Below are 136,327 nucleotides of genomic sequence, written 5' to 3' on the forward strand. Positions count from 1 at the left end.
CCGTAATTTCAGCACTTTAGGGGGCCAAGATGGGCAGATTGCCTGAGGTCAAGAATTTGAGATCAGCCTGGACAACACGGTGAAATCCCGTGTCTACTAAAAATTCAAAAAGTTAGCTGGGCATGGTGGTGGGCACCTGTAATCCCTGCTACTTGGGAGGCTGAGGCAGGAGAATCGCTTGAACCTGGGAAGTGGAGGTTGTAGTGAGCCAAGATCAGGTTACTGCACTCCAGCCTGGGTTACAGAGTAAGACTCTATCTCAAAAAAAAAAAAAAAAAAAAAAAGGAAAAAGAAAAATGAGAAAAAGAGTCCCTTTCATATGTTTACAAAGCATGCTGCAATGCAAAGGGCAGAAACTCCAAGTGGAAGCGACTTCCCAAAGACAGCATGTTACTTGTGTCTTTCTAGGGCCACACTTTCTCCATGGAGAAGGCAGAGGGGGTGGGGAAAGTTGCCAGCACACTTCAGTCTGGTTCCTGGCACTGTGCCCAGCATTTATAGACAGTTTCCATTAGTCCTCATCCTCTATAAAGTGAGGGCCACCGTGCAGCTGTCCTAGATGAGGAAACCGCACCTGGCCAGGGACAGCAAGGAGATGCTGAAACCAGGGTTCTCCGGGGTGCCTGACCCCACCATGCTCCACAGCCTCCTTTGGGCAAGACAGACCAGGGAAGCTCTGTGAACCTTGCTAAAGACTCTGGACTTTGGCCGGGCACGGTGGTTCACGCCTGTAATCCCAGCACTTTGGGAGGCTGAGGTGGGTGGATCACCTGAGGTCAGGAGTTCAAGACCAGCCTGACCAACATGGTGAAACCCCCTCTCTACTAAAAATACAAAAATTTGCCAGGCAAGGTGGCATGCACCGTAATCCTAGCTAGTCGGGAGGCTGAGTCAGGAGAATCGCTTGAACCTGGGAGGTGCAGGTCACAGTGAGCAGAGATCGTACTACTGTACTCAAGCCTGAGTAACAGAGTGAGACTCTGTCTCAAATAAATAAATAAATAAATAAATAAATAAAATAAAAAGAGGAGTATGGACTTGATCCCAACACTTCAGTCCACCTCTAATGTAGGTATCTGGCTCCTAGGAAGGGCCTCTGGTCCTGTCTACCTGCAGGGTAGGTGTAATCAGAATTTTTTCAGCTGCAAGTGCCAAAAATCCAAGTCATACTTATTGGCTTATGTGAAAAAGAAGTGCATTGCCTTATACAACAGAAAAGTTAAGGATTTCAGGCACAGCTTGATCCAGATACTCAAATGATCTCAAGAATATGTCTCTTCGTATCTCGCCTCTGCAGGCCTCTGTATAGATGACTCATCCTAGCCAGCTTTTTTGTTCTTTTTTTTTTCAGACGAAGTCTTGCTCTGTTGTCCAGGCTGGAGTGCAGTGGCGTGATCTCGGGTTACCAAAACTTCCACCTCCCGGGTTTGAGCGATTCTCCTGCCTCAGCTTCCCAAGCAACTGGGACTACAGGTACACGCCACCATGCCTGGCTAATTTTCATATTTTTAGTGGAGACAGGTTTTTCCATGTTGGCCAGGCTGTTCTCAAACTCCTGGCCTCAGGTGATCTGCTCCCCTCGGCCTCCCAAAGTGCTGGGATTACAGGTGTGAGCCACCGTGCCTTGCTCTGACCAGCTTTTCCTGCATGCCAATAAGATGTCACCAGCAGTGCTGGGCATACATCCTATCAGCTTCCTAACCCCCAGTGGAAAGAGGACATCTTTTTCACAGCAGCTCCAAGGTGAGTCTTGGGCACAAGTTGAATCAAGTGAACCAATGAATACAGTTGCTTCGGCTGGGAAGCACAGGTCATGTGACTATGCCAGGTCCCTTCCTGAACCTCATGGACTGCCTGTAAGGAAGGGTTGGTTCCCCAAAAGAAAATCCAATAAAGAGGCAACGGGGCCAGTCACGGTGGCTCATGCCTGTAATTGCAGCACTTTGGGAGGCTGAGGCAGGAGGACTGCTTGAGCCCAGGAGGTCGAGACCCACCTAGGCCACATAGTGAGATCGTATCTCTACCAAAAATTTAAAAAATTAGCTAGGTGTGGTGGGCATGTGTCTCTGGTCCCGGGTACTCGGGAGGCTCTGAGGATGGATGGGAGGATCGCTTGAGCCTGGGAGGCTGAGGCTGCAGTGAGCTGTGATCGTGCCATTGCACCCCAGCCTGAGCAACAGAGCGAGACCCTGTCTCAAAAAAAAAAAAAAGAGGCAATGGTAAGAGGCTAGACCAGCAGGAACAACAGAGGCAAAGGTCCCCCTTTTTTTTTCTTTTAATTGAAACTGGGTCTCCCTCTCACCCAGGCTGGAGTGCAGTGGTACAATCACAGCTCACTGTTTAGTCTGGAATTCCTGGGCTCAAGCAATCCTCCCACTTCAGCCTCCTAAGCAGCTGAGAACACAGGCGCATGCCACCACAGCTGGCTAATTTCAATTTTTTTTTTTTTTTTAGAGATGGGGTCTTGCTATGTTGCCCACACTGGTCTCAAACTCCTAGGCTCAAGTAACTTTCACTGCTCCTGGGCAAATGCCCTCTGACACCCCTTATAAGGAAACCCTTTGAGAAGGCTGGCCCCCTCTCAAACATGGAGAGCCTTGCCAGGGCCTTCCCCACTCACTGCTGTAACTAATTCTTATGCTGCATGGACATCTGCTTCCCAGAACCTCCACCCACCGGCCTTGCTCCTGTCCTTTGTGGCAGCCCCAAGCCTGCTTACCCCTTCCCATGCTGCGGCCTGCTTGGCCTCTGGAAGCAGCACTGTCTGCCTGCACCTTGCCCTCTCCAGGGCCGTCAGGCTCACCACGTTCAGGGACCTGGTTTCCAGGTCCTTCACCAATGCACTTGTTCTGTGTGTGGACATGAGGCCCTCCCAAGCTGAAGTCAGCGTGTGCTTCAGTTTCTGCATCTGTAAAATTCAGGTAGTATTTGCTACCCAGGGGTGCTATGAGGATTACATGAACATAGTATAGTCTCTAGAACAGCGCACAGCACACAGTAGGCACTCAATAAATGCCAGTTATTATTCCTGTCACTTCTGTTGGAGACTGCACATCAGAGTACCCACCTCACCTTGGTCTAGTCCCATCCAGTTGCAGGCCTTTGAGTACGGTACAACCCTAAGGTTTTTACAATTGCATAATCTATAGAACATTTACAGATTTATTGTCTCGTTTGAGTTTAGTAACTTTTTTGTTGTTGTTGAGATGGAGTCTTACTCTGTTGCCCAGGCTGGAGTGCAGTGGTGCAATCTTAGCTCACTGCAACCTCTGCCTCCTGGGTTAAGGCGATTCTTCTGCTTCAGCCTCCTGAGTAGCTGGAACTACAGGCGCCCACCACCATGCCCAGCTAATTTTTTTTTTTTTTTTTTGAAATGGAGTCTCGGCCGGGCGCGGTGGCTCAAGCCTGTAATCCCAGCATTTTGGGAGGCCGAGACGGGCGGATCACGAGGTCAGGAGATCGAGACCATCCTGGCTAACACGGTGAAACCCCGTCTCTATTAAGAAATACAAAAAAAAAAACTAGCCGGGCGAGGTGGCGGGCGCCTGTAGTCCCAGCTACTCGGGAGGCTGAGGCCGGAGAATGGCGTGAACCCGGGAGGCGGAGCTTGCAGTGAGCTGAGATCCGGCCACTGCAGTCCAGCCTGGGTGACAAAGCGAGACTCCGTCTCAAAAAAAAAAAAAAAAAGAAATGGAGTCTCGCTCTGTCGCCCAGGCTGGAGTGCAGTGCTCCGATCTCGGCTCACTGCAAGCTCCGCCTTCCGGGTTCACGCCATTTTCCAGCCTCAGCCTCCAGAGTAGCTGGGGCTACAGGCTCCCGCCACCACACTCAGCTCATTTTTTGTATTTTTAGTAGAGACAGGGTTTCACCATGTTAGTCAGGATGGTCTCGATCTACTGACCTCGTGATCTGCGCACCTTGGCCTCCCAAAATGCCGGGATTATAGGCGTGAGCCACCGCGCCTGGCCAGAGCCTCATAATTTTGTGAGGTGAGCAGGACAAATCTTATTAATTCCCCATTTACCAATGAGAAAACGAGGTTCAGAGAGATCAGCCCTCTTGCCCAAGATCGCACAGCCAGTCAGTGGCAGAGGTGGGACTTGAACCCGTCCCTTGCTGTTCCTTGAACCTCTCCACATGACAGGGCTGTCCCTCAGCCTACAGGTCACCCCTCTAGCCTTGCCTGTTGGCTCTTCCTCATCCTTTTGGGCCCAGCCCAGATACTTTGTAAACAAGAATGACAAGAGCTAACTTTTTTTTTTTTTTTTTTAATGAGACAGAGTCTTGCTCTTTCACCCAGGGAAGACTGGGTGATGCAGTGGCTCAGTCTTGGCTCACTGCAGCCTCTGCCTCCCGGGTTCAAGCTATTCTCATGCCTTAGCTTCCTGAGTAGCTGGGATTACAGGTATGCATCACTACACCACGCTAATTTTTGTATTTTTAGTGGAGATGTGGTTTTACCATGTTGGCCAGGCTGGTCTCAAACTCCTGACCTCAGGTGATCCGCCAGCCTTGGCCTCCCAAAGTGCTAGGATTACAGGCGTGAGTCACCACGCATGGCCGAGAGCTAACGTTTATTAAGCCCTCGCCACTTTCTAGATGAGGTCCTTACTGACTTTCTTGGGTTATTTTAGGTAATCATACCCATACCTCTTACGTGGCAGGTATGACTGTTACAGAGGGAGAAACCGAGGCTGAGAAAGGCTAAGTAGCGGCCACACGTCACTCAGCAGGTGACAGGCTGCGGTCGCACTCATGACATAGTCTGACTCTAGAGCAGGCCTTTCCTGCCCGCTGTTGCTGTCTCCAGAAGCCTCTCTGAATCTAAGGGTGGGAACAACTCCTCCTTGCCCTCGAGCCTTCGCCAAAGCCGGGGCTTGGAGCGGCCGTGGGCTCCTCCTCCTTCCCCCAGGCTGGGCTCTTCACGGGCGGGAGCCTGCCTGGCTCGCCTGCCTCGCTCGACCCTGTAGCCCCTGGCACGAAGTAGGTGCCCGTGATGCCGAATTATTTCAGCAGGAGGGCAGGGGTGTTCCCGATGAAGACAGGAGACCAGGGAGGAGAAGCGACTCCCGGGGCCACCCATGTGTAGATCTCGGAGCCAGGCAAGAGCCAGGTCCCTTGGGTCCGGGAGCGCGCTCGGGGCTCCTCCTCGCCCGTGCCCCCCGCGCCCCCCGCGCTCCCCGCGCTCGCGTCTGCGGGGTCGGGAGGAGGGGGCGGCGTCGCCGGGCCGGGGCGGGCACTGAGGCCTGGCGGGCGGGCCTGGAGCGCTTTCGTGCCTGCCAGGGAAAGGCTGGAGAGGAGGCTAGGGGTGGACGCAGGGAGAAAAGAAGCAACGGGGTGTTTTTGCCTTTTGACATTTTAAAAAGAAGTGCAGATTCCCTTCCCGGAGCCGGGCTGGCAGCCTGCGCTATGGTTAGGAACCAACGTGGGGCGCGGGCTGGGGCAGGGGAGGGAGGCGGCCGCAGCGGGGGCCCGGGAGCGCAGGGCGGGCCTGGAAGAGCTCCGCCCCAAGGGGCGCGGCCACCCTGGAGGCGGGCGCACGGCTGCTTCTCATTCATTGTCTTGACAAGAGCATCCTCAGCGGGCGAGTCCCCGGCTCCTCCAGCTCCTTCCTCCTCTTCCTCCTCCTCCTCCACCTCCGGCTTTTGGGGGGTCACTGTCCTCTCTCTGCAGCAGGTGAGGCTGGGCCCAGGAGGCGCGGGTGGACCGGGGCGAGGGCCACCTGTGGGGCGGCGCGCGTGTGGGAGCCGCGGGTTGCGGGGGCGCGCGGCTGTCACCGCGACCCAGCCAGCGCCGGGGCCAGGGAGCGGGCGCAGCAGCCCGTGGGGGGACGCTGCCTGGAGTGGGGGCCGCCGGGGCCCCAGAGCGCTCTGCGGAGGCGAGGGCGAGGGACCACCGCGGCCAAGATGGAGGTGGGCGGCCGGGGGTCAGCACAGTGTCGAGGGCCTGACTCCCCCCGGAATTAAGTCTCGGAGAGGGTGGGGACGGGGACAGGGTGGGGTGAGTGGGGCAGCTGCCCTGGGCTTGGAGACAGGAAGGGGTTGAGAGCAAAACAAGAAAAGACCAAGTTCCCCTTTCCGTGGTTTCCGGGCCTGGTACCTGCGGCGGGGGAGGAGGCAGGGTGGGGCGATGGCTTCCTGTCCCCCACCTCTGGTCCGGGGCTCCTCTCTGCAGACCCTGGCTGCTCCTCAAGACTGGGGCTCTTCACGTACGCTCCTCACCGCTCCTTGGGCAGGCCGACCTAGCAGCCTCTTTGGGAGTCCTGGGGTGGCCGGGGGTGTTGAAGCCCCCAGTGAGTAGGCGAGGCTGAGGCTAGGGGCAGAGGCTCTGGGCACAGTACCCTCTGAGTGGCAGCACAGGCCCCTTCCCTGAGCAGGAGGGTGATGCGGTGGCACAAGGTCGTCCCTGGAGTTCCTTGCTCCCCACCAGACACTGGGGGAAACCATCCTAGCTGGACATCAGAGCAGTTGGAGTGGCTTCTCCCTTCCTGTGTGCAGTTCACATTGGGGTGGAGATGGCTCTTAAGGGCACCTGCTTTTCTGAGCGAAGGCAAGAGGCAGAGGTATGGGGAGGAGAAGATACTGGGACCTGAGCCAGAGACCTGCTGGGGAAGCCATCCTGCCGCCTCACTCCCCTCGGGCAGCCCCCACGCCACTTCCTCCTGTGTCCAGCCCCACACCGGCAGGGGAAGGAGGCCAGCCCCTGTCCCTGCCTTTAGGAAGCGCTGTGTGGGTGTGAGGGAGGTGGGCTCTGGACACTGTAACTAAGAGAGAACCCACCCTCAGAGCCATCTGGGCTGATGACGCCTGAGTCTGAACCATTAGGAAGGACGGGCTCTGCATCCATCAGCCAGTCAGTCAACAAACATGCAGTGGGGGCAACACCACGCCAGGCTCTGTTGCAGAGGCTGAGGGTACAGATTGAGAGTGTGACTCAGAGTGGCCTGGGGCCAGGGAGAAGGGGGCTTGCAGGTTAGATGGAAGGAGAGGCTGGGGAAGGCGAGCGGGCATAAGCCACAGAGGAAAGGATAGGGAGCCCCTGGAGATGATGCTGGGACCTCAAAAGCCAGACTGAGGGGTGTCCTGGGGGAGGTGGGGACCACTGGAAGATCAGAGTTGACCCGAAGGGAGAAATGCTCTTATCCTGTGTGCCCCTAGAATGAGCCGGCAGGTGGTCCGCTCCAGCAAGTTCCGCCACGTGTTTGGACAGCCGGCCAAGGCCGACCAGTGCTATGAAGATGTGCGCGTCTCACAGACCACCTGGGACAGTGGCTTCTGTGCTGTCAACCCTAAGTTTGTGGCCCTGATCTGTGAGGCCAGCGGGGGAGGGGCCTTCCTGGTGCTGCCCCTGGGCAAGGTGAGCCCCTGGGGCCCTGGGGGTAGCAGCTCCTCCACCCGACCCATGGCTCTGTGGAGGTCCTGATTAGGTGACTGTCACTAGGCCTTCCAGGGCCTGTGTTGCCATCTGGAAAACTGAGCTGGGCCCCATGAGCCTTACACTTCCTCTAGCTCCTCTGTGCTGTGGCTGTGTGGAAACTGATGCTCAGAAGGAGCCAATACAAGATGGGTCACACCAGTGACCAGGACTACAGACAGTCCTGCAGGCCCATGACCAGCCCTTCTGAGCCTCAGCCTGGGGCTGGAAACACAGAGAGGGCTGTGATGGGGTCTGGGGGCCCCCGACTGCAGACAGTCCTGCAGACCCATGACCAGCCCTCCCCAGCCTCAGCCTGGGGCTTTCTCCCCATGGAAACACAGAGAGGGTTGGGATGGGGTCTGGGGGCCCTGGCAGCATTCTCAGGGTTGGGAGGGACTCTGGCTCTGGGCCTGTCTTAGGACCTAGCAACTCTGGCCCCCAGCTCGCAGGCAGGGATGATGCAAGAGGCACTCTCCCCGACCCCAGCCCTGCCCTCCCCTGGAGCCTGCTGCCCTCTCCGCTGGCTATCTGCTGCCCCACACCCCCAGCACACTCCTGTGCTCTTTGAGGGGTAAGACAGGAAGGGGAGATGGGCCCCAAGTTGTTACCTTAAAAGGGCCGATGGAAGCAAAGAGAAGAGGAAGTGGTTGTCGGGCTGAGAGATGGGCCCGCACCCCGCACGGCTGTCACACAGGAAGCCCTGCTGAAGCAGCTGTCCCCGGAAGAAGCCATTTCCAAACCTCTGCTCCTGCCTGGGGCCAGTTATGACAGGCTCCCCGACCCCTCTCCTTTTGGGAGGACCCACGTCTGCAGCCCCACCTCTCACACTCACTCTCTGGGGAGCCGCCCCTACCCCCCCAGCCCTCATACACCTGTCCTGACTCCAGGGCCAGTTGTGCCCATGGAAGCCTCACTCGGGAAAGCTGGGGTGGGGGTGCCAACCCTAAGGGCAGAGACAGACTAAGACAGAGACGGGCAGGAACTCCACCAGGGTTTCGCACGGGCCCCATCCTCTGCTATGCGTGGCCAGCCCTCCTGGGGTTTGCCCATGCCATTTGGGGACTGGAACAAGAGAAGAAGAACCCCGCCCCCCACCCCAGGCCCTGGTCCAGCCCCCAGGGACCCCACAGCTTTCTTTCCTCTCTGGGCCTCTCTGAAGGAGGTGTGGGGAGGTTGGATTGGTGAGGGGCAAAAGCACCTCCATCCAAGGCCCTGCTGTGCCTTTAGACTGGACGTGTGGACAAGAATGCGCCCACGGTCTGTGGCCACACAGCCCCTGTGCTAGACATCGCCTGGTGCCCGCACAATGACAACGTCATTGCCAGTGGCTCCGAGGACTGCACAGTCATGGTGAGTGGTGGTGGGGACCCATGGGCTGGGAGAGGGGCTCTAGGATGGGATCTGACATTTGGAGTCCTGAAGGCTCACTGGCCCCTTCTCTGCAGGTATGGGAGATCCCGGATGGGGGCCTGGTGCTGCCCCTGCGGGAGCCTGTCGTCACCCTGGAGGGCCACACCAAGCGTGTGGGCATTGTGGCCTGGCACCCCACAGCCCAGAACGTGCTGCTCAGTGCAGGTGCTGCGGGAGGAGGGGCCTGGGGGTGGCTGGTGGCCTGCAGTGCACGAGGGCAGGAGGCTCATGGCTTCTGACACTGTGGGGAATGTGCAGGTTGTGACAACGTGATCATGGTGTGGGACGTGGGCACTGGGGCAGCCGTGCTGACGCTGGGCCCAGAGGTGCACCCAGACACGATCTACAGTGTGGACTGGAGCCGAGACGGAGGCCTCATTTGTACCTCCTGCCGCGACAAGCGCGTGCGCATCATTGAGCCCCGCAAATGCACCATCGTAGCTGTGAGTCGCCATCCACCCTGACCCTTGACCCTACAGACTTTATCCTTCTTATCCACCATCAACTAGGCTCTTGGATGCTGCCCTCCCTCGCCTCCACGTGGGACTGGCCCCGTAGGGTGTGTATGGGTGCCTGACTTACCACCTCCCTTTCCTTGCAGGAGAAGGACCGTCCCCATGAGGGGACCCGGCCCGTGCGTGCGGTGTTTGTGTCAGAGGGGAAGATCCTGACCACGGGCTTCAGCCGCATGAGTGAGCGGCAGGTGGCGCTGTGGGACACAGTGAGTGCCGGGGCAGGAAGCCGAGGGCCAGACTGGAAGTTTTGTCCCTGCTCTGCCACTTGCCTGGCAGGATGGCCATGGGCCTCAGTTTACCCAGGCATGAGATGGGTGTTCCCACTGGTTGGTCAGGAGGGCCCTCACAGGTCACTGCCCAGGGAAGAACACCAGGGCCTGGGATGTTACCTCTCACCTGTGTCTACAGAAACACCTGGAGGAGCCGCTGTCCCTGCAGGAGCTGGACACCAGCAGCGGTGTCCTGCTGCCCTTCTTTGACCCTGACACCAACATCGTCTACCTCTGTGGCAAGGTGGCCTCATCAGACGGGGTGGGGGTGGGAGGTGGGCAGGATGGGTCTGGAGAGGGCCAGAGCAGTGGGCATCCGCTGGTATTGACCCTCCCTCCGCACCCGCCACCTACAGGGTGACAGCTCGATCCGGTACTTTGAGATCACTTCTGAGGCCCCGTTCCTGCACTATCTCTCCATGTTCAGTTCCAAGGAGTCCCAGCGGGGCATGGGCTACATGCCCAAACGTGGCCTGGAGGTGAACAAGTGTGAGATTGCCAGGTGACTGACTCCCGACCCTGACTGCAGCATGCTCCTTGGGCAGTCCCAAGCCCGCCCAACCAGGCTGTGGGCCCTGCTTACCTTCCCCTTCCCACAGGTTCTACAAGCTGCACGAGCGGAGGTGTGAGCCCATTGCCATGACAGTGCCTCGAAAGGTGATGCTCCCCCGCCCCACCCCGGGCTTCGGGCTGCGCACTGCGCACCGACTTCGCGGTCTTGCAGGGGGGTGTCCTGGCATAAGCGCTTTCCTCACTACCCCTGGCCTTGCCCACAGTCGGACCTGTTCCAGGAGGACCTGTACCCACCCACCGCAGGGCCCGACCCTGCCCTCACGGCTGAGGAGTGGCTGGGGGGTCGGGATGCTGGGCCCCTCCTCATCTCCCTCAAGGATGGCTACGTACCCCCAAAGAGCCGGGAGCTGAGGGTCAACCGGGGCCTCGACACCGGGCGCAGGAGGGCAGCACCAGAGGCCAGTGGCACTCCCAGCTCGGTGAGAGGGCCAGGGAGCCAGGGAATCAAACTGGGAGGGTGGGGTGGGGCTGGCGTTTGGGGCAGCTCCAACTCACAACATTGGGAATCTTTGCGGGGCTGGGAGTGGGTAATCCTGAGGCCTCAGAACACAGGTTTCAGATTGATAGGCCTGCAGGTCTCTAGGCAGCAACCAGCTGAGTGACTAAAGGGCCCAAGGCCAGGGCTCTAGGGATGGGGCTCAGCAGATGCTGGGGTAAGGGGAGCCAGGGAGGAGCTGGGCCTAACGCAGCACCGGGTCCCCAGGATGCCGTGTCCCGGCTGGAGGAGGAGATGCGGAAGCTCCAGGCCACGGTGCAGGAGCTCCAGAAGCGCTTGGACAGGCTGGAGGAGACAGTCCAGGCCAAGTAGAGCCCCGCAGGGCCTTCAGCAGGGTCAGCCATTCACACCCATCCACTCACTCCCCATTCCCAGTCACATGGCAGATAAAAAAAACATAATAAAATGGCTTTATTTTCTGGTACCTCCCAGACTCTTGATGACTGGTTCCCTAGACATAGGGTTTGCTGAATGGACCAGCCATAGAGCTTCCCCTCTACCGCGCTGAGGGGACTGACCCATGGCAGGGGATGTGGGATGCCCCCTGACTTACTACATCACGGGAACAGGGCCTTCGTGGGTAGAAACCAGCCATGCTGATGCGGGCCAGGAGGCTGCTCTCCGTTTCCAAGCTCCTTCTCAGAGCTGACGCAGCTGAGCTATTTAAGGCCCTAGCTTAGGACCTCAATAATTCCCAAATTTACCGAAAATCTGCTTTTCCTAATCAACCAAAACATCAGGTTGCACGTGACTCTGCTGGTACTGTTGCTTGTGAGGAAAGGAACCAACCATCACTTACAGGGTGGGCATCTTTTAAACTGCAGGTCCGGCCGGGCGCGGTGGCTCAAGCCTGTAATCTCAGCACTTTGGGAGGCCGAGACGGGCGGATCATGAGGTCAGGAGATCGAGACCATCCTGGCTAACACAGTGAAACCCTGTCTCTACTAAAAAAAATACAAAAAAACTAGCTGGGCGAGGTGGCAGGCGCCTGTAGTCCCAGCTACTCGGGAGGCTGAGGCAGGAGAATGGCGTGAACCCAGGAGGTGGAGCTTGCAGTAAGCTGAGATCGCGCCACTGCACTCCAGCCTGGGCGGCAGAGCGAGACTCCGTCTCAAAAAAACAAACAAACAAAAAAAAAAACTGCAGGTCCAAAGATAAAAATAACAAGGGAGGCCGGGCATGGGGACTCACGTCTATAATCCCAGCACTCTGGGAGGCTGAGGCGGGAGGATCACTTGAGCTCAGGAGTTTGAGACCTGCCTGAGCAACATGGCGAGATACCGTCTCTACAAAAAATAAAATAAAAAATTAGCCAGGCATAGTGGTACGCACCTATAGTTCCAGCTACTCAGGAGGCTGAGGTGGGAGGATCCCTTGAGCCCAGGAGGTCGAGGCTGCAATGGGCCATCGCACCACTGCACTGCAGCCTGGGTGACAGAGCAAAACACTGTCTCTAAAAAATATAAATAGGCCAGATGTGGCAGCTCATGCCTGTAATCCCAGCACTTTAGGAAGCCGAGGCAGGTGAGGTCAGAAGTTCAAGACCAGCCTGGACAACTTGGTGAAACCCCGTCTGTACTAAAGATACAAAAATTAGCTGGGCATGATGGCAGGCACCTGTAATCTCAGCTACTCGGGAGGTTGAGGCAAGAGAATTGCTTGAACCTGAGGCGAAGGTTGCAGTGGGCCAAGATCATGCCATTGCACTCCAGCCTGGGGGACAAGAGTGAGACTTCATCTCAAAAAAAAAATAAATAAATAAATAAATAAATACATGTTTTTATATGTAAAACAAGGGAACTTTTTGTGAGGAAAAGACAGAACTAAAGCAACAGGCTGACCCTAGTTTACCAAAGAAACTGAGGCTGAGAGTAGGAACCCAGCGCACTAAAGGGTGGAGCCCAAGTCAGAGTCTAAGTCTCCCCACTTTTTTATTTAATTGTTTCTGAGATGGAGTTTCATTCTTGTAGCCCAAATGGAGTACAACGGCACAATCTCAGCTCACTACAACCTCTGCCTTCTGGGTTCAAGCCATTCTCATGCCTCAGTCTCCCAAGTGGCTGGGATTACAGGCGTAAGCCACCACGTCCGGCTAACTTTTGTGTTTTCAGTAGAGGTGGGGTCTCACCATGTTGGCCAGACTGGTCTCAAACTCCTGGCCTCAAGTGATCTGCCTGCCTCAGCCTCCCAAAGTGCTGGGATTACAGGTGTGAGCCGTAATTACAGCTGTGCCTGGCCCTATGTCTCCCCTTTTGAGTTCAGAGTCTTCCCGTGTAGTGAGCGCTTCTGCCTCTCTAGCCCTTCCTGTGGGTTCTGCCTAGGCCTGGCCTCTGTGAGGGACCTGGCCAGAACAGGTCCGTCATGCCTTGTGGGGAGTGGGCGTGGGAATAGGTTTTGATGCCCAACTTAGTGGGTGATCCTGAGATGGGAGGACACAGGGCTATCTGGGATGGGCGTCTTAGCCATAGTGGGGTTTGGTTCATATCAAGCAGGGACCACCCATGGCCTCATTTCCAGGCCCCACCTCTTCAGTATGCCATAGAAAACTACCTGGGCAGTAGAGGTGTGGGAAGAAAACAAAAGAAAGCTGGGCGTGGTGGTTCATGCCTGTAATTCCAACACTTTGGGAGGCCGAGGCAGGCGGATCACCTGAGGTTGGGAGTTCAAGACCAACCTGACCAACATGGAGAAACCCCATCTCTATTAAAAATACAAAATTAGACGGGCGTGGTGGTGCATACCTGTAATCCCAGCTACTTGGGAGGCTGAGGCAGGAGAATCGCTTGAACCCAGGAGGCGGAGGTTGTGGTGAGCCGAGATCATGCCATTGCACTCCAGCCTGGGCAACAAGAGCAAAACTCCGTCTCAAAAACAAACAAACAAACAAACAAAAACAAAAATTACCTGGGCGTGGTGGCGTGCGCCTGTAATCCCAGCTACTAGGGAGGCTGAGGTAGGAGAATCGCTTGAACCCAGGAGGCGGAAGTTGTAGTGAGCCAAGATTGTACCACTGCACTCCAGCCTGGGCAACAGAGCAAGACTCCATCTAAAAAAAACCCAAAAACAAACAAACAAAAAAACCGCAGGAGAACAGAGTGTGTGATGGCTGAAACTTGCAATTTCTCACTCTCAACAAGCCCTGGCCCCCACTGGGGCTCCCTCCCTAGGTCTCAGGGACCTCTGTTCAAAGTCCTAGCACAGGCACAGTGGCTCCCGCCTATAATCCCAGCACTTTGGGAGACCAAGGCAGGCAGATCACTTGAGGCCAGGAGTTTGAGACCGGCCTGGCCAACATGGTGAAACCTTGTCTCTACTAAAAGTACAAATATTAGCCGGGCATGGTGGCGCATGCTTGTAATCCCAGCTACTCAGGAGGCTGAAGCACAAGAATCTTTCCAACCTGGGAGGCAGAGGTTGCAATTAGCTGAGATAGTGCCACTGCACTCCAGCCTGGGCGACAGAGCAAGACCCTGTCTCAAACAAACAAAAAAACAAGGTCCTAGCAACCCTACTAACCTGTGGTGAAGACTGATACCAGGGCATTACCTGCCCCAATTTTCTGACTCAGGTCAGCCTTATATTCCTGCTCTAATCTCACCCCTACCCCCGTCCCACACCCACTATTCCAAAAACTTCCATGGTCCTCCAGGGGGCAGCTGTAGACAAACCAAGCCCAGGGCTATAGAGCCACTGGAACCTTCTCCAGCGGGTCTGAAAACATCAGCATTCCAGGTGTTGATGAACCCCTACTTGGGCACACTCCCTCTTGGGCCTGAGAAGGTCGGGGGAACGTGCAGGGAATATGTGGAATTCTATATGGTGCCTCTGATACTGCAGTGATGTCGGGGAGAGGGAGAGGTTTGTTCAACTGGTCAGGGCCCTGAAACCCGGATCACTTTCTCATCTCTGCATCTTGAAGGCTGGCAGAGAGCAGGAACCCTGAGCTCTCTGGGAGTTGGGTGGCTGGTGGCAGTACAGACTCCCAGACGTCTACACAGAGTTACAGAGAGAAGGCTTTCTCGGTAGACCCTGGAAGGGACTTTTACAGTAGAACTTTCATTTTACAAGCAGGGATAGAGGCCTAGATGGGGAGACGGACGTGTCCAAGGTAAAACAATGGACGGAGGCGGGGCAGGGAGAGGCCAGGTCCTAGACTCGGCCTCAGCACCCCTCCCACACACACACCGACACAGAAGCTGGTCCAGATTTATAATTTAATGGCTGTGTAGATCCCAGTCTCTCATTTCTGTCGCTCACGTGCCCACTGCTCTGGGGTCAGGGTTTTCTGTTCAAAGGCATGGATGTGCGGGAGCTCTTCTGCTAGGCACGCGTTTACCAGCCTGGGGCGAGAGATGGGGTTAGGAAAAGGCAGGCGAGGATTGCACACCCCGAGACTAGGGTGACCCAAGAGACTGTGGGTGTCTCCAAGGTTGTAGTCCCCGGGCCGTGGGAACATGTACGTGGGGAGAGGGTCTACATCGAAATACTCGAAGCAGGGGTCACGAAGGCGGGATCCTCAAGGTCCCTGAGCCACGCCGCGGGGGAGTGCGGGAGTTAGGTTGCAGGGGTAGGGGGAGTGGCTGGGGTTGTGGTGCAGGAGCTGAGACTGCGCTGGGCAAGGTGCTCCCAGGGCCTCACCTGTGTCTCTGAAGCAGCGGTTTCCCCTCGAACTTGGCCGACACCACCAGGACTCGGAAGCTACAGGCGCAACGGTTGAGGGTCGTGTCCTCCACCTCCTACCGAGCGGAAGAATATGAATGGTGCCGAACCCGCCTCCCGAGCTCTTTTCTCCCGTCCGGCTGCTCAACTCACCACATGCTCCGCCTCCAGGTCCCGCTGCAGCTTCTCCCGGAGGTATTCGGCGCTGAGTTCCATGGCGGTAGTCCAGCTGGGACGGCAGCCCAGCGGGGACACAACCCCTGTTCCGACGCCGGCCACGCTGCCTTGCAGCCTTACAGGAGCCACTTCCGCTGGGAAACTCACTTCCGCCCTTACTAAGGCGTACGTCAACGCAGTACTTCCGCCCTCAAGCAGCCGGGCTTTCCAACGGTCCGGGCTTTTCGCTCTTGCCATCTGTCAGCCAATCAGAGTCTGAGGAAGGTGGGACTCGGGCGGAGCCAATGCTGAATGGTAGGCGCTCGCTGACTGGACAGCAGTCTGGCTTCCGCGGTCGGACTTCTACCCCCGCCTCCAGACAGGAGAGGGGCACGTACCCGCGCTACGGCGGCATCCAGGCTGCCTCCGGATAGTCCCCGAGAGCTTGTTCCGAAGCAAGCACCCTGCAGCCCTAGCGATCCAGCCCTCCCCTGGACCCTAGGTGACGGCAATCAACCCCCTGCTGCGGTTCCCGAACCATAAGGCCCGATGGGTCCCGCGGGGGTCACGGCGAGGCCAGGGCGCTTCTTTGGCGTCTACCTGCTCTACTGCCTGAACCCCCGGTACCGGGGCCGCGTCTACGTGGGGTTCACTGTCAACCCTGCTCGTCGGGTCCAGCAGCACAATGGGGGCCGCAAAAAAGGCGGGGCCTGGCGGACCAGCGGGCGAGGGCCTTGGTGAGACAGGGAGGGCTTCTGTGCCGGGAGGAAGGCTTCCCGGACGAGGGGGACCCCGCGGGGCACAGGCCTGATGAGAAAGATCGGCCAGGACTGTGACATGGGCCGGGCGTCCGGGGCGGGGACTGGGCCTGTCGCAGGGGAGGAGCGTGACGGGGAGGCGGTGCCCGGGGCATCTACGCGGCGGAACTCAGGGAAGGAGCTAGCTGGGGCGGAGGCGGTGATCCAGGCTGGGTTCCAGCGTAGGGGTCTCGGTGGGCACGCTGGGGTCGGGTGGAGCGCGGAGGGAGAGGGGGGGGGGGACAGGTGAGTACTTGGGCTGGAGGCAGGGCCTGAGGTGGTCAGGTGCAGGGGGCGTGCCTTCAGGCCGGGGCGGGGCTTGGAGCTCGGCTGAAGCCGGGAATGAGGACCCTGCTCTTGGGTGGGATTGGAGGGGACCCGCGGCTAAGGCTCTGGGCTGCGACAGGGACACCCCCTTCCTCCTCCCCAGGGAGATGGTGCTCGTCGTGCACGGCTTCCCGTCTGCCGTGGCTGCCCTTCGGGTAAGGAAGGAGACCGGGCGGCAGCGGCCGGGCGAGGGTTTGGGGTCCGCCCCTTGCTCCGAGCCGCCCTGACGCCCCTGTACCCCGCCCGCAGTTTGAGTGGGCCTGGCAACATCCTCACGCCTCGCGCCGCCTGGCGCACGTGGGGCCTCGCCTGCGCGGAGAGACGGCCTTCACGTTCCACCTGCGCGTGCTGGCGCACATGCTACGCGCACCGCCCTGGGCGCGCCTCCCGCTCACGTTGCGCTGGCTGCGCCCCGACCTCCGCCAGGACCTCTGCCTGCCGCCGCCGCCGCACGTGCCCCTAGCCTTCGGGCCTCCACCGCCCCAGGCCCCGGCCCCAAGGCGCCGCGCAGGTCCCTTTGATGACGCTGAGCCTGAGCCAGACCAGGGGGATCCAGGGGCTTGCTGCTCCCTGTGCGCCCAGACCATCCAGGTGAGGTCCCCGCCAGGCACGGGCGGCTCTAGGGTCCAGACGACTTCGGATCCAGCTCTTTCTTGAGGGAAACCCACTGACACTCTTTGGCCACCCTATCCCCATCTCTAAGATGCAGATGCTATAGTACTTACGGCCATTCCTGAGCAAAGCAGGACCTGCTCAGGGCCTTCACCATTTCCCCTTTGATGAAAAGATTCTTCCCTAGGCCATCTGTCTTGATAACCTACCACCTTCTCAGTGAGGTCTTCTCTGGTTCCCGATTTATAATCGCAGCTCTGAGTAGTCGGGCATGGTGGCAAGCAGGAGACTAATCCCAGCTACTGGGAAGGCTGTGGTGGGAGGACTGCTTAAGCCCAGGAGTTCAAGGCTGCAGTAAGCTACGATCGCTCCGCTGCACTCCAGTGTGGTCGACAGGGCATCACCCTGTCTATCTCTCTCTTTTTTTTAGAGGGAGTCTTGCTCTGTTGCCCAGGCTGGAGTGCAGTGATCTCAGCTCACTGGAACCTCCGCCTCCCAGGTTCAAGCGATTCTCCTGTCTCAACCTCCCAAGTGTGCCACCACACCTGCCCAATTTTTGTGTTTTTAGTAGAGATGGGGTTTCACCATGTTGGCCAGGCTGGTCTCAAACTCCTGACCTCAAGTGATCTGCCTGCCTCAGCCTCCCAGAGTGCTGGGATTATAGGCGTGAGCCATCATGCCTGGACATGACCCTGTCTCTAAAACAATGTAATGAATTGCAGCTCATTCTTGTGCACTTTTCTGCTACCCCCTTTCCCTTAACACTTAATATTGTCTGGCATGCTACGTGTTTTCTTGATCTCATTAGTCACTCCCACCCCAACTGCCATACTGCACTCTCGGAGGGCAGCACTTACCACTGCTGTGGAACAAAGTTCTGCATAGAGCCGATGGCCCAGAAATTTTCTTTTCCTTTTTCTTTTTTTTTGGGACGGAATCTCACTCTGTTTCTCAGGCTGGAATGTAATGGTGCGATCTTGGCTCACCGCAACCTCTGCCTCCCGGTTTCAAGCAATTCTCCTGCCTCAGCCTCTGGAGTAGCTGGGATTACAGGCACCTGCCACCGCGCCTGGCTAATTTTTGTATTTTTAGTAGAGACGGGGTTTCAACCATGTTGGCCAGGCTGGTCTCAAACTCCTGACCTCAGGTGATCCTGCCCACCTAAGCCTCCCAAAATGCTGGTATTACAGGCATGAGCCACTGTGCCCGGCCTAAATATTTAATAAAATAATGGATGATGGGTGCCTTCTACTGAGTTCCTGGTAATTGCCAGTGAGTGGAGGACTTGCCCTGTGGAGATTCAGTGACCTGCCGGGGGTTGTCGAGCTGTGAGGAAATTCAGTCCTGGCTGCAGTGGTGAGGCTGTGACTTAATCAGTCACTGCTGATGTTCACAGGGCATTCACCAGCTTAGTCCCAGGGGCAAGGATTTTAACTCTGCACCTCAGTTTCTTCATTCGTAAGATGCAAATAAGAGTCACTGCTGCCTCACGGAATGCAGCTGTGTGATGCCCGAAACAGTGTCTGCTGCACAGGGGGCTTGCTGCCAGCTCCCTCTCCCTCCTTGTCTCTTACCTGCCTGCTGCCTGGGACAGGATGAAGAGGGGCCTTTGTGTTGCCCCAACCCTGGCTGCTGGCTAAGGGCCCACGTGATCTGCCTGGCAGAGGAGTTCCTTCGGGAAGAACCAGGGCAGCTTCTGCCCCTAGAGGGCCAATGCCCTAGGTGAGTGCAGTCCCCCAGCCCCAGCCTGGTCCAGCTCTGGGAAGAGGGTGCCCAGTTGTGCAATCCAGGCCCAGGCAGCTGAGTCCTCATCTCAGCATCCAGGGCCGATACTGGAGGGGGCTTGTGGCATCTGACTCTGTATCTCCTACCTGCCCCTCTCCTTGGTAGCTGTGAGAAGTCACTGCTTTGGGGAGACCTGATCTGGCTGTGCCAGATGGACACTGAGAAAGAAGTAGAAGACTCAGAATTAGAAGAGGTGAGTGGGCTTTGGTGGTGGGCTCCCTACCCTGCTGTCTGCCCTGGTCTGCCTGTGACCAACTTTCTTGCCTCTGCAGGCACACTGGACAGACCTGCTGGAGACCTGATCCTCAGTGTCCCTACCCACCTCCTACCTCTTTTCTGTGCCACCTGCCGCGGGTCCGGTGGGTTTTTACTTGAGTACAATAAAGTCTGAGTCAAGGGTGCCTTATGGTGGATGCCAAGGGTGGGGGTGGAGCTAGCAGCCCAAGGTCCTGCCAGTCACGGGGCTTCCTCAGGGGCACAGAGGAGGCAGGAGGGGCCCCTGGCACTAGCATGTGAACAGCTTCTACTCTGCCTGGAAACCCCATGCCTCAGCTTTCCCCAACTTGCTTCTGAGCTCATGCAATTCTTGAAAGCCTGGGAGACTTACCTTGGAATTGAATGCAAATAGGACAAAGACCACGGAGGATGGGGGGATGCCCTCCTTCCACGGGGCCCTGTGGCTTCCAGTTTCTTGTCTGTGGAGCCTCTAATCTCTTGTCTGTGGAGCCTCCTTCAAACCCAGGGAAAGAAAAGCACTTGCCAGGGTTGTTGTTCTTCTAGGATCTTCTATTGATGCTCTGTGAGGTTGCCCGGGAGCCATGAAGCTGGGGTTGGCTCCCAGGGCGATGGGACTCCAGTGTCCTTGTCCTTTCTTGTTCTTCCTTTTTTTTTTTGTCACCCAGGCTGGAGCACAATGGCGCAGTCTTGGCTCACTGCAACCTCCGCCTACCGGGTTCAAGCAATTCTCCTGCCTCAGGCTCCCAAGTAGCTGGGACTACAGTAATGTGCCACCACGCCTGGCTAATTTTTGTATTTTTAGTAGAGACGGGGATTCACTGTGTTGGCCAGGCTGGTCTGGAACTCCTGACCTCATAATCTGCCCTCCTCGTCCTCCCAGAGTGCTGGGATTACAGGCATGAATCACTACACCTGGTCTTTTTTTTTTTTTTTTTTTTTGAGACAGAGTCTCACTCTGTTGCCCAGGCTGGAGTGCAGTGGCATGATCTTGGCTCACCGAAACCTCCGCCTCCTGGGTTCAAGTGATTCTCTTGCCTCAGCCTCCCAAGTAGCTAGGATTACAGGTGCCTGCCATCATGCCCAGCTAATTTTTGTATTTTTAGTAGAGACAGGGTTTTACCATGTTGGCCAGCCTGGTCTTGAACTGCTGACCTCATGTGATCCTGCCACATCAGCCCCCCAAAGTACTGGGATTACAGGTGTGAGCCACCATGCTCAGCCTCTTTCTTGTTCTGTACGTCCATGCTCTGCCCCACTTCTGTCCCTTCACTCTGCCCATACACATCACTCCAGACTGGCCTTGTGGTCAGAGCCTAGAATGCCTGGGCTGCTGGGGGCCTATGGACTGCACTGGGCCAGAACCCCTGCCACCTTCAAGACTGGCCTGTAGCCAGCAGTTAGGTGACTTTTCCTGGGCCTGCCTATCCCACCTTTCCCTTCCATCCACTCACCTCCCTTGCCTGGGTCAATTAGAGAAAGCTTGTCAGCCAGGCCTGTAATCTCAGCACTTTGGGAGGCCGAGGCAAGCGGATCATCTGAGCTCAGGAGTTTGAGACCAGCCTGGCCAACATGGCGAAACCCTGTCTCTACTGAAAAAGGAAAAATTAGCCGGGTGTGGTGGCGCACACCTGTAATCCCAGCTACTTGGGAGGCTGAGACAGGAGAATCACTTGAACCCAGGAGGTGGAGGTTACAGTGAACTGAGATCGTGCCACTGCACTGCAGCCTGGGCGAGACAGTGAGACTCTGTCTCACAAAAAAAAAAAAAAAAAAAAAAAAGAGAAAGCTTGTCTGTTGGTCCGCCCTGCAGGGTAGAGTTCAGAGGGAGGGTCAGGAGCCTGGTGACAGCTCAAAAACAAAGCAAAACAAACAAAACAAAACAAAAAAAAACCAAATACCAATGTTGGCCCCTTTTGCCTTTCATTCTTATGTTTTCTACACACTAAACTCACATCTTGGGTTTGTAGATCACTCCAAGCTTGGCTGGAGCTGTGGTGCTAAGGAGGGTAATAGAGAAGCTTCCCCACCCTCAACCCCACCCCTTCCTTCCTGGAATTGAGTCAAGTCCCAGCCCTGACTCTAGATTCCCTCCCACATTGGACCTTCAAAACCCTCAGGGCAGAGAGCAGCCCTGCACTCCCTACACTGCATCCACACTCAGCCCCTGCAGGCAAGGAGAGCACGGGCCAGGTTCCCGAGAGCTCAGGTGAGTGACACAGTGGAATGGCTCAGGGTGCCCTCACCCTGCTCAGCTTGTGGCTCCAACATTCCAGAAGCTGAGGCCTCTGTCATCCCTGCGCTTTCCCATGGATATCCCATTTCAATTAGACAACCCAGTCTGGCCAGAATCCCCCTCCATTCCTTCTTTTCCTTTGTGTATTTTTGAGACAAGGTGTTGCTCTGTCACCCAGTCTGGAGTGTAGTGGGATCCTGGCCCACTGCAGCCTCAAATTCCTAGGCTAAGGCAATCCTGCCGCCACAGCCTCCTGAGCAGCTGGGGTTACAAGAGCAAGCCACCACACCCGGCTAATTTTGAAAACTATTTTTTGTAGAGGAGAGGGGTTGCTTTGTTGTCCAGGTTGGTCTCAAACTCTGGGGCTCAAGGGATCCTTTCCCGTTGGCCTCCCAAGGCTCTGGGATTACAGGCGGAAGTCACCCTGCCTGCGCCCCTCCTTTTGCTGAGTCATCAGAGTTTTCATTCCCACACCAGGCTCTGGCTCCCAATACCAGCTTAGTTGCTCAATGGGCCGTGTTTGTCCTGGAGCCCAGATGGACTGTGGCCGGGCAAGTGGATCACAGGCCTGGCCGGCCTGGGAGGTTTCCACATGTGAGGGGCCTGAGGGGCTCAAGGAGGGGAGCATTGGGGAGAGGAGCCCACTGGATGGAGGCTGGGGGTCACAGCAGGAAATGATGAGACAAAGGGCACTGGCTGGCAGGAAGACGCATAGGCAGGCCCTGGAGCTTCTTCAGTGCAGCTGGACTCTCCTGGAGACCTTCACACACCTGTGCCGCGAGGGTGCTTTCACTGGTCTGCACCACGGCCCAGGCCCTGTGATTTTGAACAGCTCTGCAGGTGAATGAAAGGTGTGGCCAGGCTGGGGAACCACCGCACTAGAGGCTGACCTGGTTTCAGTCCCAGACCCGCCACTGACTGGCTTTGTTGAGCACGGGCAAGTTGCTCAGCCTCCCTAGGCCTCAGTGACATCCCTGAAAGCAAAATCTCTGCCAAGGGGCAGCTGGGCGGTGGCTCATACCTGTAATCCCAGCACTTTGGGAGGCTGAGGCAGATGAATCACTTGAGGCCAGGAGTTCGAGACCAGCCTGGCCAACATGGTGAAACCCCATCTCTACTTAAAAAAAAAAAAATTAGCTGAGCGTGGTTGTACATGCTTGTAATCCTAGCTACTTGCGAGGCCAAGGCGGGAGGATTGCTTGAACCCAAGAGGCAGAGTTTGCAGTGAGCTGAGATTGTGCCACTGCACTCCAGCTTGGGTGACAGAGTGAGACTCTATCTGAGGGAAAAAAAAAAAAAAGAATTCCGCACATGGTGCTGTTGTGATGGTGTTAAGGGAATGGGCCTGGCTCTGGCCCCTGACGCAGGAACATGGAGCTGATCCAGGATGCTTCCCGCCTGCCACTGGAGTACGTGAAGGGGGTCCCACTCATCAAGTGCTTTGCAGAGGCACTGGGACCCCTGCAGAGCTTCCAAGCCCAGCTCGATGACCTGCTCATCAGCACCTACCCCAAGTCCGGTAGGTGAGGAGGGCCACCCACCCTCTCCCAGGTGGCAGTCCCCACCTTGGCCAGCGAGGTTGTGCCCTCGGCCTGCTCACTTCCCATCTCCCTCCCTCTCCAGGCACCACCTGGGTGAGCCAAATACTGGACATGATTTACCAGGGCGGCGACCTGGAGAAGTGTAACCGGGCTCCCATCTACATACGGGTGCCCTTCCTTGAGGCCAATGATCCAGGGGATCCCTCAGGTGCATGGCTGGGTCCTGGGTGCAAGTGGAGGGGAGGAAGACAGGGCTGGGGCTTCAGCTCACCAGACCTTCCCTGACCCACTGCTCAGGGATGGAGATGCTGAAAGACACACCGGCCCCACGGCTCATCAAGTCACACCTGCCCTTGGCCCTGCTCCCCCAGACTCTGTTGGATCAGAAGGTTAAGGTGAGACCTGGCACAATGGTTCACACCTGTCATCCCAGTTTGAGGCTGAGGTGGGAGGATCCCTTGAAGGCGAGAGATGGAGACCAGCCTGGGCAACATTGCTGTAGAGATGGCATCCCATCTCTACAAAAAAAATTAAAAACCTGGTGTGGTGGCACAGACTGTTCCCACTTAGGAGGCTCAGCGGGGAGGATTGTTTATGTGAATTGGAGGCTGCAATGAGCCCTGATCCTGCTGCTGCCCTCCAGCCTGGGCAACACAGCAAAACCATCTCTACAAAAAAAAAAAAAGTTCCTGCTGAGTGGCAAGGAAAGCCAGGAAGGGGAGCTCAGGCGCCCCCCAGCCATGTTCCTGTTCTTCTGGAAGGGCCTCCTCACTTCTATGAGGCTCATCATCACATCTTTTTTTTTTTTGAGACAGAGTCTTGCTCTATCACCTTGGCTGCAGTGCAGTGGCGTGATCTCGGCTCACTGCAACCTCAGCCTCCTGAGTAGCTGGGATTACAGGCATGCCACCATGCCTGGCTAATTTTTGTATTCTTTTTAGTAGAGACGGAGTTTCACCATGTTGGTCAAGTGGATCTCGAACTCTTGACCTTGTGATCCTCCCGCCTCGACCTCACAAAGTGCTGGGATTACAGGCGTGAGCCACTGTGCCTGGCCCTTTTTTCTTTCTCTCTCTCTCTCTCTCTCTTTTTTTTTTTTTTTGAGACAGAGTTTCACTCTTATTGCCCAGGCTGGAGTACAATGATGCTATCTTGGCTCACTGCAACCACCGCCTCCTGGATTCAAGCGATTCTCCTGCTTTAGCCTCCCAAGGAGCTAGGATTACAGGCACCTGCCACCACGCCCAGCTAATTTTGTATTTTTGGTAGAGATGGGGTTTTGCCATGTTGGTCAGGCTGGTCTTGAACTCCTGACCTCAGGTGATCGGGCCACCTTGGCCTCCCAAAGTGCTGGGATTACAGGCGTGAGCCACCGTGCCCGGCCTTCATCACATCTTGAGAGAGGACACTGTCTATCTCTTGCTCTGATGAAGGTCCGATGCCAAGATAGTGAGTCTCTACAGTGCACACTTAAGAAAGGCAATGTGTGGGTACTCACAGGTCAGCAGAGGAGGGGGCTGGTGGGGACCGGGCATGCCTTGCTCCAGATCGGAGTGTGACAGCATTGATGCAGATTATATTAGTATAGAATATGGTCTCAGGGACCAGGCAGGACTTTGGCTTCTGAGCAGGGTTCAGATCCCAGCTTGGCCCTACCTGTGCCGTGAGATCTCAAGCAAGTCAGCCTCTAAGCCTCAGGTTCCTCCTTTGCCAATCCAAGAGGTGAGCTGGCCTGGGGCGAGCTGTGTGGTCATGGCGCTGGGGCTGGGTCCTCTGCCCCTGCAGGTGGTCTATGTTGCCCGAAACCCAAAGGATGTAGCGGTCTCCTACTACCACTTCCACCGTATGGAAAAGACGCACCCTGAGCCTGGGACCTGGGACAGCTTCCTGGAGAAGTTCATGGCCGGAGAAGGTGGGTTTGACGGGAGGAAGGAGGGTGTGGAGCCAAGAGGTGGTGGCTACAACGCACAGTAACCCTGTGTCGCTGCCCCCTGCCCGCTTCTCCAGTGTCCTACGGGTCCTGGTACCAGCACGTGCAGGAGTGGTGGGAGCTGAGCCACACCCACCCTGTTCTCTACCTCTTCTATGAAGACATGAAGGAGGTGAGACCACCTGTGATGCTTCCCCTCATGTGACACCTGGGGGCAGGCACCTCACAGGGACCCACCAAGGCCACCCAGCCCTGTTCCTGGGCGGCCCCCACAGTAGGCCCGGATTTCCCATCCTGCCTCCCTGGCCCAGGCCTCCCCGCTACAGCCTCACCTGGCAGCGGGTCCCACACAGCTCTCATCTCCCGCAGCTGAGTCAGCTGCATGAGGGGCCACGGATTAGATACTTAGTCCTATTGATTATCCCCACCAAAGGGTGTGCCACCCAGGGCCCCAGTCACGGAAAAAGACCATCCCGGTCCTCACCCATAGGAGCCAAGCCCAGCTCATGATGGGATCACAGGGCAGAGAGCAATTCATTTTACCCCAGGGACCAGGGCCCCAGGGATCAAGGCTCTTCGGGGTTTCTCGGGGAAGTGGCCAGATGCCCTCTGAGGTTAGAGAGGGGACTTGTTTTGTTTTGCTCCACTGAGGAGCCTCTGCTGCTCAGAACCCCAAAAGGGAGATTCGGAAGATCCTGGAGTTTGTGGGGCGCTCCCTGCCAGAGGAGACTGTGGACCTCATGGTTCAACACACATCATTCAGGGAGATGAAGAAGAACCCTATGGCCAACTACACCACCGTCCCCCAGGAGTTCATGGACCACAGCATCTCCCCCTTCATGAGGAAAGGTGGGTGCCGGCCAGCACGGGGGTTTGGGGCCGGTGGGAGCAGCAGCTGGAGCCTCCCCATTGGCACTCACAGCCTCTCTTTGGGCGGGACTCCAGCTTTACTCCCTCCCTCCCTTCCTCCCCCAGGCATGACTGGGGACTGGAAGACCACTTTCACCGTGGCGCAGAATGAGCGCTTCGATGAGGACTATGCGGAGAAGATGGCAGGCTGCAGCCTCAGCTTCCGCTCTGAGCTGTGAGAGCGGCTCCCGGGGTCCCTCCAGAGGGAGTGTGTGAATCTATCCTGACCAATGGGCTCAAGAATAAAGTATGATTTTTGAGTCAGGCACAGTGGCTCACGTCTGCAATCCAAGCGATTTGGGAGGCTGAGCTGGGAGGATCGCAATAGGCCACACATTTGAGACCAGCCTGGTAAAATAGTGAGACCTCATCTCTACAAAGATGTAACGTAATTAGCCACATGTGCTGGCACTTACCTGTAGTCCCAGCTACTTGGGAAGCAGAGGCTGGAGGATCATTTCAGCCCAGGAGGTTGTGGATACCGTGAGTTACGATTATGCCCATACACGACAGCCTGGATGACAAGCAAGGCCCTCCCTCCAAAGAAAATAAAGTTCAATTAAAATAAAATACGATTTGTGTTCATGTAGAGCCTGTATTGGAAAGGAAGAGAAACTCTGAGCTGAAAAAGTGAATGCCCAGTGGGGCCAGATATGGTCCCCTCTCCCCCAGCCTCCAGCTCCCTAGGTCACCATGTCTGGGCAAGGGAGAAGGGTTTGGAGAAGTAAAACCCAGGAGATGTGTGGAGAGGGGATGTCTGTTTAATCCCAGCATATCCTCTGCTGTCCTGCCCCAGGATGGTGGAGGATGTCGAGTCCACCGGGCGATGTCACTTTTTCTTGGGCTCCTTGGAAGCCACCAGCTACCTCTGGGCCACACTGAGGTGAGGGGAGTAGCCTTCTGCATAGGAGGTGTCTTCAAACAGGATAGAGTAGTCAGTCTGGGGCTGTGGGGCAGGGGGACAGAAGGGGCTGAGAGCAGCCCTCGGGCTGCTGTCACTCACTTGTTGGTGGCATGGCTGTAACTGACCACCTTGGCCAGGATCCACTGCTTGTCTCCATCCACGGCCTTCACCCGGGCAGCCACCTTGTCTCCAGGTCTGGCCACATAGTCCCCTGAGGCGGGGATGGCCCCACAGAGGAGTGGGGGCCTGTGAGCAGAACAAAGGGCCAGTCCCAGCCCCTCCCTCGCAGCTGCTGCCCTCACTTGTCACCGGGCTTCCCGATCCACAGGGGCAGGGTCATCAGCACCCCTCTGCGCATGGTCTTCCGGGGTGGCTCCGAGTCATTGTAGAGACCTGCGATCTTGGCCGCTGTGGGAAGAAAGGGAGGCCTGAGGCCCCAGGGACAGGTGCTGGCCCTGACCCCCCAGCATGCTGCACTGAGCTGTTGGAGGACCCCCTGGGAGCCCCCAGCCCCTAAGTGAACCTGAGGGTCCAGCAGGACTGTGACCCGATCGGCCAGGTGGCCTACAGGGGCTGCTGCACTGAACTACAGATGGGTGCGACGGCAGCACAGCAGGCACCCGAGGGAAGAAACCAGGCGGGGGACAAAGCGGATTCTGAGGTACTGGTGAGGTTCTCTTCTTGATGTCGGTGCTGACACAGAAATGTGTTTCGTTAGTGAAAAGTTCCTAAAATTCGAAGGGTCCAGCGGGAATCGGGGTGAGGCCGGGCACTTCTTCAGCGTCCAGCTGCTCTACTGCCTGAATCCCTGGTACCCGGGCCCTGTCTATGTGGGGTTCACTGTCAACCCTGTTCCTCAGGTCCAGCAGCACAATGGGGCCGCAAAAAAGGTGGAGCAAGGCGGACCAGTGGGCGAGGTCCCTGATAACAGGGGAAGGGTCTCTCTGTCCGGAGGAAGGCTTCCTGGAGGAAGAGGAACCGGGGGGCACAAGCCTGATGAGAGGGACCCGCCAAGCCTGTGACATGGGCGGGGCGTCTAGGGCGAGGACTGAGCCAGTCGCAGGGGAGGAGCCTAACGGGGAGGCTGTGCCCTGGGAATCTCGGCGGTGGAAATCCGGGGAGAAGCTGTCTGAGGCAAGGGTGATGATCCAGGCTGGGGTCCAGCGCAGGCGTCTTGATGGGCACGCTGGGGTCGGGTGGAGCACAGGAGGGAGAGGAACGGGAAGAGGTGGGTACCTGGGCTGGAGGCGAGGCCAGAGGTGGGCAGGTGCAGGGGGCGTGCCTTCAGAAGTTGCAGGGCTTGGGGCTCAGCTGAAGCCGGGAGTGATGACCCCATTCTCAGGCGGGATAGGGGGGAACCCGCGGCGAGGGCGCTGGGCTACGCCCGCAGTGGGGCGCGGCGGGGCTCACAGGACATCGCTGTTCTCCTCCCCAGGGAGATTGTGCTCGTCGTGCACGGCTTCGCATCTGCCGTGGCCGACCTTCGGGTAAGGAAGGAGACCGGGCGGCGGCATGTCGCCCGGATTTGGGGTCCGACCCCTGCCTGGAGCCGCCCTGACCACCCCGTACCCCGCCGCGGTTGGAGTGGGCCTGGCACCCCCGCCCTGGGCGCGCCTCCCGGTCCCACTGCTCCCCGACCTCCGCCCGCCGCACCGCACTGACCACTGGCCTTCGGGCCTCCTCCGCCCCAGGGCGCCACGCAGGTCCCTTTGCTGACGCCAAGCCTGAGCCGGTCCCGGGGCCCAAGAGGCCTGTGCGCCCTGCGCGCCCGCGCGCTCCAGGGGAGGTCGGCCCCAGGCAGGGCGGCTTATCCTCCAGAGGACTGGCTCCTCCAGCTGTTGAGGAGCCAGGAAACGCCCTGACAATTTTGCGACCCTGTCCCCGTCTCTAAGATGGGGATGACAGTATTTATGGCCATTCCTGAGAACAGCAGGACCTGCCTTTTTCCTTTGACTGGAAGGTTCTTCTCTACACCTTCTGTCTTGATAACCTGCCACCTCCACAGGGAGGTCTTCCCTATCGCCCGATTTAAAATTGCAGCCCTGAGAAGCCGGGCATGGTGGCACATGGTTGTAGTCCCAGCTACGGGGGAGGCTGAGGTGGGAGGATGGCTTGAGCCAGGAGTTGGAGGCGGAAGTGAGCTATGATCATTCCATTGCACTCCAGCCTGGGGCAAAGACCAAGACCTTGTCTCTAAAAAAATAAAATACAATAAAATTGCGGCTCTTTCTTGTGCACTTCCCTGCCCTCCCCCCTTTCCTGAACACTATTGTCTGCCATACTACAAATGTTATGCATCTCATTCAACCCCAATCCGAACCTGTGTGCTAAACTGCCTGAGGGCAGCTCTTGTCACTGCTGTAGAACAAAGTCCCATATAGAGCCGATGGCCAACAAATAGTTAATAAAATAACAGAGGATGGTCCTGGCTTCTACTGAGCTCTCGGTAAATTTGAGTGAGTAGAGGGCTTGCCCTGCAGAGGTTCAGTGACCTGGCAGCTCTGGCTGCAGTGGTGAGGCTGTGACTCAATCAATAACTGCTCATGCTCACAGGACACTGGCCAGCTTAGTCCCTGGAGTCAAAGATTTTAACCCCCCCACCTCCATTTCCTCATCTCTAAGATGTGAATAATAGTCACCCCTGCCTCATAGGATTGATCTGTGTAACGCCCCTCCCACCTTTTTTCGGTGCCACACACTGCGGGTCTGGGGCTTTTTTCTGGAATGCAATACAAAGTCTGAGTCAAGGGTGCCTTCTGTTGGTTGCTGAGGGCGGGGGCAGAGTTAGTAGCCCATGGTCCTGCCAGTCAAGGGGCTTCCAGAGGAGGGAGGATGGGCCTGTGGCCCTAGCATGTGAGCAGGCTCTTCTCTGCCTGGAAGCCCCGTGCCTCAGCTTCCCCCACACTCCCACCTGCCCGCTTGCCTCTGAACTCAGGCAATTCTTGGAAAGCTTGGGAGACTCACCTTTACTCAGATGGTTACCTGTCTCATGCCCAGCTTGACCTTGAACTTTAAATAGTGAGGACAAAGAACGAGGAGGATGGGGGGATGCCCTCCTTCCACAGGGCCCTGTGGCTTCCAAGCCTCAGCCTCCTCTGGTCTCTTGAAGCCTCCTTCAAACCCAGGGAAACAAAAGCATGTGCCACAAGCTGCTGTTTTTCTAGAATCTTCTAGCAATACTCCGAGAGCCATGAAACTGTTCCTCCGAGAACAGTTTCTCCGAGAGCCATGAAACTGGGGCTGGCTCCCAGGGTGATGGGACTCCAGTGTCTTTGTTCTTTCTTGTTCTATGCATCCATGCTCTGCTCCACCACTGCCCCTTCAACTCTGCCCACACATATTACTCCAGACTGGCCTTGTGGTCAGAGCCTGGAATGCCTGGGCTGCTGGGGGCTTGCATGTAGGCTGCACTGGACTAGAAGCATTGGTGCCTTCAAGACTGCCCTGGGAAACATGACCTGCCCCGTTTCTGTCTAGTGAGTACCCATTTTTCCCCACTCACCAGCTCACTTCCCTTGGCTGGGTCAATTAGAAAAAGCTCCTCTGTTGGCCTGCCCTGTAGGGTGGAATTCAGAGGGCAGCTCAGGAACCTGGTGAGAGCTCAAAAAATAAAAAAAAAAGGGCCAGGCGTGGTGGCTCATGCCTGTAATCCTAGTACTTTGGGAGGCCAAGGCGGGCAGATCACCTGAGGTTAGGAGTTCAAGAGCAGCCTGACCAACATGGTGAAACACCATCTCTACTAAAAATACAAAAATTAGCTGGGTGTGGCGGTGGGTGCCTGTCATCCCAGCTACTCAGGAGGCTGAGGCAGGAGAATCACTTGAACCTGTGAGGCGGAGGTTGCAGTGAGCCAAGATCATGCCACTGCACTCCAGCCTGGGCGACAGATCAACACTCCTTCTCAAAATAAATAAATTAATTAATTACACTAAATTTTTAAAAGATGCGTACATTGGGCTCTTTTGCCTTTTATTCTTGTGTTTTCTAATCACGACTAAACACTAAACTCACATCTTGGCTTTGTAGATTACTCTAAGCTTGGCTGCAGCTGTGGTGCTAATGAGGGTAATGGAGAAGTTCCCTCACTCTCAATCACACCCCTTCCTTCCCGGAGCAAACCCAAGTCTGGCCCTGACTCTGGATCCCTCCCACACTGGACCTACCACACCCTCAGGGCAGACCATAGCTCTACACTCCCCACACTCAGCCACCAGGACAAGAGAGCCAGATTCCAGAGAGCTCAGATGAGTACCAGAGTGGAATGGCCCAGGACGCCCTCACACTGCTCAGTTTCCGCAGCCAACATTCCAGCAGCCGAGGCCTCTGCCATACTGGCTGCTTCCTCATGGATATCCAGTTTCACTAGGGGAACCCCAGCCTGGCTTCCCTTCCTTCTTTTTTATTTTTGTTTCTTTGGGACAGAGCTTGGCTCTGACACCGTCTGGAGTGCAGTGGCCAAACTGTAGCTCACTGCAGCCTCAAAATCATGGGCTCGAATGATCATCACGCCTCAGCCTCCCAGGTAGCTGGCTGTACAGGAGAGAGCCACCATGCCCAGCTAATTTTTCAAACTTATTTTTAATTTAGTTTTTTTTTTTTTTTTTTTTTTTTGAGACGGAGTTTTACTCTTGTTGCCCAGGCTGGAGTGCAATGGCGTGATACAGCTCACTGCAACCTCTGCCTCCCGGGTTCAAGTGACTCTCCTGCCTCAGCCTCCCGAGTAGCTGGGATTACAGGCATGCACTATCACGCCTGGCTAATTTTGTATTTTTCATAAAGAAGGGGTTTCTACATGTTGGTCAGGCTGATCTCGAACTCCCGACCTCAGGTGATCTGTCCACCTCGACCTCCCAAAATGCTGGGATTACAGGTGTGAGCCACTGCACCTGGCTGCCCAGTTCATTTTTAAACATATTTTTTCTAGAGATAGGGTCTTGCTATATTGCCCAGGTTGGTCTCAAAGTTTAAGGCTCAAGTGATTCTTTCCCATTGGGCTTCCAAAGCTCTGGGTTTCCAGGAATGAGCCACCGTGTCCCCTCCTCATTCTGCTGAATCATCAGAGTTTTGTTCATTCCCACACCAGGCTCTGGCCCCCAATACCAGCTCAGTTGCTCAATGGACCATGTTTGTCCTGGAGCCCAGATGGACTGTGGCCGGGCAGGTGGATCACAGGCCTGGCCAGCCTGGTAGGTTTCCACACGTGAGGGGCCTGAGGGGCTCAAGGAGGGGAGCATCAGGGAGAGGAGCCCACTGGCTGGAGGCTGGGGGTTCACAGCAGGAAATGGTGAGACAAAGGGCACTGGCTGGTAGGGAGACAGCACAGCCAGGCCCTANGGAAGGGAGGCCTGAGGCCCCAGGGACAGGTGCTGGCCCTGACCCCCCAGCATGCTGCACTGAGCTGTCGGAGGACCCCCTGGGAGCGCCCAGTTCCTGAGTGAGCCCAAGGGCCCAGCAGGACTGTGACCCCATCGGCCACGTGTCAACACCTATAGGGGCTGCTGTGCTGAACCACAGTTGAGTGAGAGGGCAGCACAGCGCGCACCCAGGGGGAGGAAGCAGAAGAAAGCAAGCAGTTTCCGAGGTGCTGTTCAGGCTGTGTTTTCTGATCTGAATGCTGGTTACAGAAGTGTGTTCAGTTAGTGAATACTTCATTGAACTCTGCACTTACATGTACTTTTCTCCTATTAATATACGTTGTAATTCAATAGAAAGTTAAAAAGAACACAACAGGCCGGGCGCGGTGGCTCAAGTCTGTAATCCCAGCACTTTGGGAGGCCGAGACGGGCGGATCACAAGGTCAGGAGATCGAGACCATCCTGGTTAACATGGTAAAACCCCGTCTCTACTAAAAAATACAAAAAAACTAGCCGGGCGTGGTGGCGGGCGCCTGTAGTCCCAGCTACTCGGGAGGCTGAGGCAGGAGAATGGCATAAACCCGGGAGGCGGAGCTTGCAGTGAGCTGAGATCCAGCCACTGCATTCCAGCCTGGGTGACAGAACGAGACTCTGTCTCAAAAAAAAAAAAAGAGCCACAACAATTAAATGTGCACCTTCAACCTCCTTAGGCACGGCTGGACATCCCACTTGACTTCACACAGAACCAACATAGCTGTGTGGGGACGTTGACGTGCCAAGATCCTGCCCACCGTGAGACTGTTGGGAGGGCAGACGGGTAGGAGAGCCTAATGCAGGCTGAAGGGGTCTGGAAGGCTGGCTTTATGACACACAGTGGGTGGCTCTGCAGAAACCAGCCAGGACAAGAGATGGGCGTGGGCCATGGCAGGAAGGAGGCGGTGACTGGCCCAGGCCCCAGAAGGGGCAGGTGATGAGGGGCTGCAGTGGGATGATCTCTGGCTGCTGAGGGAGAACTGGGTAACCCCTGCCTCTGGGCGCTGGGAATGATCTCCTGTCCCTTCTCAGTGGCAGAGCCTCCGTGGGAGGATCCCAGCAGGCGGTGGCTGCAGGCCCCCACAGGAGGGTGACTGCTGCCCGAAGAGCCTCCCTTGTCCTAGCAAAGGACCTCCCAGCACATCCTCTCCCACTCACCAATCCGCCTCTCCTCCAACAGAGACTTGATTTCCGCGATCTTGTCCAGAGCTTTCCGAAGGATGCTGAGGGCGGGGAGAAGGGAGAAAGAGGGTTTGGTTGACACACATAGCATAGACTTCATTTCCATTTTTTCTGTTTTGGGTCTCCCTACATTGCCCAGGCTGGTCCCAGGCTCCAGCAGTCCCTCCTGCGCAGGTGGAATGACAGGTGTGTGCAGTTTCCTGTTCTGGTCAAGGCAGGCTGGGTTATTCAGACCAACCTCACTGGTGAAAACTAGAAATCTGCCTGGGTGTGGTGGCTCACGCCTGTAATCCCAGCACTTTGGGAGGCCAAGGAGGGTGGATCACCTGAGGTCAGGAGTTCAAGACCAGCATGACCAACATGGCAAAAATCCATCTGTACTAAAAATACAAAAATTAGCCAGGCGTGGTGGCGAGCATCTGTAACTGTATTCCCACCTACTTGGGAGGCTGAGGCAGGAGAATCGCTTGAACCTGGGAGGCAGAGGTTAGTGAGCCGAGATCACGTCATTGCACTCCAACCTGGGCAAAAAAGAACGAAACTCCATCTCAGGAAAAAAAAAGAAAAAGAAAACTAGAAATCTTCAGTATGTGTTTTTTAGTCATAAGAACATAAAAAATAAGGCGGTAGAAAGCAGCAGGCCAAAAACTAAGAGAATACAGGATCCCAGAGAGGAAAGGACACAGGCAAGCGGCGTTCGGCAAACCCTGCAGAAAGGCTGCCAGAACCTCCTGAAATGAGGAGAGGGGGCCTCAGGTCTACCCCAGGTCATGCAAAAGGAGGGGAGACTCTGGGGAGAGGTGCTGGCTCAGAGCAGTACTGGGTGGAAGGAACTCATCCTTTCTGAAAGGTTGCACCCAAAGACAGACCGCTGCATGGCCTTGCATCCGCAGGAAGCCTCTGTGACGTTTATGGGGATTCCAGGGTGGCAGGAACCCAAGGAACCCAGCAGAAGCAAACACAGAGCTTTGCTGAAGTCAGGCTTCTTCATCCTAAATCTCAGGAAATCTTCCCAAAGAGTATTTCCACAGCAGGGCTGGCTGCGGTGGCTCACGCCTGTAATCCCAACACTTTAGGAGGCTGAGGCAGGGGGATCACTTGAGGTCAGGAGCTCGAGACCAGCCTGGCCAACATAGCAAAACTCATTCTCTACTAAAAATACAAAAATTAGCCCGGTATGGTGGCGGCCATCTGTAATCCCAGCTACTTGGGAGGCTGAGGCAAGAGAATCGCTTGAACCTTGGGGGCAGAGCTTGCAGTGAGCCGAGATCGTGCCACTGCACTCTAGCCTGGGTGACAGAGCAAAACTCCATTTAAAAAAATAAGAATATTTCCACAGCAGTCAGCAGCACAAACTCCACTTTGGGTCATTTTATTCTTCCCCGATACCATGGCAAACCCTGATCCATTCCTCTGGCAAGCGCTTCTGAAATGACCCAGAGTTCTAAAGATCTTTGTGCGGCAGGAGGGAGACGCATAGGAACTGGGCATGATGCAGCATCTCAGGAGGTGTCTGGGGTGCCCCAGGGCATGGGACTCATGGACGTCACCAGGCCAGGGCCAAAAGATGGAGGTAGGCCAAGGGCAGCCAAAAAAACGCAGGGACAGGAAACAGCTTGCCTGCTGCGTACGATGCAGGGATGGCCCAGCCAGTGTCACCTCAGGCTGTGAGCACTGGGACCCCAGAAAGCAGAGAAGGAGCAAGAGCCACGGGGCCAAAGAGAACTCTGAGAGTCTCATCACTGGTGCCAGGCCTGTTTGGAGGACATAGTTTTATGCAGCCTGTCCTAAATTGTCTTCTGTGACGTGTTACTGAAGTGGCTTTCAAATCTTGGTGGGCATCAGAATCTCCTGGGGGAACTTTAAAAAATCTCAATTGTTTCATGCACAAATCACAAATGGATGCTAAAACTAGTGTGTTTGATATAAACGGGATAGTTACAGTCTCAAAGTATCTCCCTACAAGACACTTACTAATTATGCAACGAAGGCCAGGTACAGAGGCTGACACCTGTAATCCCAGCACTTTGGGAGGCCTAGGTGGGTGGAATGTTTGAACTGAGGAGTTCAAGACCAGCCTGGGCAACATGGCGAAACCCCATCTCTACAAAAAATACAAAAATTAGGTGGGGTGGTGGCATGCACCTATAGTCCAAGCTACTCAGGAGGCTGAGGCGGGAGGATCACTTGAGCCCAGCAGTTTGAGGCTGCAGTGAGCCATAATCATGCCACTCCACTCCAGCCTGGATGACAGAGTGAGACCCTGTCTTAATCAATCAATCAATCAATCAATCAATCACACAATGGAAAACAGCAGTAATCTGATATAAGAGAAACGTGGAAGATACCACTTTAACCAATGGGACAGACAGCATCCTATGCCGCCTAATATGATCCACCAGAGATATCTCTTCTGTGCCAAAAGTGTAAAGCCTGAATCCTCCTAGTGAGGAAATGTCAGATAGTTAATACCAATGTTGGAGATCCCCCCCAAATAAACACAGCCTCTGGGCACAGTCAGACTTGAGAACCAGTGTGTTCTCAAAGGAGAGGAATGTAATGTTCAAGTTCCTAAAGTTACTGCAGTTTCACTGTAGAGATTCAAGGAAACAATGTTTTTAGATCATTTTATTTTAGTTTTTTTTTTTTGAGGCAGAGCCTCCCTCTGCTGCCCAGGCTGGAGTACAGTGGCACGATCTTAGCTCACTGCAACCTCCACCTCTTGGATTCAAGGGATTCTCCTGCCTCAGCCTCCCAAGTAGCGTGCGCCACCACACCTGGCTAATTTTTGTATTTTTAGTAAAGATGGGGTTTTGCTATGCTGGCCAGGCTCATCTCAAACCCCCAACTTCAGGTGATCCGCCCACCTCGGGATTGCAGGCATGAGCCACCGTGCCCACCCGGCCTTAAGATCATTTTAAAAGCAGCAGTTTTCTGGAAGTGAAACTTCTCCATCTCAGAACCATAAAACCTTTAGGTCATGTGAGCATGACTTCCCAGCCAAGCTTACAGACACATGCCACCACGCTCAGCTAATTAAAACATTTTTTTGTAGAGACGAAGTCTCACTTTGTTGCCCAGGCTGGTCTCAAATACCTGGTTTCAAGTGATCCTCTAACCTCGGCCTCCCAATCACCTCTGTAATGCTTTGATTACAGATCTGAGCTACCCAGCCCCTGATATCCCTATTTTAATGACTCTGCCAAGGTCACAGAACCAGTAAATGGCAGTGTTGATTCACGCCTTGCTGCCTTCTGTAAAGGCGTTAGCAGCAGAGGTAACTGGAAGAGTGGGCCTAGCAGTGGGACAGGAAATGCCGGACCCAAGGGAGAGGCCGGGAGTAGCAATCAGCTTATCCATGGGAGGAAGGCAGGCTGGGGACTTGGTCCAAATGTGCCTGCAGCCTAGCCCTGAGGCAAGGAGGGAGCGGCGGGGGAGTGGGAGCACAGTACTCACTTGCACTCAGCCTCTGCATCGGCCTTGGCGGTTGTGTAAAGGCCACGCAGCTTTGTCCGGTAATAGGGAGAAACTGCAGAGGAAACATAGGGATTAGGATGCAGGGCCAGGGCAGGCACAGTAGCATGGCACTGCTTCCATGCACCGGAATCACACTTGTGGAGGCACAGAGAGGCCATAGCTTCAGTCAGAGCTCTGCTGGCTCAGGAGTGCTCCCCAAACGGATGCCCCTAGGCTCCACGAATCCACATTTCCATATGGTACAAATGCCATCCCTACATCTGCGAGAGAACTGTCTTACCTTTTCCCCATCATGACACGCACAGAAAATGATTTGTCAGGACCCAGGAAAACACAATTCTCAGAGTTACCCAGAGTAAGAAAGCCCCAGCCCCAGAATCTGACCACCTGAGGGCCTCAGGGCATATGCAGGGGCCGCCTGGGAACAAAGCTCCTTTCTAGAAAACACCAGCTAACTGGGGAGCTTGTGCGTTCTAAGGGCAAGGTTCCCTAGATACAGCCTCATTTCAGTGCCTTTCGAATCCTCAGGGTGGAGGGATTTTAGCTCTTCAGGTCACCCAGATTAAGGGAAAGCTGTCCCCCCTGCTGCATTTTGGAATATGCAGATACATGCACATCTATTTTGAATACAATGACCACCTCAGTCCCAGTCCTGGCCATACCCACCCCAGCCCCATCTCATCCCCTTTCTCTCCTGAGCCCAGGTACTCACTCTTGTTCTCTGTCTGCATCCGTTCATGGGTCTTCTGGATGTTCACTAAGTTGTGTTCGCTCCGCGAACGCTCTTCCTGTAAGGAAAAGAGTGGCAGGACATGACGGTGGCCCTTTGTGCTGCTGTGGCACCCTGCGAGCCAGGCCAGAGTCCCCATCCCCAAAACATGGCCCTCATTTTCTTTTTTTTTTTTTTTTGAGATGGAGTCTTGCTCTGTTGCCTAGGCTGGAGTGCAGTGGCGTGATCTCGGCTCAATGCAACCTCTGGCTCCCAGGTTCAAGCAATTCTCTGCCTCAGCTTCCCCAGTAGCTGGGATTACAGGCACGCAGCACCACATCTGGCTAACTTTTTTTTTTTTTTTGAGACGGAGTCTCGCTCTGTCGCCCAGGCTGGAGTGCAGTGGCACAATCTCGGCTCACTGCAAGCTCCGCCTCCCGGGTTCACGCCATTCTCCTACCTCAGCCTCCTGAGTCGCTGGGACTACAGGCGCCCGCCACAATGCCTGGCTAATTTTTTGTATTTTTAGTAAAGAGGGGTTTCACCATGTTAGCCAGGATGGTCTCGATCTCCTGACCTCGTGATCTGCCCACCTTGCCTCCCAAAGTGCTAGGATTACAGGCATGAGACACCGCACCCGGCCTAATTTTTTGTATTTTTAGTAGAGACAGGGTTTCACCATCTTGGCCAGGCTGGTCTTGAACTCCTGACCTCGTGATCCACCTGCCTCAGTTTCCCAAAGTGCTGGGATTACAGGCAAGGGTGCCCGGCCATGGACCTGATTTTCTAAATCCAAATTCAGGAGTTCAAGATGATTTTCTCCTTTGACTAATGCAAAAGCATTACAAAAGACATTAAAGGTCCTGGTGCAGTGGCTCAAGCCTGTAATCCCGGCACTTTGGGAGGCCAAGGTGGGCGAATCACTTGAAGTCAGGAGTTCAAGACCAGCCTGGCCAACATGGTGAAATCCCGCGTCTACTAAAAATACAAAAATTAGCCGGGCATTGTAGCATGTGCTTATAGTCCCAGCTACTCTGGAGGTTGAGGTGGGAGAATTGCTTGAATGTGGGAGGTGGAGGTGGGAGAATTGCTTGAATCTGGGAGTGGAGGTTGCAGTGAGCTGAGATTGTGTCACTGCACTCCAGCCTGGGTGACAGAGTGAGACTCTGTTTTAAAAAAAAAAAAAGAGGGCATTAAAGTTAAATCATAAGTGATATCTTTAACAATAGTCCTTTATCAAAGAGACAAAATCAATCTATACAGTCAATGCAATCCCCATCAAAAGTCTAGCTGACTTCTTTGCAGAAATTGACAAGTTCATCCAAACATTCATAGGGAAATTCATGGGACCCAGATTATCCCCAATCTTGGGGGAAAAAAAAAAAAAAAAAGTTGGAGAACTCACATTTCCCAATTTCAAAATTTACTATGAAGCTATGGTAATCACGATGGTGTGGTACTGGCATATAGATCAACAGAACAGAATCCGGAGTCCAGAAATTGACACACACAGGTAGGATCAACTGATGTGGGGAAGAAGGAGTGGGGAAGAACACTGGTGCAATTCCTCCCATATCAGTGGTCCTGGGAGCAGAGCTGTGACTGAAGATGCTGGAAACTGACATGGTTCCTAAGCAAGAAATTATGACTATGCTTTTTAGCCTTCGTGTGAGAATTTTTAAGTGCCTGATGGGTGGGTTGTGCCTTTACCACAACCTGCAAAATGAGGTTAACAGTGAACATAGCTGCCTAGTGCTCCAGACGGCCGATAGTCTATACCTGTGTGGCCCCACCCTATACAAATGGGAATGGATTGGGGTCAGCGGGGACACGTGCTAGACTGCTGCCACTGCAATCTGGACCAGGTACAGTGGCCAAAGCTAACATCCCTTCCAAAGGTGGAAAAGTTTGGGTGAAAACCAATCACAAATGGAGAGGAGAAATAGTAGCCGAGTTAACAAAACAAATTAAATGGGTTATGCGATGAGGGAAATCCATTGTATTCATACCTTAAGAGAGGCTCAGAGAGAGGTCAGTTACACTGGGTGCCTGAAAGAGCGAAGCCCTGGGTCTGTCAGGACCACACCTGCTTTTGGAAGCTGATGTGAGATGGGAGTCTGGGAACTTGGCGGCAGCTGTCTGAGGGACACCCTGGTTGTATGGGATGATGATAAACTGGTCTAACTGTGGATGACTGAATGGAATGTGCAATCTGCCAGTATCTTTTTTTTTCCTTTATTTATTTTTTTGAGATGGAGTTTCACTCTTGTCGCCCAGACTGGAGTGCAGTGGTGCGATCTTGGCTCACTGCAACCTCCGCCTCCCAGGTTCAAGTGATTCTCCTGCCTCAGCCTCCCTAGTAGCTGGGATTACAAGCGTATACCACCACATCCAGCTAATTTTTAGTAGAGATGGAGTTTTGCCATGTTCACCAGGCTGGTCTCGAACTCCTGACCTCAGGTGATCCACCCGCGTCAGCTTCCCAACATGCTGGGATTACAGGCATGAGCTACCACGCCCGGCCCTTTTTTCCTTTATTTTACAATTCATTTTATTAATAAACTCTTCCTTAGAGCAGTTTTGGTTTACAGAAAAGCTGAGCTGATGGCACAGAGCTCCCGTATGTATACCTGCTCTGCCCTATACAGTCTCTCCTATTGTTAACATCTTGCATTAGTGTGGTGCGTTTGCTACAACTTATGAGCCGATACTGTTAGATAATTAACTACATCCATCCCCATGATGGTTAACTCCATGTGTTCTGTAGTTCTATGGGTTTGGACAACGCATCATGTTGCGTGCCCACCATCACGGTACCATGCAGAAGAGTTCCACCCCCTAAAATCCTCTGTGCCCCACCTATCCATCCCTTTCATCCTGTCTCTCCCAAGGCCCTGGCTATCGCTCATCCTTTCACTCTCTCTAGTTTTGCTTTTTGTTTACAGTTGGAATAGACAGCACATAACCTTTCAGACTGGCATCTTTCACTTAGCAATGAGTGCCGGCACCTTCTGACTTTTACTCTCCAGGTTACGCCTAAAAATGGTATCTTTTGGGAAGGAATTTCTGGGATCTACTCCTTCCTGGCTGTGTGGTGCACAACTGCCAGCAAGCTGATCCCTGTGTAGCTATAAACCCTGATTATCGTGGGCAAAATACGGTGGGGCATGCCGATAGCCCAAGTGAGGTATAGGCACCAATACACACCTCCCTTGTATCTGTGAAAGAAAAGATATCAAATAGGGGGAAAATGGCTTTTTTTTGTTTTTGAGACAGAGTCTTGCTTTGTCGACCAGGCTGGAGTGCAGTGGTGCTATTGCAACTTCCACCTCCCAGGTTCAAGTGATTCTCCTGCCTCAGCCTTCTAAGTAGCTGGGATTATAGGCATCCGCCACCACGTCCACATAATTTTTGTATTTTTAGTAGAGACAGCCAACATGGCAAAACCCCATCTCTACTGAAAATACAAAAACAATTAGCCGGACATGGTGGTGTGTGCCTATGATCCCAGCTACTAGGGAGACTGAGGCAGGAGAATCGCTTGAACCCAGGAGGCGGAGCTTGCAGTGAGCCGAGCTCACACCACCGCACTCCAACCTAGATGACACAGTGAGACTTCGTTTCAAAAAAGAAAAAGAGTGTTTTTGTTTGCCTGAATTAATAGGGTGTAAGGTAAGGAAAGATATGGGGCATTTTTGTTGGGTGCCAAAAATGTTCTGAAATTGATTGTGGTAATGGTTGCACAACTTTGTGAGTTGCGAAAAACCACTGGATTATACACTTTCAATGGATGCATTGTATGGCGTGTGAATTCTATCTCAGGACAGCTGTCAAACAAAATGAATCATGAAATCCTGTACATGTGGAAAATCCAACAGGAATGGTAGCCATACCCCAAATTCCCTTCCTCTCACCTTTTTTTTTTTTTTTTTTTTTTTGAGACGGAGTCTGGCTCTGTCGCCCAGGCTGGAGTGCAGTGGCCGGATCTCAGCTCACTGCAAGCTCCGCCTCCCGGGTTTACGCCATTCTCCTGCCTCAGCCTCCCGAGTAGCTGGGACTACAGGCGCCGCCACCTCGCCCGGCTAGTTTTTCGTATTTTTTAGTAGAGACGGGGTTTCACCGTGTTAGCCAGGATGGTCTCGATCTCCTGACCTCGTGATCCGCCCGTCTCAGCCTCCCAAAGTGCTGGGATTACAGGCTTGAGCCACCGCGCCCGGCCTTCCTCTCACCTTTGTTACATCATTTTGGTTCCTGTGTGTCCAATCTCTCTGAACACAAACACCACCCCCACTTCACAGCTCAGCATCAAAGCCTGTGTTCCCATCTGGAAATGGAAAGTGGTGACTTTTTACCTGGGTTTGCTTGATCAGCTGATGGAGCTCCGTGAGAAGTTCTGCAATGCGGGAATCGGCAGACACGAGGGCCATTGTCTACAGGGGCGCCTGGTGGGGGAGTGAGGACAGAAGAAAACTCTGTTAGTGGCTGCTGTGGGCTGAACTGTACCTCCTCTAACGATACATTAGGCCTGGAGGCTAACATTGTAATCCTAGCACTTTGGGAGGCCAAGGTGGGAGGATTGCTTAAGGCCAGGAGTTTGAGACCAGCCTGGGCAACACAGTGAGATCCCGTTTTTTTAAAAAAAAATTAGGCTGGGCGCGGTGGCTCAAGCCTGTAATCCCAGCACTTTGGGAGGCCAAGACGGGCGGATCACGAGGTCAGGAGATTGAGACCATCCTGGCTAACACGGTGAAACCCCGTCTCTACTAAAAATACAAAAAAAGTTAGCCAGGCGAGGTGGCGGGCGCCTGTAATCCCAGCTACTCAGGAGGCTGAGGCAGGAGAATGGCGTGAACCTGGGAGGCAGAGCTTGCAGTGAGCTGAGATCCGGCCACTGCACTCCAGCCTGGGCAACAGAGCGAGACTCCGTCTCAAAAAAAAAAAAAAAAATTAAAAACTTGCCCCAGCATAGTGGCACATATCTGTAGTCCCAGCTATTCGAGAAGCTGAGGTGAGTGGATCACTGGGGCCTAGGGGGTCGAGGCTGCAGTGAGCTATGATTGCGCCATTGCACTCCAGCCTACAGGACATGACACCCTATCTCTTTAAAAGATAATAATAATAAAAAGATACATTGTAGTCCTAACTGTGGTACCTGTAATGTAACCTTGTTTAGAATTAGGATCTTTGCAGAAGTATTTAAGATATCACTAAGATGAGGTCATAGTGGAATAGGGTGTGCCCTTAATCCAGACACACAGCCAGGTGCAGATAGAAGCAGAGACTGAACTTGGACAGCTGCAAGCCAAGGGATGCCAAGGACTGCTAGCAGCCACCCAACCAGCCGGGAGAGATGCAGGGAGTAACAGCCCTTTCTAAGCCTCCAAGAAGCAACCAATCCCTTGTCTTTGCAACCAAGCTGACATCTTGATTTTGGAATTATGGCCCCTAGAACTGTGATGGAATAAATTTCTCTTGTCTTAAGCCACCCAGTTTGCAGTAACTTGTTATGGCAGCCATAAGAAATGAATACAGTGGCCAGCTATCCTCAGATTCTCCTCTACCCTAATGATATGTTTGAATGTCATATGTTTGACCAAGTCAAGGAGTCAAGGAGTCAATATTAAGTGCCTTAAAAAGACAGCATACTGTTGGCCCCTGCTCTGCTGCCAATATCCTGACAAATGATTCAAACATTTCTGGTTTCCATATTTTAATCTGTAAAATGGGAATCATCTCTGCTGTATTTTGGGAGATTCAAATAAGATTTTATATGAAGACACTTTCCAAGTCATAAAACACTGTTACTTTCTTATAGTGGGAAGAGAATTTTTTTTTTTTTTTTTTTTTTGAGACAGAGTCTTGCCCTGTCACCCAGGCTGGAGTGCAGTGGTGCGATCTTGGCTCACTGCAATCTCTGCCTCCCTGGTTCAAGCAATTCTCCTGCCTCAGTCTCCTGAGTAGCTGAGACTACAGGCGTGTGTCATTACATCTGGCTAATTTTTGTATTTTTAGTAGAGATGGGGTTTCACCATGTTGGCCAGGCTGGTCTCAAACTCCTGACCTCAGGTGATCCGCCTGCCTCGGTCTCCCAAAGTGCTGGGATTACAGGCATGAGCCACCACGCCCAGCAAGCATGGGAAGAGAAATTAACTACTGTAAAATATCTCAATCAAGATTAATGTACTCTGATGAAAATAAAATGCTTCTGTACAATAAAAGATAATTAGGGCCGGGTGTGGTGACTCATGCCTGTAATACCAGCACTTTGGGAGGCTGAGGCAGGCAGATCATGAGGTCAAGAGATCGAGACCATCCTGGCCAACATGGTGAAACCCTGTCTCTACTAAAAATACAAAAATTAGCCGAGTGTGGTGGTGGTCGCCTGTAGTCCCAGTTACTCAGGAGGCTGAGGCAGGAGAATCACTTGAACCTGGGAGGTGGAGGATGCAGTGGGCCGAGATCACACCACTGCACTCCAGCCTGGAGACAGAGCAAGACTCCGTCTCAAAAAAAAAAAAAAAAAAAGAAAAAGAAAAGATAATTAGAACAAGAGTAAAAAGACAACCAAAAATAATCAAAAGTGTAAGTTATAACTAGGTGAAAACAGACATATGCCTAAAGATAAAGGTATATTTGATAAAATAAGAGGAGATATTTTTAGGGTGCTAAAATTTTGTACAATAGCCTGCATCTTACAAAGTTTGTTCAGGCTGGGTGCAGTGACTCACACCTGTAATCCCAGCACTTTAGGAGGTGAAGGTAGGAGGATGGTTTGAGTCCAGGAGCTTGAGATAAGCCTGGACAATATAGCAAGACCTTGTCTCTATTTTTATTTTTTATTTATTTTTTGAGATGGAGTCTTGCTCTGTCACCCAGGCTAGAGTGCAGTGGCACAATCTCTGCTCACTGCAAGCTCTGCCTCCTGGGTTCAAGCAATCCTCCTGCCTCAGCCTCCAGAGTAGCTGGGATTACAGGTACCTGCCACCTCACCTGGCTACTATTTTGTATTTTTAGTAGAGACGGGGTTTCACCATCTTGGCCAGGCTGGTCTGGAACTCCTGACCTCGTAATCCACCCGCCTCAACCTCTATATATATATTTTTTTAAATAGTTGTTCAACTAACACATCCTCCTACTCAGAGATCAGATTCACACTGAATGGAGCAAACTCTTCCCCGCACTTAATGAACTGTGAACCTCTCTCCATGTATTTATTCGTATCTTCTTACAGGCTCTGTTGCTGTTATTTAAAAGTATAATAACATACAAACTAGGAATAGAGGGGAACCTCCTCAACCTGATGAAGGGCATCTATGAAAAACCCATAACGAATATCAGACTTAAAGGTGAAAGACTAAAAGCTTTCCCCTCAATCAGGAACAAGATGGGCATGGGCCCTTGTCATTTCTAGTCAACATTGTTCTGGAGGCTCTTGCCAGGGCAATGAGGCAATAAGATGAAATAAAAGGCATCTAGACTGGAAAGGAAGAAGGACAACTATTTCCATTTGCAGATGACATGACCTTGTATATAGAAAACCCTAAGAAATCCACTAAACAACTATTAGGACTAAGAACAAGGTTAGAACTCACAGCAAAGTTGCAGACACAAGATCAATAAACAAAAATCAATTGTGGCCAGGCCCCAGAGGCCCACGCCTGTAATCCCAGCACTTTGGGAGGCTGAGGCGGGAGGATCACTTGCAGCCAGGGGTCCAGACGAGCCTGAGCCCCCCTCCACTTTATATATTTTTTAACTTAAAAAAAAGATAGCTACAGTAATCAAGATGGTGTGGTACCGGCATAAGCAAAGACATCTAGTTCAATGGAATAGAACTGAGAGACCAGAAATGGCTGACTAATTTTCAACAAGGGCATCAAGACAAATTAGTGGGGAAAGAATAATCTTTTCAACAAATGGTACTGGGACAACTGAATATCCACATGTAAAAGAATGAATCTGGTTCCCTACCTCAGCCCACATACAAAAATGATCTGAATAGATAGTTCTCCAAGGAAGACATATAAATGACCACCAAGCACATGACAAGATGCTCCGTATCATTAGCCATTGGGAAATGCAAGTCAAAACCACTGAAGACACCACTTCACACCTATGATAAAAAAGAGACAAGAGTTGGGAAGGAGGTAGAGAAACTGTATGAATGCATATAGTGTGATATTGTCCATACAGTGGAATATTACTTGACAGTAGAAAGAAATGAAGTACTGAGACACGCTATGACATGGATGAACCCTGAAAACATTATGCTAAGTGAAAGAAGCTGCAGTCATGGAAGACCACATATTGTGTTTCTATTTACATGAAATATGCAGAATAGCCAAATCCATAGAAAGCTGGGTGGGGAAGGGTTGGGAGAGAAAGGACGGTGACTATTAATGAATATGGGTTTTTGTCTTGTTTTGTTTTGTTTTTTTTGCCAGGTGATGAAAATGTTCTAAAATTGTGCTGATGGTTGCACAACTCTGAATATACTAAAAACCAATGAGTTGCACATTTTAAATACATGGTACACGGCCACCCCCTCCCAGGCAAATATTAATTTACTTTCTGTCTCTTTAGGTTTATGTAGTCTACACTTTTTTTTTTTTTTTAAATGAGACGGAGTCTCACTCTGTCACTGAGGCTGGAGTGCAATGGCACGATGTTGGCTCACAGCAACCTCCGTCTCCCGGGTTCAAGTGTTTCTCCTGCCTCCCAATAGCTGGGACTATAAGCGCCCGCCACCACGCCTGGCTAATTTCTGTATTTTTAGTAGAGACGGGGTTTCGTCATGTTAGCCAGGCTGGTCTCGAACAACTGACCTTAGGTGATACGCCTGACCTTGGGTGATCCACCTGCCTCGGCCTCCCAAAGTACTGGGATTACAGGCGTGAGCCACCATGCCAGGCCTGCACTTTCTTTTTATTGCTAAATAACATTCCATTGTTTTGCTATATCACATTTTACATGTCAGTTCATGAGCTGATGGACATTGGGTTACATCCATTTTTTTTGGCTATTATGAATAATGCTGCTATAAGCGTTGTGTACAAGTTTTTGTGTGGGCATGTTTTCTTTTTGTTTTTCTTTCTTGAGACAGAGTCGTTCTGTTGCCCAGCCTGGAGTGCAGTGGCGTGATCTCTGCTCACTGAAATCTATGCTTCTCTCGTTCAAGCAATTCTCCTGCCTCAGCCTCCCAAGTAGCTGGGATTACAGGCACCCACCACCAAATCTGGCTACTTTTTGTATTTTTAGTAGAGATGGGGTTTCACCATGTTGGCCAGGCTGGTCTCAAACTCCTGACCTTAGGTGATCCATGTGCCTCGGCCTCCCAAAGTGCTGGGATTACATGCGTGAGCCACCGCGCCTGGCCTTTCTTTTTTAATTTTAGGTTTTGGGCCGGGCACGGTGGCTCACACCTATAATCCCAGCACTTTGGGAGGCCGAGGCGGGCAGATCACAAGGTCAGGAGATCGAGACCATCCTGGCTAACACGGTGAAACCCCGTCTCTACTAAAAACACACACAAAAAAATTAGCCAGGTGTGGTGTTGGGCACCTGTAGTCCCAGCTACTCGGGAGGCTGAGGCAGGAGAATGGCGTGAACCCGGGAGGCAGAGCTTGCAGTGAACCGAGACTGCGCCACTGCTCTCCAGTCTGGGTGACAGAGTGAGGCCCCGTCTCAAAAACAAAAACAAAAAAACAAAAAAAAATTTTTTAGGTTTTGGGGATACATGTGAAAGTTTGTTGCACAGGAAAATACGTGTCATGGGGGTCTGTTGTACAGACGATTTCATCACCCAGGTATTAAGCCCAGTACCCGACAGTTATCTTTCCTGCTCTTCCCTCCTCCCGCCCTCCCCCGCCCAGTGTCTGTTGTTTCCTTCTTTGTATTCATGACATGTTTTCATTTCTGGGTACATATCTATGAGTAGAATTACTAACGTGTGTATTTTTTTTAACGTACTACACTCTGTTTATCTTAATAAGCACATTAAACATAAACTGTGTTTAGCCTTCTGAGGAGCTGCATGCTGTTTCCAACGGGGTGACCATCTTACATTCCCACTCGCAATGTGCGTTCCCACTCTGCATCTGCGCCAACACGTGCTATTGTCTCTCTCTGTCTTTTTTATTTTTGGCAGAGGCAGGGTCACACTATGTTGCCCAGGCTGGTGTCAAATTCCTGGGCTCAAGCAATCCTCCTACCTTGGCCTCCCAAAGTGCTGGGATTACACATGTGAGCCACCATGCCTGGCCTCTCTCTTTTTGATTACAGCCATTCTAGTGAGTCTGAAGTAGAGTCTCATTGTGGTTTTGATTTGTGTGCCCCTAACGGTTAATGGTATTGAGCATCTTTTCATATGCTGTTGACCATCTGTGTATCTTACCATTTTAAAGTTTGGTTAGTTGTCTTTGTTTGTTTGTTTGTTTGTTTTGAGACAGTCTCACTCTGTCGCCCAAGCTGGAGTGCAGTAACTTAATCTCAGCTCACTGCAACCTCTGCCTCCCGGCTTCAAGCAATTTTCCTGCCTCAGCCTCCCGAGTAGCTAGGATTACAGGCATGCACCATGACGCCCAGCTAATTTTTGTATTTCTTTTAGTAGAGACGGGGTTTCACCATGTTGGCCAGGCTGGTCTCAAACTCCCAACCTCAAGTGATCCACCTGCCTTGGCCTCCCAAAGTGCTGGGCTTATAGGTGTGAGCCACCGCATCCAGCCAGTTGTCTTGAGTTGTGTCCTTGGAAGCACATGTTTTTAATTTTTATGAAGACCAATTTCTTTTTCATTATTTGCTTGTGATATTGATCTATGTTGTCCCACATGTATGACACTGTTTTTGCCACCACAGCTTTACACAATGCATTGTCATATAGAGAACATATCCCCTTAGAAACATTTAGAGACCTAGGAACAGAAGCTACCTCTGTGTCTTGGGTGGCGGTGAGGCCAGATGGTGGATCCTGGTGCCAGTACCCCCAGGGCTTGTATACCATAGGGAAGGGGTGGTTCAGACAACTGGACAACTGAAGTATGATAGCATCAAGGTTGTGAGACCCCAGGGCAGGATTTCTGGTCAGTATGTACTCTTACACAAGGAACAATAGACAAACTGGAAATCTTGGAGTCCTTCCCAGAACTGGAATTAATCAGAAGTGAACACGGTGAATTAGCATCCAGGACAAAGTTGCTTTAGCCTCCTTAGTTGCATTAGCTAAAACCACATAAAAGAATAAAACTGGAGTTTAGATCACAGATTGGAAGTGGATAAATCTGAGCATGATCAGCACGCAGGCTGTTGCTAAAGTCTTGGGAACTGATGAGGCTAGAGATTATCTGCTAAGTGAGGAAAAAGGAAAGAACCCCAGTGAGCCATAACAAAGAAAGTGAAGGTGTGGACAGAAGATGCAAGCTCAGTGGTGAGATCGGGGAAGGTGTGGATTGGCACAGAAAGGGTTATTCTCTCCTGCTAAAGCAAGAATCCTGGCTGAAACTGTTATAAGGAGTTAGACAGGCACAAGCAGGGCAGGAGAGGGCTCTCCCCTACCCACTAGGAATATTGGGTGATGGTTTGGCAATTATCACGTTGCCTCTCTAAAAGTGATGAATTGGCAGCTGCTGCCAGGGAGAGGCCATTTCCTGATGGTCCACACCTGATGCACTAAAGTGTTAACTGAATGCAGTCACCAGAGAAACGCACCTTCCCCAGCATGCACATTAAGAGACCAAATGGCAGAGCATGGCCTCCCGGGGGCACATCACCAGAACAGGGAAGAAAGCCTCAGATGGGCATCCGTACAACTTTCTACACACCGTTTGTGTGCCCACCTCCCAAGGGTAAGGAGTGCACTGTGCATGCAGGCAGCTCACTGTAAGGGAAGAATCATGGGAAAGGGGCCAGCCTTCATCCTAGAACGTCCTAGGATCAAGGTTAAACAACACACTGGACCTCAGTGCCCACATGGGTCTCCTCCAAGTGTATTTCTCCTTTCTTTCCTGTTCCGAAGCTTCTTAATGAACTTCTACTCCTGCTCTGAAACTTGCCTCGGTCTCTTTTCCCGCCTTGTGCCCGAGACGAATTCTTAACAGGCAGGAAGTGAGGTTGCTGCAAACCTGTACAGATGTGCTGCTGGTAACTCAGATACCTTCCGCCCAGAACAAACCACTGGCCCGCCTTGCACATGCCCGCACCTGAGCAAACCCGTACAGATGTGCTGCTGGTAACTCAGATACCTTCTGCCTGGAACAAACCACTGGCCCACCTTGCACATGCCCGCACCTGAGCCCTATTAACAGCCCCACCACTGGACAGGGTTTACTTTACACGGCACTGTCACAAACAGCAAGACGTGCTACAACCATGCAGCCAGGTTGTCTCGTTAGCCTTCCCTTAGCACACTTCAAACCTTCTCTCTCCTCAATATCCTTGCTGCTGCCCTCAGATCCAGGCCTGGGTCCTATTAGCTGATATCTGAGGTTCCTACTTCACTCAGAAGGGAAGCCAGAGCCTTTATTCACACCATCAAAACTACAAGCTCTGTAGAGCAACGCCTGTCACCTCTGCCTTCATCCTAAAGAGGGAAAAACAGTCCCTCATTTGTGTTCTGAACTCCATCTCCCCTCTGACTGTCAGATGATCCTTTCTCCTCTACCAGTGAACAAGCATACTTGAGGAGAACTCATCTTGAAAAAACACAAAAGAGCTTCCAAACCCCTCTAGAGGCCCCCCCACCTGTGTTCCTCTTCACGGCAAAACTTCTTCCCTAAACTGTGCAGGGATCCGCAGCTGCTTCCTTGTCCCCACTTTGCTTTCCAACCCACTTCCCTAGCTCTGTCCTCACCAGCCTCTCATCAAGAGAGCCAACAGCCCCTGCAGGGGAAGCGTGAGTGCCCTTTCTGCTTCTTCCAACGTGGCTTCTGATCTTGACATGGTGCTACCCGCTTCTCCTCTGGCTTCAGGGCCTCCCTCCTGGCAGTTCGCCGGCCACCCACCTGCAGTTCCTCCTCTGGGCTGGAGCCTGGCCATCTCTCACACCCCCCCAGGTCCTCACCCCCACTTCCCGGCTGTGTAGTGCCACCTCCCAATCTGTACGTCCGTCAAAGGAAAGTCACAGAAGGGATGATTAACAGCACCAAATGCTACAGAAGAGGACTCAGAGGGGTCTCCCAAAGCTGAGGAAGTCACTGAGGACCTTGGGGAAAACACTTTCGGTGGAAGAGACAGAAGCCAACACACAGGAGAGGGAGGCGAATGCAGGAAGCAAATGTAGGTTACTGTGTCTGGAAGCAGGGCTGGGGGACCAGTGAGCAGGAAGGGGTATGGGAGGCGCTGAATGGAGGAAAGTGACACAGAGGAACGTGACCATGTGGCTGGGGGGAGTTTCATGCTGAGAAGCCAGGGACAGAAGAGGGGGCTGTGTGAGAGGAGGCAGGCTTAGCGAGAGACAGGCTCTAGCACTGGATCATACCCAGCGACACCTCCCCGGCTCAGCTGACATTCCTTCTGGCCTGTCCCCTCTACACTGTCTCAGACACACGATCTTGCTGCCTCCCCACTCCTACCTGTAAAGCCCCTTCCCTTCTGGCTCAAGACTGCGCTTGCCTGACTAGTCCTAAATAAACCACACTTTTCTCTTGCTTGATTCTTCCTAGAACTGACATGGACTCTGCAACACACCTTTAGAAACTGGCCTTCTACCAGGCGCAGTGGCTCATGCCTGTAATCCCAGCACTCTGGGAAGCTGAGGCAGGCAGATCACCTGAGGTCAGGAGCTCGAGACCAGCCCGGCCAACATGGTGAAATCCTGTATCTACTAAAAACACAAAAGTTAGCCAGGCGTAGTGGCAGGTGCCTGTAATCCCAGCTACTCGGGAGGCTGAGGCAGGAAAGTTGCGTGAACCCAGCAGGTGGAAGTTGCAGTGAGCCGAGATTGTGCCACTGCACTCCAGCCTGGGCAACAAGAGCTCCGTCTCAAAAAAAAATACAAAAGGGCCAGGTGCGGTGGCTCACACCTGTAATCCCAGCAGTTAGGGAGGCTGAGGCGGGCAGATCACGAGGTCAGAAGATCGAGACCATCCTGGCTAACACAGTGAAATCCCGTCTCCACTAAAAATACAAAAAATTAGCCGGGCATGGTGGTGGGTGCCTGTGGTCCCAGCTACCAGGGAAGCTAAGGCAGGAGAATGGCATGAACCGGGAAGGTGGAGTCTGCAGTGAGCCAAGATCGCGCCACTGCACTCCAGCCTGGGCAACAGTGCAAGACTCCGTCTCAAAATAAAATAAAATAAAAATAAAAAAAAGAAGAAACTGGCCTTCTAGCCAGCTGCTGTTGGTGTATCTTTTCTTCCCCAACAGACTAGAAGCTCTCAGGCAAGGACGGAAATCTCTGCTTTCATCAATCACTACTCATTAGTAGCGTCAGGGATGTAGCAGGAACTTTTCTAATTTTCACTACTTCACACCCCAACTCTCTCCTTCCCTGACCCCCTTCTCCAGAGTTAGGTCCATTTTGAATTTCCTTACATTGACTCTTCCAAACTTTTTTTAGAAAGCATAGGCTTGGCCGGGCACAGTGGCTCACGCCTGTAGTCCCAGCACTTCGGGAGGCCGAGGCGGATGGATCACTAGAGCAGGAGATCGAGACCATCCTGGCTAACACAGTGAAACCCCATCTCTACTAAAAACACAAAAAATTAGCTGGGCATGGTGGTGGGCGCCTGTAGTCCCAGCTACTCAGGAGGCTGAGGCAGGAGAATAGCGTGAACCAGGGAGGCGGAGCTTGCAGTGAGCCAAGATCGCGCCACTGCACTCCAGCCTGGGTGACAGAGCTAGACTCCGTCTCAAAAAAAAACAAAAAAAAAAAAGGTGTAGGCTTTCCTTGGCTTCTGCAAGGTACCGCATCAACTATGAACTACATGGTACTGACTCCCAAATTGATCGCCAGCCCAGAGGGCTTCCCAAAGATTCAGAAATTTTTTTTTTTCTTTTGAGACAGAGTCTAGTTCTGTTGCCAGGCTGGAGTGCAGTGGCGTGATCTTGGCTCACTGAAACCTCCACCTCCCTGGTTCAAGAGATTCTCCTGCCTCAGCCTCTCAGGTAGTGGAATTACAGGTATCTGCCACCATGCCCGGCTGATTTTGTATTTTTAGTAGAGACAGGGTTTTGCTTTGTTGGCCAGGCTGGTCTCGAACTCCTGACCTCAGGTGATCTGCCTGCCTCGGCCTCCCAATGTGTTGAGATTACAGGCGTGAGCCACCACACCTGGCCAACAACAGAAATCTATTGCTCACAGTTCTGGAGACTGGAAAGTACAAGATCCAGGCCCCAGTAGATCTGGCACTGCTCTCCACTTCAAAGATGGTGCCTTCTCACTGCATTCTCAACATGGCAGAAGGGGCAACACAAGTCCCTCAGGCCTCTTTCAGAAGGGCGCTAACCCCATTCTTGAGAGTAGAGCCCTCACAGCCTAATCACTTCCCAAAGGCCCCACCATGTTGGGGATCAAGTTTCAACATACAAATTTTAGGGGAACACAAGCACTCAGACCACAGCATTTGGCTCCTGAACCTCCAAAAGTCATGTCCTTTTTACATGCAAAATACATTCAGTCCACCCCAATGGCCCCAAATAGAAACTCGTTCTAGCATCAACTCAAAAGTCTAAAGTCCAGAGTCTCATCTATCATCTAAATCAGATATGGGTGGCTGGGTATGGTGTATCACACCTGTAAACCCAGCACTCTGGGAAGCCAAGGTGGGTGAATCACTTGAGGTCAGGAGTTCAAGACCAGCCTGGCCAACATGGTGAAACCCTGTCTCTACTAAAAATACAAAAATTAGCTGGGCATGATGGCAGGCACCCGAAATTCACCTACTCAGGAGGCTGAGGCAGGAGAATCACTTGAACCTGGGAGGCGGAGGTTGCAGTGAGCCGAGATTCCGCCAATGTACTCCAGCCTGGGCAACAGAGTGAGACTCTCTCTCTGCCCCTCCCAAAAAAAAATTTTTTTTAAATCAATCAATCAGGTATGGGTGAGACTCAAAGTACAATTCATCCTGGGGCAAATTCCCCACCAGCTGTGAGCCTGTGAAATCAAATGTGTTATGTCCTTATAAAATACAATGGTGGGATGGGCATAGGACAGACATTCTAAAAGGGAGAAATAAGAAAGAAGAAAGGGGTAATAGGTCCCAGGTAAGTCCAAAACCCAACAGAGCAAACCCCATTCAATCTCAAGGTTTCTGAACAATCTTCTTCAACTCTATGTCCTCCTACCTTCTGGACATACCGGCAGGGACATGGTGCTGGGCTCCGGGCCGCCCTGCCCGCACAGTTTTGCTGGGCACAGCCCATGCAACAGCCCTCACTTGTTGGAGTTGCATGCCTGTGGCTCTCCCTGGTTGGAGTTGCACACTGGTGGCTCTACCAGTCTGGGGTCTCAGAGGCAACGCTACCCCGATGGCTCTGCTAGGCAATGCCCTAATGGGGACTCTCTGCAGAGGCCTTACCCCATGGCAGTTCTCTGCCTGGGCTCTTCAGGGTATCCTGTATAATCTAGGTGGGAGTAGCCATGCCCCAAAAGCTTGTGTATTCTGTGCACCAGCAGAGACAGCACCATATGGATGCTGCCAAACTACATGGGGCTGCCAAGGAGCACTACCCCAGAAAGCTAGGAACAGAGCCTTGAAATGGTTCTGCCCCCAACACCGTGGCCTTCTGGGCCTGTGATGGGGGTGACAGCCCCCACATGCCTTCAGGGTCATCCTTCCATTGTCTTGATTAGTACCTGGCTTCCACATCTATACTAGTCTCCTTATCAAAGGATGGCTTGGCCACATCCTTCATATTCTCTCCAAATACATTTATTCTTTTTTTTTTTTTTTTTTTTTTTGAGACAGGCTGTCACTCTTGTCACCCAAGCTGGAGTGCACTGGTGCAATTTCAGCTCACTGCAGCCTCAATCTCCCAGGTTCAAGAGATCCTCCCACCTCACCCTCTTGAGCAGCTGGGACCACAGGCACATGCCACAATACCCAGCTAATTTTTTGTAGAGTCAGGGTTGCACCACGTTGCCCAGGCTGGTCTTAAACTCCTGAGCTCAAGTGATCCACCTGCCTCAACCTCCCAAAGTGCTAGGATTACAGGCGTAACCCATTGTGCCCAGCCTACTTTTTCATTCTTTACAACATGGCCATGCTGAGAATCTTCCAAATGCTTAAGTTCTGCTTCCCTTTTGGTTTTAAATTCCGTATTTAATTTGTTTCTCTCTTCTCACATTTTACTATAAGCCATCAAGAGAAGCCATGCCACCACTTTGCTTAGTGACTTCATCCACCAAATATCCTATTTCATCACTCTTAAATTATCTCAGAAAACACTAGGACATAAGAAAGAAAAGCAGCTTTTATTTTTATTTATTTGTTTTAGTTTATTTATTTATTTATTTTGAGACAGTTTTGCTCTTGTCGCCCAGGCTGGAGTGTAATGGCACAATCTCGGCTCACTGCAACCTTCCCCTCCCAGGTTCAAGAGATTCTCCTGCCTCAGCCTCCCAAGTAGCTGGGATTACAGGCACACGCCACCATGCCTGGCTAATTTTTTTTTTTTTTTTTTTTTTTTCTGAGATGGAGTCTCACTCAGTCACCAGGCTGGAGCGCAGTGGCACGATCTCAGCTCACTGCAACTTCTGCCTCCCGGGTTCAAGCAATTCTCCTGCCTCAGTCTCCCAAGTAGCTGAGATTGCAGGCGTGTGCCACCATGCCCCACTAATTTTTGTATTTTAATAGAGACGGGGTTTCACCATGTTGGCCAGGATGGTCTCGATCTCTTAACCCTTCTGCCTTGGCCTCCCAAAGTACTGGGATTACAGGTGTGAGCCACTGCTCCTGGCCAAGAAATTTTTAATCTGAAGAATGTGACCCCGCCCCACCCCTTAATTATCAAGCCCAGAGAAGCAATGAGATCCAACAGCAGTCATGTCTCATTCCACACTTTAGCTAAATAATCACCTCATGAAGCCACTTGCTATGTGAGCTCTAGACTAACTCATGCAAAGTAGCCATACAATGCATTACACTGGCATTTTCTGTAATTTCTCATATCCTATAGTTCAACAATGTATAGCCAGTCACTAATTCACGTTATCTCTGTAAACCAATGAGAATTCCTGTCAAACAACTTTTTTATTTTTATTTTTTAGATGGAGTTTTGCTCTTGTTGCCCAGGCTAGAGTGCAATGGCGTGATCTTGGCTCACTGCAACCTCCACCTCCCAGATTCAAGCAATTCTCCTGCCTCAGCCTCCTGAGTAGCTGGGATTATAGGCACACACCACTACCAAAGCTAATTTTTGTATTTTTAGTAGAGATGGGGTTTCACCATGTTGGTCAGCCTGGTCTTGAACTCCTGATCTCAGGTGATCCACCCGCCTCAGCCTCCCAAAGTGCTGGGGTTACAGGTGTAAGCCACCACGCCTGGCCCCTGTCAAACAACTTTGTGTGAGCCTACTCCTCATTCCCTTTTGCCTTTAAAAATCTGCTTCTAACAAAGGCCAAACAGAGCACTCCCCAAGGCAACTTACAAGTGTGTCCCAGGCTGCAGTCTGCAACCTTGGCCCAGATAAACTCTACATTAATTTTGCCTAGGCTTGTTCTTTTAGGTCAACAGGCACAAACCCAAATCAGTCAAGTTCTTTGCTACTTTATAACAAAGATTACCTTTCCTCCAGTTTCCACTAACATGTTCCTCATTTCCATCTGAGATCTCATCAGAATGGCCTTTACCATCCACATTTCTACCAACATTCTGCTCACGCCCTCTTAGGGCATCTCTCAGAAGATTGAGGCTTTCTCTACAGCTCTCCCCCTGTGCCCTCACCACACCTATGCTTAATGACCTGTTCATGACAATGTAGACTTTTTCTAGTATGAACGTCAAAATTCTTTCAGCCTCTACCCACTACCCAGTTCCAAAGCTGCTTCCATATCTTCAGGTATTTGTTATAGCAGCGCCCCACTTCTGGTACCAATTTGTCTTCATCCATTTGGCTGCTGTAACAAAATACTTTAGACTAGGTCATGTATAAACAACAGAAACACATTGCTCTAGAGGCTAGGAAGTCCATGATCACGGTGCCAGCAGATTTGGCATCTGGTGAGGGCTTGTTCTGTGCTTCAAAGATGGCACCTTCAAAACTATGGGCAATATGTTTCTGTTGTTTATAAATATCCAGCCTAAGGTATTTTGTTACAGCAACCCAAATGAACTAAGATACTCCCTCACTGGTTGAACATCTCTATCCAGAGAAGACCCCAAATTACTATGCTCAACATGGATATTCCTTATACAGTTCTACTTCTCTATGGCTAGAAATTTTCCATAATAAAAATAATATTTAAAAAATCATATTGCAGTTAAAGCTTTAAAAAATAAATAATATTTTTAAAAGTCAAGAAAATGAAAAGAAAACCAGTGTGTCCAGAAAATATTCTAAAATTGGATTATGGTAATATTGTTATAATTGAATATACTTTAAAAGCCAATGAACTGGCGTGGTGCGGTGGCTCACCCCTGCAATTCCAGCAGTTTGGGAGGCCAAGGCGGGTAGATCACTTGAGGTCAGGAGTTTGAGACCAGCCTGGCCAACATGGTGAAACCTCGTCTCTACTAAAAATACAAAAAAATTATCTGGGCGTGGTGGTGCACACCTGTAGTCCCAGCTACTCAGGAGGCTGAGCCTGGAGAGAGAATTGCTTGAGGCCGGGTAGCAGAGGTTGCAGTGAGCCAAGATTGCACCAGGCTGGCCTTGAACTCGAGCCCAAAGTGATTCGCTGCCTCAGCTCTGAAAAGTGTTGGGATTACAGATGTGAGCCGCCACGCCCAGCCCCACATAATTTCTTATCTCCATGCTTGCCCTATGTTTACACTGTTCCCACTATCTGGGACATCCAGATTACTCCTAACCCTCCCAGTTAACTACTTAATCTTTAAGATCTAGCTTAGCACCAAGTCACCTCCTCCACTGATCACAAACTGAAACTCCCAATCTCCTAGGCGGGGTTAAGTTGCCTTTCTGTTCCCCTAAGACCCTCATTTTTTTTTTTTTTTTTTTTTTTTTGAGTCTTGCTCTGTCGCCCAGGCTGAAGTACAATGGCATGATCTTGGCTCACTGCAAGCTCTGCCTCCTGGGTTCACGCCATTCTCCTGCCTCAGCCGCCCAAATAGCTGGGACTACAGGTGCCGCCACCACGCCTGGCTAATTTTTTTGTATTTTTAGTATAGACAGGGCTTCACTGTGTTAGCCAGGATGGTCTCAATCTCCTAACCTCGTGATCCGCCTGCCTCAGCCTCCCAAAGTGCTAGGATTACAGGCATGAGCCACTTCATCCGGCCCCCTAAGACCCTCTTTCTAGCACTGTACCTACCAAATCACATTCAAATCCTCTTTGTATATACTTGTCTCCTCCCCTAGTTTGTCCAGTCTTTGAGGACAGGGATCACTTTATTCTCCATACCTAGCACAGAGCCTGGCACACTGGGTTCTCAATAAATACTGACTGAATCACTATCCTTTTCTTCACCATAAAACTACCATACCGGGCTGGGCGCGGTGGCTCACGAGGTCAGGAGTTTGAGACCAACATAGTGAAACCCCGTCTCTACTAAAAACACAAAAATCAGCCAGGTGTGGTGGCGGGTGCCTGTAGTCCCAGCTACTCTAGAGGATGAGGCAGGAGAATTGCATGAACCCAGGAGGCGGAGGTTACAGTGAGCCAAAATTGCGTCATTGTACTCCAGCCTGGGTGACAGAGTGAGACTCCATCTCAAAAAAAAAAAAAAAAAAAAACCTACCATACCTACCATTGTCACTTCTCCCACTCACGCCTCAGCCCACCCTCAAGCTCCCAGGGAGCTCCTGGACCTTTCTGCTGCACTGCATACCTGCTTACGTGCTGCACCTCAAAACTCCACTCTAGATTTCCAGGTGTGATGGTTAATCCTAGGTAACAACTTGTCTGGATTGAGGGATGCCTAGACGGCTGGTGAAGCACTGTTCCTGGGTGTGCCTGTGAGGGTGTTGCCAGAGGAGGATGACATTTGTCAGTGCACTAGAAGAGGAAGACCCACCCTCCATATGGATGGGCACTATCCAGTTGGCTGCTAGCGTGGCTAGCACAAAGCATGTGGAAGAAGGGGGACCAGCAGCTTGCTGAGTCCGCGTGCTGGCTCTGTTCTGTGCCATGCCGGACACTTGGCCTCCCCTCCCCCTGCCCTTGGACATCAGACTCCAGGTTCTTTGGCCTTTAGACTCTGAGACTTGCACCTCTCAGGGGCTCTCTCAGGCCTTTGGCCTCAGACTGAGAGCTGCACTGTTGGCTTCCCTGGTTTCAAGGCTGGCAGACTTGGACTGAATTATGCTACCAGCTTCTCTCTTTCCTCAGCTTGCCAATGGCCTATCATGGGATTTCACCTTGCAATCGTGTGAGGCAGTTCTCCCTAATAAACTCATGTGTGTCTATATATATACTATCAGTTCTGTCCCTCTGCAGAACACTAACACACCAGGCCTCCATGCTCCCCAGTGTCTCTAACCACCATTCTGGTTTTTTGCTGCCTCCTTCTCTACCCCAGTGGAAGATCGCTCTGGGATCCTCTTCTTATTCTCTAAGCACTCCCTAAGCATTCTCATCAGCTTCAGGCTACACTTCCAAATCAATGTCATCAACCCTGACCTTTTTCCAAGGCTCCCAATTCAGACTTCCAACTGTCTCCTAAATAATCCCACCGAGATGCACCGCAGATGCTCGTACTTCCAGTCCCGCACTGCTCTGCCTTCTAGATGCTGGTTAACAGCATCGCTGCACAGCTGGCTTCCCAAGCTGGGAATCCAGCCCTCTCTCTCCCACCACGCTTGTCATTGTTTTAGTTTAGGCCCTCATCACCTGTCTCACTGTCTCATGTGGTTGTTCACAAAGTCTGTTTCTCTTGGCCAGGCATGGCGGCTTAAGCCCCTAATCCCAGCATTTTGGGAGGCCGAGGCGGGTGATCACCTGTGGTCAGGAGTTCAAGACCAGCTCTGGCCAACATGGCAAAACCCCATCTCTACTAAAAATACAAAAATTAGCCAGGTGTGGTGGCGGATGCCTGTAGTCCCAGCTACTCAGGAGGCTGAGGCAGGAGAATCGCTTGAACCCAGGAGGCAGAGGTTGCAGTGAACCGAGATTACGCAACTGCACTCCAGCCTGGGTGACACAGCGAGACTCCGTCTCAAAAAAAAAAAAAAAAAAAAAGTCTGTTTCTCTCTGGAAAAAAAAACACACACATACCACAAACACAAAACTTTGAATAAACAATATATGCACGTAGTAAAAAAATTCAGATTATTTTTGAAATACAACAAAATCTCCTATCCCTACAGGCAACTAGTTGTTCCTGGGGTATTCCTTTAAAGATATCCCATATACATATAACAAGAAAAAATGGTGCGTATCTCATAAAAGCTTTTGCTGACAAAGACAGATACAGACACACACACACACACACACACACACACACACAAACTGAGGTTGAAACTTTCAGGGAGAGAGCTGACCACCTGGTCTGGAGGATCACTTTGTCTACTGGGTAGTGCCTTGCCTGGCAGAACCACATCATTTTATAATTTCACAATAAGCTATTGCTATCCCTGGATCCCATCAGCCATGAACTCTCAAAGCAGACCATCTAACTGTGCCCACTGCCTTGATGCCCCTTGCTTCTGGCACATACCTGGTGAATGGCAACACACTCTTACCACACAAACACCCTCTCTTCTTTGCGGCCTCCTTGGTTACCAACAGTTATTACAGTATCTCTGCCTCCCCAGAGCACTCTGGTCACCCCTGTTTCCAATTATCTCCCTTTTTCCCCTCATTAAGGTGAAAAAAAAAAAAAATGCAACATAAAGGATGTTTTAAAGCAAATCCCAACAACCTCAAGTGATTTCTCATTCTGTATCCACCTTCTGTAAATGTTATATAACCACAAACAGAGCACGCACACACCCTTTTAAGATCACTTTCTATGTGTGGAAGAGTCTACTTCTCAGACTTCCAGCCCCTTAAAAGTAGAAGAACTAAGTCTTTTTTTTTTTTTTTTTTTTTTTTTGAGACAGGGTCCCACTCCGTCACCCAAGCTGGAGTGCAGTAGCCCAATCTCAGCTCACTGTGGCCTGCACCTCCCAGGCTCAAGTCATCCTCCCACCTCAGCCTCCCAAGTAGCTGAGACTATAGGCATGTACCATCACACCCAGCTAATTTTTAAATTTTTTTTGTAGAGATGAGGTCTTGCCTTGTTGCCCAAGATGATCTCAAACTCCTGGGCACAGGCAATCCTCCCGCCTCAGCCTCCTAAAGTGCGGGATGACAGGCATGAGCCACCGTGAGCGGCCAAGAACTAAGTCTTAATGGATTGTCTTTGCATCTTGGTACCCAAAATAAAGCCTGAAATACAGGAGGGCTTGGATCCCCGTTTGTCAGACCCTACTTGTGAAAACACTGAAGAGGTGAGCAGCATGCCCAGCACCAATACAAGTACAATGTCCCGCAAAGAAATGAAGCACGACCTGCCATACAGCCATCAGGGAAAGGAACTGACCTTCATGTTTCAGGAATAGTCCAAGGAGGGGGAAGGGAGAGAACAACTGTAAAGTTCTCATAAAGCCTCACATTCACCTTGGATAAATTACTTAACCTTTCTGGTCTCAATAAAATTAAAACAAGAGCACCTACTTGATGATCAAATATCTAAGAAATATCCTAGGCAGTGGCTGGCCCAGAGCATGCACTTAGTGAACGCTAGTGGCCCTTCTCATCTGGAGGCCAGGGGTCTGCTGTTACATTGAGTGAAAGAGCCAATTGCATAAGCAAAAGAAACGCTGACGCTTGCCAAATCTGAGCATAACCCCGCGATGATGGCCTGGCCAAAGACCACACCGTTCAAGGGCTCTCTTGTTTGAGCTTTGCCTACTGGGTAGTGACTTGTCTGACAGAACAAGCTCTTCCTATGATTTTACATCAAAGTGCTGCTATTTCTGGATCTGGTCAGTCATAAATCTAAACTTCCCCAGGAAACGTGTTCTAAGTAGAAGCAAAGGTTTCTGTGACCTTCTGAGAACAAATGCCAAGCCTGCTGGTGCAAAGCAAGTGGGAATGAGGCCCTGGGGTTGGAACTATAATGAATTGGAAGGCCAGACACTGCACTTCCAGGCCAAGCTGCTGGTTTTATGAGTCCAACAGTACCAGCTATTCTTATCACAATTCCTTCGTGTAAACAAAAAGTCCCAAACTGTGAGAGGCTCAGGAATTCCAGCAAGGTTTCAAGCATTCTTAGGAATGCTGAGGCAACGCCCAGTACCATAAACTTTTTGGCTCCTAGCATGCTCGTCTTCCCACTGACTTAGAAGGCCACATCTTTTCTTTCTTTCTTTCTTCCCCCTCACCCACCTTTTTTTTTTTTTTTAGAGAGACAGAGTCTTGCTCCATCGCCCAGGCTGGAGTGCAGTGGTGTGATCTCGGCTCACTACAACCTCTGCCTCCTGGGTTCTAGCAATTCTCCTCCCTCAGCCTCCCGAGTAGCTGGGATTACAGGCACACGCTGCCACGCCTGGTTAATTTTTTGTACTTCAGTAGAGACAGGGTTTCACCATGTTGCCCAGGCTGGTCTCGAACTCCTGAGCTCAGGCAATCCACCCACCTCGGCCTCCCAAAGTGCTAGGATTACAGGTGTGAGCCACCATGCCTTTTATCTCTACACATAGATACACGCCTTTTATCTCTACACATAGATACACAAGCTGTTCTGACATTTTACACTATAGTTTACTTATGCCTGTTCAGGAACTTCATATAAACATAATCACACAGTATGTATTCTTTAGGGCCTGGATTTTTTCACTGAACATGTTTTTGAAATTCATCCATCTTGTATCAGTAGTTTGTTCCTTTTCATTGCTGAGTAGCAGGCTATCATATGAACACACTAGTTTAGCCAGTTCTCTTTTGATGGCACTTTGGTGACAGTTTGGGATCATTATTATTTTATTATTTTTTAGAGGCAGTCTCGTTTCTGGTCTCCTGGGCTGGAGAACAGTGGTGCAATCGTGGCTCATTCTAGCCTCGACCACCCAGGCTCAAGTAATTCTTTCAGTTTAGCCTCCCAAGTAGTTGGGACTACAGGTACATGCCACTAGGCCCAGCTAATTTTTATTTTTAATATTAATTTTTTTGAGACAGAGTCTGGCTCTATCGCCCAGACTGGAGAGCAGCGGCACGATCTTGGCTCACTGCAATCTCCACCTCATAGGTTCAAGCAATTCTCCTGCCTCAGCCTCCCAAGTAGCTGGGATTACAGGGGCCGGCTGCCGCACCTAGCTATTTTTTGTATTTTTAGTAGAGACAGGGTTTAACCATGTTGGTCAGGCTGGTCTCCAACTCCTGACCTCAGGTAATCTGCCGGCCTAAGCCTCCCAAAAAGTGCTGGGATTATAGGCGTGAGCCACTGTGTCTGTCCTCCAGCTAATTTTTAAACTTTTTGTAGAGATGGGGTCTCACTATGGTGCCCAGGCTGGTCTTTAACTCCTGGGCTCAGGCAATCCTCCCAACTCAGCCTCCCAAATTGTTGGAATTATAGGTGTGAGCCACCACACCTGGCCTGACAAAGTTTTAATAACTACTTTAAATTAAAAAAAGAATTTTTTTTATTTTAACTAATTATTTTGATTCTCCTTTAGAATTCTTGTCAGTTGATACCAACATCTGCGTCCTCTTGTGGTTGATCTTCATTGATTGCCTTCTTTTGTGAACACAGATCATATTTTCCTGTTCTGTGAAAATATATTTAAAAATTTTTTTTCTTTCTTTCTTTTTTGAGACAGAGTCTCTTTCTGTTGCCCAGGCTGAAGTGCAATGGCACAATCTCGGCTCACTGCAACCTCTGCCTCACGGGTTCAAGCAATTCTCCTGCCTCAGCTTCCTGAGCAACTGGGATTACAGGTATGCGCCACCACGTCCAGCTAATTTTTGTATTTTTAGTAGAGACGGGGCGTCACCATGTTGGTCAGGCAGGTCTCCAAATCCTAACCTTGTGATCCACCCGCCTCGGCCTCCCAAAGTGCTGGGATTACAGGTGTGAGCCACTGCACCCGGCCTTTTTTTTTTTTTTTTTTTTGAGTCAGAGTCTTGCTCTGTTGCCCAGGCTGGAGTGGTGGCGCGATCTCAGCTCACTACAACCTCCGCTTCCTGGGTTCAAACAACTCTTGTGCCTCAGCCTCCTGAGTTTCCTGTGTATCACCACACCTAGGTAATTTTTTTGTATTTTTAGTAGAGAAGGAGTTTTGCTATGTTGGCCAGGCTGGTCTCAAACTCTTGCCCTCAAGTGATCTGCCTGCCTCAGCCTCCCAAAGTGCTGTGCTGGGATTACAGGCATAAGCCACCACGCCCAGCCCATTTCTTGTGTCTAAGAATTTTGGATTATATCCTGGACATTGTAGATGATGTGTTCTAGACTCTGGATTCTGTTATGTTCTTGAGAGTTAGTTTGGTGTTTTGTTTCTGTCAGCAAGCAGTTAATCACAGCTGAACTCAAACTCCAAATCCAGCTTCCCTGAGGCACGCATCAGCTGAAATCTGTACTCACCTTTTAAACTTGGCTAAGTTGGCCGGGCGCGGTGGCTCAAGCCTGTAATCCCAGCACTTTGGGAGGCCGAGACGGGCGGATCACAAGGTCAGGAGATCGAGACCATCCTGGCGAACACGGTGAAACCCCGTCTCTACTAAAAAATACAAAAAACTAGCCGGGCGAGGCGGCGGGCGCCTGTAGTCCCAGCTACTCGGGAGGCTGAGGCAGGAGAATGGCGTAAACCCGGGAGGCGGAGCTTGCAGTGAGCTGAGATCCGGCCACTGCACTCCAGCCCGGGCGACAGAGCCAGACTCCGTCTCAAAAAAAAAATAAAATAAAATAAACTTGGCTAAGTTGCTTGGAATGTGCCCCATGTTTGTCTAGTTCAGAGGTTTAGGCAGACTTTTTAAAATAACAGCTTAATGGACTGGGTGCAGTGGCTCATGCCTGTAATTCCAGCACTTTTGGATGCCAAGGTGGGCGGATCACTTGAGGCCAGGAGTTTGAGACCAGCCTGGCCAACAGGGTGAAACACTGTCTCTACTAAAAAAGTACAAAAATTAGCTGGGTGTGGTGGCGCATACTTGTAATCATAGCTACTTGAGAAGCTGAGTCACGATAATCGCTTGAACCCGGGAGGCGGAGGTTAAAGTGAGCTGAAATCACACCACTGCACTCCAGTCTGGGTGACAGAGTGAGACTCCGTCTCAAAACAACAATAACAATAACAAAAACAGCTTAATGGAGATAATTCGCATGCCATACAATTCTCTCTCTCTCTCTCTCTCTCTCTCTCTCTCTCTCTATCTGAGACAGCCATCTTCCTGCTTCAGCCTCCCAAAATGTGCTGGTATTACAAATGTGAAGCCGGGCGCGGTGGCTCAAGCCTGTGATCCCCGCACTTTGGGAGGCCGAGACGGGCGGATCACGAGGTCAGGAGATCGAGACCATCCTGGCTAACCCGGTGAAACCCCGTCTCTACTAAAAAATACAAAAAACTAGCCGGGTGAGTTGGCGGGCGCCTGTAGTCCCAGCTACTCGGGAGGCTGAGGCAGGAGAATGGCGTAAACCCGGGAGGCGGAGCTTGCAGTGAGCCGAGATCCGGCCACTGCACTCTAGCCGGGGCGACAGAGCGAGACTCCGTCTCAAAAAAACAAAAAAAAAAAACCAAAAAACAAATGTGAGCCACCGTACCCACCCCAATTTACTTTTTTAAAGTGTGCAATTCAGTGTTACGTTAGTCACAAGGTTGTGCAAATATCACCACTATCTAATTTTAGAACATTTTCACCAACTCTCCTTAAAACCTTATACTCATTAGCAGTCACTCCCCACTTCCTTCTCCTCTCAGTCACTGGCAACCATTATTCTACTTTCATATTTGTAAATTTGCCTATTCTAGACATTTCATATAAATAGAATCGTACACTCTGTGACCTTATGTGACTGGCTTATTTCACTTAGCATGTTTCCAAGGGTCATCAATGTCACAGCATATATCGGTAATTTCACTCCTTTTTATGGTTAAATAACATTCCATTGTATGGATAGATTTGGTTTTTAATCCATTCATTTGTTGATGGACATTTGAGCGGTTGGGGAAGACTTTTATATGAAGAATTTGGAACCCCATCTGTAGGGCTATTTTGTTTCCATGACGGACTTTTTAACGCCTCATGACAAGGCATTTAACAAAACCAATAAGGCCAGGAATGGTGGCTCACACCTGTAATCCCAGCACTTGGGGAGGCCGAGGTGGGTGGATCATGAGGTCAAGAGATCGAGACCATCCTGGCTAACACGACGAAACCCTGTCTCTACTAAAAATACAAAAAAATTAGCCGGGTGTGGTGGTGGGTGCCTATAGTCCCAGCTACTCGGTAGGCTGAGGCAGGAGAATGGCGTGAACCCAGGAGGCGGAGCTTGCAGTGAGCCGAGTTCGCGCCACTGCACTCCAGCCTGGGCAACAGAGTGAGACTCCATCTCAAAAAAAACAAAAAGCAAAGAAACAAAAACAACAAACAGGCAGATCGCAGTGGCTCATGCCTGTAATCCCAACACCTTGGAAGGCCAAGTACACAGGATTGCTTGAGCCCAGGAGTTTAAGACCAAACTGGTCAACATAGCCAGGCTCTATCTCCATCAAAAATAAAAAGTACCCAGGTGTACAGCCAACTGTGGTGGCTCACGCCTGTAATCCCAGCGCTTTGGGGGACTGAGGCGGGCGGATCACAAAGTCAAGAGGTCGAGACCAGCCTGGCCAACATGGGGAAACCCCATCTCTACTAAAAATACAAAAACAAAAATTAGCTGGGCGTGGTGGTGCACGCCTGTAGTCCCAGCTACTCAGGAGGCTGAGGCAGAAGAATCACTTGAACTTGGGAGGCGGAGGTCGCAGTGAGTAGAGATTGCACCACTGCACCACTCCAGCCTGGCGACAAAACAAGGCTCTGTCTCAAAAAAAAAAAAAAAAAAAAAAGTATCCAGGTGTGGTGGTGGACTCTTGTAGTCCCAGCTTTCAGGAGGCTGAGGCAGGAGGATCTCTTGAGGCCTGGAGTTCAAGACCAGCCTGGGAAACACAGCAAGACCCCATCTCTAAAAAAAAAAAAAAAAAAAGAGAGAAAGAAAAACACAAAATACTGGTGACATAACTTAGGCTTCTGGATAGAGTCCCACCTGAAGCTGATTTACTCCAAGACTCTTCAGCTCGAGTTTGAGGAAAAAAAAAAAAAATTTTCTCCTCTGCTGTCACAATGTGCAATAATCAACACGGAAGATTTCTGTGGCCAAATGCATGGGGATTTCTCCCCAGCAACAATGTGCAATAATCAACACGGAAGATTTCTGTGGCCAAATGCATGGGGATTTCTCCCCAGCAACAATCAATCCATCGAGTCTACAGTGGATACACGCTGGGTGTCCTCTAATTCGGTTTATTTCCAACACTATCCACCCGGACAGAGTGTCAAACCCCACAGGTTGAGGGCTCAGTCCCATGAGCATGTCCCCCCAACTTTCAATGCCAGTCACAAGCCCCTAGTTGCTTTAATAGTGCTTCTGACCAACTGACTATAAATCAGGGTTTCCATGACTCCCTCCTTGGGTTCCATTAATTTGCAGGAGCAGCTCTCGCACTCAGGGAAACACTTAGGTTTACTGGCTTATTATAAAGGATGTCACAATGGATATAGCTGAAGGAAGAGGTGCACAGGGCAAAGCACGTGTGAAAGAGTGAGGAGCTTCCGTGCCCTGCCTGGGCACACCACCCTCCAGGACGCTCCAAACTGGGATACAGACCAGACATATATTTTACAATATCACAGAGTCAACAAACACCCCTTTCACGCTTAGGCTAGTCAGAGTAGCTTTTTGTTATCTGCAACTGAGTAGCTTGACTAATAAGAAGAACTTTCATTAAGCACAGTCTGAAGAGACAGCCAATTCTAAGGGACAAAGGCTGCAGGATTGAAGCGCGTGTTAACCACTAATACCTAGCCTAAAATTGCTGACCCTTTTACTATAATAGCATCTAAGGCCCCAAATAAACAAATCCAAACATCCTACACTTAAGCCACTCTAAGATTAATTCCACAGGGCTGAAAACAGTAAGAGCTTTGTTCTGGGTCAAACGGAAAGAAGAACCTAATACCTCACACTCAGATCCCACACTCTCAATCCAGTCACTAGCAATGAGAATCTGCAAACTGGGTGCAGTGGCTCACAACCATAATCCTAGCATTTTGGGAGGCCGAAATGAGAGGATCACTTGAGGTCAGGAGTTCAGGACCAGCCTGGGCAACACACGGAGGCCCTGTCTCTACAAGAACAAAATAAAATAATTAGCTGGGCATGGTGGTGCACATGTGTAGTCCTAGCTACTGAGGAGGCTATGGCAGGAGGATCCCTTGAGCCTAGGAGTTTGGGAATAGGGAGCTACAATGGCACCACTGTACCCCAGCCTGGGTGACACAGTAAGACCTTGTTTCTAAAAAAAACATAAATAGGTTGGGCGCAGTGGCTCACATCTGTAATCCCAGCACTTTGGGAGGCCAAGGCTGGCGGATCAACTAAGGTCAGGAGCTCAAGACCAGCCTGGCCAACATGGTGAAACCCTGTCTCTACCAAAAATACAAAATTAATCGGGTATGGTGGCACATGCCTGTAATCACAGCTACTCAGAAGGCTGAGGCAGGAGAATTGCTTGAAACCGGAAGGCAGAGGTTGTGGTGAGCTGAGATTGCGCCACTGCACTCCAGCCTGGACAACAAAGAGCGAAACTCTGTCTCCAAAAAAAAAAAAAAAAAAAAAAAAATTAGCCAGGCATGGTGGTGCACGCTTGTAATCCCAGCTACACCCGGGAAGCAGAGGTTGCAGTGAGCCAACATTGCACCACTACACTCCGGCCTGGGTGACAGAGCAAGACTCCATCTCATAAATAAATAAATAAATACAATCTATATTCATCAATTGGTTAAAGAGACATTAAGACGACAATTTTTTTCCTTCATGCCTCTGTATTGCAACTTATGCCAGTGTTTCTCATTTAAACCTTACAGCAATCCTATAAAATAGGTAACAGAATGGTACGTATAGTAAGGAAACTGAAGTTCAGATAGGTTATGCTAGGTAACTCAGGAAAAATAGGTAGTTGAGCTGGGGCTGCAAGGCTGCAAGTTCTAAAATCTATGCTCTTCCTCTCAATTCCAAGTTTTGTCAGGACTTCAGCATATTCAAGAGTAAAAGATCATGGAAGTGGAAGCTGCCAAACCACCATTAGGCTATTATGACAACACTCAAAGTATCACCAGTAAAATGATGACTGAGGCAACTGAAAAACAAAGCTAGGGAAATGTGATGGTTAACTTCATGCGTCAACCTGATTGGGCTAGGGGATGCCCAGATAGCTGGTGAAATACTTTTGAGTGTGTTTGTGAGTTTCCGGAGGGTTTGCTTTCCTGGGCTTCCAGCTTGCAGAAAGCAAATCTCGGGACTTCTCAGCCTCTATAATTGTGTGACCCAATCCATCACAATAAATCTCTTTCAATATAGCTATACAGTTGACCCTTGAACAATACAGGTTTTAATTGTGCAGGTCCACTTATATGTGGATTTTTCTTCCACCTTTAGGACTTTTTTGAAACAGGGTCTTGCTCTGTCACCCAGGCTAGAGTGCAGTGGCACAATCTTGGCTCACTGCAGCCTCCACCTGGGTTTAAGCAATTATTGTACCTCAGCCTCCCAAGTAGCTGGGATTACAGGCACGCACCACCAAGCCCGGCTAATTTTTTTTTTTTTTTTTTTAGAAGAGACTGGATTTCACCACATTGCCCAGGCTGGTCTCAAACCCCTGAGCCCAGGCAATCTGCCTGCCTCAGCCTCCCAAAGTGCTAGGATTACAGGTGTGAGCCACCACGCCTGGCTGGTATTTACATTTAAAATGTGAAACTGGGATTGTGGTGGCTCATGCCTGTAATTCCAGCATTTGGGGAGGCTTTGGTTAGGAAGACTGCTTAAGCCCAGGAGTTCAAGGCTGCAAGAGGCTGCAGTGAGCTGTGATAGAACCACTGTTCTCCAGTCTGAGCAACAGAGAACCTGTCTCTAAGAAAAAAAAAAACAAGTGAGATGCCTAGGTTAAAATCAGCAGAGGAGAAGCCAGAGTGAGGAGAGGCAAATGAAGAGAACGTTCAGCAAGCCAAATGAAAACAGTGTTTCAAGAAAGTGCAGCGATCAACAGCACCAGATGCTGCTACAGGACTGAGACCTAACTTAACAATGAATTTGGCCATCTAGAGATCACTGGTGGCTTTGACAAGAAGCCGGTTTAGTGGAGTGGTGGAGACCAAAGCCTGACTAGAGGCTCAAGGTTCAAGACTTGAAGGAGAAAAGGCACTAGTGAGGGTAGACTGAGGCCTCTGGTTGCAAACCGGAGGCGAGGAGGAGGTAACTGGAGGACAGGGAGGGTGAAGGGGGCTGCTTTGTTGTTCTTAAGATGGGCATTTTTTGGCCAGGCACGGGGGCTTACGCCTATACTCCCCACACTTTGGAAGGCCGAGGCGAGAGGTTGAGCCCACGAGTTCGAGACCAGCCTGGGCAAATTACGAGCTGTCAGTGTATCTTCAAAAAATAAAAAAGATAATTTTTGTGCAAATAATAAAATAAATGCTGGAGTTCGGGGCCCATCCTCTGTCCGCATCTTCGTGATCCGGGCCGCATACCCGACCTGGGGGCTGCGCCCCTGCCGAGCCCGGCGCGCTGCTGTCTCCCACCCTAGCTCGGGATGGAAGCGCGCACGCGCAGACCTCGAGCGGCTGGGCGCAGGGCCCGCCCCACCGTCGAGTCCCGCCCCTCCCGCCCCCCAGCCCCGCCCCTCCCGCCCCCCAGCCCCGCCCCTCCCGCCCCCTTCCCGCTCAGAGCGCGTACGCACCGTCCCTAGAGCGCCGCCTTAAGGAGGACAGGAGCCTGGGCGCTGAGGGAGGGTTTAGCCCTTCGCTCCCGCGCTTCCCCGGAGGTCTCAGGCCACGGCCCGTCCCCACCTACCGAGTCTCGCAGAAAACAAGGTCTTCGGGCTGGAAACTGCGACGAGGGAAGCTGGCGCGTTCCTTGAACGCTTTTTCGGAGTCTGCGGATGATCACGGACCTGCGTTCGAAGATTGGCGGCACGTCGAGAACCGCACACGTTTTTTTTTTCCTTTTATGAGCGTAGTCGCGCGCGGAGGACCTTGAACGCATGCGCAGTCGTTCCTCTGTGACGTGACCCGCTGCCGGGTGGGAAATGTAGTTTTTACTTGGCACACCGCTCCGGCTCTTGTCGGAACCCTAATTTAACCAACCAAAGTGCTTGTGCGTTTTCAGCGTTTTCTCCCATTCCCCCAGACTATTTAAAACAAAATGCAAAAAAAAAAAAAAACCCAACTTGAAAACGAAGAGATTGCTGCTTGCTGGAGAGGAGTGGGTGCAGGTAATACAAAAACCGTACTTTCTGCGCAATTTTGTTGTGAACCTAAAAATGCCCTAAAAACTAAAGTCAATAAAGTCTATTGTTAAAAAATTAATTAAAAACAGGCCGGGCGCGGTGGCTCACGCCTGTAATCCCAACACTTTGGGAGGCTGAGGCGGGCGGATCACCTGAGTTAAGGACTTCGAGACCAGCCTGACCCACATGGTGAAACTCTGTCTCTACTAAAAAATACAGAAATTAGCCGGGCGTGGTGGTGAGTGCCTGCAATCCCAGCTACTTGGGAGGCTGAGGCTGGAGAATCGCTTGAATCCAGGAGGCGGAGGTTGCAGTGACCGGAGATTGCGCCATTGCACTCCAGCCTGGGTATCAAGAGGGAAACTCCATCTCAAAAAAACAAAAAACAAAAAAACAAGCAGACCTTTAGACCCAGAAATAGCACTTTTAGGGGGTCTTCTCAGGAAAGTATTAAGGATATGGACGTGCAATGGACGCATAGCCTCAATGGTATTTATCGAAATCCATCTTGGTATCTTATAATTTCTTACATAACCCTACAAATGTCTGTAATTATTTGTAGATTATTTGATAAACTTGCAAGTCCTATGAGATTAGGATCATCTTGTGTTCACCTGTGTATTCCTAGTACCTAGCACAGTGCCTAGCCATCACGTTTCTTTTTCTTTTTTTTCTCTTTAAGACAGGGTCTCGCTCTGTTGTCCAGGTCTCGCTCTGTTGTCCAGGTTGGAGTGCAGTGGTGCCATCAGGGCTTCTGAGTAGCTAGGACTACAAGCGCACACCAGCACATTCTGCTGATTTTTAAAATTTTTTTGGTAGAGATGGGGGTCTTGCTATGTTGCCTAGGCTGGTCTTGAGTTCCTGGGCTCAAGCGATCCTCCTGCCTCAGCCTCCCAAAGTTGTGGGATTACAGGCATGAACCACCATGCTCAGCCCCGTCAGTATTTTTCTGTTTATTAGAGAATCTCAGGCGTTAGCACTGAAACTATTTTAATCCAAAAATTAATGCGTCATTTTTTTCCATCACACTTGCATTTCTTTCTGTGGGCTCCAGGTCAGTGAATGACATGCCCACCCACCCAGCTGCAGTTTGACTTACTACTTTTTATGAAGGTTATGCTTTGAGGGATTTTGTAAATTTTGCATTTGTAAAGGTCTTATGGGCTCTTTCTCCTGATTGTTAAATATCAGCCCAAGGCCAGGCGCGGTGACTCACCCCTGTAATCCTACCACTTTGGGAGGCCAAGGCAGGGGGATCACGAGGTCAGGAGTTTGAGACCAGCCTGGCCAATTTGGTGAAACCGTGTCTCTACTAAAAATACAGAAATTAGCTAGGTGTGGTGGCACGCACCTGTAGTCCCAGCTACTCTGGAGGCTGAAGCAGGAGAGAATCACTTGAACTCAGGAGGCAGAGGTTGCAATGAGCCAAGATTGCGCCACTGCACTCCAGTCTGGGCGACAGAGTAAGATTCTGTCTCAAAAAATAAAAAATAAAATAAATTTTAAAAATCACCCCTAGTCACTGATCAGGAGAGATTTGGAGCTCACAGTTGTTTTTTAAATTATTTTGGTTTCTGCCCCGTTTTAAAAATTTATTAATTTCTGATTTTTCTACAATAAACATGTATTGATTAACTTTTTAAAAAGTGTTTTAGAGTGTTGTCCACATGTAAGGAATTGCTCTGTCTTCTCCACATCTGCATTTCTCAAAAGAATGATCTATACTCAGTTTTCATGTCCCGCCTCCTACTCAGTACAATGTCCTGAGCCAGCACCTGGGGGTTATCCCTGACATCACCTTTTCCCTCCCCTTCCTCATTCAATCCACCACATGTCTGCAATATAAAAATGCATTCGTTGGGCACTTGCTATGCACCGGGTTCAAAATCCTTTACACTTATTCATTCATATAACACAATCCACCTACTTTTAATTTCCACCACATCCACCCTAGGCCAAGGTAGGGACACCTTCCCTAAACAACTGCAAAGGCTTTCTGGTTTTGTTTTGTTTTGTTTTTTTGAGACGGAGTCTCACTCCGTTGCCCAGGCTGGACTGCAGTGGCACAATCTGGGCTCACTATAAGCTCTGCCTCCTGGGTTCTCGCCATTCTCCTGCCTCAGCCTTCTGAGTAGCTGGTACTACAGGTGCCTGACACCATGCCGGCTAATTTTTTGTATTTTTAGTAGAGATGGGGTTTCACCATGTTAGCCAGGATGGTCTCGATCTCCTGACCTTGTGATCCGCCCGCCTCGGCCTCCCAAAGTGCTGGGATTACAGATGTGAGCCACCGCGCCCGGCCAAAGGCTTTCTGTTTTTTAATCGCTGGTGCTAAGGTTGAGTTACTTATTTCTACTTAATGACATGCTTCGTCATTGGGCTCTGCATGGCCTCTCTATTTATTTGTTATATTTAAATTTTTTTTGAGACAGAGTCGCTCTCTGTCACTCAGGCTGGAGTGCAGTGGCACGATCTCAGCTTACTGCTACCTCTGTCTCCCAGGTTCAAGCGATTCTTGTGCCTCAGCCTCCCAAGTAGCTGGAATTACAGGTGCCCACTGCCATGCCCAGCTAATTTTTGTATTTTTAGTAGATATGGGGGTTTCACCATATTGGCCAGGGTAGTCTTGAACTCCTGACCTCAAGTGATCCTCCCACCTTGGCCTCCCAAGGTGCTGGGATTACAGGTGTGAGCCACCGTGCAGGGCATTGTTTTATGTATTTATGTCATTTTAACCCTTTCCTCCTCTCCTCACCCCTTTGCCAAGTGTGTGGGAATGTCCTTGTAAAACGTGTTGTTTAGTGTGTGTGTGTATTTTCAATTTACCTAAATGGTATTGTGCTATAAACCTCATTGATTTCTTTTTCTACTCAGTCTTGTGCTTTCTTTCCCTTTTTTTTTTTTTTTTTGTTTTTTTTTTTTGGGATGGAGTCTCAATCTTGTCGCCCAGGCTAGAGTGCAATGACATGATCTCAGCTCACTGCAACCTCTGTTTCCCGGGTTCAAGCAATTCTCCTGCCTCAGCCTCCAGAGTAGCTGGGATTATAGACGTCCACCACCACGCCCAGCTAATTTTTTGTATTTTTAGTAGAGACAGGGTTTCACCCTGTTGGCCAAGCTGGTCTCAAACTCCTGACCTCAGGTGATGCACTCACCTCAGCCTCCCAAAGTTGCTGGGATTACAGGCATGAGCCACCGTGCCAGGCCTCAGCCCTCTGCTTTCAACACCTGTTACTGTGTGCACACTTTACCTATGACTTACAGCAACTATGCAGTATTTCAAAGTGGGCACTCACATTTTAGTTATGATGGACCTGTAAGTTGCCTCCAGCTACTACTGGCTACCACAAACAATGCCACAGTGAACAACCTGATGCTCATTCCCTGTGGTCTATGTGAAGATTTCTCTGAGATGTATGCCCACTAGTGAGACTGAGCAATGCCGTCTTAAATGATCTCCCCTCATCTATTCTGGCCAGAGTGGCACATGCCTACAATCCCACTGCTTTGGGAGGCTGAGGCTAGAGGATCACTGAGGCCAAGAGTTCAAGGCAACAGTGAGCTATGATTGTGCCACTGCACTCCAGCCTGGAAAACATAGCAAGATCCTGTCTCTACAAAAAAATTATTTTTAATTAGCCAGGCATGGTGGCATGCACCTGTAGTCCCAGCTACTACTTAAATTGAGGCAGGAGGATCGCTTGAGCCCAGGAATTCAAGACCAGCCTGGGTAACAGAGTGAGATCTCATCTCTACAAAAAATTTAAAAATCAGGCCAGGCAGAGTGGCTCATACCTGTAATCCCAACACTTTGGGAGGCCAAGGCGGATGGATCACCTGAGGTCAGGAGTTGGAGATCAGCCTGGCCAACATGGTGAAACCCTGTCTGTACTAAAAATACAAAAATTAGCTGGGTGTGCTGGCACATGCCTGTAATCCCAGCTACTTGGTGAGGCTGAAGCAGGAGAATCGCTTGAACCCAAGAGGCGGAGGTTGCAGCGAGCTGAGATGGTGCCACTGCACTCCAGCCTCATTAAAAAAAAAAAAAAAAAAAAAATAGCTGGGCACAGTGATGCTCGCCGGTAGTCCCAGCTACTTGGGAGGCTGAGGCAGGAGGATTGCTTGAACCCGAGAGGTGGAGGTTGCAGTGAGCTGAGATTGCACCACTGCGCTCCAGCCTGGATGACAGAGCAAGACTCTGTCTCAAAGAAAAAAAAAAAATGAGTCGAGTATGGTTGGGGGCAGGGAGGTGGGCCAGGAGGATCACTTGAGCCCAAGAGGTTGAGGCTGCAGTGAGCTGTGAATATGCCACTGCACTGCACTCCAACCTGGACAACAGAGTGAGACCATTTCTCAGAACACAAACACACACAAACACACACACACACAGAGCTGTCTCAGGATCTGATCTCCCATGGCAAAGAGGAAATTGTAACTATTCACAATTTAATGGTTTTTGTCCCTGCTGCAGGCACATGTAGCCATATCATGACCAGAAGGTGGCATAGTATGCCTGCAATCCAAAGGGAAAAAGGAGATGAAATACATTAACTCTTAAATGTCGCCTTTTTTTCTGATCATAAAATAGATACACATTCTGCAAAAATCCAAAACTGCAGGGATCTAGAGTCTATAATGGAGAAAGTAAAAATTATCCAGAACCCCAGTCTAGGATATAACCACTTTGGAGAGTTTGGTTCACATCTCATTGTCCCCCCCACACTTTTATTTTCAATAATGAAAATAATTTTCTGGCCAGGTGTGGTGGCTCATGCCTGTAATCCCAGCACTTTGGGAGGCCGAGGTGGGGGGATCACCTGAGGTCAGGAGTTTGAGACCAGCCTGGCCAACATGGTGAAACCCATCTCTACTAAAAATACAAAAAATAACCAGGCGTGGTGGCCCGCACCTGTAATCTCAGCTACGCAGTACTTGGGAGGCTGATGCAGGAGAATCGCTTGAACCCAGGAGGCGGAGGCAGTGAGCCGAGATCGCACCACTGCACTCCAGCCTGGGAGACAGAGTGAGACTCCGTCTCAAAAAAAAAAAGAAAATGAAAATGAAAAAGAAAATTTTTTTTACAAAAATAGGAGCATAGATGTGCCGTTGCCAGGGGCAACAATGATGTCTGGGTTCACTTCATTCTACATGGGTTGGAGCATGGGGTAGGGGAGCACGGCCCCTTGGCCTGAGGGGGGAGAGTAGGGGACGGTGTCTGTGGCCCAGGGGTGGGTGGGGTGGGACAACGCATTGTTTGTAGGGCACCCTGTCTACACCCACACCGCTTCCCAGTGGAGCTGGCCCAGGTCCACCCATCATGTTAGGGACAGGACACCAGGAAGACGCACTTGACCTGGAAGAAACTGAATACATCTTCCCTAAGAGGATGGACTGATGCTGCAGGCTAGACAAACCGCCAAGCAGAGCTCCAGGGTCCCCTCAACCAAGCCCTGGGATCCTCTTGACCTTCAGCAGAACTCCACCTTTGAAGTCCAGTACCCACCAAGCGGCACGATGAGCGTGCCTCCATCCAGGGGCGCTCAGGCAGAAAGTCAGCCAGAGCAGATGAAACCTGAATTGCTATCCCAATCAAAAAGCCTTTACCAAAAATTACAGTGCAGTGTTGCCCTCCCTGTTTTTTTGACATACACCTGGGCATTAAAGACCCCTCCATGTTGACCCTGTGGGGCATGGGCCAGACAACCCAGTGGAGAAGATGACCAGGAACCTGAAAACCCAGAAGTTACGGCATTGGCCATCAGATGTCAGTGACCCCAGCTGGAGACACATTTGAGACTTGAGAATTTTCACTGGAGCCTAAATATCGTAAGTTTAGGACGGTAGACATTTTTATGGGTTTTTTTTGTAAGTATGATCTTGACTAATCAAACTGTCTATAGAAGAAATTGGTCCAGGCGCGGTGGCTCACACCTGTAATCCCAGCACTTTGGGAGGCCAAGGCAGGCGGATCACAAGGTCAAGAGATCGAGACCATCTGGCTAACACGGTGAAACCCCATCTCTACTGAAAATACAAAAAATTTGCCAGGTGTGGTGGCAGGCACCTGTGGTCCCAGCTACTCAGGAGGCTGAGGCAGGCAAATTGCTTGAACCCAGGAGGCGAAGCTTGCAGTGAGCTGAGTTCGCGCCACTGCACTGCAGCCTGGGTGACAGAGCGAGACTCCGTCTCAAAAAAAAAAAAAAAGAAAGAAAGAAAGTGAATGGGCTGAATCAATGGCTAATATAGGTACCTCAGGGTTTTCTTTTTCTTTCTTTTTTTTTTTTTTTTAAGACAGGGTCTTGCTTTGTCATCCAGGCTGGAGTGCAATAGCACAATCTCAGCTCGCTGCAACCTTTGCTTCCACGGCTCAAGCGATCCTCCCTCCTCAGCCTCCCAAGTAGCTGGGACTGCAGGTACATACCACCATGCCTAGCTAATTTTTGCTTTTTGTGTGTGGTGGGTTTTTTTTTTCCTCCTCTTTTTTTTTAGAGGCTTGCTCTGTCGCCCAGGATGGAGTACAATGGCACGATCTTGGCTCACTGCAGCCTCTGCCTCCGGGGGTTCAAGTGATTCTCCTTCCTCAGCCTCTTGAGTAGCTGAGATTACAGGTGCCTACCACCATGCTGGGCTAGTTTTTGTATTTTTAGTAGAGACAGGGGTTTCACTATGTTGCCCAGACTGGTCTGGAACTCCTGGCCTCAAGTGATCTGCCTGCCTCAGCCTCCCAAAGTGTGGGGATTACAGGTATGAGCCACCACTCCCGGTCTTAATTTTTGTATAGACGAGGTCTTGCCATGTGGCCCAGGCTGGTCTCAAACTCCTGGGCTCAACCAATCTGCCTTCCTCAGCCTCCCAAAGTGCTGAGATTACAGCATGAGCCACCATGCCTGGCCTCGTTTTTTTAAACAGTACTAAGAGGTAAGGAGGAGTCCCTAGGAGCAGTTCGCAGTGGCAGGGAGGCATATTTTATTACTGACATTGTTGGGAATTGATAGTGATAATAAAAGGCAGAATGATTTGGATGAGTTTAATGTTTGAGTTCTTTACAGACAGCCTGGACCAGGGTGGGGGACTGCTCCCACTGCCCTGTCCCAAAATGCTTCCTTAAAATTCTTTCCAGATATTTAAGAGCTTTATGGCATGACCCAATTGCTATAAACATTTTAGCTTGAAGGAAAATCTACACTATGAAGTAACTGTTTCTTTAAAGATACATTTTAAGCAAGAGGGTTTGGAAAAATCTTTATGTCTACACCTGGTAAGCACAAGCCATGCATATTCCCCTTTTCCTTCTTTCTTTAAAAAAAAAAAAAAAATTTTTTTTAATTTTGTTTTGAGACGGGATCTCACTCTGTTGCTCAGGCTGGAGCGCAGGGGCATAATCACCGCTCACTGCAGCCGTGACCTCCCCAGGCTCAGGTGATCCTCTGGTGTCAGCCACCTGAGTAGCTGGGACCACAGGCATGAGCCACCACACCTGGCTAACTTTTGTGTTTTCTGTAGAGATGGGAATTTTACCATGTTGCCCAGGCTGGTCTCGAACTCCTGGGGTCAAGCCAGTCGCCTGCCTTGGCCTGGCAAATTGCAGGGATTACAGCACTAGGTCCAGCTGTTTCCTTTTTTTCTGTGCAAGAGTGTTGACATATGTGCTGAATCATCACATACTTGTCAATAGACCTAGAGAGACAGGAAGTTTTTTTGTTGTTGTTTTGTTTTTGTTTATTTTTATTTATTTATTTATTTATTTATTTTTTGAGACGGAGTCTCGCTCTGTCGCCCAGGCTGGAGTGCAGTGGCCGGATCTCAGCTCACTGCAAGCTCCGCCTCCCGGGTTCCCGCCATTCTCCGACCTCAGCCTCCCGAGTAGCTGGGACTACAGGCGCCCGCCACCTCGCCCGGCTAGTTTTTTGTATTTCTTAATAGAGACGGGGTTTCACCGTGTTAGCCAGGATGGTCTCGATCTCCTGACCTCGTGATCCGCCCGTCTTGGCCTCCCAAAGTGCTGGGATTACAGGCTTGAGCCACCGCGCCCGGCCTGTTTTTGTTTATTTTTAAGACAGAATCTTGCTCTGTCGCTCGGGCTTGAGTGCAATGGCTCATTGCAACCTCCACCTCCTGGGCTCAGACCATTCTCCTGCCTCAGCCTCCCGAGTAGCTGAGATTACAGGCATGCACCACCACGTCTGGCTAATTTTTGTAATTTTAGTAGAGACAGGGTTTCACCATATTAGCCAGGCTGGTCTTGAACTCCTGACCTCAGGTGATCCGCCCACCACAGCCTCCCAAAGTGCTGGGATTACAGTCGTGAGCCACCACGCCTGGCTGACAAAGTATTTTGAAAACAGTACCGAACTGGGAGTCAGGAAGCTATTGTCCCCTAAATTCAGGACTAAAATTCCCTTGTACTCCAAATCCTTTGGTTAACTAAATGCACTGTGTCCTCTCTCACCTTGGCCTTCCTGGGACACTGTTCCCTGACCTCCTGATATGACTTCTGTTTATTCTTTCCAGGTCTGAAAGCTCACACATGACCTTCTCTGGGAGTTGTTCCCAAGCCTAGATTAGGTACGCATTGCAACTTGAACATGTTTTTCTCATTACTCATTAAGCTGTATGATAATGTCCTGTTCGTGGCGCACTGTCATCCACTCTGCTGTGAACTCCTTGACAATAGGTACTGTGTTTTGTTTACTTTATTTTTATTTTTTAGAGATAGGGTCTCACTCTGATGCCCATGCTGGAGTGCAGTGGTGCGATCATGGCTCAAACTCCTGGCCTCAAGTCATCTTCCCAACTTAACCTCCCGAGTAGCTGGGACTGTAGGAGCGTACCACTGCACCCAGCTATTCGTAATTTATTTTTTGGCCGGGCACAGTGGCTCACAGCTGTAATCCCAGCACTTTGGGAGGCTGAGGCAGGTGGATCACCTGAGGTCAGGAGTTCAAGACCAGCCTGACCAATATGAAGAAACCTCGTCTCTACTAAAAATACAGAAATTAGCTGGGCACCATGGCGGGCACCTGTAATCCCAGCTACTTGGGAGGCTGAGGTCAGCGAACTGCTTGAACCCAGGAGGCAGAGGTTGCAGTGAGCTGAGATCCTGCCACTGCTCTCCAGCCTGGGTGAGAGTGAGATTCCATCTCAAAAAAAAAAAAAAAAAAAAATTTTCATTTTTTGTTGAGATAAGGTCTTGCTTTGTTGCCTAGGCTGATCTGAAACTCCTGGCTTCAAGCGGTCCTCCCACCTCGACCTCCCAAATGCTGGGATTACAGGAAAGAGCCGCTGCGCCTGGCCCAAGTTTATATTTATTATTTTTATTTTTTGAGATGGAGTTTCACTCTTGTTGCCCAGGCTGGAGTGTGATGGCGCCATCTCGGCTTACTGCAACCTCTGCCTCCCGAGTTCAAGTGATTCTTCTGCCTCAGCCTCCTAAGTAGCTGGGATTACAGGTGCCTGCTACCACACTGGCTAACTTTTTGTATTTTTAGTAGAGACCGGGTTTCACCATGTTGGCCACCCTGGTCTCGAACTCCTGACCTCAGGTGATCCACCCGCCTCGGCCTCTCAGAGTGCTGGGATTACAGGCATGAGCCACCGCGCCCGGCCCCATGTTTAGTTTTGTAGCCTCAGCACCAAGCAAGTGCCTGGCACATCGTTAGTACCCTAAACATTTGTAGACTAGAGAATGCATGCCTCTCTGGTCTTTACTTTCCTCTTCTGTTAAATGGGGTTGGGTTTGCTGATCTCTCAGAAGACATCAGTAATATAATTTATTATTCTAGATTTTTCCATTCTCTCTCTTTCTTCCTTTCCTTCCTTTCTCCTTCCTTCCTTCCTTTCTCTTTCTTTCTTTCCTTCTCTCTCCTTCCTTCCTTCCTTCCTTTTCCTTTCTTCCTTTCTCCCTTTCCTCCTTTCCTCTTTTCCTCCTTTCCTCTCCTTTCCTCTCCTTTCCTTTCCTCCTTCTTCTTCTTTTCTTTTTTTCAGACGGAGTTTCACTCTTGTTGCCCAGGCTGGAGTGCAGTTGTGCAATTTCAGCTCACTGTAACCTCCACCTCCAGGACTCGAGCAATTCTCCAGCCTCAGCCTCCCAAGTAGCTGGGATTACAGCCATGTGCCACCAAGCCCGGCTAATTTTGTATTTTTAGTAGAGATGGGGTTTCACCATGTTAGTCGAGCTGATCTCAAACTGTTGACCTCAGGTGATCCACACGCCTTGGCCTCCCAAAGTGCTGGCATTACAGGCATGAGCCACCGTATCTGGCCTTATTCTAGATTTTTCTACTACTGTGTTTTATCTGGCTATCTGTCTATTTTAGTTGTCAGGAGAAAAGTGTCACACCTCTGTTATGGTGAAAACTGTGTATTACTCATAGTTATCTATATATTTAATGCAAAAATATGATTTGTAGTGTACATGATGTTCTGCAACCTGTGTTTTTCATTAACAATGTATTATGGACACCTTCCTCATCAGAGATAGAGACACAGACTCTCTCTAAAGAGTATTGAATGGCTAGTGTTTCACAGAAGGAAACTGATCAGTCACCTACTGATGGACATTTAGGTTGTTTCCCATTTTTTGTTTTTTTTAGAGACAGCGTCTTGCTCTGTCGCCAAGGCTGGAGTGCAATGGCACCATCATGGCTCAAGCGATCCTCCTGCCTCATCCTCCTGAGTAGCTGGGTTACAGGTACACACCACCACGCCAGGCCTTTTTTTTTTTTTTTTTTTTTTTTAGAGATGGGGTCTCGCTATGTTGCCCAGGCTGGGTTTCCTGTTTTTCACTACTACAAAGAAGTGAACTTCCTTGTACCTGCCTCTTTACTCACCGCTAGGAGGATTTTTGTAGGAGAGACTCCTGAAAGTGGAACTGCAATATCAGGGGGATATGAGCATTTCAAAATCTTACCAATGTTGCCAAACCACCCATTCAAGACAGTATCCAGCCAGGTGTGGTGGCTCATGCCCGCAATCCCAGCACTTTGGGAGGCTGAGGTGGGCGGATCACCTGAAGTTAGGAGTTCGAAACCAGCCTGACCAACATGGTGAAACCCCGTCTCTACTAAAAATACAAAAATTAGCTAGGCATCATGGCATCTGCCTATAATCCCAGCTACTAGGGAGACTGAGGCAAGAGAATCGCTTGAACCCAGGAAGTGGAGGTTGCAGCGAGCTGAGATTGCACCATTGCACACCAGCCTGGGCAACAAGAGCGAAACTGTGTCTCAAAAAATAAAATAAAATAAAATAAAATAAAATAAAATAAAATAAAATAAAATAAAATAAAATAAAATAAAATAAAATAAAATAAAATAAATAAGACAGCATCCATTGACATTTAAAACGATGATATCACACAGCCAAGAAAACTTCCAAATGCAGCTGTGAGATTTGACATTTTTATGTGGAATGGGGTTGTGAGATCATATGGATATATTTTGTTTAACCTCATTTAGATTTCTTGTGTCCTTTTGGAACACAGCAATGTCCAGTCTGCCTTAATTACATATCCTGCCTTTAGCCTGGGAAGCTTCTGTTTCTTTGAGCTAGTGACTTTGTACATCCCTCAGGCTATCCAACAGAGAGGAAGTCTCGCTCTGTTGCTCAGGCTGGAGTGTGGTGGTGTGATCACGGCTCACTATAGCTTCAACCTCCCAGGCTCAAGTCATCTTTCTGCCTCAGCCTCCTGAGTACTTGGAGCTACAGGCATGCACCACCCTGCCTGGCTAATTTTTGGATTTTTTTTTTTTTTTTTGGTAAAGATGAGATCTTGCTATGTTGCCCAGGCTGGTCTTGAATTCCTGGGCTCAAGCAATCCTCCTGCCTCAGGCTCCCAAAGTGCTGAGCCTTTGCATCTGGCCCACAAACAGCCATTCTTGTTCAAACTTGGCCTCCAGGCCTGGCGTGGTGGCTCATGCCTGTAATCCCAGCAATTTGGGAGCCCGAAGTAAGAGGATCACTTTAGCCCAGGAGTTCAAGACCAGTCTCGGCAACACAGGGAGACCTCATCTCTACAAAAAATAAAATCAGTTGGGCATGGCGGTGCATGCCTAAAGTCCCAGCTACTTGGGAGGCTGAGGTGGGAGGATCCCTTGAGCCCTAGGGGTTGAGGCTGCAGTGAGCGAGATTGCTTCACTGTATTCAGCCTGGACGACAGAGTGAGAACCTGTCTCAAAAATAAATAAACAGGCCGGGCGCGATGGTTCACACCTATAATCCTAGCACTTTGGGAAGCCAAGGCGGGCGGGTGACTTGAGGTCAGGAGTTCGAAATCAGTCTGGCCAACATGATGAAACCCTGTCTCTACTAAAAATACAAAAATTAGCTGGGTATAGTGGTGCATGCCTGTGATCCCAGCTACTCAGGAGGCTGAGACAGGAGAATCACTTGAACCCGGGATACAGAGGTTGCAGTGAGCCAAGATCGTGCCACTGCACTCCAGCCTGGGTGACAGAGCAAGACTCCATCTCAAAAAAAAAGAAAAGAAAATTAAAATTAAAAAAATAAATAAATAAAAAATTTTAAAATAAAGGAATTAGAAAACAAGCTTCACCTCCTCCGGGAAGTATGCCTTCATCTCCCTATCACCAGAGAGGTTAGGCGCCCTCCTGGGAGCTCTGCGTTTACTCCAGGATGATGGCGCTGCGTTGTCATGGGTGTGCCTAGCAGCGTCACGAAGGTATCACCCTAAGCAGGAAGAAAATCAACTTCCTCGTGGCAGATTTTACATGTACCTGGAGGCTTGAGGATGGGAAAATGAGACCGTCCCTGTAAACCTCATGAAATTAATCAGAGAACAGAGAGGAGAAATGGAAACAAGCCAGGCTTGCAGCACACCCAGCGCTGACCATGAGGTCAGCTGCCCCTGATCTGCTTCCTCTTAGTTGTCTGGTGCCTGCTGTTCTAGAATCATGTAGACCTGGTTACAAGATCATAGTTCCCCTTAACTGCACTATAGATAGCAACTTGAACATTATGAAACATTAAATGTTCCTTTTGAGAAATTCCTTTAGGTCCTGTGTGCCAGTGAAGCGACTGATTCCGCCAACCTGAAGGACCCCACCGGGAGCTGACTCCCCAAAAATGTCTTTTTCACATCGTGATGATTTCATCTCCCTTGCTATTACCAGTGACCCCAATTTTCAAGCCCCTTACTCTCCATAATCCCCTTAAAAGCCCCATCCCGGCTGGGCGTGGTGGCTCAAGCCTGTAATCCCAGCACTTTGGGAGGCCGGGACGGGTGGATCACGAGGTCAGGAGATCGAGACCATCCTGGCTAACACGGAGAAACCGTGTCTCTACTAAAAAATACAAAAAACTAGCCGGGCGAGGTAACAGGTGCCTGTAGTCCCAGCTACTCGGGAGGCTGAGGCAGGAGAATGGCGTGAACCCGGGAGGTGGAGCTTGCAGTGAGCTGAGATCCAGCCACTGCACTCCAGCCTGGGTGACAGAGCGAGACTCCGTCTCAAAAAAAAAAAAAAAAAAAGGCCCCATCCCAGAATTCCCTGGGGAGATGCATTTGCGGGTCTCCTCCCATCCCCTCGCACAGTGCCCTGTGATCATGAAACTCTCTCTACGGCATCCCTGCTGTCCAGTGTAACAGGTCTGTGACAGGGCAGCGGGCATACAAATCTATTGGTCCTATAATAAAAAGCACACCTCTATTTTTCCCATGAAGCCATGTCTAGAGCCCTGCAGGTCCATGCCAGATGGGTTCCAGCAGTCCCTTCTCTCTCTCTCTCTCTCTCTCTCTCTCTGTCTGTCTCTCTCTCTCTCTCTGAGACGGAGTCTCACTCTGTCGCCCAGGCTGGAGTGCAGTGGTGCGATCTCGACTCACTGCAAGCTCCACCTCCCAGGTTCAGGTTCACACCATTCTCCGGCCTCAGCCTCCCCAGCAGCTGGGACTACAGGTGCCCACCACCATGCCCGGCTAATTTTTGTATTTTTAGTAGAGATGGGATTTCACCATGTTGGCCAGGCTGGTCTCGAACTCCTGACCTCAGGAGACCCACCCAACCTCGTCGGCCTCCCAAAGTGTTGGGATTACAGGCATGAGCCACCATGCCCCGCCTCCTTCTCTCTTGTAGGCTTCCTTCTTCCAGCACCTGCAAGATCAAGGCCAGGGAGACCTCCTTCCCTGGCTCCATCTGGGACAATCACAGTGTTTCTGTGGTCCCCTCTGAGGCTAGAATTGGTCTCTCAGTTCCTGCATTGCAGAGCAGGTGCAAGCTGAACAAGCAACACTGATCTTAGCAGAGCCTTGTGTATTCAACTAGACATTTACTGAGCTGAGACTGAGTGCCAGGCATTGAGAATACAGTATGTCAGGCAAGATTCCTGCCCCAAGAATAATGATAATTAAAATAGCAAGCATTTATTGCACACTGATTATCTTCTAGGCACTGCATTAAGCCTTTTTTTTTTTTTTTTTTTTTTTTTTGAGACCAAGTCTCACTCTGTCATCCAGGCTGGAGTGCAGTGGCGCGATGTCAGCTCAACGCTACCTCTGCCTCCTGGGTTCAAGCGATTCTCCTGCCTCAGCCTCCTGAGTAGCTGGGATTATAGGCGCCCACCACCACGCCTAGCTAATTTTTGTATTTTTAGTAGAGACAGAGTTTCACCATCTTGGCTAGGCTGCTCTCAAACTCCTGATCTCGTGATCCACCCACCTCAGCCTCCCAAAGTGCTGGGATTACAGGTGTGAGCCACCGTGCCCGGCCCTGGCCTTCTTTTCTTTTTCTTTTTGGAGTGCAGTGGCACGATCATAGCTCACTGCAGCCTCGAACTCCTGGCCTCAAGTGATCCTTCCACCTCACCCTCTCAAACAGTGGGATTGCAGGTGTGCCTCACCTTACCCAGCCTAGGTGCCATTAACTCCATTGTCTAGATGAGTAAACAAACGTGGAGGCTAGGCTTGTCTAAGGGCACACAGCTAACTAGGGGGTAGAACCAAGCTTTAGACCCGGGAAGCCCTGTTCCAGAGCTTACTCCTTTAACCATTAACTAAACTAAACCAGTGGGGACAAATAATGGAGAAGTAAACAATAAAAAAGATACTGGCCGGGTGGCTCACGCCTGTAATTCCAGCACTTTGGGAGGCCAAGGTGGGCAGATCACCTGAGGTCAGGAGTTCGAGACCAGCCTGGCCAACATGGTGAAACCCCGTCTCTACTGAAAATATAAAAATTAGCCAGGCGTGGTGGCACATGCCTGTAATTCCAGCTACTTGGGAGGTTGAGGCAGGAGAATCACTTGAACCCCTGGAGGTGGAGGTTGCAGTGAGCCGAGATCACACCACTGCACTCCAGCCTGGCGACAGAGTGAGACTCCATCTCAAAAAAACAAAAAAAAAAACAAAAAAAACCAACCAAACAAACAAACAAAAAAAGACGGAGTCTTGCTCTATTGCCCAAGCTGGCCTTGAACTCCCAGTTTCAAGCAATCTTCCCAGCTTACCCTCCCAGAGCCCCAGAATTACAGGCATGAGCTACTGCACCAGGCCGATCTTTGCTTAATTTAATATTATTTTCCTCTTTCTCTGATCACCTGGTCTGTTGTTATTGCCCCAACCTTGTTTTCATACAAGTATCCTGTCTTCACTTTCATTTCCTGGGTGTTAAGCAATTCATACATCATCTAAATCTGGGAAAACAAAGGCTAAATTCAATTCCAGCTCAGGCAAGGGAGAAACACAAGCAGAAGTTCAGCTTTTTGTGTTTTTGTTTTTGTTCTCAGACACAGTCTCTTTCTGTCGCTGAGGCTGGAGTATAGCAGCTCAATCTTGGCTCACTGCAACCTCTGCCTCCCAGGTTCAAGCGATTCTCCTGCCTCAGCCTCCTGAGTAGCTGGGACTACCGGCGCTTGCCACCACTCCCGGCTAATTTTTTTATTTTTAGTAGAGATACGATTTCGCCATGTTGGCCAGGCTGGTCTTGAACCCCTAACTTCAGGTGATCCACCTGCCTTGTGGATCTCCCAAAGTGCTGGGACTATAGGCGTGAGCCACTGCGCTTGACCTCATTATGTCTTCTGCCTCAGTATAATCCATATTTTGAAATACATATTATTTTATAATAATTTGTTTTTGAGACGGGGTCTCTCTCTGTCACCAGGCACTGTGGCAAGTTGCTTTCAAACATTATCTCGTTTGATCCTCTCCCCAACTCTAGGAAGAAGATACAATTATTATCATCCTTGTTTTACAGAATTGGAAACCAAGGCACAGAGAGGTGAAGGGACTCACCCAAGGTCACACGGAAAGTGGTGGGTCAGGGGATTGAACCGAGGGCATCTGGCTCCAGACCCTGAACTCTCCAACCTTCTGCCACCCTCCTCCTAGGTGAGGGAGATTACATTACTGGAGACCCTGTTTCAGGATATTAAGGGGTTTTCCAAGATGTTTCTCATAGAAAAAAAAAAAAAAAAGGGTGTGGCTAATGCCCATAATCCCAGCACTTTGGGAGGCTGGGGCAGGCAGATCACCTGAGGTCAGGAGTTCGAGACCAGCCTGGCCAACATGGTGAAACCCCATCTCTACTAAAAATACAAAAATTAGCCAGGCGTGGTGGCAGGTGCCTATAATCCCAGCTACTCGGGAGGCTGAGCCAGGAGAATTGCTTAAATCCAGGAGGAGGAGGTTGCAGTGAGCCGAGATCATACCACTGCCCTCCAGACAGGCGACAGAGACTCCATCTCAAAAAAAAAAAAAAAGAAAAGAAAAGAAAAAAACAAGATGTTGAGTGTGACTGGGTGGAAGCCGCTGACTTGTCCCTGGCACAAGTGTGCTGATATCCCCTCCCCCTCCTTCCTCACGTCCTGCATCTCAGCGAGAATTGGCGTGCTGGGGTTAGCTGTGTGGCCATCACCCGAGTCCAGGTGAAGCCCTCGATCAGGTGAGGCCATGATCCCAAGGAGTGTTTAAGCCCAGATCCAGGCCGGGCGCGGTGGCTCAAGCCTGTAATCCCAGCACTTTGGGAGGCCGAGACGGGCGGATCACGGGGTCAGGAGATCGAGACCACCCTGGCTTACACGGTGAAACCCCGTCTCTACTAAAAAATACAAAAAACTAGCCGGGCGAGGTGGCGGGCGCCTGTAGTCCCAGCTACTCGGGAGGCTGAGGCAGGAGAATGGCGTAAACCCGGGAGGCGGAGCTTGCAGTGAGCTGAGATCCGGTCACTGCACTCCAGCCTGGGGGACAGAGCGAAACTCCGTCTCAAAAACAAACAAACAAACAAACAAACAAACAAACAAAAAAAAGCCCAGATCCTGCCTCTTCCCTGCTTTCTGCCGAGAAGTGGGACCTCCTCTACGGAAAATATCCAGCTGGGCGAGCCTGGGAGGCAGGAGGTGAGTGGGGCCGGTCTCAGGGACCAACTCTTCCCGTCTCATGACTGTGTTTACTGGGCTGGATTTTGAGAAGGGGCCAGATTGCATCACACAGGGCCTGATGGGCTGGAGCCAGACTGTGGTCTGAGGAGGAGACACAGCCTTATAAGCTGAGGGAGTGGACTGGGAGTGGAGAGGCACGGGGCCAGGAAAGCAGAGAAAGACAAAGCGTTAGGAGAAGAAGACAGGCAGGGAGGACAAGCCGGGCACGATGGCCACCTTCCCACCAGCAACCAGCGCCCCCCAGCAGCCCCCAGGCCCAGAGGACGAGGACCCCAGCCTGGATGAATCTGACCTCTACAGCCTGGCCCATTCCTACCTGGGTAAGGCCCACTCGGCCATCTCCACAGTCCTTCCTCCTCTCCCGAAATCAGGACCCCTCCATTGACTTCCCACCCTCTCCTTTCCTCTCCTCTCCTTTCCTTTCCTCTTCGTTTCTTCCTTTCTTTCTTTTTTTTTTTGAGAGAGTCACTGTCACCCAGGCTGGAGTGCAGCGGTGTGATCACAACTCACCACAGCCCCAAACTCCTGGGCTCGAGTGATCCTCCTGCTTCAGTCTCCCGAGTAGCTGGAACTTCAGGTGTGCACCACCTGTAGTGGTGAGGTGGGGTCTCACTATGTTGCCCAGGCTGATGTCGAATTCCTGGGCTCAAGCAGTTCTCCTGTCTTGGCCTCCCAAAGCACTGAGATTACAGGAGTGAGCCACCCTGCCCAGCCCACTCGCCCTTTTCTAGCCAACCTGTTCTTTGGACCCTCACGTCACCCCTGTCTAGTCCCTTATCCCAAGAGTGCTGTGTTACTCAGCCTGGGACCTCACACACATCTGGGGTCCCACATTCCACAGAGGGGAAGCAGCAGGCTTCCCCCTGCTCTTCCCATCCCCGCAACTCCAACCCCCTGCCTCTCCTCTGACAGGGCGTCTCATCGTGCCTTTGCCCACTTCACCTCTGACTCCTGCCTTGGTTACAGGAGGTGGAGGCCGGAAAGGTCGCACCAAGAGAGAAGCTGCTGCCAACACCAACCGCCCCAGCCCTGGCGGGCACGAGAGGAAACTGGTGACCAAGCTGCAGAATTCAGAGAGGAAGAAGCGAGGGGCACGACGCTGAGACAGAGCTGGAGGTAAGGAGTCGGGGGGCCCAGAGAGCTCAAGGTGGTGCCTCTGCCATGAAGGACAGCCGGAAGGTGCGCGGTTGGGTGGGGAGGAGGGATCAGACAACTGTTATCTCAATGCAGAATAAAATGAGACACACGTTTGGCTGTTTTCTAGCGGCCAGAGCAAAGGGGAACACAGAACCTTTCCAATTGGAGGGAAATTTGACTTACAGAGACAGAAACTGAGGCTGGAGAGGGTGGGTCCTTCCCTGTAGTCACGAATCAAGTAAGTGGGAGAGGCAGAATTAGAACCCAGATCTCTGTCCCTTTCATCACCTGCTTTTCCTCGCCCCCTAGATGAGGCCGGACCATGGACACTACACCCAGCAATGGAGACAGGACTGCGGAGGAAGGAAGAACCAAGACAGGATCCAGGCCAGCTTGCCACACCCCCCACCCCTGGGATTTATCCCCGCTGACTGAGTCTCTGAGGGGCTACCAGGAAAGCACCTCCAACCCCAGCAAAAGTGCAAGATGGGGAGTGAGAGGAAGGGAATGGAGGGGCAGAGCCAGGAAGATACCCCCAGAAAAGAAAGCTACAGAAGAAACTGGGGCTCCTCTAGGGCGGCAGCACCAATAAATAGACGCGCACGGCAGCCACAGCTTGGGTGTGTTTTCATCCTTGCTCTTTCTGTGTTTTTGTTCGGGCACGTGTGTGCCTGCTTGTGCCTGCACATGCATGAGCCCGGGAGAGCATCTTTGGTGTGTATTAGTGTTTGGTATATGTATCTGGGGCAGGGAGTATTCCTGCTCTTACAGGGGTCTACGCTGTGAATGTGGCTTTTGGTTCGTTTGTTTTTGCTTGCATGTATTTTAGTGCATACATTTTTCTGTGGGCTCCTACGTAGTGGAAAACAATTTCTTCTGCTTTTTTGCGATACTGCCCATGAAACACGGCCCTCCCCAGCGCCTGTTTTTGTTGATTATGTCCTGTTCATAGAAGGGAATGCTACTTATGGATGCCATCTAAAAGATGGAGAAAACTGAGATTTAAAATATTAAAGGCCAGGGCCAGGCGCAGTGGCTCATGCCTGTGTAATCCCAACACTTTGGGAGGCTGAGGCAGGCGGATCACAAGGTCAGGAGTTTGAGACTAGCCTGACCAACATGGTGACACCCCGTCTCTACTAAAAAATACCAAAAATTAGCCAAGCGTGGTGGTACACGCCTGTAATCTCAGCTACTCAGGAGGCTGAGGTAGTAGAATCACTTGAACCCGGGAGGTGGAAGTTGCAGTGAGCCGAGATCGTGCCATTGCACCCCAGCCTGGGTGACAGAAGGAGACTCTGTCTCAAAAAAAAAAACAAAAACAAAAACAAAACCTAAAGTCCAGGAGCAGTGGCTCATGCCTGTAATCACAGCACGTTAGGAGCTGAGGTGGGAGGATCACCTGAGCCTAGGAGTTCGAGACCAGCCTAAGCATCATAGTAAGACCTCATATCTACACATTTTTTTGTTTTTTGGGTTTTTTTTTTGATACAGAGTCTCACTCTGTCGCTCAGGCTGGAGTGCAGTGGCGTGATCTCGGCTCACTGCAACCTCTGCCTCCTGGGTTCAAGCCACTCTTCTGCCTCAGCCTCCTGAGTAGCTGGGACTACAGGCACCTGCCATCACGCCTGGCTAATTTTTGTATTTTTAGTAGAAACGGGGTTTCACCATGTTGGCCAGGATAGTCTCAATCTCCCAACCTCGTGATCTACCCGCCTCGGCCTCCCAAGGTGCTGGGATTACGGGTGTGAGCCACCACGCCCCAGCCAATTTTTGTATTTTTAGTAGAGATGGGGTTTCACCATGTTGGCCAGGCTGGTCTCGAACTCCTGACCTCCAATGATCTGCCCACCTCAGCCTCCCAGCCTTTGGGAGGCCAAGGAAGGAGGATTGCTTGAGGCCAGGAGTTCGAGACCAGTCTGGGAAACATACCAAGACTCTGTCTCTATAAACATTTAAAAATTAGCAAAGCATGGTGGCTCATGCCTGTAGTCCTAGCTGCTCAGAGGCTGAAGGTAGAGGATCCCTTGAACCCAGGAGTTGGAGGCGGCAGTGAGCCATGATGGTGCCACTGCACTCCAGTCTGAGCAACAGAGTGAAACCATGTATTGAAAAAGAGCGAGCGAGCGAGGAAGGAAGGAAGGGAGGGAGGGAGGGAGGGAAGGAATGGGCACAGTGGCTCACACCTGTAATCCCAGCACTTTGGGAGGCCGAGGCAGGCAGATCACCTGAGGTCGGTAGCTTGAGATCAGCCTGACCAACATGGAGAAACCCTGTCTCTACTAAAAATACAAAAGTAGCTGAACGTGGTGGCGCATGCCTGTAATCCCAGCTACTTGAGAGGCTGAGGCAGGAGAATCGCTTGAACCTGGGAGGCAGAAGTTGCAGTGAGCCGAGATCACGCATTGCACTCCAGCCTGGGCAACAAGAAAAAAAACCCCAAAAAAAAAAAAAAAAAAAAAAGAAAGAGAGAGAGAGAGAAGCAGGGAAAGAAAGAGGAAGGAAGGGAGGGAGGGAAGGAAATATTGAGGGATTTGCCCTTGCTCACTCAGGGCTCATATTCATTGATCTTATTGTCTTCGGATGTGAGGTGGGTCCCCAGGCCAAGGGGGCTGTGGGACAGGGTTCTGGGAAGTGAGATGGGGGAGGGAGATTCTTATCCAGTGCTATGTCTCAGGACCAGAGTTGCAGAAAAATATGGGGCAAACAAGAAGTGTGGTTGGAGCTGAGATGATTTATTGATTGAGATACAGGTTTGGGTTGCTGTTACGAAGAATCAAAACAGGATAGAAAGTTACTCCTCTCTTACTTAGCCCCAAGTCCTCCTGAAATGGAAGCTCCATTGTGTTGAGGATTCCAGCTGTTTTTACTCATTGTTCTGCCACATCCAAAACATGGCTTCCACTTTGAGGCCCAAAATAGCTACTCCAGGACCTGCCATCACATTTGCATATCAGCCTGTGGAAACAGAGTGTGGAAGAGACAGAGGAGGCCACACCTCTTCAATTTTAGGGCATAACTTAAGAGTAGAACACATCACATCTGCTGGGAATGTGGTTACACGGCCACACCCAACTACAAGAGAGGTTGGGAAATGTAGCATTTAGCTACTTAGCCACGTGGTAGCCAAAACTTGGGCAACGGCAGGGTTTTATGATGAAAGGAAACCAGAGAGAGTGAATGCAGGAAGAAGCTAGCAAGAAACATTGCCCACATGCAGACTCAACAGATGTTGGGGGAGAGAAAACTCTGAGACTGGGCCCCGGGCAGAACCTGTTTCCTTTTCGCCTGTCCCTTTCACGTAAGTCCCACACTGCAGAACTTGGAGTCAGTGGTTCTTGGGGACCCAAGGACATTCACAGAGGACCAAGGTACCTGATAGAGCAGGAACAGATGCACGTCAGACTACGACCAGCTTGAACCCTTGGGGACCTGTGTCCATCTGCTTCCCTTGAGTCCAGCCTAATCACAGCCATAGAATGAATCCATGACCGGAAAGGACATTTAAAGACCTCTGGCCCAACTCTCCCCACTCAACAGTGGGATTGCCTCTGCTTGTTTGAATACCACTTATGGAGGGGAAACTTGCTGTGTTTGAAGGTTGCCGAATGTTTTTGTTTTGTTTTTTGTTTTGTTTTTGGAGACAGAGTCTCGCTCTGTCGCCCAGGCTGGAGTGCAGTGGTGTAATCTCGACTCACTGCAACCTCCGCCTCCCGGGTTCAAGCGGTTTTCATGCCTTAGCCTTCCTGGTAGCTGGGACTACAGGTGTGTGTCACCATGCCCAGCTAATTTTTGTATTTTTAGTAGAGACAGAGTTTCACCATGTTGGCGAGGCTGGTCTTGAACTCCTGACCTCATATGATCTGCCTGCCTTGGCCTCCCAAAGTGTTGGGATTACAGGCTTGAGCCACACCACCCGGCAAAGGTTGCCTAATTCTATCTCAGGGCAAATCGTTCATGTGGGCTGAAATCTGTCTCTCGTACCTGCCCTTAAATAAGCTTATGTTTTTCTGGTCCTTTCTGTCTGAGATGACTTTAATTCCTCCCCCCACCCCACCTCATGAGGCTCAGCTTAGGTGTTTCCGTCTCTTCAAAGTCCTCCCTGATGGCTGGGTGCAGAAGCTCATACCTGCAATCCCAGAACTTTGGGAGGCCGGGTGGGAGGATTGCTTGGGCCCAGGAGTTCTAGGCCAGCCTAGCAACATAGCAAGACCCTCTCTCTACAAAAAATTAAAAATTAGGCAGGGCGCGGTGGCTCAAGCCTGTAATCCCAGCACTTTGGGAGGCCGAGACGGGCGGATCGTGAGGTCAGGAGATCGAGACCATCCTGGCTAACCCGGTGAAACCCCGTCTCTACTAAAAAATACGAAAAACTAGCCGGGCGAGGTGGCGGGCGCCTGTAGTCCCAGCTACTCGGGAGGCTGAGGCAGGAGAATGGCGTGAACCCGGGAGGCGGAGCTTGCAGTGAGCTGAGATCTGGCCACTGCACTCCAGCCTGGGCGACAGAGCAAGACTCCGTTTCAAAAAAAAGAAAAATTAGCCAGGTGTGGTGGCTTTTGCTTGTGGGTCTACCTACTCAGGAGGCTGAGGTGAGAGGATTTCTTAAACCTGGGAGGTGGAAGCTGCAGTGAGCCATGATCACACTCCAGCCTGGGCGTTAGAGTGAAACCCTGTCTCAAAAAAACCCACAAAAACCAAAAACCAAAGTTTTCCTTGACTTGCGATCCTCCACCCATCTCCTGACCTCCACCCCGGGCCGACCCCTCCTCTGTGATCACACAGAAGCCTGGGCCCAGAATCTTACAGTCTATCTTGGAAATCCTTCAGATGTTGCCTCCAACTCCTCTTTCCATACCAATTATGTATTAACTCAGTCAATGCTTATTGGATGCCTACTGAGTTACCAGGACCCTGCTGGAGGCCTGTGCTGCTGAGAGGGACAAATAGAATCCTGATATGACTGGAACCAGGTCTAGGGCCACCATCAGCTCTACCCAGGGAGCAAATAGCAGGAACAACACCAGGCAGTCGGCCCTCAGCCCAGCACAGACCTGGCGTGTTGGCTTCAGAAAATCCTAGAAACATCTCTCCTATTCTGTGACAAGTGTTTTATAGGCTTTGCTCCATTTAATCCTTACAATAACCCAATAGGACATACTATTAATGATCCCCTTTGTTTTCAGACCAGAATACTGAGGTTCAGAGAGGTTAAGTAATTTGCCCAAAGTCACACAGCCACAACCTGTAGGACTTGGGATTATGAACTCAGGTCTGTCTGAATTTTAAAGCCTGGATTTTTTTCCTATTTGCTACATGCCTGGGAAGAACCATGTATGGACAATGAGGAATCCCAAACTCTCGTTAATTTCTGGTAAATTACTCCTCTGGGCCTGGATTTCCTCACTGGTCAAATGGTGAGACTGCCCTCTCTTGTGTCAAAAGAGAAAATGGAGGCTGGGGAGCATTGTGTCCCTAGCTGGAATGGCGACTCCCTGTCCTGGGTCCTTTGACACCAGCCAGGAGGCCTCACACAGTGCCCCTCCCTCCTGGCCTCTGACTGGCCTTTCCTGGCCTCGCCCTTGCCTGGCACAGCCTCTGCCTGAGAGGCCTTTAAGTGGCTGTTCTGGGAATTAAGGCAATTTTTGGAATTGCAGAATTTTTGGATCCGAAGTGATCCTACCCAGAATCTTCCTCTTCTGTCTCCATCCCCTTTCCTAAACCCTTTCTTTTTCTTCTGGTTGCATGCAATATCTGTTTCCCCATTTTGGGGGGATCCCCTTGAGAACTAGCGCCATCACTGACCTCTCTTCCACCTCAGGGGCTTACAGAATCGGCCCTGTCAGGCTTCTATAACTCAAAGGACTCTCGACTCCCTGCAGAGAACTGAGGAACTCACTGTGGGATTGTCTGTCTGTTCTGCAAACAACCTGATTCTCTTCCACCTTCCCCTTTCTCAAAGGCCAGCTCACAGATACAGGAGTACATTTTTAAATTTCAGCATCACCCTGAGTTTTCTCTTTTTTGAGACAGGGTGTCACTCTGTCACCCAGGCTGGGGTGCAGTGGTGCAATCACTGCAGCCTCAACCTCCTGGGCTAATTTTTTAATTTTTTGTTGAGATGAGGTCTCACTGCTATGATGCCAAGGCTGGTTTCAAACTCCTGTCCTCAAGTGATCCTCCTGCCTCGGCCTCCCAAAGTGCTGGGATTACAGGCATGAGCCACTGTGCCCAGCCCCAGAATTGATTTTGTAACTAGAATCCCCTAAAGTTAACGCTAATGACAGTAATAGTCCCAGCTACCATTATTGATGATCTACCTTAGGGTTTTCCCAACTTAATTTTTCCCATAGCACTTTTGTGATTGATTTCTGCTGTCTGTACATTCAAACTATACTTTATTTATTATGCTATATTTACTTAGCATTTAAAAACTACCTCCTGCCAGTCACCTGTAATCCCAACACTTTGGGAGGCCAAGGCAGGCAGATCACCTGAGGTCAGGAGTTCGAAACCAGCCTGGCCAACATGGTGAAACCCCATCTGTACTAAAAATACAAAAATCAGCCAGGCGCGGTGGTGGGTACCTGTAATCCCAGCTACTTGGGAGGCAGAGGTTGTAGTGAGCCGAGATTGCTCCCTTGCACTGCAGCCTGGGCAGCAGAGCAAGACTCTGTTTCAAAAAAACAAAACAAAACTACCTCCTTATCTTTTTCACTCAAATATACTTAAAAAGGAAGCTACAGCATATAACCACTACCAATGGAAACCCACGGTCATATGTCATAATTAGAAATTAATTATAGGCCAGACACGGCGGTTCACGCCTGTAATTCCAGCACTTTGGGAGACTGAGGAGGGTGGATTACCTGAGGTCAGGAGTTTGAGACCAGCCTGACCAATATGGTGAAACACCATCACTATCAAAAACACAAAAAAATGTAGCTGGACATGGTGGCAGGCACCTGTAATCCCAGCTACTCGGGAGGCTGAGACAGGAGAATCGCTTGAACCCAGGAGGCAGAGGTTTCAGTGAGCTGAGATCGCACTACTGCATGCCAGCCTGGGCAACACAGCGAGACTCTATCTCAAAAAATAAATAAATAAAATAAAATAAAGAAATTAACTGTAAATATGGTGAAACTCCGTCTCTACTAAAAATACAAAAATTAGCCAGGTATGGTGGCTCGTGCCTGTAATCCCAGCTACTAGGGAGGCTGATGCACGAGAATTGCTTGAACCCAGAAGGCAAATGTCACACTGAGCCGAGATCACGCCACTGCACTCCAGCCTGGGAGTGAGACTCTGTCAAAAAAAAAAAAAAAAAAAATTCCAGCCACAGCAATTATTATCACACTGGATATTTACCGAAGCCTGCAGGAGGGAAAAACACCTGGGTCATGGGTTCACTGCTGGTTGGAGGCTGAGCCAAGAGTGAACCAAGTGTGCTGATACCCATGCCTCTGATTTCTAGAGAGTTCTGTGGCCTTCAAGGAGTCCCAGGGGAGCAAGATTAGAGCACCCAGTCCTTAAGTACCCTGCTATCAGCGGCCTTGACAGAGGAGATCTCTCCTTGGCAGCTGGAATCAGCACCCAGGGCTTTGTCAACTATTATAGAAACATTTTCTTCTTTTTGTAAAACAAAAGTTTTCTTTTTTTTTTTTTTTTTGAGACGGAGTCTCACTTTTTTGCCCAGGCTGGAGTGCAGTGGCCGGATCTCAGCTCACTGCAAGCTCCGCCTCCTGGGTTCACGCCATTCTCCTGCCTCAGCCTCCCGAGTAGCTGGGACTACAGGCGCCCGCCACCTTGCCCGGCTAGTTTTTTGTATTTCTTAGTAGAGACGGGGTTTCACCGTGTTAGCCAGGATGGTCTCGATCTCCTGACCTCGTGATCCACCCGTCTCGGCCTCCCAAAGTGCTGGGATTACAGGCTTGAGCCACCGCGCCCGGCCAAAAGTTTTCTTTTCTTTTCTTTTCTGATTACAAAAGAAGTTATTGCTGTGGAATCGCAAGATAATCCCCATCCTCTGGTCTGTCTGTCCTTTGTCCCCATGACTGAACTCCAACTTTTGCAAGACACTTACTTTTATTTTATGTTTTATTCTAGAGACAGGCTCTTGCTCTGCCGCCCAGGCTGGAGTGCAGTGGTGCAATCTCGGCTCACTGAAGCTTTGACCTCCCAGGTCTCAAGTGTTCCTCCCACCTCAGCCTCCTGAGTAGCTGGGACTACAGGCACATGCCACCACACCCTGCTAATTTTTGTATGTGTATATATATATTTGTGTGTGTGTGTGTGTGTGTGTGTGTGTGTGTGTGTAGAGATGGGTAGGGGGTGGGTCTTACTATGTTGCCCAGGCTGGTCTCGAACTCCTGGGCTCAAGCGATCCTCCTGCCCTGGCCTCCCAAAGTGCTGGGATTACAGGCATGAGCCACCATGATAGGCCTGAAAAAACATTTAAATTATAAAATTAATGTTTCTCTGTCAGCACTTCATGGAATCAGTACTTCATGGAATTCTCATATCAGCTCTGTGCAACCATATCCTGTTCTCTTTTCTGGAAACTAGTTCGGAAAGTTTCATTTCTTTTTTTTAAGGTGGAGTCTTGCTCCGTTGCCCAGGCTGGAATGCAGCAGCATGATCTCAGCTCACTGCAATCTCTGTCTCCCAGGTTCAAGCGATTCTCCTGCCTCAGCCTCCCAAGTATCTGGGATTACAGGTGTGAGACACCATACCCAGCTAATTTTTGTATTTTTAGTAGAGACGGGGTTTCACCATATTGGCCAGGCTGGTCTTGAACCCCTGACCTCAGGTGATCCGCCTGCCTCAGCCTCCCAAAGTAGTGGAATTACAGGCGTGAGCCACCGCACCTGACTGGAAAGTTTCATTTCTTTAACTGTTCGGGGAAATATCATTTATTCCCTCAACAAATACTTTCTGAGTACTTATCATACGCCAGGGAATAGTCTAAAACTGCAGACACCACGGTAACTACACACACTGTCCTTTCCTTGTGGAACTTACCTTCCAGTGGGGACAGACAAACAATTACAAGTGAACAAATAAATAAGAATTTCAGAAACGCTTCACTGAGGAGGCACTTCAGCAAAGGTCAGAAGGAAGTTTCAGTCATGCTGAAATTCCTGTTTGTTTCCTTAAGGGCAGGTTATTACCATCTGGCATGCTATGTATTTTACTTATTTATTTATTGGCTGATTTTTTTCTACCATTGTCTCCTCAGTGCCTGAACATAGTAGGTGCTTAATAAATATTGATGGACTAATAATGCTTTGAAGGAAATAAGCAGGGCCAGGCGTGGTGGCTCACGCTTGTAGTCCCAGCACTTTGGGAGGCTGAGGTGGGAGGATTGCTTGAGGCCAGGAGTTTGAGACCAGCCTGGGCAATATGGTGAAACCTCGCCTCTACAAAAAAAAAAAATTATCCACATATGGTGTCATGCACCTGTAGTCTCAGCTACTCAGGAGGCTAAGGTGGGAGGATCACTTGAGCCCAGGAGGTTGAGGCTGCAGTGAGCTATGACTGCACCACTGCACTCCAGCCTGGGTGACAAAGCGAGACCCTATCTATAAAAGAAAAACACCAAAAACCAAAGAAGAGGGCAAGAGAGAGGGAAACAAAGCCAGACAGCAGTTAAAGTCACAAGGACAGATCTTAATCTGTAATATGCTGTTGTAATAGGAAACAGAGTCCAGCGTGAACTGAATTCAACTTCTATTTGTACAGAGAATGAGGGAACAGGAGTGGGGGTGAGGAGCAGGGGCTCAGTAAAGTTAAGGCAGTGAAAAATTACAAAACACATGAAGAGGGGAGGCGTTGGCCCAGATGAAACCCATCTGGGCTTGCTAACTGGTGCTTATCAGCAGCGACGTTGGGCTTGTACTCTCCCACAGGGGCTGGGAGACGGGCCCTATCCTCAGATGTTGGCTGGAACAAACAGTGAGTTCTTTTGGCAACCTTGAGTTTTCTCATGCAGGTAACTTTTAGGGGATCATTCCAGGATGAGACCTTGAGCTATTAGAAACTATGTCAGTGTTTGGCTGGGTACAGTGGCTCACGGCTGTAATCCCAGCACTTAGGGAGGCCAAGGTGGGCAGATCACTTGAGCCCAGGAGTTCGAGACCAGGCTGGGCAACATGGTGAAACCCCATCTCTACAAAAACATGCAAAAATTAGCCAGTCTCACTGTAGCAGGATGAGCCACAAACAAAACTCCTCAGATGCCAGATTAAAGAAGGAAGAGGTTTATTCGGCTGGGAGCATCAGCAGACTTGTGTCTTAAGAGCCGAGCTCCCTGAAAAAGCAATCTGTGGCCTTTTGAAAGTCTTACAACTCTAAGGGGTCCACGTGAAAGGGTCGTGATAAATCGAGCAAGTGTGGGGAATGTGACTGGGGGCTACATGCATCAGCTAACAGAACAGAAAATTTTGCAATGCTTTTTCATACAATGTCTGGAATTTGTAGATAACACAAGTAGTTCAGGTCAGGGGTTGATGTTATTATTATTACTTTTTAAATAAGGGCAGGATAAGGAAGGAGACCACTACTACTCCTGCTGTCCTCCTTCCCCCATCTTGCCTAGTTTACAAGACAGGAGGAAAGAAAAAAAGCAAAAAGTTAAAAAAACAAAAGTAAGATAAATAGCCAGACAACCTTGGCACCACCACCCAGCCCTAGGAGTTAAAAAAGTAATAATAATAACACCAACCCCTGACCTAAACTACTTGTGTTATCTGTAAATTCCAGACATTGTATGAAAAAGCATTGCAAAACATTCTGTTCTCTTAGCTGATGCGTTTAGCCCCCAGTCACATTCTCCACGCTTGCTCGATTTATCACCTTTTCACATGGACCTCTTAGAGCTGGAAGCCTTTCAAAAGGCCAATAATTTCTTTTTCAGGGAGCTCGGCTCTTAAGACACAAGTCTGCTGACGCTCCCAGCTGAATAAACCTCTTCCTTCTTTAATCCAGCATCTGAGGAGTTTTGTCTGCGGCTGGTCCTGCTACATCATAACCTGGTCTCAAAATAAAAATACAGAAAAAACTATGTTGGTGTCTGGCTAGCTTGGCCAAAGAGGGAATCTTTGTCAGATGACCACGAAAGACCTCTTGGAGGATCAGCCATTGGTGAGGATGCAAGAGAACCCCAAAATCAGGGCTCCGCTCAGGAGGGTTCTGGGCTTCATGGAGGAAAGAATTCAAGAGTGAGCAGACAGTGAAAGCAAGCAAGTTTATTTGTGCAACAGTGTACAACAAGATGGCTGCTCCACAGACAGAGCAAGCCTGTCCCACAGGCAGAGGGCACTCCCTGATTGCTTGCTGGCTCTACTGACACCTCCTTCTAATCACATGCTAATTAAGGGGCGGGCTATTCACAAACTTTCTGGAAAGGGGGCAGGGTGTTCCTGGAACCAGATAAGGTACCTTTTGGGTTTATTGCCATGGGACTTGTAAATTGTCATGCTGCTGGTGGAAGTGTCTTATGCAAATGTATTATAATTCCTAGTCCTAGCTGGTTTGAGCCGGCTTCTCTGCAACATCCTGTTTTTTTTTGTTTTGTTTTGTTTTTATTTTTATTTTTATTTTTTTTGAGACGGAGTCTCGCTCTGTTCCCCAGGCTGGAGTGCAGTGGCACGATCTCAGCTCACTGCAAGCTCCACCTCCTGGGATCATGCCATTCTCCTGCCTCAGCCTCCTGAGTAGCTGGGACTACAGGTGCCCGCCACCGCGCCTGGCTAATATTTTTTGTATTTTTAGTAGAGACGGGGTTTCACTGTGGTCTCGATCTCCTGACCTTGTGATCCGCCCGCCTCAGCCTCCCAAAGTGCTGGGATTACAGGCGTGAGCCACCGCGCCCGGGTTTTTTTTTTTTTTTTTTTTTTTTTTGAGATGGAGTCTCTGTTACTTATGCTGGAGTGTAGTGGCACGATCTTGGCTCACTGCAACCTCTGCTTCCTGGGTTCAAGCAAGTCTCCTGCCTCAGCTTCCCGAGTAGCTGGGATTACAGGCATGCACCACCACGCCCAGCTAATTTTTGTATTTCTAGTAGAGACGGGGTTTCGCCGTGTTGGCCAGGCTGGTCTCAAACTCTGGACCTCAGGTGATCCACCTGCCTCGGCCTTCCAAAGTGCTGGGATTACAGGCATGAGCCACCGTGCCCAGCCTCATACCTTCTATTAAGTAAGTCCCAGGCCAGGCATGGTGGGTCACGCCTGTAATCCCAGCACTTTGGGAGACTGAGACTGGCAGATCACTTGAAGTCAGGAGTGACCTACTTGCAAACAATATTTGCAAGTCATGCCAACTTAAGTCAAAGGGCATGGTCGACTTAACAACTCCTCTATAAACTTCCCTGGATCCTCCAAAACCCGGCCAAATTTCTCCTGGCAAAAAGCTAAATCAGACATTAAAAAAAGGCACGTGTGCTCTGATTGTCCTTCCAGCTCTGTCAGCTACCTCCCTCAATGAACATAGGTTCGACTTCAGGGGCTGATATGGGGTCCACTCCTGGTGGTACTGGTTAAACTTACTTCCTCCAGAAGCAGGGGTTATAGGCTGGGGCTCGTTGGATAAGGAGGGGTGTCTGATGACCTGGTGTAGAATCCTGCACCAGAAGACTGGAAGAACCCTCTTGAGAATCAGGGAACTGAGGAGGCAGGGAGTCGAGGCAGAGGGGCAGGCATGGGTGTCCTAGGGGAAGCAGATAGGAAGGGTTCATGAAGGAATCTGCTCCAATAGCCTAAAAGGCACTCTGGTGGCAAGTCATTCATTCTTGTCCCCCTGTCTAACAAGGATCTCTACTACTAGGCTGGGCGCAGTGGCTCACACCTGTAATCCCAGCACTTTGGGAGGCCGAGGTGGGAGGATCACTTGAGGCCAGGAGTTTGAGACCTGCCTGGGCAACATAGCGAGACCATATCTAATAAAAATAGAAAAACACACCAAGGAGCTCTACTAGACACTGGGAGTTTTCTAAGTCTAGCTAGAGTGCAGTTATTTTTTCATTCAAATTCCCACCTCTCTTTTTCCTCAAGAAAGCTCAGCAGGGCAATCACCACCAATTCCTGCAAAGAGGGAGTGAGTATAGTCAGCAGGGTGCAACCAAAGTGACTTATGAGACACGATTAGTGAAACTAGGCCTCATAAAACTTAAAAAATTAGCACCAGGTGGCCCTAGATAGGGTCCCACCCTGCCAATTCTGGGAAACAACCTCATGGGGTCCCACCCTGCCAATTCCAGGGGTCCCACCCTGCCTCGAAGTTCCCAGAATCAACAACTCCAGGAAAGAACCTCATAAGGTCCTGCTCTAACCAATTAGAACAAGACACCTTGCTCAGGCCATAGCTAGACCCAATTATTTTGCGCCTTAAGCTTTGTTTGAATTTCGCGCCATAAGCTGTGTTTGAACTTGTGTTTGCCTATATAAACAGCCTGTAACAAGCAGTCAGGGTCCCAGGGCCAACTTAGAGCTTGGGACCCTAGCGCGCTAGTAATAAATAACTCTCTGCTGTGACTCCCGTGTCGGGTGTTCCTTCGCGGCGACCCCTGCCCAGGAGGGAATCGACAGCTCGGTTCCTACATTAGCAAATGGAATGCAACCAAAGAGGTGTTTTAATAAGCAAAGTACAGATAGAGCAGTGAAAATAGGAAGGAGAGGTGAAAACAGGGGACAGGACTCATAGTCTGAGTTCCACAAAAAGCAAAGATAGTGTTATGGTGTTGGGCAAAAGAGGGATGACAAAGATGACCAAAAAAGATGCTAACAGAGCACAGAGAGATGCCAAAGAATTCAGAGCATTCAGGTTTCAGTCACCGAGGGCCTGGAAACCACCCCACTGCCAGCAGTAAGGTGGGGGGAAGGGTGCAGCCAACAGTCACAGTAGGACTCCAGCCCACAATATCCCCCTACAGTGGGACTCCAGCCCACAATCCTAGCAGGAAACACATGACTCTGGTGTCCAAGAGTCACCCCAGTGTGGGACCTCTCAAAATAACAAAAGCTTCAAAACAGGGCCGGGCGCAGTGGGTCACGCCTGTAGTCCCAGCAGTTTGGGTGGATCACCTGAGGTCAGGAGTTCGAGACCAGCCTGGCCAACATGGTGAAACTCTGTCTCTATAAAAAAATACAAAAATTAGCCAGGTGTAGTGGCGGGCACCTGTAATCCCAACTACTCGGGAGGCTGAGGCAAGAGAATCGCTTGAATTGGGAGGTGAAGGTTGCAGTGAGCCGAGATCCCACCATTGCACTCTAGCCTGGGCAACAAGAGGAAAACTCTATCTCGAAAAAAAAAAAAAAAAAAAAAAAACAATTCAATATATCCTGCCTAACATAAAATAGAAACAATTGCCCACATAGCCAAAGCAGACTACAAAGGCACAAAATACGTATAAGCATGCATTTCTGCACTAAGAACAGGAAAAGTGCAATCGCCAATCGCTCGGTTATTAGAAACTAAAGAGAAAAACATCTGAGGGAAGGGGTGACGGAGCTAGCGCAGAGGCTCAGGCCTGTAATCTCAGTACTGTGGGAGGCAGAGATGGGAGGATCACTTAAGCCCAGGAGTTCAAGGCCAGCCTGGGCAACACAGTGAGACCCCCATCTCTAAAAAACTAAAAAATAGATGGGCATCGTGGCACGAACCTGTAATCCCAGCTACTCAGGAGGCTGAGGTAGGAGGATCGCTTGAGCCTGGGACATCGAGGCTGCAGTGAGCCAAGATCACACTGCTGCACTCCAGCCTGGGCCACAGAGCAAGACCCTGTCTCTAAAAAAAAAAAGAGAGAGAGAGAGAGAATGAGAGAGAGAAAAGGGAGGGAGAACGAGGACGTAGCCAGGGAGGTGTGCTCCCATCCTGGGCATGGGGACAATGAACTGGCCACCAAGCCAGGGGCCCTGTTCTCATGTCCTGGTTCACCAGGTCTCGAGGGGAGGCAAAGAGGACACTCACCTGTCCATGGACGCCAAATGGTGCCAATGGCCTTTAATTTGGGGTCCTGGTAAAGGTTTTCCCAGGGTTCCCATGGCTTGTTAGTCTCCAGGAAAGATAACCACTGTGAAAAGAACCCTTAGGTCCAGCACAGCTCTCCAGTGGTAACAGCCCTAGAGTTACAGCTCCCCAGCTCCCATCTGCAATGAGCAAAGACCCCTGTATCCTGTTCGTCCCTTTGTAGTTGCCAGGATGATGCAGGCAAAGCCCTCAGCTCAGGAGGGTTCTTAGCTTCCCTCGAGTGGACAGTGAAAGACAGCAAGTGTGTATGAGCAACATCGTGCATGGCTTGCCCACAGGTGGACGAGGCTCACCGGCCACATCTCCTCATAAGAATGACTCTCTCCTTACCCAGAGCTTATACTCTTTGCACCTCTTGCTACAGTCCCACCTACTTTAGGGTAGCTTGTGTCTATATCTGCCTCCCCTTGTTTTATTTTGTTTTGTTTTGTTTGAGATAGGGTCTCACTCTGTCGCCCAGGCCGGAGTGCAGTGGTACGATCTCACCTCACTGCAGCCTCCACTTCCCCGGTTCAAGCAATTCTCCTGCCGCAGCCTCCCGAGTAGCTGTCACTACAGGCATGCACCACCACATCCAGCTAATTTTTTGTATTTTTAGTAGAAGCAGAGTTTTGCTCTGTTGGCCAGGCTGGTCTTGAACTCTGGCCTCAAGGGATTTGCTCACCTTGGCTTCCCAGAGTGCTGGGATTACATGCATGAGGCACCACACAGGCCTGCTTCCCCTTTAAATGAGAACAGAGTGACGGGGCTGGTCGGTATAACTTTGCTGCTGCTATTTGAGTTAGGTGGGCCTGCTCTATTCTCCTTCAGTACCAAGTGGGACTGTAGTCTTCTGAGGCTCAGAGCAGCAACAATGGTGGTGAAGACATTGATGTCCCGACCAACTAGCTCTGCATAGGAGACACCTGGTGAGCAGGAACAGTTTACCTACAAGCTGCATCACCTGCAGAGGTGGGTGTGAGCCAGGATGGGGGTCAAAGAAGTGCACTGGGGAAGCCTAATGTGGCTGTGACCTCTGACCCCTGCCCCAGCTACCTTTCTGACAGCTAGGTTCTTAAGAATTTCCTGGCATTTACTGAGAAAGCTTGGAATGCATATTCATACCCCTGAATTACCAGAGCAATAGGAGAATTAGGGGAATGGCTATGAGATTTCTGGTGGGGAATGTGTGGAGTCCCAGGTGGTTGGGAGACTTCCTGACTCCCACACCTTCTTCCCTTTTACCTTCTCATTTATGTTTTTTTATTTATTATTTTTGTTTTGTTTTGTTTTGTGTATTTTTTCGAGACGGAGTCGTGCTCTGTCACCCAGGTTGGAGTGCAGTGGCATGATCTTGGCTCACTGCAACCTCCACCTCCCGTGTTCAAGTGATTCTCCTGTCTCAGCGTCCTGAGTCACTGTAGCTGGGACCACAGGTGCGTGCCACCACGCCCAACTCTTCCCTTTTACCCTCTCGTTGTCTCTCTGTTCCTTGCCTGCCTATTTAACTTTTTTTTTTTTTAATTTGAGACAGGGTCTCAAAGAGTTGGCCAGGCTGGTCTCGAACTCCTGACCTCATGATCCACCCTCCTCGGCCTCCCAAAGTGCTGGGATTACAGGCATGAGCCACCACCCCCAGTCCCTTGCGCTGCTTTTGACCTCCATTACACACTGTTGTCATCACAGCAAGACTCCATGCTAGGAACACGAACAGGTCCAGCCATTGGGGTCAAGATGTGGGAGGTGGGGAGAGTAGGCTCCACCGCGCTCTCAGAATGAATATGCGTAGGATCATTTCTTTTCTTTTCTTTTTGGAGACAGAGTTTCAATCTGTGGCCCAGGCTGGAGTGCAGTGGTGCAGTCTCGGCTCACTGCAACCTCTGCCTCCCAGGTTCAAGTGTTCCTGCGTCAGCCTCCAGAGTAGCTGGGATTACCAGCATCTGCTACCACACTCTGCTAATTTTTGTATTTTCAGTAGAGACGGGGTTTCACTATGTTGTCCAGGTTGATCTCGAACTCCTGACCTCAAGTGATCTGCCTGCTGTGGCCTCCCAAAGTGCTGGGATTACAGGTATAAACCACTGGGCCCAGCCCTGCCCTCTCTTCATTCTCTTGTTCATCCATTACAGGCAGTATGGACTAGTGGTTAAGCATGTGGACACTTAAGCCAGGCTGCTTTGGTTCAAATTTCAGTTCTGGGCTGCGCGCAGTGGCTCACAACTGTAATCCCAGCACTTTGGGTGGCCAAGGCAGGCAGATCACCTGAAGTCAGGAGTTCAAGACTAGCCTGGCCAACATGGTGAAACCCCATCTCTACTTAAAAAAAAAAAAATGCAAAAATTAGCTGGGCATAGTTACAGGTGCCTGTAATCCCAGCTACTCAAGAGGCTGAGGCAGGGAGAATTGCTTGAACCCGGGAGGTGGAGGTTTCAATAAGCCGAGACCACACCACTGAACCCCAGTCTGGGCGACAGAGCGAGACTGTGTCTCAAAAACAACAACAAAAAAAGTTGGCTGGGCATGGTGGCTCATGCCTGTAATCCCAGCACTTTGGGAAAGCCAAGGAGCGCGGATCACGAGGTCAGGAGTTCGAGACCAGCCTGGCCAACATGGTGAAACCTCGTCTCTACTAAAAATACAAAAATTACCAGGGCATGGTGGCACATGCCTGTAATCCCAGCTACTCGGGAGGCTGAGGTGGGAGAATTGCTTGAACCCGGGAGCCAGAAGTTGCAGTGAGCCGAGATCGTGCCACTGTACTCCAGCCTGGGTGACAGAACAAGACCGTCTCAGAAAAAAAGTAAAAAATAAAAAAAAAAAAAAATTTTAAAATTCAATTCTGGGCCAGGTGCAGTGGCTCACGCTGGTAATCCCAGCACTTTGGGAGGCCAAGGAGGGTGGATCACTTGATCCCAGGGGTTCAAGACCAGCCTGGGTAAGAGTGAGACCCCATCTCTATAAAAAAAAAAAAAATGTCAGTTCTATCACTGTTATTTAATCTCAGTTTCTTCATCTGCAAAATGGATTATCTGAGTAGCCTCCTGTTATCCATGGGGCACATGTTCTAAGACTCCCCCCCTCCCCCAGTGGATGCCTGAAACCAAACCCTATATATACTGTTTTCTCCTATACATATATACCCATGGGAATTTTTTCTTTTTTCTTTTTTTCTTTTTTTTTTAAGACGGAGCCTTGCTCTGTCACCCAGGCTGGAGTGCAGTGGTGAGATCTCGGCTCACTGCAGCCTCCACCTCCTGGATTCAAGCGATTCTCCTGTCTCAGCCTCCCGAGTAGTTGTGATTACAGGTGTCTGCCACCATGCCAGGCTAGTTTTTGTATTTTTAGTAGAGACGAGCTTTCGCCATATTGGCCAGGCTGGTCTCGAGCTCTTGACCTCAAGTGATCCACCCACCTCGGCCTCCCAAAGTGCTGGGATTACAGGTGAGAGCCACTGCACCCGATCCCTATGGGAAAATTTAATGTATAAATTATGTACAGTTAAGAGATTAACAATAATAAGTAATAATAAAATAGAACAATTATAACAATACACTGTAATAAAAGTTATGTAAATGTAGTTTCTCTTTCTCCCTCTGTCTCTCAAAATATCTTATTGTAATATATTCACCTATCTTTAACTTAGCCTTGACTTAAAACTCACGGACTCACCTATTTTGGGACCACAGTTGACCCAGCATAACTCAAGCAAGAGAATGAAACCTCAGATAAGGGGGCTACTGTACATGAGTTTTGCATGTAAAGCTGCTAGAAGAGTGTCTGGCATACAGGGGAGGCTCAGTAAATGCTGGCCGCCACACCAGGCAGCATCGTACAGTAGTTAAGAAAGCTGGCCACACGTGGTGGCTCACGCCGGTAATCCCAGCACTTTGGGAGGCCGAGGCAGGTGGACCACGAGGTCAGGAGTTTGAGACCAGCCTGACAAACATGGTGAAACCCTGTCTCTACTAAAAATACAAAAATTAACTGGGTGTGGGGGCGTGCGCCTGTAATCCCAGTTACTCAGGAGGCTGAGGCAGGAGAATCGCTTGAACCCAGGAGGCAGAGGTTGTAGTGAGCCGAGATTGTGCCACTGCACTCCAGCCTGGGTGACAGAGTGAGACTCAGTCTAAAAAAAAGAAAAAAAAGAAAGAAAGAAAGCTAGACTGCCTAGAGTTGAAGTCTAGCTCTGTGACCATAGGCAGGTCACTTAACCTCTCTGGGCCTGTTTCATCTTTTGTATAAAATGAACATAACCAGCCCCAGCCCTGGTTCCAGCCCCAGCATCAGCCTCAGGAAACAATAAAATAATGAAATAAAACATAAAATAATACAATACAATAATATTAATAAAATATTTAAAAAACGTGAACAAATGGCCGGGCGCGGTGGCTCAAGCCTGTAATCCCAGCACTTTGGGAGGCCGAGACGGGCGGATCATGAGGTCAGGAGATCGAGACCATCCTGGCTAACACGGTGAAACCCCGTCTCTACTAAAAAATACAAAAAATCTAGCCAGGCGAGGTGGCGGGCGCCTGTAGTCCCAGCTACTCGGGAGGCTGAGGCAGGAGAATAGCGTAAACCCGGGAGGCGGAGCTTGCAGTGAGCTGACATCCGGCCACTGCACTCCAGCCTGGGCGACAGAGCAAAACTCCGTCTCAAAAAAAAAAAAAAAAAAAACATGAACAATAATATTACTTGTAGGTAAAACATGCAATAACCTAGATAATAGATAACCTATTGTGAGGATTTTATTTATGTATTATTTATTTACTTATTTGCTATTATTTTTTGAGGCAGAGTCTCACTCTGTCACCCAGGCTGGAGTGCGTTGGCACAATCTCGGCTCACTGCAACCTCTGCCTCCTGGGTTCAAGCGATTGCACTGCCTCAGCCTTCCAAGTAGCTGGGATTACAGGCACCTGCCACCACGCCCAGCTACTTTTTCTGTATTTTTAGTAGAGACGGTGTTTCGCCATGTTGGCCAGGCTGGTCTCAAATTCCTGACCTCAAGTGATCCTCCCACCTCGGCCTCCCAAAGTGCTGGGATTACAGGCATGAGCCACTGTGCCTGTCCTATTGTGAAGATTAAATAAGCCAATAGTTGAGAAGTGCCTGGCACATATAAGCATTTGATTCTATTTTAGTGGTTATTTTATTCCATATAAACACACAGACAGAGCTTTGTATCATCTTCATTCACCTCTGTATCTCCAATGCCTAGAACAATGACTGGGGCATGCTGACTTGGTGCTCAGTAAATATTGACTGAAATATTGACACTTTTTTTTATCTAAATTGCCCTCACTGCTGGCTTCTGACATGATGCTCTTTCCACTGTAATATACTGTTTGACTTTGTCATGGTTTTTTTTTTTTTTTTTTTTTTTTTTTTTTTTTAAAAGATGAAGTCTCGCTCTGTTGCCCACGCTGGAATGCAATGGCATGATCTTGGCTTACTGCAACCTCCACCTCCCGGGTTCAAGTGATTCTCTTGCCTCAGCCTCCCGAGTAGCTGGGACTATAGGCTCATGCCACCACACCTGGCTAATTCTGTGTATTTAGGTTTCTTTTTCTCTGAAGAAACAGGGTTTCACCATGTTGGCCAGGCTGGTCTTAAACTCCTGACCTCAAGTGATCCACCGGCCTCAGTCTCTCAAATTGCTGGGATTACAGGCATGAGCCACTGTGCCCGGCCATGATTTCTTTATCTAGTCTGATTTTTTTTTTTTTTTTTTTTGAGACAGAGTCTTGCTCAGTCGCCCAGCCTGGAGTGTAGTGGTGCGATCTTGGCTTACTGCAACCTCCATCTCCCAGTTCAAGCTATTCTCATGCCTCAGCCTCCTGAGTAGCTGGAATTACAGTTTCCCACCACACCCAGCTAATTATTTTTGTATTTTTAGTAGAGACAGGGCTTCACTATGTTGGCCAGGCTGGCCTTGAACTCCTGGCCTCGAACTCCTGGCCTCAAGCAATCTGCCTGCCCCGGCCTCCCAAAGTGCTGGGATTACAGGCATGAGCCTATCTAGTCTGATTTTTAACATTAGAAAATTAATTTAGAAGAGTAGATCAAAATGAAGGGGAACATGTGGTGCAAGTGGCAGAAACAGATCGAACTGGCTCAACAAAAACTCAGGACTGACTCATGAAACTGAACATTTCAGAAGTAATTACTTCAGAAATGGTTGGATCTAGGAGCTCAGAGTAAATAATAATCAAGATTCTTACCGCTTAAGCCCAGGAGGTCGAGGCTGCAGTGAGAGCTATGATTCTGCCACTGCACTCCAGCCTGGGTGACAGAGGGACACACTATCTCAAAAAAAAAAAAAAAAAAAATTCTTGCCAGGCACAGTGGCTTACACCTGTAATCCCAGCACTTTGGGAGGGCAAGGTGGGAGGATTGAGCCCGAGAGTTTAACCTGCCTGGGCAGCATAGTAAGACCCACATCTCTACAAAAAATAAAACATTTAGCCTGGCATGGTGGTGCATGCTTGTGGTCCTAGCCACTGGGGACGCTAAGGCGGAAGGATTGTTTGAGCACAGCAGGTTGAGGTTGTGCCACTGCACTCCAGCCTGGGTGACAGAGCAAAACCCTGTCTCAAAAAAGAGAAAAGGAACGTGGAGCCATGGGAATTAGGGAGCGAATCCTGCAGGCAGCCTGTTGGGACCCCAAACCAGAACTGAGGCAGAGGAAGCAAGGTTGGGGGGGGCAGCAGAAACATACATGGTTCATAGATTTTTTTTTTTTTTTTTTTCAGACGGAGTCTCACTCTGTTGCCCAGGCTGGAGTGCAGTGGTGGGATCTCAGCTCAATGCAACCTCCAACTCCTGGGTTCAAGTGATTCTCCTGCCTCAGTCTCTTGAGTAGCTGGGATTACAGGCGTGAGACACCATGCCTGGTTAATTTTTCTATTTTTGGTAGAGTCAGGGTTTTGCCATGTTGGCCAGGCTGGCCTCGAACTCCTGACCTCAAGTGAGCCACCTGCCTCGACCTCCCAAAGTGCTGGGATTGCAGGTGTGAGCCACTGCACCTGGCCTGTAGATTCTTTTGTACAAATCAACCAATACATAAAAATATGAGCAGCGAGTGGACACATGTTTCAGGTGTGTCCTCGAGGAGTAAACGGTACACTCGCCTGGGGGTTCCACGGCAGTTGACAGGACATGACAGTCAGGAGTGACTGAGCCCCCATGGAGGCAGCCAGCTGAGGGTGCTGGGACAGGCATGGGGCCCCGTATTAGCCTGGGAGCCAGGGGCCACTGGAGGACCAGGCGTGTCGGCCCAGGGCCTGCTGCCCCTCTCAGACCCTGGGCAGGGCCTGTCCTGGGGGCTCAGCCTGTCTGTGTCCTCATCCCAGGGAGGCCGATGAGCCGGCCAGAGGTGCCTGCCGCTGTGCAAGGAGAGGGCTTTGAATACAAGTGGCACTTGGGGTAGAGCCCACCCCACCCAGCTGGTCTGGGAGCTGAGTCCCACCCAGTGATCCTTGCATCTGAGGCTGCGCACACGCTGTCCCAGGGCCTGACTGGCTGGGCCCCTGAGATTTCTGCCTCTGGCCTGAACTCTGCTCTGACTTACGACTCCATCCACTTCTCCCTGTGTGGCTTTCCTTTGCCTTTTTTTGCAGGGGGAGGTGGGAGACAGAGTCTCATTCTGTCACTAAGTCTGGAGTGCAGTGGTGTAATCACAGCTCACTGCAGCCTCGAACTCACAGGCTCAAGCAATCCTCTCACTTCAGCCTCCCGAGTAGCTAGGACCACAGGTATGTGCCACCAGCCCAGCTAATTCTTTTTTCCCTCGCATTTATTTATGACAACTGACGTGTCTGGAGAATTTCCTGTGGGTCAGGCCTTGTGCTGCTAATAACAGCTAAAACCTGTGAGTCTTACCACAGGCCAGGCCCTGTTCTAAGTGCTTTACACACAGTAACTCACTGAATCCTTTAAGCAGTTGTATGCATTTGTATTATTTCCCTCACATTCTAGATGATGAAACTGAGGCACAGAGAGGTTGAGTAACCTGTCTGAGATCACAGAGCTCTTCAGTGGCAGAGCCGTTTTAGATGCATAATGGTCACAGCAGGTCCCTTCCAACTGCCATAAGCATGGTACTCAACTGGCAGTTGAGCCGACAAACACAGAGCAGCTTCAGGCCTTGATCAAGGTCACACACTGGGAAGTGCTGCAGTTCTGAGGGAAGGGGTGGAGGTCTATTTGGCTCCCGACTCAGCCGGAGGGTCTTGGATCCATGACCACTTTCTTTTTTTTTTTTTTTTTTTTTTTTGAGACGGAGTCTTGCTCGGTAGCCCGGGCTGGAGTGCAGTGGCCCGATCTCAGCTCACTGCAAGCTCCGCCTCCCGGGTTTACGCCATTCTCCTGCCTCAGCCTCCCAAGTAGCTGGGACTACAGGCGCCCGCCACCTCGCCCGGCTAGTTTTTTGTATTTTTTTTAGTAGAGACGGGGTTTCACGGTGTTAGCCAGGATAGTCTCGATCTCCTGACCTCATGATCCGCCCGTCTCGGCCTCCCAAAGTGCTGGGATTACAGGCTTGAGCCACCGCGCCCGGCCCCATGACCACTTTCAAGTTTGTCTTTTTTTTTTTTTTAGAGGGAGTCTCGCTCTGTGACCCAGGCTGGAATGCAGTGGTGCAATCTCGGCTCACTGCAAGCTCCGCCTCCCAGGCTCACACCATTCTCCTGCCTCAGACTCCCGAGTAGCTGGGACTACAGGCGCCCGCCACCACGCCCAGCTAATTTTTTGTATTTTTAGTAGAGACGGGGTTTCACCACGTTAGCCAGGATGGTCTCGATCTCCTGACCTCGTGATCCACCTGCCTCGGCCTCCCAAAGTGCTGGGATTACAGATGTGAACCACCACGCCCAGCCTCGTCTTTTTTTTTTTTAAAGACTGAGTCTTCCTCTGTCACCCAGGCTGGAATGCAATGGCACGATCTCAGCTCACTGCAACCTCCGCCTGTCGGGTTCAAGTGATTTTCCTGCCTCCGCCCCCCTAGTAGCTGGGATTACAGATGCCTGCCACCACACCTGGCTAATTTTTTTTTTTTTTAAGTATAGACAGGGCCATGTTGGCCAGGCTGGTCTCGAACCCCTGACCTCAGGTGATCCACCCACCTCGGCCTCCCAAAGTGCTGGGATTACAGGCATGAGCCACCACACCCGGCTCCAAGTTCATTTTGGGACAGATGGTGGGCAAGACTGGGAGCATAGGCCTCATTTGACAGAGGGGGAAACTGAAGCCTAGATTGTGTGGCCATCTTGCCCAAGCGGGCACACACAGGAAGTGGCAGAGCCCAGCCAGAAATTGAACTGGGACTTTTCATGCACAGGCTGGTGATCTTCCTCTGCAGCCCCTGCCTCCTGCAAGCTCTTCCTTCTCTGACTCAACAGCCCTGGCCTCTCACCTTCCCACACCCTCAGATCTCAGTCTTCCCAGGCCTGCGTTCACATGTCATTTATATCCGGGAAGAGTGGCCCCTCCATCTCTTCCTCTCAGGCCTCCCCAGGTGCCTGCCATGGCTGCAAGAGTATGGGGGTAGCCGGCATCCCCCTTACAAGGAAAAAAGAGATAAGACCAAGGGAGAGAACCCTTTCCCCCTCTCCAGGCTCTCCTTTCCAGGGTTGTTGGTCCCATGACAGATATAACACTTAAGGGCAGGTTGGGCGCGGTGGCTCACACCTGTAATCCCAGCACTTTGGGAGGCTGAGGCAGGCAGATCACCTGAGGTCAGGGGTTCGAGACCAGCCTGACCAAATGGTGAAACCCCGTCTCTCCTAAAAATATAAAAATTAGGCCGGGCGTGGTGGCTCAAGCCTGTAATCCCAGCACTTTGGGAGGCCGAGACGGGCGGATCACGAGGTCAGGAGATCGAGACCATCCTGGCTAACACAGTGAAACCCCGTCTCTACTAAAAAATACAAAAAACTAGCCGGGCGAGGTGGTGGGCGCCTGTAGTCCCAGCTACTCGGGAGGCTGAGGCAGGAGAATGGCGTAAACCCGGGAGGCGGAGCTTGCAGTGAGCTGAGATCCGGCCACTGCACTCCAGCCTGGGCGACAGAGTAAGACTCCGTCTCAAAAAATAAATAAATAAATAAATAAATAAATATATATATATAAAAATTAGCCAGGTGTGGTGGCACACACCTGTAATCCCAGTCACTTGGGAGGCTGAGGCAGAAGAATCTCTTGAACCCAGGAGGCGGAGGTTGCAGTGAGCTGAGATTGTGCCACTGCACTCCAGCCTGGGAGACAGTGAGACTCCGTCTCAAAAAAAACAAACAAACCGGCTGGGCACGGTGGCTCAAGCCTGTAATCCCAGCACTTTGGGAGGCTGAGACGGGCGGATCACAAGGTCAGGAGATCGAGACCATCCTGGCAGACACGGTGAAACCCCGTCTCTACTAAAAATACACAAAAAACTAGCCGGGCGAGGTGGCGGGCGCCTGTAGTCCCAGCTACTCGGGAGGCTGAGGCAGGAGAATAGCGTAAACCCGGGAGGCGGAGCTTGCAGTGAGCTGAGATCCGGCCACTGCACTCCAGCCTGGGCGACAGAGCCAGACTCTGTCTCAAAACAAACAAACAAACAAACAAACCAAAACAAACCAAAACAAAAAAACACGTAGGGACAGTCCCAGCAGTGGGCTGGAGGGGGCTGGACCCACAAGCCTCTTGCTGCTGTCTGAGTGCACACTGCTGGAGAAGTCTGGGCAGAGTCCAGGCCTAGTGTGGTGTGAGGTTTGTGTGCATGAAGGGAGGGAGGTCCAGGTATCAGAGGTCCAGGGACTGTGGGTCTCAGCCACGGCACCTTTCCTGGGGGACAGGAGCTGTCGTAGCCTCGGGATCTCACCATCTGTGCTCGGGAGCCTCTGAGGCGAGAGCTCCGCTCCAGCCTGGCTTTACTTTCCCCCAGCCTTCCTGTCTTCACAAAACCATGTTGGTTTCACCGAGGGGTTAGTTCCAGGCCTTGCAGCTGACATCATGGAGTGCAGGGATTCCCCGCGCTGGCCCACGCTGAAAATAGGGGACTTGAGTTCCAGTCTTCCTTCTGCTACCAACCGGCTTTGTGACCTTGAACAAGACTTCCCCTCCCTGATTCCATCCTCATGTCACATCTGAAGCCTCCAACTTCTGTACTGAGCTCAGGATTCCCAGGCAAGCCCACGGAGTGCCCCATAGGGTCAGAGCCGTAACAGGACTTGGAAAATAACCCAAAAATTGGTGCGTGGGTCTTTTCTTTTCTTCTCTCTCTCTTTTTTTTTTTGTTGTTGTTGTCCACGTTTTAATTTCCCTATGTAATAATAATGGTTTGCTATCACTTTTTTTTTTAATTTATTTCTTTTTTTTTTTTTGAGACGGAGTCTCGCTCTGTCGCCCAGGTTGGAGTGCAGTGGCATAATCTCGGCTCACTGCAAGCTCCGCCTCCCAGGTTCCAGCCATTCTCCTGGCTCAGCCTCCCGAGTAGCTGGGACTACAGGCGCCCGCAACCGAGCCCGGCTAATTTTTTTTTTGTATTTTTAGTAGAGACGGGGTTTCACCGTGGTCTCGATCTCCTGACCTTGTCATCCGCCCACCTCGGCCTCCCAAAGTGCTGGGATTACAGGCGTGAGCCACCGCGCCCGGCTATTTCTTATTTTATTTTTTTTTATTTTTTTTATTTTTTTTAGACGGAGTCTCGCTCTGTCGCCCAGGCTGGAGTGCGGTGGCCGGATCTCAGCTCACTGCAAGCTCCGCCTCCCGGGTTTACGCCATTCTCCTGCCTCAGCCTCCCGAGTAGCTGGGACTACAGGCGCCCACCACCTCGCCCGGCTAGTTTTTTGTATTTTTTAGTAGAGACGGGGTTTCACCGTGTTAGCCAGGATGGTCTCGATCTCCCGACCTCGTGATCCGCCCGTCTCGGCCTCCCAAAGTGCTGGGATTACAGGCTTGAGCCACCGCGCCCGGCCTATTTCTTATTTTATTTAGAGACAGGGTCTCGCTCTGTCACCCAGGCTGGAGTGCAGTGGTGTGATCATGGCTCACTGCAGCCTTGACCTCCTGGGTTTAAGCAATCCTCCTGCCTCAGCCTCCGGAGTAGCTGTGACTGCAGGTGTGCACCACCATGCCCAGCTAATTTTTTTGGTTTTTAGTAGAGACGAGGTCTTGCTATATTGCCCAGCCTGGTCTTGAGCTCTTGAGCTCAAGTGATCCTCCCACCTTGGCTTCCCAGAGTGCTAAGATTACAGGCATGAGCCACCATGCCCAGCCTGTTCTCACTTTTCAATGAGGAAAATGAAGTCCAGAGCAGGCCAGTGACTTCCTTGGGGTGACCAGAAGGGGTGGCTACACACAGGTGTCTACATCCCAGGCTTCCCAATTTCCCTTCTCTCTGTCCTTACCCCTCACTACCTTCCTTCCATTTCCTGCTGGCACTAACCCAAGCCTCAGCCCATCAGCCAAGACCCACCTGGCTTGTGGAACCTGTATTCTAATGAATAGAGACAGACAAAAAAGTAAATGGGGCCAGGCGTGTTGGTTGAAGCCTAGAATCCCGGCACTTTGGGAAGCCCAAAGTAGGAGGATTGCTTGAGACCAGGAGTTCGAGCCCATCCTGGGCAATATAGCAAGACCCTATCTCTACAAAAAATTTAAAAAATAGCCAGGTGTGATGGCGTGCACCCGTAGTCCCAGCTACTCAGGAGGCTGAGGTGGGAGGATTGCTTGAGCCCTCAGTGAGTCGTGATTGCGCCACTGCCTCCAGCCTGGGCACAGAGCAAGACTCAGTCTCTACAAAAATACATACATAATTTTTTAAATTCATAAAATGTAAAAGTGAAAAAACTTTTTAAAATGTAAAAAAAAAAAAAAAAAATGTAAAAGTGAAATGTTCATTCGAGACAAGAATTATGGCAGGAAAGGATAGCCATTCAGTGGGGGAGCCAGAGACGAGGGGTATGGTACAGGGATTGGGGAGAGGGAACTCCAGGCAGAGAGAAGAGCTTGCACAAGGGCCAGGAAGTACCAGATGGCTCATCACCTTCACACAAGCAGCAAGTTGCTGGAGCTGGCATAGGTTGAAAATGAGGCATGAGGCTGGAGGCATTGGCTGAAGCCAGGTTAAGAAGAGGAGAGGAGGCCAGGCGTAGTGGCTCATGCCTGTAATCCCAGCACTTTGGGAGGCTAAGGTGGGCAGATTGCTTGAGGTTAGGAGTTCCAGACCAGCCTGGCCAACATGGTGAAACCTCGTCTCTACTAAAACTACAGACCAAGCTCAGTGGCTCATACCTATAATCCCAGCACTTTGGGAGGTTGAGTCGGGTGGATCACTTGGAGCCAAGAGTTCAAGACCAGCCTGGCCAACATGGTAAAATCCTGTCTCTACTAAAAACACAAAAATCAGCCAGGCGCGGTGGTGCATGCCTGTAGTCCCAGCTACTGGGGAGGTTGAGGCACAAGAATCACTTGAACCCAGGAGACAGAGGTTGTAGTGAGCCAAGATCGTGCCACTGAACTCCAGTCTGGGTGACACAGCAAGACTCTGTCTCAAAAAATAATAATAAAATAAAAATAAAAGTAAAATAATTAGCCAGGCATGGTGGCACACTCCTATAATCCCAGCTACTCAGGAGGCTGAGGCGGGAGGATCGCTTGAACCGGGGAGTCAAAGATTGCAGTGAGCTGGGATTGTACTGCTGCACTTCAGCCTGGGTGATAGAGACTCCATCTCAAAAAAAAAAAAAAAACAGAAGCGCAAAGGAGCAGCAAGGGATTGGGGTGTGTCAGGGAGCCCTAAGAGAAGATGGGGTTCAAGATTTTCTTTTCTTTTTTTTTTTTTTGAGACGGAGTCTTGCTCTGTCACTCAGACTGGAGTGCAATGGCGTGACTTTGGCTCACTGCAACCTCCACCTGCCAGGTTCAAGCAATTCTCCTGCCTCAGCCTCCTGAGTAGCTGGGACTACAGGTGCGCAACACCATGCCTGGCTAATTTTTTTGTATTTTTAGTAGAGGCGGGGTTCCATGCTGGCCAGGCTGGTCTCAAACTCCTGACCTTGTGATCCACCCGCCTCGGCTTCCCAAAGTGCTGGGATTACAGGCATGAGCCACTGCACCCAGCCTAAGAATTTTTTTTTTTTTTTTGAGACGGAGTCTCGCTCTGTCACCCAGGCTGGAGTGCAGTGGCGCGATCTCAGCTCACTGCAAGCTCCGCCTCCCAGGTTCACGCCATTCTCCTGCCTCAGCCTCCCAAGTAGCTGGGACTACAGGCGCCCGCCACCATGCCCGGCTAATTTTTTTTTTTTTTTGTACTTTAGTAGAGACGGGGTTTCACCGTGTTAGCCAGGATGGTCTCGATCTCCTGACCTCGTGATCCGCCCGTCTTGGCCTCCCAAAGTGCTGGGATTACAGGCTTGAGCCACTGCGCCCGGCAGAATTTTTTTTTTTTTAATTAGAGAAGGGGGGGTCTCACTATGTTGCCCAGGCTGACTTTGAACTCCTGGGCTTAAGTGATCCTCCTGCCTCAGCTTCCCATAGTGATAGGATTACCAGCATGAGCCACAGCACCCAGCCAACCGCCCCCTACCCTTTCTTTTTTTTTCTTTTCTTTTTTTTTTTTTTTTTGAGACGGAGTCTTGCTCTGTTGCCCAGGATGGAGGGCAGTGGCACAGTCTTGGCTCACTGCAACCTCTGTCTCCCAGGTTCAAGCAATTCTCCTGCCTCAGCCTCCCAAGCAGCTGGGACTACAGGCGCCTACCACCATGCCTGGTTAGTTTTTGTATTTTTAGTAGAGACAGGGTTTCACCATGTTGGCCAGGCTGGTCTCAGACTCCTGACTTCACGTGATCAGCCCACCTTGGCCTCCCAAAGTGCTGGGATTACAGGCGTGAGCCACCTTTCCTGGCCTTATTTTATTTTTTTATTTTTTTATTTTTTTTTTATTTTTTGAGACGGAGTCTTGCTCTGTCGCCCAGGCTGGAGTGCAGTGGCGCGATCTCGGCTCACTGCAAGCTCCGCCTCCCAGGTTTACGCCATTCTCCTGCCTCAGCCTCCGGAGTAGCTGGGACTACAGGCGCCCGCCACCTCACCCGGCTAGTTTTTCATATTTTTTAGTAGAGACGAGGTTGCACCGTGTTAGCCAGGATGGTCTTGATCTCCTGACCTCGTGATCCGCCCGTCTCGGCCTCCCAAAGTGCTGGGATTACAGGCTTGAGCCACCGCGCCCGGCCTATTTTGTTTTTAATAGAGATGGGGTCTTGCTATTTTGGCTAGGCTGGTCTGGAACTCTTGGCCTCAAGGGATCCTCTCACCTCAGTTTCCCAAAGTGCTGAGATTACCGGTGAGAGCCAAGTCGCCCAGCCAGGGTTCAAGATTTGAGAGGTAAGGAAGTTCTGGGTGACAGTAGAGGTTGGGAGGGACCATGGAGAGAGCCAAAGGGAGGCCCCATGTGGTCAAGGGGGTCAGCAGGTGGCATGCCTCTAGGACCCGCTGTGGGGAGCCCCAGCTGCATGGGCTGCCGGGGAGTGAGCTGCCACCACTGGGGGGTGCTGCAGGGGAAACCTGTCTGGACTACAGCCCCAGTTCCCTGTCCGTCTCCAGTGGCCTGTGGGGCTGCTCCCTCAGCAGATGTTGGTATTTCCCTGGCGCACTTGTTCCCACGTGGCCTGGTGGGCAGTGCCCAGGCAGGCCAAGGAGGCAGAGAGCAGGAAGGGGAAGCCCCCCCTGGTTTCTGTCTCACACCAGGGACCCGGCAGGGAAACCCCACAGGTCCTAAAAAGAAAGTGGCAGCAGTTGTTCTCGGGGAAGACCAAGAAACCCCATCCTCTCCCTGAAGATGGGAAATCCAGGGCGGGGCTGAGGGTGGGGCTGTGCTGGAAGGGAGATCTGTGGTCCATGCGGCCCAGCCCTGACCATGGCTTCTACAGAGCAGAAACACCAAGATTATTCTTGGGCCTGGCTGATCGCTGATCCTGACCTCACTCAACCTGAGCCTGGCCACAAGCTGAGCCCCGATCCTGGTCATTGACTGAGCTCTCATCCCAGCCCAGGCCTGGACCCCCTACTGAGTCCCAGTCCCAGTCAGCACCTTGGCCAAAGACCAAGCTCTAGACCCAACCCTACAGGCCACAAGCAAAGCCCCAGGTCACCGATAGCTGTGACCCTAAACACAGACACAGCCAGGATATTGGCCGGGGACTAGGCCGTGAGTTCAGCTGTACACTGAGTCCCTGATCCTGATTATAGACTGAACTCAAATCCTATATCTGACTCTGGTTAAAGATGGAGACAGAGCCCTTGACCCTGGAAAAAGCCCTAACCCTGGTCCCAGATATGGCCTCGGACCTAATTTTATCCAGCCCTGATCCTAGTTACAAACTGAGCTCCAATCCCACCATCACACTGAGCCTCTTCCTGGCCCCAAGCAAGGGTGCATCCCAGCCACCCATTAAGCACTGACTCTCTTTGCACCACCTTCCTCAGCCATCTGGTAAACCATAAGGGAGTCAGATGACTCAAAACCCTGAGTCCCCTAGGGTGGGCAATCCCCTTACCTGGCCATCCATCTTTGGAAGGACAGTAGACCCTAGGATGGTGGTGGCAGAGCCGAGAATCAGGAGGGGATTTGGGACTCTGGGATCAACCAGTGAATAGGGCTGGATGGCTCACCCAAGCATGGGGCACTGAGGGCAGAGCTGGCCGTGGGAGCTTAGCAGTGAGTCTGGAGCTTGGGTGTCCTGAAACCCCAGCTTCCCGTCACCCCCCATCATACCTCCCACCCCCTCCGGGAAGGGAAATTACATTTCCCCATTTTAGCAAGGGGTGGCGAGAGGGAAGAGTGAGTGAACACAAAGCTGAAAGTACAAGCAGGACGGAAAGTGAAACCGGGCACAGCCCCCAGTATAAGACCCCCCCTACCCAGGAGATGGCTGACCAAAGAGGCCGGGCCCCGCCATGGGCCAGACGGCAGGCAACCTTGGCTGGCGTGAGTTTGAAGCCAGGGATGGGGGGCTTGGTTGAGTTTGGGCAGAGGATGGACGAGCTTGGCTGGTGCATGGGGTCGAGAGCTGAGAGCAGCAACTTGGCCAAGACTGAGGGTTTGGCTGGCTGCTGGATGGCAGGGGAGGCTGGAGTGACTGGCTGGGGGCCTGGGGCAGTGGGGTGGTGTTTTGACCCAGGGCTGGGCAGAGGATGGGAAGGAAGCCTTGGCTAGCAGGAATGGGGAGGGTTGGACCAGTGATTTGACAAGGACCAGGTCTAGACAGATAAATGAAGAGTTTGAGTGAATAAGCAGAAGCCAAACAGCTTGGCTAAGACTGAGAATGGGGCCGGCTGAAGGAAGAACAGAACAAGTGCTGGCACAAGTGGGGCGCTGGGACCAAGATGTCAGCAGCCTCACTGGGTCAAAGGTCTTTAGTCTGATGTTAGAAGGAGGTCCAATCTGTGGCTGGTGGCTGCAGAACTCAGGGGCTAGAACCAAAGCAGTAGGCAGAGGAGAAGGTAACATGCTACATAGGGCAGGTAGGGACCAAAGGCTGGAAGATGGAGACAGAACCTTCAAAGGCCAGAGCCAATGACCCAGGATCGGCTGCAGAGGGTAAGGAGGGGGTCTGGGGGCTCCAGAGCTCAGGTCGGAGATGGCACAGCTCACTTATGGTTGGGCTTGATCCACCAGGGCCTGGGGGCACCACCCTGTCCCCAACATTGAGCTAGGAAGAACCCCACTCTGCCTTAAGTCTCCAGGATGTCAGAGGGTCCGAGTGGCCCCCAAGCCAGGGAGTCTGAATGCCAGAGATCTTAGGTTAGGCAATGCCCACCACATCTAGAAGTCCATGAGGGAGTAGACGTCCCTAAAAGCTCCCCTTCACCTTTATCGGGATATTTCGAAGAGCAGAGCTCAGGGATTAGAGATTGAGAGAGGACAGGGAAGAGGCAGGGAGAGTAGGGAGAGTAGGGAGAGTAGGATGGACTTCGGGCCAGTTTTGGTTTGTGTTTCGAGGAGAATTGTGTAACTCTTGTGCTTGCTAGATTTCCTCTCCCTGAGGGGGAAATTGATGAATACTGCCCTCTTCCTAGAGCGCCCATCCGCTGCCCCTCTTTCCAGGAAAACACAGGTCAGGAAGCACACTCGGAATTCAGCCATTCTGGGCTGGGCGCAGTGGCTGATGTCTGTAATCCCAGCACTTTGGGAGGCCAAGGCAGGTGGATCACCTGAGGTCAGAAGTTGGAGACCAGCCTGGCCAACATGGCAAAACCCCTCTCTACTAAAGATAATAAAAATTAGCCCGGCGTGGTGGCGCATGGCTGTAATTCCAGCTACTCAGGAGGCTGAGGCAGGAGAATTGCTTTAACCCAGGAGATGAAGGTTGCAGTGAGCAAAGATCGCGCCACTGCACTCCAGCCTGGGTAACAGAGTGAGACTCTGTCTTAAAAAAAAAAAAAGCTCCCACACTGTGGATTCGCCCCAGGCAGGTTACCCTGCCAGGATCCACCTGCCGTGATGGAAACTGGACCAACCTGTCCTTTTGATTCCCTGGGATAGAGCCTCTGGCATTGCTAACCCATCCCTGGGGACCTCATGGCCAGTTCAAGCCATCAGAGCCGCTTGACTGAGCCCAAAGAATCCTTGGCAGAACATGGTGTGCCCACTCCTGGGGCAGGTGTCTGCCTCCCTCTGGGGAAAACCCATGGGCCCTGCATTTGGAAAAATCTGGAATCCAGTCCTGGTTTCCCACCTTCTGGCTATTTGACCTTGGGCAAGTCAACCTCACTGAGCCTCATCTGCAAAATGGGGAGAACAATAGCACTGAGGCTGCCACATGTGGTTGTGCAGGTTGCTCACTGAAAAAGGCATTTGGCCAAGGGAGTTTATGGGGGTCAAAAATCCAGCCTCTGTCCCGGCACAGTGACTCATGCCTGTGATCCCAGCAGTTTGGGAGGCTGAGGCGGGAGGATCTCTTGAGGCCAGGAGTTCAAGACCAGCCTGGGCAATGTAGTGAGACCCTGTCTCTACAAAACAATAGAAACAGTTAGGCACAGTGGTGTGTCCCTTTGGTCCCAGTTGCTCGGGAAGCTGAGGCAAAAGGATCACTTGAGCCCAGGAGTTCAAGGCTACAGTGAGCTGTGATCAAATCACTATACTCCAGCCTGGGTGATAGAACAGAACTCTGTTTCAAAAGAAAAAAAAAAAAAAAAAAACAGGATCAGGCTTCTGGTCTTTTTGCAAAAGTGGGCACTCCATACAGAGATGCCATATGGGGACCATGCTGGCTGCATCGTGGGGTTTTGTTTTGTTTTGTTTTGTTTTGTTGAGACGGAGTCTGGCTCTGTTGCCCAGGCTGGAGTGCAGTGGTGTTATATCAGCTCACTGTAGCCTCTGCTTCCCGGGTTCAAGCGATTCTCCTGCCTCAACCTCCTGAGTAGCTGGGATTACAGGCATGCACCACCATGCCTGACTAATTTTTGTATATTTAGTAGAAACAGGGTTTTGCTATGTTGGCCAGGCTGGTCTTGAACTCCTGGCCTCAGGTGATCCGCCCGCCTCAGTCTCCCAAATTGTTGGGATTACAGGCATGAGTTACCGCACCTGGCCTCCACTGTGGTTTTGAGGAGGCAGAGGAATGATGATGGTGAAAGTGGCTGCACTATGCTCACAGCTAGCACAGGCTCAGAAAAGGCATGTTCCGTTCCTTCTCCCGAGTTCTCAAGCTCTCTCCCTGTCTCGCTCACCCTCTCCCCACCTCTCCAGGGCTCAGCCTGTTGCTGCTTCCCTTGCTCCTGGTTCAAGCTGGTGTCTGGGGATTCCCAAGGCCCCCAGGGAGGCCCCAGCTGAGCGTGCAGAAGCTGCAGAGGGAGTTCACGGTCAGCCTGCATCTCGCCAGGAAGCTGCTCTCCGAGGTTCGGGGCCAGGCCCACCGCTTTGTAAGTCCCCATAATGCAGCTGGTGCTGGGGACGGGCAGACCCCCAATCCCTTCTGGCCCCCACTAACAGACCTTGCCCCCCAGGCGGAATCTCACCTGCCAGGAGTGAACCTGGACCTCCTGCCCCTGGGAGAGCAGTTCCCTGATGTTTCCCTGACCTTCCAGACCTGGCGCCGCCTCTCTGTGAGTGAGGGCTGGTGGAATGGGGCGGGTAGCTTGTGATAGACTGGGGCCAGGGTGCAAGATGAGGCTGGAGATTGAGCTGGAGATGCATTGGGGATAGAACCTGGATGATGTTGAATATGTCATTGGACATAAAGATGACAGGCACGGTGACTCACACCTATAAACCCAGCACTTTGGGAGGCCAAGGTGGAAGGACTGCATGAGGCCAGGAGTTCAAGACTAGCCTGGGCAACATAGCGAGACTTTGTCTCTACAAAAGAATTTAAGAGTTAGCCAGGCATGGTGGTACACACCTTTGGTCCCAGCTACTCAGGAGGCTGACATGGGAGGATTGCTTGGGCTCAGGAGTTGGAGGCTGCAGTGAGTTATAATCCTGGACTCCAGGATGGAGGACAGAGGGAGACCCTGTCTCAGAAAAATAAATAAACTGCCAGGCATGGCGCTTCATGCCTATAATCCCGGCACTTTGGGAGGCCGAGGAGGGCGGATCACCTGAGATCAGGAGTTCAAGACCAGCCTGACCAACATGGAGAAACCCTGTCTCTACTAAAAATACCAAATTAGCCAGGTATGGTGGTGTGTGCCTGAAATCCCAGCTACTCAGGAGGCTGAAGAGGGAGAATTGCTTGAACCCAGGAGGCAGAGGTTGCAGTGAGATGAGATCGCGCCACTGCACTCCAGCCTGGGCAACAGAGCAAGACTCCATCTCAAAACAAACAAACAAACAAACAAACAATAAAGATGAAGCTGGAATAAGGAAGTGGGGTTAGGAAGAGGTAAGAGTGGAGCTGGGCATGGAATGCGGCAGGCAGGGGACTGGCATGAGACTGGAGAGAGATCACAGCGGCATGGATGGTGGGTGGAGGTGGCACTGGGGGTGAGAATGCGGATAGCTAGAGATGAGAAGGTTGGAGATGAGGGTGAACGTTAAGCAGGGGATGGAGAAGGGATGGGAGTTGCTGGTGGGGAAAGGAATGGATGGGGTTGGGAATGAGGTTGGAGATGGGATGGAAAAATTGAAAGAGTGAGTCTGGGCACATGGAGGAAGGACGGAGTTGGGGTTAGAAATGGGAATGGGGCTGAAGATGGGATGGAAACGCGTGGGCAGGAGGTATGATGGGGTGGTGAAGGAGAGAAGGGAACAGGGCTGCAGAAGGAGAGTGCTTCAGGGACTGAGAGGGGTGGGTTAGAGAAGATCATGGGCATGGGAGTGAAAGGGAGGCTGGGAAAGGAGATGGGGCAAATGTCCCAGACAGTGGAGATGGAAGGAATGGAGACGGAGCTGGGCTGAGGTGGGGAAGAGCTATGGGGATAGACTGGAGGCTGGAGTGTGGAATGGGAAGGAGACCTGGATAGGGAGGGGGTGGGTGTGACATGTCCATCCTTGGCCTGTGGGCCTTTCCTGACCATCTGCCTTCCCTTCAGGACCTGGAGCGTCTCTGCTTCCTCTCCACCACGCTTCAGCCCTTCCGTGCCCTGCTGGGAGGGCTGGGGACCCAGGGCCGCTGGACCAACACGGAGAGGATGCAGCTGTGGGCCATGAGGATGGACCTCCGCGATCTGCAGCGGCACCTGCGCTTCCAGGTAAAGCCCGGCCACCCCAGACCACGTGGGAAGGAAGACTCGCTGGCTTATCCAGTGATCCCATGCTCTGAGTGTGTGTGAGTGTGAGAGTGTGAGCATAAATGTGACTGTGTGGGTCCAACAGTGTGAGAGTGTGACTTATATATGAGTGTGAGTGTGTGGGTCTGTGAGTGTGAGAGTGTGTGACTGTGAGAGTGTGGGTGTGACAGTGAGTGTGAGTGGGTCTGTATGAGTGTGAGCATGACTGTGTGTGGGTCCGTGAGTGTGTGACTGTGAGAGTGTGTGAGTGTGTGGGTCTGTGAGTGTGAGAGTGTGTGGGTGTGACTGTGTGTGTGGGTCTGTATGAGTGTGAGCGTGACTGTGAGTGTGTGGGTCCGTGAGTATGTGTGTGACAGTGAGAGTGTGTGTGTGGGTCTGTGAGTGTAAGAGTGTGTGGGTGTGACTGTGGGGGGGTCTGTATGAATGTGAGCGTGACTGTGTGTGTGTGAGTCCATGAGTGTGAGTGTGTGAGTGTGTAGGTCTGTGTGAGTATATGTGACTGTGAGAGTATATGGGTGTGAGTGTGTGGAGGGGTCTGTATGAATATGACTGTGACTGTGTACGTGGGTCCATTAGTGTGTGTGTGACTGTGTGTGGGTCTGTGAGTGTGACAGTGTGTGGGCATGACTGTGTGTGGGTCTGTATGAGTGTGAGTGTGACTGTGAGTGTGTGGGTCCATGAGTGTGAGAGTGTGTGTGTGGGTCTGTGAGTGTGAGCATGGGTGTGACTGTATGTGGGTCTGTATGAGTGTGAGCATGACTGTGTGTGTGTGGGTCTGTGTGAGTGTGAGTGTGACTGTGTGTATGTGAGTCTGTATGTGTGTGACTGTGAGTGTGTGAGTGTGTGGGTCTGTGTGAGAGTGTGTGGGTGTGACTGTGAGTGTGGGGGGGTCTATATGAGTGTGAGCGTGACTGTGTGTGAGTGTGTGGGTCCGTGAGTGTAAGAGTGTGTGAGTGTGTGAGTCTGTGAGTGTGAGAGTGTGTGAGTGTGTGGGTCTGTGAGTGTGAGAGTGTGTGAGTGTGTGGGTGGGTGTGTGAATGTGAGTGTTGTGTCAAAGTGAGGTGTGTGGGTGAGAGTTTGGGTATAGGTGTGTCAGTGTGTGAGGATGAGTGTGAGTGTGACTGTGTGGGTATGTGAACGAATTTTTTTTGTTCTGAGACTGAGTCTCACTCTGTCGCCCAGGCTGGAGTGCAGTGGCACGCTCAGTTCACTGTAACTTCTGCCTCCCTGGTTCAAGCAGTTATCCTGCCTCAGCCTCCTAACTAGCTAAGATTACAGGCATGCACCACCACGCCTGGCTAATTTTTTTTTATTTTTAGTTTCACCATGTTGGCCAGGCTGGTCTCGAACTCCTGACCTCGTGCTCTGCCCGCCTCGGCCTCCCAAAGTGCTGGGATTACAGGCGTGAGCCACTGTGCCCAGCCATGAATGTGTTTTGTGTGAATGTGACTGTATGGGAATGAGTGTGACTGCGTTGTGAGAATGAGTATGTGTGTGAGTGTGTTCGTGTGTGTGCGTGGGCGTGTGCAGCCACACCAGGCCCTGGTGCCGCCCCTCAATCTTGGCATTCTCCTGGGGCTCCATCTTGAACAGGAGGCCACTGGGCTGTGAGGTCACTCGGGGTTTGTCCTGAGCGCCCAGCACAGCGTCTGCCTCCTGTTTCCCTTCTCCCTGTGATTCTCTGATGTCACCCAGATCTTCCAGAACCTTTCAAAGGGAAATCAGAATTTCACACTTAATGAAATGAGAATAGAAAATGCAAGTAGCAGAGCCAGGCGTGGTGGCTCACGCCTGGAATCCCAGCACTTTGGGAGGCCAAGGCAGGTGGATTATTTGAGGTCAGGAGCTCAAGACCAGCCTGGCCAACAGGGTAAAACCCCATCTCCACTAAAAATACAAAAATTAGCCAGGCGTGGTGGTGGGCACCTGTAATCTCAATGACTCGGGAGGCTGAGGTAGGAGAGAATTGCTTAAACTGAGGAGACAGAGGTTGCAGTGAGCCGTGATCGCTTCACTGCATTCCAGCCTGGGCGGCAGAGCGGGACTCCAAGAAAGGAAGACAGAGAGACAGAGAGAGAGAGAGAGAGAGAGAGAGAGAGAAAGGAAGGGCAAGCAGCAGGGAATCTGAGCTATGTCACCCTCTGCCTGTTGCTGACCCAACCCAAGAGCAACCTTAACAGCAGAAACTTCCTGAACCCACCCCTCGGGGCAGTCCTTGGGGTGATCTAGCTCTGTGAGCATCCTCTTGCTCCTTGACTTCCATTTTCTCGAACTGAAAGATGAGGTGAGACGCGTTAGCGGGTGACATCATGGAAGATCAAGTAGGGAATGTCCGGGGAAATCATGACCTTGTGGTCACTGATGTCATTAGAAGCCGCTGGGCACAAATAGGGAATGAGGATTCGCTCAGGTTCTCGGCCTGGCCCCTCCCTAACCCATGGCTTCTCCTCACAGGTGCTGGCTGCAGGATTCCACCTCCCAGAGGAGGAGAAGGAGGAAGAGGAGGAGGAGGAGGAGAGGAAGGGGCTGCTCCCAGGGGCACTGGGCAATGCCTCACAGGGGCCGGCGCAGGTGTCCTGGCCCCAACTCCTCTCCACCTACCGCCTGCTGCACTCCTTGGAGCTCGTCTTATCTCGGGCCGTGCGGGACTTGCTGCTGCTGTCCAAGGCCGGGCACTCAGTCTGGCCCTTGGGGTTCCCAACATTGGGCCCCCAGCCCTGATTGGGTGGCTTCTTAGCCCCCTGCCCTTCACCCTTTAGTACTTTAGGACTGGAGTCTTGGCATCAGGGCAGCCTCCGCATCATCAGCGTTGGACAAGGGAGGGCTCTTCCAGCCCCCTGCCCCAGGCCCTACCCAGTAACTGAAAGCCCCTCTGGTCCTTGCCAGCTATTTATTTCTTGGATATTTATTTATTGTTAGAGAGATGATGGTTTATTTATTGTCTCGGAGCCTGCTGGTCCTCCTTGGGCCGAGCCCCCATGCTGGGTGCCCAATAAAGCACTCTCATCCACCCCTGGCCTCCGCTTATCTTCTGGGAAGGGCTGCTGACACCCAGAGGGCAGGGCAGCCTGGAACGGGGTCAGCAACCTCTAGCCATCCTGAACCCCTCTCTGCTCCTACATTTTTGGGGTCCCTGGCCCATCTTCCCCTACTATGTCCTGCTCCGCCAGGCAGTTGCCATAGTAACCAGTGGCATCCTGAGGCCGAGCTACCGTTTTGGAAGCTCAAGGCAGCTCGTCTTTGATTCTGAGCAGTGCTCCTTAAGCCCCCCTAACCACCTTCCTTTGGCCTGGATGCGACTCCAGAGGTTTGTGTTACGCCTGCTCAGTTCTGAGGGTCTTGGTGCAGGGAGTTGGGCTGGGAAGCGGAAGTCAGAGAGGGAGGCCTATAAGGAGAATGATCGCTGTTCCCTCTCAGTCTTCCTTGCAGTCTTTATTTTTTTTATTTTGCTTTTAAAAGATGGGGGTCTTGCTATGTTGCCCAGGCTGGTCTCGAACTCCTGGTCTCAAGCGCTCCTCCCACCTTGGCCTCCCAAAGCTCTGGGGTGACAGGCATGAGCCCCCGTGCCCAGCCTCCATGCAGTCCAGATAGCTGACTCAGTCTGGAGAGGAACCAGGGCAGGCACCCTGAGACGTGGTCTCAGTGGAGTAGGTGGTCCACCAGCCTGTGTTGGAGAATCAGACTCCTTAAGTCAGGGTCTTCCCAGATGTCTGGTTTTGCCTGCTGCATGAATGATACATCAAGACGCTGAGGCCCAGAGGGTGGAGAGGATGTGTCCACGGTGGCAGAGGGAGCAGGGCTCAGTGGCGTCGGAGCGAGACTTCTGGCCCCCACTCAGGGCCTGGCTCCCAGAGCGCCGGGTTTCGGTCACTGGGGCTTAGGCCGGCCCAGACGGGCTTGCAGCTCCTGCATCATGCCGGGGTGCATGAGGTCAAACCTGAAGGCAGAAGTCAGGCCCATGAGAATGGGTTCCCAGGTGCCCACGGTCTCTTCCCCACCCCAGCCGAGTTGCCCTGTGCCTACCCATGTCCCAGGGGCCTTCTCCTGGCTGGCACCGGGGTCCCATCATGCCTCAGAGGGCTTGGCTCTGGGGGTTCCTCCGGCTGAAGGGGTCTCTGCTCAGGGGCCGACAGTTCCTCCTCAGGAGGATTGGGGGCTGGGGGCTCCTCCTGCTGCTCCAGGGCTGGAGTCCGACGAAAAGAAGGCCGGGAGCGACGTTGTGAGGAGCTTCTCGAGAGGTGCACGCGGCTCCTTGGGACAGAGACGTCTAGGAGGGACCCAGGGAGCGGGGCCTGTAGGAAAGGGAGCACAGAGGACCATGGGACCAGCTTCGGGATTCCACTCATTCCCCCCCAGACCCCACTAAGAGCCCTCACCTCACTCCAGCTGCTGGCAGCACCTCCTCTGGCACTGCCTGTGGCCTCAGCCGTCTTGGCTTCCCCGACTGACCCTGGCGCAGCTTCTGCAGGGGCCTGGTGTGTTGGCCACTCCTCCTGGCCCCTGACGTCTTCCAGGCTTTCTGGCTCAGTCTCCTTGGCCTCTGCCCTCCAGCCCCCGGTCACCATGAGACCCTCTGCATCAAGGTGCCTTGGTGCCTCTCCCTCAGGGTGGTGGTCCCCACGCCACCCCTCACTGTCTTCCCTCTGTTCTCTCTCCTGCCATCCGACAGCCTTTTCTTCCAACAGCATCCACTCTTCTAGAAGCCCTGCAGCCTCCACCATGGCTCCCATCCCGTCTGCCCTCGCTGTCTGGGAGCCCACGCGATCCAGCCCACAGCTGTCCTCTGCACCTGCAGATTCCTCTGCCTCTACCCGTCCTCCCCCAGGTCCTCCCTCCCTGGCCTCAAAAGCCTCTGCTTGGCCACCTCTGCCTGCCACCTCTTCCTCTGCTGAGCCCTCCAGGCCAAATTCCTGCCCACCTGCATGCTCTCCTGCTGCTGTCTCTTCCCTTTCTTTCAAGTCCCAGCCTTGCCCAAGCGCCCCTTCCAAAGCTTCACCAGCACCAGCAGCGCTGACGTCTGGGTCCACCTCACCCCCCATAACCTCAGCAGCCACAGTGCCAGTCTGTGCGTCCTCACGGTCCTGGAGGTCCACAGCCACCGCCTGCAGCCTCCAGCCTCTCCTGGGTGTTCTGTCAGCCTCCGCCTCCCCATCCTTGGTTTCTCTGGCATAGGCCTCTCCCAGTGACAGGCCAGGCCCTGCGTCTGCTCCTGTGCTTCCATCCAGATCCTGGTTCTCTGAGACAGACGCCTCTCCCTCCTCAATTCCACATCCCGTGTCCTGGGTTGTCGGCCCCTTCCCGCCTGCCTCTGGAACTTCTGATAGTTCAGACTCTTGGTCTCCTTCGGCCTCAGCCACCAGGATCTGGCCTCCCGCAGCCTCCTCCTCCCACTGCTCGCCATCGGCCGCATCCTCCTGGGTATTTCCTCTCTCCATGTCCCTTCTCGTGCGGTTTTCCCAGGCTCCTGGGAAGGCCTCGGAGGCCTCGAGCTTTACAGACTCCGCGTGCCTGGGACCTGCCTCCAGGCTCCTCTCCTGCTCCTCTTTGCTCCGGGCCAGAACTCCCTGGAGCTCCACCTCACCTGCCTCTCTTTCCTCTGGTTGCTTACTTGGGGTCTGGGCACCTCCCATCAGCTCAGGTCCCTGGCCTTTGGTGACCCTGTGTGTGAGGCCACCCCATTCCAACCCCAGTGGGTCGTAGCTAGTCTGGGCCGCCTCGCTCTCCTCCCCTGTGAGCTCCTCCTCAGGCCTGGCCTCTGGAGTTACCTCCAAGTCAGCAGTGCCTTCAGCCTCTCCATCTGAGCGCAGCTCAGCCGCTAGATCCCTGCCACTCCCTCTCTCCTCCTGGGCCTCCTCTGCCTGTACCAGCTCCTCCAGCCTGGCCCAGTCGGCCCTGATCTCCAAGTCCCATCTCATCTCAGCCTCCTTCCCACACAGGTCCGCCTGACCCTCAAAGCTCTCCCCTGCCTCCTGGCCTCCCACAGCCTCCCTCCCTGCTGTCTGGCTCTCAGCAGCCTCTTCTGTTCTCTCAGTGCCCAGGACCTGGGCCTGTTTGGGGAAAGGGCTCACCTCAGCCTCTCTCTCCTCATCCCCCTCCTCCTCTAGGACCCAGACTTTTCCAGTAGCCTCTAGGAGCCTTTCTCCTGGGACTGCTCCATATTCTGTCTGTCTGACTCCCGGGAGGTCAGCCTCCTCTTTGCCTGAGGTTGTCCAGGCCTCCTCCCCTCCTGAGGCTGTCCCGGCCTCCTCCTCCCTGGCCGGGGCTGTCCCAGCCTCCTCCCCGCCTGAGGCTGTCCCGGCCTCCTCCTCCCTGGCCGGGGCTGTCCCAGCCTCCTCCCCGCCTGAGGCTGTCTTGGCCTCCTCCTCACCTGAGATTGTCCTGGCTTCCTCCCCATCTAAAATTGTCCTCGCCTCTTCCCTGCTTGGGGTTGTTCTGGCCTCCTCTCTGCCTAAGATTCCCCAGTCCTCAGGCTCTGCCCCTGGGCCCCACGTCCCCCATGCCCTAGTGCTTTCACAGGCCTTCTCCACCACCACCACCTCTTCTCCTTTCCCAGCCCCTTCGGCCCCAGGCTCCTCAGTTTCCCCTGCATCTGCCTTCCTGACCCCCTGCTCCGTCTCCCGGTTGTCCCCCGCCGCCTTTGGCCCGCCAGCACCAGCCTTCCCCTCTGGCTCCCCGTGCCAGGTCCACTCTGACTCCGCCCCTCTGGCCATCCCTGGCTCTCTTGCCCTGACCTCTTCCTCCTCCTCCTCCTGTTCCCAGATTCTCAGCCTCTCCTCTCTGTTCACTTCCTGCTCATCGGGCTCCTGCCTCTCCTGGGCTTGGCCGCTCCTCTCTTGGCAAGCCCCAGACCCTGCCTTGGATTTCTTTCTGGCCTCCAAGGGGGCACTTGGCTCCTGGCACCTGGCAGCCTTGGCTGTCTCACCAGCCCCACTGTCCTGCCTCTCTGCTTGGGACCCATGGGAGCTGCCATCTCCCCAGCTCCAGGTCTGTTCCACAGCTGAGCTCCCCGCTTCACGTCTTCTGTCCTCTCCAGGCCCTCTCAGCCCTCCAGCCCCCTCATTTTGGCTGCCTCTAAGGCCCTCCAGGGCCTCCTGGGCTTCCTCCTCTACAATCTTCCCTGTCCTTCCCACGGCCACCGCCCCCAGTTCCTCAGCCGCCTGTGCCTCCCGCTCTACAGTGGGGACTGCATCTCCCAAGAGGTAGGAGACAAAGGTGCCAAGGGAATCCTAGGAAAAAAGAGGGAGGGGAGAGGCATTAAAGGGAGTCCCAGTCCTTTCCCTGGGGGTCCTGGCTGGAGGAGCCCAGGTTAAGGACCAGGGTACTGAGATCTGAGAGGAGAAGAGGATTTGCAGAAGGAGCCAGAAAGGGCATCGATTAGGGGTATGAGGACTCATGGGTGGAGGTGGGGCCTAAAATTCAGAAAAGATTAGGCCTGATCCTGAGAAAGCAATCTCCAGTCTGAGGACATCAGAAGGAGGAGGGGAAAGGTGAGGCCCCAGGGGAGGTGCCCGGAAGTAAGGCCCCAGGGAATGGGGTGCAAGTCTCTGGCAGCTGTCTGCCCCTCTCACCAGTGCCCCCCTCAAGGCCTGGTGCAGCCCAGGGAGGTGTAGCCGGAGGAAGTCCATCCTGTCTGTCTGTGTCTGTGTGTCCAGAAAGCTGATAATGACCGTCCCCACCCACCAAGACAAGCCAATCTTCCCGAGGACCAAAGGCACTTCCTCTTCCCCTGTGTCTCCCTGATGTGTCCCCACCCCAGGCCCTGCCCACGGCCCCTGATGCCCACAGCAGCCCCCACTGCAGCCCGGGAAATGGGTGTACATCACACAGGGGACTCAGGTGCACATTTGGAAATAAAGGGTAAGGGAGAGGCCAGAAAAGTCAAAGTGGGAGCAGGAGACCTTAGAACTGGGGAGGGGGAGAGGGAGGAGACATGCGGCAATAGCAGCTCAAGTGACTCAGGTCTTGTATGCGCACCTCAGCCATTTCCGTCTCCCCTACAAGCCACAGCCACTCTGCAAGAGGAAGCTGGGGTTTGTGGTTCCTGTTTTGCCTGGGAAGAAAGAGTAGCAGTGAAGAGGGGGCTGGTGGGAGCTCTGACACATTTCAGTGTCATTAATGCTTCCGCCAGGGGCGGAAGGGGCCGGATTGGTGGCTCTAGGGTGCATCCCCTCATCTATGATTAGCCTTGCAAAAGAGAACTTGGCTAAACTTTATATTGTGGCTATCTGTGTCTTCCTCCCACCTTCCTGTGACTTCCTTGATGGCAGATGCCATGTATGAAATGCTGCTGAATTTCTAGAGCCCTGCACGGTAGTAGGATTCCATTTTCCAGCAGTTGAGTGACCTGGGAGGCACGCTAGAGGGGGCACATTCTTTTTCTTTTCTTTTTTTTTTTTTTTGAGACAGTCTCACTCTGTCGCCCAGGCTGGAGTGTAGTGTCGAGATCTTGGCTCACCGCAACGCAACCTCTGCCTCCCTGGTTCAAGTGATTCTCCTGCCTCAGCCTCCCATGCCCGGCTAATTTTTGTATCTTTAGTACAGACAGGGTTTTGCCATTTGGCCAGGCTGGTCTCGAACTCCTGACCTCAGGTGATCTGCCCACCTTGGCCTCCCAAAGTGTTGGGATGATGGATGTGAGCCACCACGCCTAGACCAGAGGGCACATTTCAAACAGCATTCTGAAGGCCTGGTGGTGAGAAAGAGCGGATAGAGCTGGCACAGCCCATAGCAGAGATGAGGCCGAGGACAAGAAGAGAATGCAGGATGCCACTTTCCACCTAGAGGAAGGTAAGAATATGATTCCTTATTTGGAACTACATAAAGTGACCTTGCTCTACTTCTCTTCCCCATACCCTCCTTCTCCCCTCTCCAGCCCCACTTTCCTATTCCAATTAGGGCAATTGGATGAAATCACAGCATCGGAATCTTAGGCCTTAAAAACATTTAGTCTGGCCAGGTGCGGTGGCTCACGCCTGTAGTCCCAGCACTTTGGGAAGCCAAGGCGGATGGATTGCTTGAGCTCAGGAGTTTGAGGCCAGCCTGGGCAACGTGGCAAAATCCCGTCTCTACAAAAAATACAAAAATCAGCTGGGCATGGTGGTGCGCACCTGCTGTCCCAGCTACTCAGGAGGCTGAGGTGGGAGGATCGCCTGAGCCTGGGAGGTCAATGTTGCAGCAAACCAAGATCCTGCTGCTGCACTCCAGCCTGGGCAACAGAGCAAAACCCTGTCAAAAAAAAAAAAAAAAAAATCTGGTCTAAGCACCACCTTTGATGGAGGCAGGAATCCTGCAGCAGCCTGGAGCCAACCCAGTGGCCCTCTGGTGCTCTATTTCTTATCACTATACAGGTCTCTAAAGTCACCTTTATGTGTAACATTGTATGATCGTCAGCAATTTTCCAATTTTTTTCACACGTATATATGTGTCTCTTCCTTTCTTTTTTACTTTTTCTTTTTTTGAAAGAGGATCTTTTTTTGAGAGAGGATCTTTTTTTGAGAGACGATCTCACTCTGTCGCCCAGGCTGGAGTGCAAGTGGCATGATCATAGCTCACTGTAGCTTCACCTCCTAGGCACAAGTGATCCTCCCACCTCAGCCTCCAAAGTACCTGTGACTACAGGCATGCGCCACCACGCCCGGCTAATTTTTGTTTTATATGTATATATATTATACATATATATAGTTATATATATATTTGTACCTTGGTTTTCTCATCTGTAACACCAGGGGTTGAAGTGCTGTGATATTTTTTGGTTCTAGGATAATTTGGAAATAGGGATCTCTTAACATCTTGGATACTGCCAATAGATAATTCATGAAATCCCCTTAGATGGGTATTATGTTTATTTAGGTCTCTAAAACAATTTGTAAAGTCAACAGATGGGGATAAGAATGACCTGAAGCTAGTCGTCTTTGTTCGAAACCAGAAACACTCCTGCCTC

At 51.3% G+C, this 136,327-nt stretch overlaps 9 protein-coding genes across 16 annotated transcripts in view; 6 read left to right on the forward strand and 3 right to left on the reverse strand.

The window, feature by feature from the left end:
- Positions 1 to 5,061: 5,061 nt before the first annotated feature.
- CORO1A (coronin 1A) lies at positions 5,062 to 11,103 on the forward strand. 3 transcript variants are annotated; one of them, XM_025371458.1, is made up of 12 exons: positions 5,361 to 5,676; positions 6,175 to 6,292; positions 7,158 to 7,356; positions 8,644 to 8,766; positions 8,862 to 8,991; positions 9,085 to 9,269; positions 9,428 to 9,547; positions 9,750 to 9,854; positions 9,967 to 10,112; positions 10,210 to 10,267; positions 10,387 to 10,602; positions 10,887 to 11,103. In XM_025371458.1, the coding sequence occupies exons 3-12, from the start codon at positions 7,159 to 7,161 to the stop codon at positions 10,989 to 10,991; spliced, it is 1,386 nt and encodes a 461-aa protein (XP_025227243.1). In that variant the 5' UTR covers positions 5,361 to 5,676; positions 6,175 to 6,292; position 7,158; the 3' UTR covers positions 10,992 to 11,103. The 3 variants fall into 3 exon arrangements, with proteins under 3 accessions (XP_025227241.1, XP_025227243.1, XP_025227242.1); XM_025371456.1 differs by lacking the exon at positions 6,175 to 6,292 and having other exon boundaries at positions 5,062 to 5,912; XM_025371457.1 differs by lacking the exon at positions 6,175 to 6,292.
- Positions 11,104 to 14,878: 3,775 nt separating this feature from the next.
- On the reverse strand, positions 14,879 to 16,586 carry BOLA2B (bolA family member 2B). 2 transcript variants are annotated; one of them, XM_025371464.1, is made up of 3 exons: positions 15,492 to 16,265; positions 15,318 to 15,377; positions 14,879 to 15,019 (listed from the first exon to the last, which is right to left on the reverse strand). In XM_025371464.1, exons 1-3 carry the CDS (start codon positions 15,750 to 15,752, stop codon positions 14,969 to 14,971), a joined length of 372 nt encoding a protein of 123 aa, XP_025227249.1. In that variant the 5' UTR covers positions 15,753 to 16,265; the 3' UTR covers positions 14,879 to 14,968. The 2 variants fall into 2 exon arrangements, with proteins under 2 accessions (XP_025227249.1, XP_025227248.1); XM_025371463.1 differs by having other exon boundaries at positions 14,880 to 15,019; positions 15,318 to 15,415; positions 15,492 to 16,586.
- On the forward strand, positions 15,802 to 19,411 carry SLX1A (SLX1 homolog A, structure-specific endonuclease subunit). 2 transcript variants are annotated; one of them, XM_025371460.1, is made up of 6 exons: positions 15,802 to 16,231; positions 16,722 to 16,773; positions 16,868 to 17,209; positions 18,825 to 18,952; positions 19,121 to 19,208; positions 19,288 to 19,411. In XM_025371460.1, the coding sequence occupies exons 1-6, from the start codon at positions 16,044 to 16,046 to the stop codon at positions 19,315 to 19,317; spliced, it is 828 nt and encodes a 275-aa protein (XP_025227245.1). In that variant the 5' UTR covers positions 15,802 to 16,043; the 3' UTR covers positions 19,318 to 19,411. The 2 variants fall into 2 exon arrangements, with proteins under 2 accessions (XP_025227245.1, XP_025227246.1); XM_025371461.1 differs by lacking the exon at positions 16,868 to 17,209.
- A 1,932-nt stretch (positions 19,412 to 21,343) lies between these two features.
- LOC112614747 (sulfotransferase 1A3) lies at positions 21,344 to 26,450 on the forward strand. Of its 2 annotated transcripts, XM_025371459.1 has the most exons (8): positions 21,365 to 21,458; positions 22,853 to 23,004; positions 23,109 to 23,234; positions 23,324 to 23,421; positions 24,812 to 24,938; positions 25,034 to 25,128; positions 25,625 to 25,805; positions 25,932 to 26,450. In XM_025371459.1, the coding sequence occupies exons 2-8, from the start codon at positions 22,857 to 22,859 to the stop codon at positions 26,042 to 26,044; spliced, it is 888 nt and encodes a 295-aa protein (XP_025227244.1). In that variant the 5' UTR covers positions 21,365 to 21,458; positions 22,853 to 22,856; the 3' UTR covers positions 26,045 to 26,450. The 2 variants fall into 2 exon arrangements, 1 of the variants encoding a protein (XP_025227244.1); XR_003117125.1 differs by having other exon boundaries at positions 21,344 to 23,004; positions 25,608 to 25,805.
- A 244-nt stretch (positions 26,451 to 26,694) lies between these two features.
- Positions 26,695 to 70,899, reverse strand: SGF29 (SAGA complex associated factor 29). The gene is given in 8 exon segments (XM_025371462.1): positions 26,695 to 26,867; positions 26,870 to 27,015; positions 27,072 to 27,177; positions 33,315 to 33,379; positions 36,795 to 36,867; positions 37,528 to 37,603; positions 41,877 to 41,966; positions 70,719 to 70,899. Coding segments are annotated over 7 exon segments (714 nt in total). The 5' UTR covers positions 41,952 to 41,966; positions 70,719 to 70,899.
- A 17,573-nt stretch (positions 70,900 to 88,472) lies between these two features.
- NUPR1 (nuclear protein 1, transcriptional regulator) lies at positions 88,473 to 90,316 on the forward strand. Of its 2 annotated transcripts, none has more exons than XM_025371076.1 (3): positions 88,473 to 88,862; positions 89,455 to 89,658; positions 89,989 to 90,316. In XM_025371076.1, exons 1-2 carry the CDS (start codon positions 88,751 to 88,753, stop codon positions 89,643 to 89,645), a joined length of 303 nt encoding a protein of 100 aa, XP_025226861.1. In that variant the 5' UTR covers positions 88,473 to 88,750; the 3' UTR covers positions 89,646 to 89,658; positions 89,989 to 90,316. The 2 variants fall into 2 exon arrangements, with proteins under 2 accessions (XP_025226861.1, XP_025226862.1); XM_025371077.1 differs by having other exon boundaries at positions 89,509 to 89,658.
- A 31,278-nt stretch (positions 90,317 to 121,594) lies between these two features.
- IL27 (interleukin 27) lies at positions 121,595 to 129,397 on the forward strand. 2 transcript variants are annotated; one of them, XM_025371252.1, is made up of 5 exons: positions 121,595 to 121,642; positions 124,406 to 124,578; positions 124,663 to 124,761; positions 126,190 to 126,348; positions 128,842 to 129,397. In XM_025371252.1, exons 1-5 carry the CDS (start codon positions 121,612 to 121,614, stop codon positions 129,106 to 129,108), a joined length of 729 nt encoding a protein of 242 aa, XP_025227037.1. In that variant the 5' UTR covers positions 121,595 to 121,611; the 3' UTR covers positions 129,109 to 129,397. The 2 variants fall into 2 exon arrangements, with proteins under 2 accessions (XP_025227037.1, XP_025227036.1); XM_025371251.1 differs by lacking the exon at positions 121,595 to 121,642 and having other exon boundaries at positions 124,336 to 124,578; positions 128,842 to 129,391.
- Positions 129,398 to 129,787: 390 nt separating this feature from the next.
- Positions 129,788 to 134,039, reverse strand: APOBR (apolipoprotein B receptor). Its single transcript, XM_025370037.1, has 4 exons — positions 133,956 to 134,039; positions 130,764 to 133,613; positions 130,411 to 130,679; positions 129,788 to 130,324 (listed from the first exon to the last, which is right to left on the reverse strand). The coding sequence occupies exons 1-4, from the start codon at positions 134,010 to 134,012 to the stop codon at positions 130,255 to 130,257; spliced, it is 3,246 nt and encodes a 1,081-aa protein (XP_025225822.1). The 5' UTR covers positions 134,013 to 134,039; the 3' UTR covers positions 129,788 to 130,254.
- Positions 134,040 to 135,927: 1,888 nt separating this feature from the next.
- The window catches only part of CLN3 (CLN3, battenin), a 16,059-nt gene continuing 15,659 nt past the window's right edge, over positions 135,928 to 136,327 (forward strand). Inside the window, exon 1 of the mRNA XM_025370038.1 lies at positions 135,928 to 135,989. The gene's annotated coding sequence lies outside the window, so the exon portion shown is untranslated. The remainder of the gene's footprint in view (positions 135,990 to 136,327) is intronic.

The sequence above is a fragment of the Theropithecus gelada genome, chromosome 20, assembly GCF_003255815.1.
Source record: "Theropithecus gelada isolate Dixy chromosome 20, Tgel_1.0, whole genome shotgun sequence".
NCBI classification, from domain to species: Eukaryota; Metazoa; Chordata; class Mammalia; order Primates; family Cercopithecidae; genus Theropithecus; species Theropithecus gelada.

What these genes read in the sequence shown, in the direction of transcription:
- APOBR (XM_025370037.1), bottom strand. Translation starts at nt 134,012, where the DNA reads ATGGACTTCCTCCGGCTACACCTCCCTGGGCTGCACCAGGCCTTGAGG. An exon ending in AGGCCTTGAGGGGGGCACTG is followed by an intron (nt 133,614 to 133,955) that starts GTGAGAGGGGCA and finishes CTTTTTTCCTAG; the next exon opens with GATTCCCTTGGCACCTTTGT. An exon ending in AGAAGGCCCCTGGGACATGG is followed by an intron (nt 130,325 to 130,410) that starts GTAGGCACAGGG and finishes TTCTGCCTTCAG; the next exon opens with GTTTGACCTCATGCACCCCG.
- SLX1A (XM_025371460.1), top strand. Translation starts at nt 16,044, where the DNA reads ATGGGTCCCGCGGGGGTCACGGCGAGGCCAGGGCGCTTCTTTGGCGTC. An exon ending in CTGCCGTGGCTGCCCTTCGG is followed by an intron (nt 16,774 to 16,867) that starts GTAAGGAAGGAG and finishes CCCCGCCCGCAG; the next exon opens with TTTGAGTGGGCCTGGCAACA. An exon ending in TGTGCGCCCAGACCATCCAG is followed by an intron (nt 17,210 to 18,824) that starts GTGAGGTCCCCG and finishes TGCCTGGGACAG; the next exon opens with GATGAAGAGGGGCCTTTGTG.
- BOLA2B (XM_025371463.1), bottom strand. Translation starts at nt 15,752, where the DNA reads ATGGCAAGAGCGAAAAGCCCGGACCGTTGGAAAGCCCGGCTGCTTGAG. An exon ending in ACCTGGAGGCGGAGCATGTG is followed by an intron (nt 15,416 to 15,491) that starts GTGAGTTGAGCA and finishes TCCGCTCGGTAG; the next exon opens with GAGGTGGAGGACACGACCCT. An exon ending in CCGCTGCTTCAGAGACACAG is followed by an intron (nt 15,020 to 15,317) that starts GTGAGGCCCTGG and finishes CTCTCGCCCCAG; the next exon opens with GCTGGTAAACGCGTGCCTAG.
- LOC112614747 (XM_025371459.1), top strand. Translation starts at nt 22,857, where the DNA reads ATGGAGCTGATCCAGGATGCTTCCCGCCTGCCACTGGAGTACGTGAAG. An exon ending in GAAGTTCATGGCCGGAGAAG is followed by an intron (nt 24,939 to 25,033) that starts GTGGGTTTGACG and finishes CCGCTTCTCCAG; the next exon opens with TGTCCTACGGGTCCTGGTAC. An exon ending in CTCCCCCTTCATGAGGAAAG is followed by an intron (nt 25,806 to 25,931) that starts GTGGGTGCCGGC and finishes TTCCTCCCCCAG; the next exon opens with GCATGACTGGGGACTGGAAG.
- IL27 (XM_025371251.1), top strand. Translation starts at nt 124,336, where the DNA reads ATGTTCCGTTCCTTCTCCCGAGTTCTCAAGCTCTCTCCCTGTCTCGCT. An exon ending in GGGGCCAGGCCCACCGCTTT is followed by an intron (nt 124,579 to 124,662) that starts GTAAGTCCCCAT and finishes CTTGCCCCCCAG; the next exon opens with GCGGAATCTCACCTGCCAGG. An exon ending in AGACCTGGCGCCGCCTCTCT is followed by an intron (nt 124,762 to 126,189) that starts GTGAGTGAGGGC and finishes CCTTCCCTTCAG; the next exon opens with GACCTGGAGCGTCTCTGCTT.
- CORO1A (XM_025371456.1), top strand. Translation starts at nt 5,410, where the DNA reads ATGGTTAGGAACCAACGTGGGGCGCGGGCTGGGGCAGGGGAGGGAGGC. An exon ending in TGGTGCTGCCCCTGGGCAAG is followed by an intron (nt 7,357 to 8,643) that starts GTGAGCCCCTGG and finishes CTGTGCCTTTAG; the next exon opens with ACTGGACGTGTGGACAAGAA. An exon ending in CCATGACAGTGCCTCGAAAG is followed by an intron (nt 10,268 to 10,386) that starts GTGATGCTCCCC and finishes CCTTGCCCACAG; the next exon opens with TCGGACCTGTTCCAGGAGGA.
- NUPR1 (XM_025371076.1), top strand. Translation starts at nt 88,751, where the DNA reads ATGGCCACCTTCCCACCAGCAACCAGCGCCCCCCAGCAGCCCCCAGGC. An exon ending in CCTGGCCCATTCCTACCTGG is followed by an intron (nt 88,863 to 89,454) that starts GTAAGGCCCACT and finishes CTCCTCTGACAG; the next exon opens with GGCGTCTCATCGTGCCTTTG.